The sequence below is a fragment of the Alligator mississippiensis genome, chromosome 2, assembly GCF_030867095.1.
Source record: "Alligator mississippiensis isolate rAllMis1 chromosome 2, rAllMis1, whole genome shotgun sequence".
Lineage (NCBI taxonomy): Eukaryota > Metazoa > Chordata > Crocodylia > Alligatoridae > Alligator > Alligator mississippiensis.
Window position 1 is genome coordinate 277004897 of NC_081825.1, and position 144179 is coordinate 277149075.

A 144179-nucleotide genomic window follows, 5' to 3' on the forward strand; every position below is an offset into this window, starting at 1 on the left:
TACTGTATCCCAGAGAGCTAGAGAAGTATGCCAGATCTGAAAGCGTACCAAATTTTGCAGTGGGCAAGGGGAGGCACAAGGAAAGAGTGAAGGCTGCGTCCCTTTTCCCCTGCCCCTCCTGGCACACCCGCTCAGTCAGCCGCTACCCAGGCCTGTATTGTTAAACACTGCCTAACTCGAGCTGGGTTCTCAGCTGTAGATCCCTCTGTTCATAAATCTGAACATCCTGACTTGGTGGGAATTTTTCAGTTTCAGACATGATCTCAGTTTAGATTTGATTTATTTATAATCTGTATGGATATAGTTATTTTTTTCCAGAAAAAGGAGAAGGATCATCACAATTTCCTTGAAAACAATGAACAACTATATGACAAATGTGAAACTCAGGTCTTTCCTTCTCTTACTAAATGTTTATGTTGATGAAACACTGTAGCATCCTCACTGTTATGTTCTTCGGCTTTTTATATTCTCCAGGCATTTAAAAGACACTGAAAATTAAGATATAATTGAAAAATAAGTCTATTTCTAATAAATGAAGTGTAACCAATAGCCTAGACCTGCTGACTTAATAGAGAAGCTTAACATCATTATATCTGTATTAATAACAAGACCAGTCAGCCATTAGCAAGAGACGTTCATTCATTGCATCTCCCTGACACTTTCCAGCCTACTTTTTCATGGTAAATGAATGTTGCTTTTGCTCATTTTCCATTTGGCTAATTCCCATTAGTAAGATAAACATATGGGTGAAAGATCTTACTTTTCTCTCCCTCTAACTAAGATCTGTTAGCAAGATAATGATGGAAATAACATTAAGTTGCAACAGAGGCAAATGCAGAAACATGAAGGACCCACTGAGAAAACAGCAGGTTGAGCTTTCAGGGTTACAGAACCTGACTAATATGCTCTTTAAGAGCAAAGAAATGAACATTTAAAGCACCTACTATTAGCTGCTATGTAGGGTTTGTTCAGAATTAACAGTTTTTGCTGTCAGGGTCATAGACTAGTTGGCCAACACCCAGTGGAGATTGACACACAGTTGTCCTCAAGGAGCTCTCCAGAAAAATACCTGTCATGCCTTAAGGCATAAATACCCTCTTAGGGTGAAGCAAGACTGCCTAGGACTCAGTGTCCTCACTTGTATGATGGAGAATAACAACAGTTGCCTACTGTTCATGGAGACAAGTTATCACCATTTAGGCATGTCCACAGAGTTCCTGGAACTTCTTGAATGAAAGCTGTTACTGAAAGATATCCATAGCCAAGTGTACTTCATGGTTATCATTCAGAATTTGACAGCAAGAGCAGGCTATTCTCCTGTGCCAACAGCACATGCTCCATACGCTGGATCTAAAGGAGAGCTCACATTAGTTATCATGCTGTAGATCCTATGATACTAAGATAAGTGCTGCTTATTCTGTCCACTGAGGCAATGCTGTACCTGTATATCATATCAGATCCTAATGACATCGATATTATTACCTTCACTTACTTCCTTCTCATTTTTCATTTGACCCCGTAGTCTTCCTACATAATAATCTTTACATCTGTCTTAGACATGTAACTCTGTGAGCACATCTACACAAGATGCTTTACTGTGAAGCAGCATAGTTTACTGTGCAGTAAGCACGTGCATCTACATGTGCACATGCTTACTGTGCAGTAAACCTTGCTAATTGCAAGTAAATATGCTACCTGCAAATGCAAGTAGCAAATTTACTTGTGATTAGTAATGGTGCAGTAGCACTCATGTAGATGCAAATGTTCCCAGTCAGCTGGCTAGCAGGGGGCAGCAGATAGCTCCCTGACTCCGGGAGCTGCCTGCTGCTGGGATAGACTTGTCCACCGGAGCCCAGGAGGGGACTATGTCCCCTTTCCCAGAAGCAGGGAGCTCCAAGCCCCCTGCTCCACCATCACCATCAGGGAGCAGGAAGCTAGGAGACCCTTATTTCCCAGCACCAGCTCTGTGACCATGGGGCCAGCACTGGGAGATCCTTATTTTCCAGCCCAAGCTCCATAGTAGTAAGGCTCTGGCTGGGAAACCTTACTTTTCCTGCTGGCGGGGGCTGGGGAGCCTATTCCCCACCCAGGTCCATGATTACAGAGCTGGGTGGGGAACAGGCTAGAGAGCTTGTTTTCCACTCAGTGCCGTGCTCGTGGAGCTGAGCAGAAAACAAGCTCCCCAGCCTGTTCCCTGCCCAGTTCTGCACTCATGGAGCTGAGTAGGGAGCAGGCTCTCCAGTCCCCATCCCACAATTGTGGAGCCAGGGCTGGGAACTGTCAGGGTCAGGGGTAGGTCCCAGCTCCATGCCTCAATCTGGTGAACAAAGCACGGGGCTTGGAAAGAGCTGCAGGGGTGGGGTAGGTCCCAACTCCCTTCCCTGATCTACCTGTGGAGCAGGTAGCAGTAAGCTAGCTGCTAGCTGCCCACTGATGGATAGGGCAGGGGACTGGGAGCTGCCCCTCCCCTTCAGCTCTTTCAAAGTCCTCTGCCCCCAGTCAGGGAGCTGGGGCCAGGAGCTCCCTGCTGCCGGGGCAGGGGGATATTGTCCCTGCTCCAGCAGCTGGCTGCCCACCAGGGGCAGGGAGCAACGTCCCAGCCCAAGCCAGGAGACAGCTGTCTCCTGGCCCAGTGTTCCCTGCCAGCCCCTGGGCTAGCACCCAGGGCAGTCTAGAGCTCCCCCTGATGGCAGCAGGGGACCATTGCAGGGCTCCAGGAAGCAGGAACTGTTTGCTGCTATTAACAGTAAATCTGCTCTCTCTTCCCTGAATGTGTAGATGCGTGCCCAAGAGTGTTTACTCGCAACTAGTTTGCTAGCAAGTAAAGTGATCCCAGATCAAAGGCATGTGTAGACGTGCCCAGTTGTGTGATCAACAGGAGTTCTTCAGGTAAAGCTATTTCGTTTTTGATATATAAAATCCACATGCAGTGAAACAAAGCACAGCATTCTTTTACGGAAGATCTCCAGTAATCATAAGGTGTTTTCCCTGCAAACATGTCTGAAAATGAATTGTCTAAATCTTTTGCAGACAAATCAATATTCCAGTTATAAGAGGATCATGCCTGAGCTAACGTACATTTAAATTCTTAGCACTTACTGTGATTTCTAAACAGCAGGCTGATATAGCTTTTATGCTGGCAATTAGATCTGGTTGAGCACTGCAAGCAGCATTTGTAAATATTTGTGCAGATTCCTAGTCCCTACTTAGTTCAGCCATGTTCATGACCCCTTGCTAGTTGCTATTTCGAGCATTTGTATGAACCCTTTCTCTGTCTCATGGTTGTTTGAGAAATGACTTTTCATGCATGAAATTCCCCCCTGTCCAGAGAGCCAGCACAAAACACAATAGGGTACAGGGTTTTATAAGTGCTACAGTGGTAACAACAACAGCAATAAGAATAATATTCATGAATTAAAACTGTTTGACAATAAAAGTAGTTTTGCAAAATTTTCCAAATGTGATGGTTGTTTTTTTTTAAGGTTTCAAAATAAATGTGAGATTTTAATTTGTTGTTCAACAGCTTTATTCTTTCAAAAATAATCAAAAGGTCTGTATATACTTTCATTTACTGAAAATTATAGAATCATAGAAAATTAGGGTTGGAAGGGACCTCAGGAGGTCATCTAGTCCAACCCCTTTACAGGTTAGGTAACAAATAACCGTTGCAATAGTGTTTTTGATTGAATGGTGATTAAAGGGTTGATTTAAAAGATCATTCTTTTATTTTTAAAAAGAACTAAAAAATAATTGGATCACTTTCTTGAACAGTTTTGAGTTTGAAAAAGATATTTTTCAATGAGAAACTTTTTAATCCAAATCTTTTCTCCAGCTCTCCTCTCCTTCTTTTCCATCCTATTTAGGCATTATTTTGGAAATTGAGGTGATACATAAGACTTGCTGTGGCTGTCTGCATTAGGCTGAATTTAATTTAGGTTGCATAGCCCTATTCTCATTAAGAAACACGAATAATGTATAAATGAGGGTATTAATTTTTCACTGTTTTCCTGTTACAAATGTTTTAACTGGCCAGTAAAGAAGGACAAACAACCCAGTGTGACAGATGAATTGACAAAACTGAATCAACCCAGTGGCTGAAAAACTGTTTATCCAAACTATCCACTAGAGAGTTACGAAGAACTGGTTCATGGACATGAATATTTGATTCTCAAATGAAAAATGGTCTAAGCTCACAATAAATATTATTCTTGGCAAATATATGATCACCGATACTGAGGAAGGAAGTATGTTTACACATGTGAATAACAGCTACAAAAATATGAGAAGCCTATATACCTGTACCAAGCTACTACAGCTACCAGTTTAGAAACCTGTGATAACTTTTAATCATAATGTAGGTAATTTTAGCTATTTAGAGGAAAGGGCATAGAGGCCCTTCTGGCTTTTCCTATCTTGTTGCTGGATGTAATAGGACTCTAGATTGCTCAAACTGTCATGATCAAAATATTGCAAGTCCCTTGAATTTCTTTCTTTCAGTCCCACCAGAAACATTTGGGTTTTAATCTTCTCTTACATAGAGCACTGCAGAACCAAGACCTTTAATGGTTCTCTAAAAACTGTACACTGGATGGTGCATCAAGAATGATCAAAATACAAAAATGCCATAATCATAAGAGTTCCTTGCCCATAAACTGACCCACTGAGAGCTGCAAAAAGTTTTATGAGAAGTGAAGAAGCTGCTTAAAAATAATCTTACCTCAAAAGACTAGTTCTGCTAGGAATCACTGCCACTGCCACTACCACTACCTCCAGAGTTACCCAGATGCGGGGTAACTGCTGGCTACAGAATTCTGCTCTGTTACAAATGGGTCTCCCAAGTCTTACATAATATAGTTACATACATATTGGCTTATTAGTATTACTTGCTTCTTCCTTCCATTTAGCAAAAGCTGTATCACTGCATAATTAGTCAGCAAGAAACACTTGCTTCTAGGCCCTGTCAAGGTCCAGCCACAGGAGCAGACAAGTTTCTGAGTGCCGATGCGTGTGCATTTGGAAGGAGATCTGACAGCTCATGAATTATCAGGGCATGAAAAGCTGACAATTGGTTTTTAATATTTGAAATGAATATGGCCACAATTTCATCACCACATAAATCAGAGGAAATGTTTCAGGGAGCTGAAGGGGAACCTCCTTCTGTGGACAATATTTCTCCTGCTTTCCTTGCTTTGCATTATTTATACCTGCCTTATACTATGTCTCTTCAGTTGCTGGAATACATTTATTAGGAAACAGAGAAAGGTTACTTTCTATAATAGCTTTTTCATGTTTTGTGAAAGCCATTTATATTATGCAGAGTCAGGAATGATAGCTTTCTGGCTGGAGACAAATCACCTTCTATATTTTATGGTATTATACAGCCTCATACATCTGCAGTACAGTATATGTATTGTCCTCTTCCTGCTACATGAATAGAACTATATAATGATTCAACAGCTGCTGAAATACCAATAGGGCCTGACTAGGGGATGTTCTCTTCTCTTGTTTCCATTCACAATAAGGAAAACTTCTACTTTAGGTCTAAAATTGATTTTGTTTTCTTCAGTCTACAACAACCAGAAAGAACATAAAAACGCTAAAGAAAGACAGAGAAAGCAATATGTGTTTATCTATTTATAATAGGTAGCAGCAAACCCGAGAGTAAAATAGGTACTGCCCATGCACATTAAGGATCACATTTATCCTTGGTGGATCTTGATTAGTCATGGGTGTCCTTTTGCAGTTAAAAATGAAGTCTCACATGGTCCTGGGATTATAACAGAAATGGTTTTGAGATGAGCGGTTCGCTTCAGTTGCACCAAATTTACTCCTGATGAGGCTGAGGGGAAGGGAGGGAAAATGTGCTTTTAAGGTACTTTTGTAATCCCCTCCTCCCAGGCCCCCTGGGCACCAAACCAACCCAAGAACATTCTCAATTATGCTAGCTGGAGCAAACCAGTAAGGACCATTTTACTACATGATGTTCTCCATCCCTTCTGGTGTCTAGCCAGTCTCCCCTATCGATATCTTAAGTGAAGACAGGGCCAGATGGACATTGGCAGAGGCAGATTCAGATGGGGTACAAGGATGCAGATGTGCCCCTTCACTTCCCCTCTCTCCTCAGCAGCACGTGCCCCCTCCAATCCCATTCCCCATCCAACCACTGCTGCTGCTGTCCTTGGCTGATGATCAGGGATTTGGGGGGGGGGGGGGGGGGAGGGAGGGAGGAGGAGGGCTCTGGTGTAGCTCATGCCCCAGTCCCTGAAGTGTTCCCTACCACCTTGGTGTAGAGGGAACCATCCTCCACCACTGCTGTTGTCCCCTGCTGAGCCCAGCCCTTCCTCCACAACCCTCCCAAACCAAAACTTAGAGGGGAATAGGGGAGGGAAGAAGGAATCTATCCACTGCTACCGCTGTTCCCAGCTGGAGCACTCTCAAGCCCTACGTCCCCCTCCCCGAGCAACCAGGGACAGTGGCAGTAGTAGGCAGGGGAGGGGGAAGAATGGGAGGGGATGGGACCTGCTGCTGCTCCTGCAGTGCATTCTGCCTATCCTGGTGGGTAGACAGGGTAGATCTAGGGGCAGGGGTGCACACAGTCCTTCACAAATTTCTGGATCTGTCCATGGATATCAGATGGTGCTTTAGAGCATCTCTCTGGTTCCTTTGTATTGCTGAGGCAGTAACCTCAATGAGCAAACTCAAGAAGTTTCCAGCTGAAGAAGGGGTTTACTCTGGGATTCTGGCTTGTTTCTAAACAATTAACATGTTCAGTGTCTCTTGGAGGAGACCTAGTACTGGGGCATAGCCCACGTGTGCATTTCTGCCTGCCTATATTTTTTACGCTGCTTTCTTAAGCTGGCCTGCTGGGGTCCTTAAATCTTAGAAGTGAATTAAATGATCTCAAAGCCTGACTTTGCCTATAAGCTACTCTCACAGCTTGTAGTGAGAACCGGTCATGTTCAGAAGCTGCAGCACTGGCTCCAGCCTGGACCTAAGTTTTTTATGTTCTTCAAGATGCATCAGGATCAGAGGCTTTATGAAAATGTAAAATTCCTTATGTTGTTAATCTAATTGTTTCAGCAACAAAGTTCCCACCTATCTGGCCCTTTTTGTAAATACACACATTCCAATTTATAGGATTAATCTCATAAGATTTGTAGAACATGAAGGAAGTCTGTGTCTCTCTCACTGAAATGGAGTACTTCAGTTAAGCTTTTGGGCTTCTGCTTCTATCCCCAGGCATCAGACTGCCATAAGAAACTTACGGGTAGATTGGGCATCCATAAGTAGAAAAGAGACAAGTTAGAGCAGCATTTTTATTCATGACCACAAGCAGCTAAAGGGAAACAGAAATCTGTACGTGGATTTACATGAACAAACTCTCCATTAAAATGATTTTCCATTTTGAAAATCCTTATTAAAAGTTGGACTTCACTTTTAGCTCTGAGCAGGCAGGAACTGCAAATACGCATCATCTCTCTCTCCTTTCACTCTATTGGGATAATTTTACATAAATTAAAATTAATGCATTTTTTTCAACTAGGTCAGTTGAATGTAAATGTTCTGTTCCACAGAGGATTATGTATCTTCATTCAGTTAGAGGACAAGCAGCACAGCTCAATCCTGCACCACATATCAAAGCAGATCCATTTGGATCAGTGAGCAAACAAAGTTTCTCTACTGAACACTTCACTAAAGCATCTGAAAAGTAGCAAGTAAGAAAAATGAGAGAGGAAATATGAACAAGCAGTTTGGTGAGTCTCCAGAACTTATTTTTCTCCATGGTTAGTTTCAAAATCCTCTTGGCTTTGCAGTGCCATAGTCAAATGTGGTCTTTAATTTGGTCTCATAAGAAAAGTGAATAAAACGTGGGGCCAATAAGAATGGACTATGTCATTGTTTTTAATTCCAAAGGAAAGAGTCCTCTCGTATTTGTAACCCAGACTAGTGTAACCAATGCTAGTGAATTTGAACCTGTGACTCAGACTAAGATTTAGAGAAAAACTTTCCCAGTCCTCCTTTTCTTTACTTTTCTCCTTATTCTCCAGACCTGTCAGCACATGCATGTTAATGTTATGCTCATGAGCAGTCATGCTGATGTCAGTGAGATTACTCATGTGTTTAGGCATATGTAAAACTGCATTTCAGATTGTTAGTGCTTTGGGGCAGTGGCTATCTTCTACCAGAATACAGGTGTTATTTTGCAAAACTAATATATTTCCATTCTGAGACTTACAGAATAGAATTGTGTTCCAGAATGGCTGGCACTTTGAGTGCCTACAAACACATTTGTAGCAGACCCATCTTTGATCAAAATCTTGCAAAAACTGCAATTTTAGAATTGAAAACCCCATTTACTTATTTTCACTTGCCCCCCCAAAAGCAGCAAAATTGAATGAATGCAAAATGCGCCCAAACACATGTGGATGGTTTTTAGAAAAGAATTGTGGAACAACTTTCACCTGGCCCCAGCATCTGACCCCAACACTGTCTTGCAGACTGTGGGCGCATCTACACAACATGTTTGTGTCCGTTTGACTTAATTCTACTGAGCATTAACAAGTCATGCAGAAATTGTGCTAGTGTGCAGTGGATTAGTCCAATGATCATTAAGTGTCACACAAAAGTGTTCATTTGCACTAATGTACAGTAATGCCGATTACAGTGTATTTAGTACCTGTTATTACCGGGCATTTATACATGTACTTCAAGAGTGGGGAAGAGGGGGGTGTGCTTGAATTAGAGCAGCCCCAAGAGCCACTCTAATTAAATCACTTAGAGCATCTTGTCTATTAGTGTCCCCACACTTCAAAATGGCAGTGGGGGCGGTTTATCTAAAGCTCAGAAAATGAGTTTTAGATAAAGCACCCCTGCTACCATTTTGAAGTGCGGGGATGCCGATACATGAGAAGTGGGAGGCTGCTGCAGTGCGGTAATTGCCACGCTCCAGCAGACTTGATTAAATCAAGCCTGCTCCAGCGCACTGGAATTACAGCACATCAGAGCAGCCTCTCTGCTCATGTATAGGCCCCCACAGGTACTAAACTTAATGTGCCATAATTATGGAGCATTAATGAACATGTAGACATGCCCAGTGGTAATCATCTTCCCTTTCAGGACAGACAGATGTGGTGCCATATAGAATGCCTTCCTGCCTTTCCTCTGTGTAAGGAAAAATGGATAAAAGAAGGTGTTTCCAGCCTCTAAGGCATTGAGCATCCTTCCTCCAGCTGGAGAACTAGAATGTTGTTTTATTACCTTCCTTGTTATGTTATTCTGAGTACTTATATGTGCATAATGAGCAGAGCAGCTTTCAACACAAAGGCCCAACAAACACCAGGCAAGTTCTCTGCACCAGGATGACGAGCCACCCAGAGCTCAAATTTAAAACTACTAGGCTAAGTCCTTCTCATACAATGTTAGGGCAATATTAATGATTGCTACAGAATTAATAGTTGAACTTGTCCAATATACAGGATTTCAAGCTTGGATATCAAAGATAGACATTTTATTGAGTATGTGTCCCAGTGTCACTACAGAGTATCACTCTTATCTGTCCCAATAGGTCTTGTCCTGTAACAGATGAACTAATGTGGAGATTTGTTTACTAGGCCTGTGTGAAGCAGCTAGTATTCACTTTGGATTTGGATTCAGCTGATTCAGGGGACAGTGATTCGATCCAGTGATTCCAATCACTGTCCCGAATCGATTCAGCCGAATCCGATTTAGAGATTTGGCTACCGCCGAATCTCTGGATCAAAACAGGCCCCATCCCCTGCCCACTCAATGGCTGCCCTGCCTGGCCCCAGCCTCCTGGCTCAGAAAAGAAAAGAAAAGAAAAGAAAAGAAAAGAAAAGAAAAGAAAAGAAAAGAAAAGAAAAAAGGCCCACACTCATTGGCTGCTGCAAGGTGGGGGGGGCAATCCCTGCTGCCCCCCACCACCCTGTGCTGCATGGGGGGCTCTGCCATGAGCCCTCAGAAGCCCTGATGGCTGCTGCAAGATCTCTTAAATGCAGGGCTTTTTTTTTTTTTCTCTTAAGAACCGGGAGCTGAGGCCAGGCGGGGCAGCTATCAATGGAGCAGGAAGAGCAGGCAGGGGATGGGGGCTCGTGGCAGAGCCCCCCCCACACAGCACAGGGCAGTGGAGGGCAGCAGGGATCACCCCCCGCCCCCCACCTGTGGGGCTTTTTTTTTTTTTTTTTTTTAAATGAACTGGGACCTGGGGCCAGGTGGGGCAGCCAGTTACAGGGCTGGGAGAGCTGATTGGGGTTGCTCAGGGGGGCTGGGGGAGCAGGCAGGGGATGGGGCCTGGTGGGGGTCTCCCCATGGTCCCCTCTCCCCTCCTTCAGCCTCCCCTACTTACCAACACAGTGTCTGAGTCCAGCTCCCTGTAGCAGCGAGTGAGGACTGCCCAAATCTCCAAATCTCTCTGAATCAATTTGCAGGCTTCAAATCAATTCAGACCTTTTTATTGGTCTCCTGATTCGATTCTCATTTGGAGATTCGGCTGCCAAATGAGGCCGAATCTCCTCTGACTCGAATCAGCACCCAAAGCTTTGCACAGCCCTACTGTTTACCCATTATAGCCCTAATTGAAGAAAGCATCATGAAGAGAACGCTGAAGCATGTGCTTTATTCAAGTCTGTAAATTGAAATCCCATTGAAGGTGATACCAGAGTCTGTTAACTTCATTACAATTTATGCACATGTTTAGAATTAAGTACATGTTTTAGTGCTGTTCTGAATACAGATGCACCCAGAACCATAGCTTTGGAAGAGACCATAGTGTCAGCTAGTCCAACTCCAGTGCAGATGTAGGATGCGCTATTTCTAAACCAGCCCAACCAGCTTTATCTTGAAAACCTCCAGCAAAGGAGATTCCACAATGCCCTGAAGCAGCTTGTTCCATTGTCCCAGGCCTAGGCAGGAAGTTTTTCCTGAGATTTAATCTAAATTCACTTTGTTGTAGTTTGAACCCAGTCCCATGCCATGATCTCTGTAGCAATGGAAATCAGTTGTTCTCCCTCTTCTTTGTGGCAGCTTTTCAAACATAGGACAACTGCCATGATGACTCTCTTTCATGGTCTTTTCTCTAAATTAGACCTACCAAGTTCACCGACCTGCTTTTCCACCTTGGAGAACACATAATATCAGCAGAGTCTCCCTGTGCCTGATGAAGGGTGTTTGTGCCCGAAAGCTTGCCAAGAACATTTTCCCAACTTTTTAGTTAGTATAACAAAAGATATTATATCTACCCAAAGAACCTTGCTTGCTTATGTCCTCAGACCAACATGGCTACAGCCAACAACCCTGAATGTTTTCTGGTATTCATATGCCGCGTAAATGCTTTTCTGAGCTGGAGTCTACATTAGCACAAACATAAGGCAAAATATCCATGTATGATTGCCTTTTTCCCTGTATTTTGTCTAGGTGGGAAGGAAAATTAATTTTGACTTTGTCTGTACAGTCTAGGTGACATGCATTACAGACTTTCCTCTGAAAGATCAGGTGCTGGTCCCTGCACAGGTCAGGGTGGCAGATGAAGTGGATTGCTGCTCTTTGATAGCTTGGCAGCTCTGGGGTTGTTCTTACTGGAACGCTGAGGATAACTTATTGAAATCCTCTTGCTGGGGTCTGAGTGGGGGGATTTGGATCATTTTCTTCATAGCTCTCCAGATTATCTGAATATATCAGAAGCCCTTTACATTTTATAGTCTCTCTCTCTCAAATCATATTGAAAAATAAAAGCAGAAACACCCTCTACTGGTTATTAATATGAACCAAAGTGTATTTCATGGAAGTTTTTAAATGTGTTTGCTAGGAAAAAGATGTAGGTACAACATCAAGATTCAGCATATAGGTCTTGCCATCTTGGCCCCATTGAGGAGAAGGTGGGACAGTTTGGCTAAAATGTTCAAAATATGAGCATCTTTTCCCTTTATTCTGTATTACAGTAACCTTAAAAAGCTTTATCTGAGACCATTGTACTAGGCACCATGTAAACATATAATACAGTAAGGGAAAGCCCCAGCCTTGAAAGCCCCTTATGATCACAACATAAACAGCTAAGACAGACAAGAGTACAAATATCCCCCTTGTATGAAGGGTGAGTTAAAACACAGAGCAGTCAGGGCATGCAGGAAATCTGTAGCAAAGCCAGGATTCTATCCCAGATCTCTCAAACCTTAATTTTGGTCTTAGAAGACAAGCCTTCTTCCTCAGACAGGGATATAGTCATCTAAACAGAACTAGGCTTACATTGTGAACAGCTAGGTACCCTGTTGTCTCCCTGGTTTCAAACAAGCCAGAGCAGAAGCATTACTATTTGATGGCACCATCTTAGAAAGCAGATTATACTGTATGAGCCCCAGCGAATATATATGGGGCTGTCAAGTGAAGACTAAAATGTTCCAGTCATAAAAGGTGCGGATTCAAACGGGTTTCTTTTTCAAGGATGCAAATCACCATTCATAGGTATGGCCATTTCAGTTACTATAAAGAATGCCTAGAGGCATTGCCTTTTCAACAAGACAGAGAATTGTGTGTGTAATTATATCGCAGTTTTAAATATAAGGGTCAGTCCGATGCATGGAGCTGCTTCTATTATTCACCAGCCTCCGCCACCTTAAAATGGGGCTATGTGTATGTTGATCACAGGATCCAGAGCTACATAATTTTTGCTGCAAAAACAGCCTCCTATCAGAGGCATAGAAGACCAAAAGAAACCAAGAAAACGTCTACATCAGACTTGCAAAATACTATTCAACTACTTGCCTTGCATACATTGCAGCTTTTGATGGGCAAATAAAGCATTCAGTTTTACTTTAGTATTGTCATTGCTGCAAAAAAAAGGAGGAGCAGACTCTGCTTGGTCAGATGAATGTTCACGACAATATTATTTATTGCAGCTTCTTGCTCTCCCACTCTACTAAACACCTTACGTTCTGCAGAGGCATAAAACAAATGCTGCTGCTGCAGCTCATCTCCACCTACATGCAGATTCTCGTGGGAAGTCAAAACTGTGCTGAGTGCATTAACATTTCCCAGACACACTGGGTGCTGCCTCCTCACACTGGGATTTTCAGCACAGGAGGATACAATCCTGTTCTTGTTGAAATCAATGGCAAAACTCTAATGCGACTTCAGCAGGAGTTCTGAGCTCTTACTTCATACATTGGACAACTTTAAGTCAATCATATTATTAACAACAATAACAATATCAGGATGAGAGTAATATATATTATGTATTAGATATTATCTGATAGACAAGGATGTACAGTAATAACAGCATAAAGGAATAATAATAATTAACTGTTTGTTCACTGAAAGGCTTAACATTGGCTCTGTACTCTACTGAGATTCTGAAGTGTGCATCTCAGACCTCATCTGCTGTGATACTGGATTTCCAAACCAAACTCCCACTGCTTGCACTAGAAATGGCAGATTGGGTCCAAAGAGCTGAAGGCTGTAAGGCAACAGTGTCAAGCTCAGCCAGCAGATGCAGACTATAGGGCTTCTCAGGGGCACTGTGGGGCTCCATGGGGGCTGGATTGAGACCCACCTGCAGCAGCATGGCAAGCAGCAGTGGGACAATGGGTGTCAAGGAGCCCCAGGGTTTAATAAAGCTGTTGCTCACTTCCTGCCACCACCATACAGTACCCTATGGCATGAACAACGCATGCCCCCAGCGGCTGGGGGGGGGGGGAAGTGGGGCATGGCGGCAACGGGAGCATGGCAGGGGGAGCATGGAGCAGACACTCCCGCAGACACTGCCAGCAGCAAGGGGAGGGAGTGTGGCAAGCGGCGACTGTCCGCAGGTGCCACTGACAGTGTTGGTGGTGCCTTTTTGTAAGGGCTGCAGCGCCACGCTCAGGGGGTGCATGTGCACCTGCATGCACCCCCTATGCATTGCTAGTCGCCTATGATAACCCGGGTCTAGGAAGTGTACCCCATCCCACTCCTCCCCCAAATTCCTGGGCCTTCTGGGAGTGTCACAGGCCAGATGACACTGTTTCACATCCCTGCTGTAAGATTTCATAGATCGATTTCATAGATTTTTAGGGTCGGAAGGGACTTAAGGAGATAGAGTCCGACCCCCTGCCCTGGGCAGGAAAGAGTGCTGGGGTCAGATGACCCCAGCTAGGTGCTTGTCCATTCTCCTCTTGAAGACCCCCAAGGTAGAGGAGAGCACCACCTCCCTTGGAAGCCCATTCCAGATTTTGGCAACACTCACCATAAAGAACTTTTTCCTAGTGTCTAATCAAAACCTTCTCTCCATCAGTTTATGGCCGTTGTTCCTAATAACCCTAAGGGGTGCCCTGGTAAACAGTGTGCCCTATTCCTTGCTGCCCCCCCCCCCAACTCCCCTAATGAATTTGTAGGTGGCCACAAGATCACCCCTCAGCCTTCTTTTGTTGAGGCTGAAGAGATCCAGGTCCCTCAATCTCTCCTCATAAGACATTGTGTACACCCTATTTCTGTCAGTATCAGCCTTTTTGCAGGAGTCTACTGTTACTTGTCATATAACTCAGGGGTTCCTGACTCTCAGAATCATTTGTTTTACCTACTCTGGCTTCTTGTTTTTTTTTGTAGCCTTAAAAAAAGGTACAAATATAGCAAGCAAATAGCCCACAATGCACCCTAAGGCTAATGTGTCAGGTTGAGACAAGAGGAAGGGATTCTCTACTGGATTCAAGATAATCATTACAGATAATGATTAAAAATGTTACTCTGTCTTTCCTGCCTGGAGCAGCCATGTTTCATTATCCACTAAAAGAGCAGCCCTGGGAAGATTGTACAAAGGTGAAAATAGTACAAACTTTAGCTACATCAATGCCATAAAGTCCCAAGCTGGTCCCCACAGTGCACCCTAGTGGCAATTCATTGTCAAGGTTAACAGTTGATACACAGAAGCTCAGATCAAGTACAAGTGAAATTATACAAAGACAGTCTGGTTTCCAGAAGTGCTGAGCACCCACAGGTTGGGAATTGTGAATCACTGAAAAATCAAGCCCAAAGTGTCTGATTGCTGTATTAGTTAGAGTGGAGCTATTAAATCAGGAAAAAATCCATTAAAGTCACTTGAATTACAATTTATGATGGTGTGAAATCAGAATCAGGCCAACTGGTGATCAGTGCTCAATTTCTATACCTAGGCTATAAAATGCATATTCTTTCTTCCATATGATTTCTACCTTGATTTAGCAAGATGTTGCTATTTCTGATGCTCCGTTACTGATTCATATTCTCAGAGATTCTCCCAACTCAGCCCTCAAAGGAAAAAATAACAAAACAAACAACCCTCACCCCCTCAACCTCTTAGCAATTGCAAGCCAGATGTACTTGATACCACACTGGAACTTGGAAGCAACATCATTCTGCACCCAAAGTGTATTCTAGAATGATATCATGGGTCCACATCACCCGTGGTATTCAGATAAAGCATCCCTGGCTGCCTGGCAGGGGCACCGTGGGCCAGATTCTATCCCACCTATCAGGCATCTAATTGGATGTAGGTGCATAAATGCAATTCTATTCCACCCTGTTCAAGTCCCTAAAAATCCAGTCAGGCATCTGCTTTTGTAACATTTTGTCTTCTTAAAACTGAATCACAAACAAAGTGATGAAGAGGAGGACCCACCCACCTTCTGCATTAACCGTTGTTCAGGGATTTAAGCAGGATGGAACAGGATCACACTTAGGCACCCAAGTCCCCTTACATGCCTAGTAGGTGGAATACAACTTTGTGCCTAGTGTATAAAGTGGATGCATTTGCCTCTATGTTAAATATAAATAAAATCTAATACCTTTAACAATGACCTTAAAGGAAAGAACACTTTAAATAATACCTGTAGTGCCTCTGTGGAGTGTGTGTGTGGGGGGGGCGGAATATAAAGGCCCTATTGTACCTAGGCATCTATGATGCTCCATACCACCCAGGAAGCTTTGTCGCAGATAATAAGACTCCAGTGAGTTTGTAGGGCAGTGGAAATAGCAGCCAATTCTATCAAAATGATCATCCTGGTCAGGGAGCAGTGACTGCAAAAGTGCTTTGCTGAGATGTGAATCAAAATATTTGGCACTTCATAACTGAAACCAGGCACCTTGTTCATTCAGAAATATAATGGGATCTACTGCCTTTTAGCTGGTGCTCTGGTGTGAATCCAAGCATCATTAGCATGTCTGATATGAATTTATTCATTCCCACCAGTTTTGGCTTAAGAAGCATCCACATCAGCAATGCACCCTCCTATTGGCTTCAATTGGTATGATACCTCATCCTCAAGGAGACGACGCAGAGAGAAATATTTTCTCACACCATAAAGGCATCTCCTTTCTGCAACATGGCTGAAGTCTGTTGAAACCAAGGAGGGAAGAAGCAGCAACCACTGTTGCTGCCATGTGGTGGTTTCTAGGGATACAGACTAGACCCAAGTTTCCAAAAGTCAGAGCACACATTTCATGAGCTCACACTCACAAAGGGAGCTTAAGGCATCAAGCACATGGCCTCAAGGAGGGAATGCATATTGGAATTACAGATAAGGGGCTATGCAGGCTAAGTTGCCTGCACTTTTTGTGTAATATGGATGACAGCAAGTGGGCAACAGAAGGTAAAAACTAAAAATGGCATTGAAACAAGCGGGGGAACCAAAGACACTGCTGGAGAGGAAAGGCTTCCCTGACCTTCATCCTGCCCTAAACCCTACAGTGCTGGTATATGATCTACCTCCTAACTAGATGGGACTGTCACACTGAAGTGCCTGCAGTGAATAAGTGCAATTTATATAAACAGCTTGAGCCAAGCCTTCTGACAGCGTGTCAGTCTCTGGGTATCCATTCGTGCCACTGGGCACAGCAGCATTGAAATTCAAATGGCCAGAGTGACAGGTTCCTTTTCATATCATGGCTCTGACATTTGTGCTGCTCTGGTTAAGACTGTGTCAGCAGTTTTATTTTCTTTCCCATGTGGGTTCACAACTTAGGCCTGACATTTGACTCAGGGCTGAATGGAACATACATGTTCTCAGCAATAGCAATTGTCCTTTCATGAAATTGTATTTTTAGTGACTTATGAAGGAAAATGAAACCTCAGGAAAAACCCTTCCCATTTATTTGTTGCCTCCAGCAGGGGTGGACTAGGGAGATCTTTGCAGCACAGAGGGAAACTTCTATTTTCTCTGCTTTTAACCTTCTAAACCTTACTTGCAGACCCACATTGTACCCACTGTCCATCTAGCTCCAGAAGAACAGGCAGGAGCAGACTCCCTTTACAGCTTCAATTATATGCTGTAAAGGGAGTACATATAGGGATATATATATATATATATATATATATATATATATATATAGGGACAGAAGGCATTTGGCTTCTACTTCAAGGAGACGAGCTTGCTAGTTCCACAGTTCTCTTGGTCCTTGCCAAGCTAGAAAGGAGAGACAAGCACTTAGGGCACAATCCAAGTACCTTGTTTTGGTTGCATGGTGCTATCTAATAAGCCACTGGACCACCTCTCTCATAGTTCATGTTGATCATTGCAGTCTAGGCTCCATTGCCTTAATTTATTCTTAGGAGGAATGTATTTCTCTAGTAGTCCCTGTAAAACCAGTGAGATAAACTAAGGAGCAAGACACTACTCAATATGAGCAAGTGTGATATAATTAAAATCACCAAAATAAGTGAGACAGCTTGAAACATTTATTGCACTTTATCATGCATTAGAAATCTGACTCCACATCCATACTATACTGTATTAGGTCCCCACTATAAAACTGATGGAACAGAATAGTCACTGATAAATAGACACCCAAATTAAATCCTCAGAGATGTGAAAGGAATGAATTTGGTACAATGAGGGTACATCTACATGGGACGCATTAATGTGCATTAGCCTAATTTAATAAACCTTATGGGCATGCATCTACATGTGCACGCCCTAAATGCACATTCAAAATGGTGGAATTAAGCTAATAGCATCTAAGTTTGATACCTGCAAATGCTGGGTCTGCCAAGCCACTATAGGCACATAGTAGGGCTGCAGGGACATGGCACTAACTTTAGTGCCAAATTCATTAACTTTAGTGCCAAGTTTCTGCATGTGTAGACACCTACCAAAAATTGCTTAATGTTCATTAAATTTAGTTGTGCTTAAATTAACGTGTAGACGTGCCCTGAGAATGTATTCCCACGAGTGTGTACATGTGGTTTGCAGTGACTGTGGCACTACAAACTGCATGTGCCATGAGATTCAGGTGTAAAAAAGGCAGCGCACCTCACATGGCTGCTGCGTGCACTGTCTGAAACTGGAGCCTGGCTGGCCAAGGCACTCAGATCACTGCCCCCAGGTGCTGGCCCCAGCCTCCCACATGTGATCTGGGGCAGTCGGCCATGCACCAGAGTGTACACAGGGGCATCCCAGGGACAATTAGCAGCAGCACAAATATGAACTCCAGAAGGCTTTTTTGAGCTGGAGTACACTATTCTCAGGTGCAGTGTCTACACGTGTGTCCGGGACACTTTGAGCTGAGGCAGAGTATGCCTTGGCTGGCAATAGGCTTGGGAGATCAGCCCTGGGCTCCGGGTGGCAGCACTGGGTAGCAGAGCTGACTGGGGTATGGGAGTGCTAAATGTGAGGAGCCATGTGGCTAGGCAGCAGGCAGAAGTCTGCCCCTGCTACCTGGGTGGACCGGGTGCAATGTCCACAAGCAGTCACAATCTGCACAAGCAGCTAATAGCAGTAAATGACTCCACCATAAGATAGTACTGTCCCTACATTGAATCCTATCTTACGGTGGAGTTAATTAGTTTACAGCACCCTAATACCAGCACAGGGGTAGATGATGATGCTCTACTGTGTAGCCAATAAGTCTACTCTACAGTAAAGTGCACATGTAAGTGTACCCCAAGGCAGTAAACTTCATATTCACATGTAAACCTCTATTGCTTTTTGTAACTTATGATCCGAAGTACTCACTGATGTCATTCAGAGCTAAACTATGAAGACTTTTCCATGGCACATCCAGGTACATGAGTCAATTTCACCTGCCACAGTCACGATACAGGTAGCATCAGAACCATTCTTATGTAACAAACGTTGAAGACCCGTGCAGAAATTGGACTGTTCCTGAATGTCAAGGGATCCAAGGGAAACCGTGCTTCCCAGGCACCACATGCTGATATCCTCAGAGTGATGGAAACATTCTTATGTGCCTTTCTATAATGAACTACAGCTGTACCTACAGTTGCTAGGTCATCAGCCAACATGAAACCTAGGACATTCAACACCAAGACTACAAGCCTCTGGACCTGGATTTAAAAGACAACTCTTTTATCAGTATAAAAATAGCAACAGCAGCAGGCACTAAGGGAAGATATATCACGTATGCATTAGACCAATATATGGTACACTTCCCCTACGGGACAAGCTTATGTCATGCTTAAAAGCCCTCTGGAGTTCAAGTCCCAGCTGGGGTTCCATCATGTACCAAACCATTTCTCCACACAGTTCATTTGACGGTTACTAGGTACTGTTCTTTCTGCTTTTATGCATTTACATTTTGGTCCCTCATACCATGCTGCTTCAAGAATATCCAATAGCACTAGCTGTCATCATGATTCAAAGCTTCCTTGAAGCATGATGGCATGAACTGACATGGAGATCCCTAGAAGCAAAGCAGAAAGTATGATAGTGAAATAGATAGCTTGGGTCACTTAGTTTTATTTTTCATAGTACTGCTACCAAAGGACAGATACAAAAATCCTCACACTATAAATAACATTAAGATTGTGAGACAAGACAACAAGCACCATGGAACAACTTTACTAAGCCTTGTGCTAGGATATTTCAGCACATCTATTATATGACATCAAGCCCACTTCCCAGATTCCCCCAGTAGCAGTTATAGGGATTATAATAGGGATGTCTATACTAGCTCTGTGACATCTTGAGACTTGCTTTTTTTTTTGGTTTTTTTGTTTTTTAATGCCAGCAACATCCACCTGCTACCACCTTGCACATTCCAAGCCTGAATGTATGGTGGTGAGGAAGCTTTGGGAGGGTCACCCAACATCTTTGTCAAGATTGTGTAGATATTGAGAGCAGCACTATAATTCTAGGCTCTTAAAAAAGTTAAACATTGCAAAAGTTAAGTCCCTTCCCGGATGTAGGCTTAAGCAACCTCCCCGGGGTCACATGGGGAATCTGTAGCAGAGCTGGGAATTGAACTTAGTGCTCCTGGGTCTCTCACTAAGTCAATGCTTTTCACACCCCAAGAAACACTTGCAAACAAATGTGACTGGTGCTACTTTAGCTAGTAAGTATTTCACAGTTGCTTCAAAACCGAGTTCTGATACTCCTCATCCTAGACCTTCAACCTTTTAATAATTTCCTTTGCTAGCACTGTTACTGTTAGATATGAGATAGTGTTACATGGAATAATCTTTCTGGAAAATAACCACTGGTACGTTGTGTAATAAAGGCTTCCAACTAGTACACCTAATAGGAACAGGAGGAATCAGTTTAAATACTGTCACATGTCAGTGTAAATCTACTCCAGGGCAGTTACCCCTTGGAAAGTGAGGATTAAATATACACCAGTGTAAACTACATTGCTGTACTAGTCATGTGTCTGCAACTCCAATCAATGTTACCCTGCAGTAGTTTTTCCTCATTGCAAACAGGCTATTACCAGCTCTCCTGCCACCTTGTGAAGAGGCACTGTAATAATAGTGCATACTGTTGCCAGCCATTTCTGGAGAGCCAGCCTTTGTCCTATGCAGACATTGGTGTGATTTTTATTTCCAAGTAAAATCCAAGGTAGATTACACTGCATTCATAACAAGAGAGATCTGGTACACAGCTTGACAAAAATCAGTTCCCCAGGGTGATCACAGCAGCTTTAAGTCTTGCAAGAAATGTAACTACCTGGTAGAAAAACATGCACCTGTAACAGTGAGCATCTCCTCTAGAGCTGTAATACCAGCCTTGCAGAATAAAACTGTGTCAAGGTATGTCTGTCAGTCTTCCTAAGCAGAAGACACACACCGGTCAGTCAAATGAGGGGGCTGTGCACTGTTTAAACACTCCTTGGGGGCATATGTCACTGGATGTCTGCTGTAGATGCAGTTATGTGAACGTGCACCTGCTGCAGGCTCCTTCGTTCTTAGCATCTGATTTTTAGTCAGGATTACACTTGTTGGAAATGCAAATGCTCCACACTTTGGGTTTTGCCAGCCTTTCAGCATGTCCTATCACCTTGCTCAAATAACCCTCAATGGCCAGCAAGCTCTCTACATTTTCTCATGAGCATTGTACCTGACATGTGAAGCATTGTAGCTCTTCCATTCACTATGATGGGTAAACCCTGCTTGTCACTCATAGGAGCACACCCACTCAGGTCAATGGTTTACCTGTTGTGGATAAAGCCAGCTGGGTCTGACTCTTAGCTCTCACCTCAAGCCATCTCATTATTAGATCAGGGGAAAAGCTTGATAAAGTGTCAGTAAATAACATCATAAAACAACCAAATGTGTGGAGGGTATGGGTGAGCATGTGGCTGTATGTGGTGTGTGCACACAAAAGAGCTGTTATATTCAGAAGGCCACATATCCAGTGGAAGTCAGCATGACTGTATTGAAATCAAGTAAATTTACACTAGGTATGAATCTTGCTCAGTTAAGCACAACTACAGTGAAGATATTCAGAGACGCTAGAGGGAACAAATAGGGCCAGGTTAATCCTTTAGTGGGCCCTAGGCAAATAAACTCATTGGCCATGGGCCAGTTGAGACCCTCTCCCCGACCTAGCCCTGCCGCTCGCAGGGTGTGGGGCTTGGAGCCACTGCCGGGAAGCAAGTGCCACTGCAGCGAAGCTGGCAGAGGGGAGGAGAAGCGGAGGCATATGGGCCATTCATATCACCAACACAGAAGGAAGGACCGGAGCCCCCCCACAGCTCAGGGCCCTAACCATGTGCCTAGTTTGCCTATGTGTTACTCTGGCCCTGAGAACAAAGGACTCAGTTGTCTCTAGTCTCATTTGCTGAGGTCAAATTCCTTACTTTCTACTACATGAGAAATGATAACCCCTACTATAAAAAAAAAAAAAACCCTAGAGGAAAATCCTACTCCCCCTTTTACCTTAAAACTCAGAACTACCTTCAAATCATTTCCATCTGAACTACAAAAAAAACCAAAAAAACTACAGCACTTGATCCCCTACTACGTAACCCAGAGGCTTTTTGCATGCTCCCTAAAAGCCACAAACAAGGGAACTCAGGCAAACCTATCATATCCAACCATGGAACCCAACTGAGGAAATACCTGGTTTCATCAAATCAACCCTAAACCCTTTTGTCACTCAAAGAGCAAGTTTTGTCCAAGACAACAGACTTTCTATGAAAACTTAAAAACCATAGACCACCTTCCCAGCAACATCCTCCTAGCCACCATGGCATTATCAGCTTATATGCCAACATCCCACACCAAAATGGCATTCAAGCTTGCCTTACATATCTACAAGAGCAAGCAACTCAGAGTACAGACCTAAAGATATTACTGAACTTGTACACTACATCCTCACACACAACTTCACTTTCAATAACCAATATTTCCTTCAGACCATGGACACAGCTATGGGCACCAAAACGGCCCCACAACATGCCAACCTTTTTATGGCCCATCTAGAAGAATTCCTCAAGGACTGCATCATCAAACCCTTGCTATACTTAAGATATATCAGTGACATCATTTGGACTGGAAGCCTGTAATATCCAACTGAATTTCTGGTGGAAAGCAACAATTATCATCCCTCCATCAGACCCTCTCTTGAATACTCCAGCACCAACATTTCCTTTTTAGTCACTATGATCGCTATCCAGAATGGTAAAATACAGACCATCATATAAAAGAAACCGATGGACCAACATACATATCTGCACAGAACCAGCAATCACCCTGAACACACCAAGAAACCAAGCCAAGCCCTCGGATACCACTGAATTGCACGGAGGAGAACACATGTGATCATCACCTCATGAATCTCAAAAAGGGCTTTCACTCAACAAGGACACTCCTCCAGATAGATAGATCACACTTTTGAAAGAGCCACCTGGAAACCACATGAAGAATTGCTGCAGTACAGAAAGAAACCCCTACCCCCATGAATCACACACCGCTAGTTGTAATCACTATTCCCTTTAAGGAACAGCGGTCCGTGAGCACACTGCCTTGGTCTGTGACCGCGCTACCTTGGTCCAGCATGGGACACTTACCGAAGGGGGCTGAGGGCCAGAGGCTGGAGCTGGGTGTTGGGGCCAGAGCCAGGGGCCAGAGCCTGGCTCACACTCCACTGACTCTGAGGAAGTGCTCCACACCCCTGCATCAGGGCTGGGGAGTGGAGCACTTCCCTGGAGCCAGCGGAGCCCACACCAGCCCCCCGCCTCCATCCCTGCCTTGCCTCACCTCAGAGAGGAGCCACTGCCTGCCTCGAGTGAGGCTCCGCTGGCTCCAGAACACTGCGGGACAACTTGTAACATATCATCCCTCCCCGGAACTTATACAGTAAATCCTCAAACCAATTGCAACCCGCGCTGGAAGACCCAATTCTTAAAGAGATCTTCCCAGAACCACCTATCCTAGCCTTCAAACAAGCATCAAACGTCACTAATGTCATCACCAGAAGCAAGCTTTCTATGGCTCAAAACACACCAAATGGATTCAGACCATGCCAAGACAAGAAGTATAAAACCTGCCAGCACATCTCTACCACCCCCACAATAACTACACCCAACAACAGAACCATCACATTCCTGGATTTTACATCTATATCTCCAGAAATGTAATACATTTCATCCAGTGCACCAAATGCCCTGATGGAAAATATGTAGGAGAAACCAAACAAACAACAACTGTGTACCAGAATGAAGGCACACCGAAAATCTTTCCAAGACAAGAATACGCAGTTACCTGTGGGGGCACATTTCTCACAAGAAAACCACTCTCTCCCTAGTCTCCAAGTTCTAATTCTTAAACGGGATTTAGAAAACACCTTTCATAGATGAGCCTATGAACTTCAGTTCCTTAACCTACTGGACAAAAAAAAAAAAAAAAAATAAATCATGGACTTAATAAAGACATTGGATTCATGACACATATAGCCTGCCTAATATCTGATACCCTAGGTAACGCCTCTACTATTTACCAGCTATATTCTTATCACCATGTCTACATTTACACCATGCCTTGCCCCTGCAACTTTTCTGTCACCCACTGACTGCCTCAATCTGTCCATCAGTGAAAATGCATTCTTGCGTGCCTTCTGGCCTGTGGCTTTTATTCTATTCCATCCAGGAGAGCACATACCAACTACAGATGCTTCCTCAGCCTGACGAAGGGTGTTTGTGCCCAAAAGCTTGCAAAGAATAATTTTTCTAACTATTTTAGGTAGTCTAGTAATAGATATAGGATTTACCCAAAGAACCTTGTTTGCCTGTGTCCTTAGACCAGCACAGCTACCATCTATACCCATGATAACCCCTAAGCATTACATAAGTCAAGTTACAAGAATGACTGCAGCTGTTACATTTCTACCTGCTTGAGGCAAACCACTGGTGTCTCAGCCATAGTTAACACTAAGATAAAGATGATTTTGAGAGCAGAACAGCCTTTCAGAAGGAAGAGATGCTTTTCATTGGTAGGATAATTCACTTTCTCTCTCACAGCTATTGTTTTGAAGTAATTTAGATTAAATGTTAGGGACCAGGTCATAGGCAGCCTGGCTAAAAATGGTTAGGTCACTGAGGAAAGGTAGGGACCAGGAGTTGGGTCAGAGTGCAGAAGCCAAATTACCAGGTCTGGAAGAAAATCCAGGGGTATAGTCCAAAACAGACCAGGGGCAGGATCCAGGAATCAGATGTCAAGTTACCAAATCCAAAGGATAATCCACAGGTCAAAATCTGAGAATAGAGACAAAATGGGGTCAAGAACAAGGAAAGGCAGAGAGCACAAGGACCAGGAGACTTGCTAAAGCAAACCAGGATCAAAACTGCTAGCTAGCCAGGACATTGCTGCCACAGCTGGACCTCAATAGGTGAGTGATGCTCCCTGGAAGCGAGTCAGGTAGCTAGCCAGTTAATTAGCTGGAACAGAGCTTGTCAGCCAGATGCTCAATGCACGTGTGGCTGCCTAGGCAATTAACTCAGGCTGCTGCCTGATTACGGTCCCTAAGGTCAGGGGGTTAGAATAATTATGTTTCCATCTAGTTGCTTTAAAAATGGTGTTCCAGGCCCGGAATTGGAAAAAAAAAGAGATCTACATAGGAAAAAAAAAGAAATCTTCATTTTTTTTCCGGTGAACCTGGAGCAAGAAGCAGCCTCAGTTCTTAGGCTGGTCACTTCTGATAGCTTCAAACTGATTTCTTCTAATCAGTCCTCCAAGCAGAAGTAACATTTTCTTCAATAAAAGCATTGCTTTGCAACTGTAATTCTAGACTAGGATGTGGCATGAAAAGGCCTCTACACATGGCCACATGCAGTTGCCACCCAAGGCACATCTTCTTTCTCCTGTACGTGCCAGGGAGCAAGCCAGCGGCATTGGGTGGGTGTTTGTTCTGTAGGGCATAAAATTGGGGTAGTATGGATGGCACTTGAGGAGGGCCAAATCCTAGATCTCAACTCAAGCACAGCTAGTTTGTTACAGAAAGACCTTTTCTGCACCCAGTGGGGAATGATGGGAGAAATGCAGCCTGAGGGGAGTAGGGCTGTAGAAATCTGTGCAAGGAACAGACTGCAGTTTGTACTCTGGGTTGTTTGTTTTTTTTATCCACTAAAGTGCACAAATCTTTTCCTTCTCCATGCACTGGCAGGACCAACCTCATCGCCTTTCTAGTGCCCATTGTGCATTTCTTTCTCTGACTGTTGAATTCAGAGTGTATCACATTTCAATCCTATATTATAAAATTCACAATCTCCACTTCGTGTCAGATTGGCATCTTCTACTACAACTGTTCTTTGCAAAACCTCCCATGCTGTCATCTCATCAACAGAAACTACCTGTAGCATTTGACAAGTAACTGATCTCTGATCTGAAGATATTTAAATAACCTGGAATTATGCAAAGAAACCCCAGTTTGTCACCGACGCTGCTCATTCCATTGCCGGTGTTCAGAGACCCAGAGGATTTAAGCCTTGAAGTCAGAAGAAAACTGAAAGCAGTCATCTTTTAAAACATTTATCCCATTCAGCAAGAACAGAGGTGAGGAAACAAGGATGAAGTTTGATCCTGTCTACTCACAGAATGGAGGGATGGATGTAGGACATTTCCTACCATGATCTTGCTCTGGATTTTCTACCCATTAAGAAAAAAAAATTACTTAAAGAAACAGCTGTGTCCTGCCTGTAGCCCACAGAAGAATGCCATTAGTCACGTGCAGTCCAACACGTAGCACAATTGTAAAGTTCACTCTATGAGACTGACAGGAGCTATTCATATCAAATCATTCCACCATCTGGCTGAATGGCAGGCTTCTGGGTAGCAACGACCCCCCTCCTCCCAGTTTCTCCCTCTTCGCCTTCCCTCTCTACAGGCTTGAGAGTAGTGAATATGCAAAGTCTGACACTAAGTGTGGCAAAGCAGGGACTTAAAGCAAAGCGGTGATATCACTCTGGTTGAATCAGATTGTGCAATGAAAAGGGAAATGCATTAAAGCTTCTCCCAGGATTAGAACTAGGCTGCTGGTCTCCTGTACAGAGAGGTGTGGGCTCTGTGAGCATGAGTGAGAGACTCAGGTACTGTAAAGCGTAAGAAAACTTTCTCTTTCTTGACCTGGCCCTGAACACTGGGGATCCAGATAAATGGGACTCAGAGCTGAACCTCTGTGCACCCAGATCAGGCTCCTATAGTTGCAGGAGAAATCCTTGCTGCAGTCTAAGCAAAAGCTGTAAAAGCGTGAATCCAGAAGATAAAGCAACATTTTGCTGTGTTCCACAGCTCCATGGAAAAAGCAGCTCATTGAGGACACTCAGAGCCAATAGACTAGCCACTGGATCCCCAGGGGCTTCCAAAGATTGCCACCATAGGAAGGGAGGGTGGCCTGAAGAGTCAACCTGGCATCTGTGAATGGGGAGGAATCTCTCAGCAGACTGCTCAGGCTCTAAGTTGGGCCTCATTAGCTTTTAGTTAGTAAATATTTATGAATTTACTAAATTCACGTGACCATTCTTCTATTATATGAGAGCAAAACAGAACTGAGTGTATCAGTAATGAAATCGAGGCTTTAGCTACTGCATAGGCAGTTTAAAATGCCAGACCATACTATCCTGTCCTTTCCTTAAACATGAAGGGCTGCCTTTGCAGAAAGTAAAGTAACAACTTCAGGACCTGTGAGCTGCAGGTCAGCTCCTGGCATCCTCTATGAGGCATAAAGAGTAAGACTGCTGGTATTTTGGAATATCACAGAGGGTCTGGAGGTTAAAACACTAAAACTGGTATGCCAGAGATCAGGGTTCAGCTGCAGGGTTGTAATGAAACACTGTCTAGATTAGAAACCATGGTAATTGTGTAGATTAGTTCCTACATCCTGATTACTGCTTTAACAGGTGCCTTCCTTTTTTGCAGTAATAGTATGGCATTGGCTATAAAGCCTCTAATTGCATCTCAGTGTACTTCTTAATAAACAAACTTAGTTCCCAGTCAAGCTCTGGAGAAGCTCATGGCCTTAGTATCCACTGGGTCATTTAGAAATATAGGAACGCTGTACTGGGAGGAACCTCCTGAGTTACTGAGGCAGCAACATCATTTAATTACTTTCATAAGCTGATTCCTTCTTTATTCAAGTTGGGTCTATTGCCTCAACTACTTTTGAGAGGCAGTTCCAGAACCTCAATGCTATGATGGTTATAAACCTTCTAATTTCCAGCCTAAACTTATTCATGGGCAATTTATACAGTTTATTCTTGTGCCAGTATTGCATTTTATGTTAAATAGTTCATTTCTCTCCCTGGTATTTGCATCCCTGAGGAAATATATCCTTTCTCAGCCTTAACTTTGCTAGGCTAAGCAAGCTATGCTCTTTTTGTCTCCTGTCATAAGACAAACACTCCATCCCACGACTGTCCTACTAGACCGTCTCTGAATCTATTCCAGTCTGATTTCATCATGCTTGGAGACACGTGACTAGACTAGGTAAGGCCATACTTGTAGCTTTCACAGTGGCATTAATACTTCCCTAGATCACCTGGAAATACTTCCACTGACACCATCTAGGATCACATTTCCTTGTTTTTACTTCACATCTGTGCCTCATAATTACTCTGATCAGCACAAACACCGGTATCTTTCTCCTCCTCTGTCATTTTTGATACATGTGGCTCTGCCTTGTAGCAGAAATTTTTGTGATTGATTCCTAAGTGCATGACCTTGCACTTGGTGCCATTAAGTTTTACCCTATTTCTATTACAACAGTCCCTAAGACCACATGGTTTTTCCTGTACGAGTATCTGAATCTTCTCTGCTTTGACAGTGCCTCTTTTGTATAATTAGCAAAGTCCAGCAGCATACTCCTACTTTTCCTGCCAATGCCATTAGTGAAAGTATTAAATAACATGAGTCCCAACACCAATTCTTGAAGAGTTCCACTAGTAATCTCCCTCTATAATAATCCTTGCCTTTTCAGTACACCCAGTCATCATCTCCCCTTTGCTCACCTCTTCATACATCTTAGGATTCCTGCATTAATTCCCACCTTTTCCAGCATAATTAATAAATTCCTATGTGGCACCTTATATGCTTTAGGTAAGTCTAAATAGATGAAATCTGTCACACTTATGTTGGCTAGAAAAAAAATTCAGCTATCTTATTAAAGAAAGATATTAGATTAATCTGGCATGATCTACCCTTGGTAAACCTGTATGGCATTTGCCAAACCCATGTTCTACACATTACCTTGTGGCAAAGTGGCTATGGTGCCATGCTTTAGTACTTCCTTTTGGAAGTACAAAAGCACAGCGCAATATGGGTGGTTACTGTGCCATGCAAGCAGTGCATGGTCAGATTTTGGGATTGCACCACTGCAGTGACATAGCTGGCATTCACATGTAGACCCGTGTGATCGCTACATCACTGTGGCACGCTGTCTGGCGACATAGCGCAATGCTACATCACCGTAGGGCGGCATGTAGACACACTATCTCTCTGTCTTAAATTATTCTTCCTTTCAACATTTGTTCTAAAATCTACCTACCACTGAGGTCAGAGTAACAGGCTTGTAGTTTTGCTAACAGGCTTGTAGTTTTGCAGACTTTTTTCCTCTTAAACATGCTTCCTTCTGAACATTGTATGTGCTCATAGATATTGCAGGCAGTGAAACACATGTATATGGAGTCTTTAATGAAGTGACAGGCTAGAAGTGATTTTTTTAAGCTGTTGGATACAACGTAATACCATAAACCAAGGTCTGGTCTACACTGCAAGGGCTTGAAGGGCGTAGCTGCAATGGCACCTCCTCCCTCCCCCCCCCCCCCAAAAAAAAAAGTGTTTTAACCCTTTTCCAAATGAGACAAAATATAAGAGCAGAAGAAGTCTTTTGCCAGTACACAAGACATTAACCAGCACAGCATGACTGGTTACATGTGTGATTTCTAGCAGGAAAGATAGAACCAAAGAAGTAGTCTTCTGGACTGAGCTACCCACTAATTTAAGCTAATGTTAGGCCAATGTTATTTCTTAAATGAAAGGCACCTTGTGAAAAAAATACACACAGCAATGTAATTTAAACATACTTGTTTTCCAACTGCATTTAACAGAAAAGCTGAGGTAATATTAAGCATCCAGTCAGTATGGGATTTTTCTGTTTATTACCCATTCGTTATCATGATTTTAAACAACACAATCCTTATTTTTTCCCCATTCAAATTAACACTTTCTTTCAGCTCTGAGGCACAGAATAGAAGTTAGACCTGAAAGAAAATTAAAAGGCTGGAGTTGTCTACAGAGATATCTTTGTTCTTTTCAATCAGGTCACAGAGATTGGAAATTAAAGTTCCAGAAGTGAAATGTGTATATTTTTTCTCAATGTTTTCAATTTCCAAGAACAAAATTTCCAAGGAAATTTCTGTAAAAGTATCTGTCCTGTTTATCTTTTTAACAAGGCCTAGGTCTGGCTTATCTCTAGGGGTGCATCTACACGTGCACTTCACTAAGGAGTTGACTAAAGAGCTCCACAGTAAAGCATTGCCAGCTACACATGCTCCTATGTTAGGGCACAGCACTACCCTAAGGCAGAGTAATTTATGCTGCTGCAACGCACGTATAAACAGTGAATGGGACTGGCTGGGGCATGAGGGTGCTACAGAGCGGGGATGCCTGCTGGTTAGCCCTGTACTGTAGCACCCTCCTGCCCCATCCAGCCCCTCCACCACCCCATGCCACCACCCAGAGCCTAGGGCTGCTCCACCTTGGCTCAACATGCTGTCGTGGTGGGCACGTGTAAATGCTTATTTCTTCACCTTAATTGCACATGTAGATGCATACTGAAGGAATCATTTTGATTCTCTTATATCATGACAAGTAAAATGTATTACTTTTTGTGTAAAAATCTGAAAACTCCACATAAAGATTAAATAGCTAAACCTTTCTAATAGCTACATAACACTGGTAAGGTTAACAATATTCACTTCACCAATAGTTACACTGAGGCACAAAGAGGCCCTTACTCACCCAAAATTAGCCTAGGGCAGGACTAGCAACTGACCCTCCTGTGCACGCTTCAACCATAAGACTATACAAAGCACTTGCTTTTCCACACCTTAACACCAGTCATATAAAACAGTGCTTGGGCTCAGAGCAGGTTCTTCTTTCCACCTATAAACATGAATCAAAATGGAAGATTGACTTTCACAACAGTGAGTTACTTACAACCAAATATTTTCTGCATGTGAAAGAGCAGGTTTACTTTATCTTCAAACACTTCTCTCAGCCTGAGCCCTTCAGGACATTCAAACACAGCATATATATGAAGTGACTTGCACATTAAAGAAAAATTGATTTGACTGATGCCAATGCCAACATTTGAAACCTAGCACTGCTCCCAAGGCTGACAAGGTAGATTTAGTTGGATGGGCCCACTCATGTGCTTAAATGTAGGCTGGTACTAGAGTACCTTGCTGAAACCCAGCCTCACTATGCAAATGAACAGTGAGAGGCTTTGGAGCAGGGCTGGTGAATGCCAGGCATTATTTACAATGAATGACACTTAAAAACACTGCCCTTGGATTTCCATATAAAAAAAATCCTCTCATTTGTTCAGTCTTGCAGGAAGAGCTGCATGTTTGAGAGAACTTGGCGGTGTTTGTAAATTAAATGTGTGTATTCTTGTGCATTAGGGGAGAAAAAATAATAGAAAACCTTGCATACCCCAAATTCCCAGGAAGACAGCTGTCAGGGGGTGACATGGCAGATATGAAGTGGCTCTCCAGCTGGTCCCTGTCTGCATGCTGGGACGGCATGTGGAGACATTTTTTCAGTTGCTGTACTGGTTTGACACGTTCACAGTGGAAAATGATGTATCATTCTTGAGCCTTTGCTCAGTGGACACTTCAAAGTGCACTGGAACCTCCGAGAGGAGTGCCCTATTGTTAATTGTTCCTTTCACATGTACACTGGGATGAACATGGCTGGAGCAGAGAGGAACAAAAGGGCTCCGGTGGCCTCTTAGAGAAAACCCTGTGCAGCTCAACCTGAGGCTGACCTTGAAAGGGTGTTTTCTTTTTCTTTTTTTTTTAAATCCTGCTCTGCAGTTCATTTCCCTTAGGGTCCCTATTATTATCCAGCTGCGGGGGAACAGGGAGACCAGAGCAGTGAACACAGCCTTGCCAGCCCAGTGAGAAGTTTTAGCAGGCAGGGATCAGCGAAGGCAGAAAGAGCTAGACAAAACGGCCAGATCCTGTTTTGTCCAAAAGGCATCTAAAGGCTACTTGAGCATCTACATGTAGCTGCATAAGAAGCAGTTTGTGCTGCTTATGAAGATTTTATATCCTATTTCCACTGTGTGGCTGTACCTGTTCTCCTGAGCATGCTCAGAAGCCATTTGCTATAGCCATTGACATTCTGCTGCATTTCCATTTTGTCAGAGAAGATGCAGAATTGTGTACAAGTCCCCAAAACTTCTGTCAAAGAAACAACAGGTTCATAGGTAGCACTTAGATGCCTTTATGCGAAATAGGATTTGAACCAAGGCAAAGTGGGACTCAGCCTTCAGCTCTGTGCAAAGGAATTACAGGGACTAACCACCACCACCTCCTCCCTCAGAAGCTCTCTTGAGCTACCTGGGCTCTGCATCTAGGCTCATGACAGCGAGCCCAGCTACATCCCTCACTGAAAAAAGGAGCAGGGAGTAGGCAGGCAATGCACAGACCTAACTTCAGCCACCTGCCCCATTTGCAGGCCAAATTACCGAGGTAGACAGAAGCAATGAGTTAGGAAGATGGGATGAAAGAATTGTTATTCAGAAGAGTGTCTCTGAGCCATAACATCTCCTGGGGCATTGGCACAATAGTGTGGTTTATGCACTAGTCCCTGCTCAGAGCTCTCACCATCCCGTTCACCGTGGATGAGTCATTCTATAGAGTTAGACCAGAATGAATTGGACCCACCACAGCCCCCTACAGTCACTTCACAGTGGCATCTCGAAGGGTTCACACTTGCCCTGGTAGAGGTGACAAGACTGTGATCCACGTGCAGGGGGATGCTTTGTGTAAGACCTTATGGCATGTTATGAGAGTTTCCCCAAGTCTCTGAGGACACCACTGAGAGAGCCCTTTACCCCTGGAACAGCCCAAATCCTTCTCACATCTGTTTGTTACACTCTCTTTCAGAAATGTGGGGCAACTATTAAGTTCTTTATGAAAGGATTATATTGAACAAGGGTTTAAACAATTTATCCTGCCTGATTCATATGTTAGAACACAGGCTGCAATTTGTACAAATTGTACCTGCAAATGTACAAAGAAAGGATCCCTTGGCTGGACGCCTACTTAGAATAAATGGACAAAGCATCTCTTCTGTAGTCTCTGATGCATAAATAATCCAACCTGGATATGGCTCAACTCCAAACAAGCAACATTGCCATTGTGTGTACTGGGACCAGAGGACTGGTTTCATTAGATGGCTGCTTGTCAGACACAAGCAGCAGACTATCAAATATGTGGGAAAAGGAAGTGCAAATCTAAGGGTACAACATAGCATAACACAGGACTAACTCCAAAGGCTTTCTTATAAACACCCATGAGGTAAAATTGTCCACTCCTGAGATGTGGAGTTTCATTCCCAGTAATGATAATGGGAAAGAAGCCCTCAGTTGGCCAATAATAATAATCAATCATTGTCTAATTCTTTATAGCACTTTCCATTGGTAGGGTTTAGTGTCCCTGGCCACATCTACATGAGCTGCTGACTGCAGTCATTTAGTACAGGCATTTCCCATTTAATGCCGTTTTGCTTAGCGCTGTTTTGCTATAATGCTCATTTTGAATTGATACCTGTTTCTACTTAGTGCTCAGTGAGCTTTGTTATAATGCTTGCAGTCACCATCTTGTGTCATTAAAAACATTTGCAGTCACCATCTTGGGTCATCAAAAACTTTCAGTTTCACTTAACACTCATTTCACTTATCACTCCCTTTTTCAGGAACCAATTAAGAGCACTAAGTGGGGGTTGCCTGTCCTTGCATACACAAGTACTAAATGACTGCTTAGTATAACCAGTGTTACTGCACAATAGCATCCCCAAACAGCTTTTTGGTGATGCTGACTGTGCAGTAGCTCATTACTGCTATGAAGTAGTCATGTCACACTTTGTGCCACATGACGCTACTGTGCAGTAGTAATGAGCTACTGTGCAGTCAGCATTTCATGTAGACACGGACTTTTTCTCCAAAACCTTGCATTACCTCTTCAAGAACAGCCACATTCTTTCAATCCAGGGACACAGAAATAAAAGGCCCAGAATCTCAGCTACAGGATGCAGTCCTGGGGATGAGGTATAAAGGGCCCATGTGTGGTGTCACCCAGACTCAGCATAGCTTGAAGCACCCACAGGAGCCATTCTGGTAGCTGGCAAGTGCTGAAGGCAGGAGCGTATTAGCCACGCTTCTTACTTTTGGCCTTACCTCCTTCACCAGGAGCCAGGAGCAGGGTGATTTTGGCAGCTATGGGAATTCTCTTCTGGCAGGTCTGTAGCCCCTTTTGGACAGACTAGGCCACCAGAAAGGGTGCATTGCATATTATATCCAATCTCTGATAGAATGTATATGTTCAAATTCAGATCCCTCATACCCTGTGGCAAAGAGTGAATAAGGATTTCATGATCTGACCCCAAACAAGAAGTTGCATAAGTGCATGTCACAAGGAAGCTCTAAATGGCATGGTCAGGAGTTTCACCTTCCTCTAAAGGAAATGACCATATTCAAAGGAAGTTCACACTGTAAAAGGTGGATGCCAACAGGACATTAAACCTAAATCTTAGGCTGGTAACTTATAAAGATAGATTTTATTTACAAAATTTGGATTTGAATTTGGGTTGCTTGTCAGATGTCCCCAAAGTGTGGAGGTATTTGGATCCATGTTTAATATTTGGAGCTTTTTCTAAATATTTAGCCCTCAAAGCATCTCAAAGGCCCTGCTATCTTTATTAGTCTTACCACTGAAAACTGCAGTTCAGCCATGGCTGCCCAAACCCGAGATGAAGTGATAGGCGTTTGCCCTTCAGTACAAGCTGCCTGGATTTCCAAGTGGCTGGCATTTTTGAGATTCATCAGGCCACAGATTTTTGCTGTCTTATTCTCACAGATCTCAGAGGAGGGAATGTGCGTTGTGAGATTCCTGGTTTTACTGTACTATTAAGTTATTGCCACCCCTTAGGACAACCCTGCATGAAGGAGGAGGACTCACATAACTCTGGATCAGTAAAGGAAGCAGCTCAATTAGCATTTCACACGCTTTTCTTCCCTCTCTTCTTACCTTCCCTGCAGTGGGCATGCTTTCCCCTTAAAGGATTGTCCTGTTTCTGCTCCTTGCCAGCGTTGGCAGGGTGACAGTAGTCGAGTGTGCAAACTTGTGCTATTGTCCCTGGGCCAGGGGGAGTCATGGAGACCCACTAATATGACACAGGAAAATGTTTGCTGATGGCAATTCTATGGGCTTTGTCTAACTCTTTCTCCATCATGACGACTCGATTTAAGTCTCTAACTGTTTGACTACAGATGCAAGAGTACTATCCAACTCCATCCTTTTGTCCAGGCGGTTTGAATGGGTAATTCAGCTTTTGTGTGGCTCAATTGAGGGGGCAAACATAAAGACAAGATTCTTGAGCGCTCAAGCTCCCTTTCCATGGATATCTGCACATCTCTTTAGAGATTTGTTCCTTTCCTACCTTTTTCTGACATCATCCTCCCTTTAAAAAAAAAGAGCCCTGATCAAGAACAGTTAAAAGTAGGCTAGCCTAGTCTCCCCAGCTAGCATTGTCCTGTGTCATTGAAGCATGGTTAGTGCCAGCCTCCAGACAGCTTTGGGATAGTTCAGAGAAAAGGGTGTCTAAACTTTCTTAACTCATCATCAGCATTTCATGTTGGACTGTGTCTTAAAAAAAAAGGCCCTACTAGGGGTGGAGGGGAGAGGGGAGAATGGTAAAAATCGCAAGGAAATGATTGTATTATTAACTGTCTTTCTGTGGCTGTCCCCATGGCAACAATTTGTGATGGCAAAGAATGTGAGAACGGGGAGTCTAATGCCTGATTGGGATGCTTTGTATTTGGCAAAGTGGCTTCTGATTGGTCTGAGAAAGCCCTCTAACTAGAAGGAGTTGATATTCATTCAGCTTACTCAAGTGCTGCTAAACTGCTTCTAAACACTCACAGACTCCGGTTCCTTCTCTAAAGGTTGGTAGTGTATAACCTGTATAACAAGATTAGCAGGGGAACTAGGTTTTTCTCAGCCATGATACAGTAACAATCAATATTTGTGAAACAATCTACTCTGTGTGTGTGTGTGCGCGCGCGTGTGCGTGTATTTGGTTACAGTGACATGCCAGTGCTGCAGAGGGTTCTGCTTAGGATTTAAACATTACCTGTGTAACAAGATTAACCATGGGGTTCTCCAGCAGTAACAAGCCATTCCATGCATTTGTGGGGGGAGGTGTGTGTGTGTGCACGCGCACGCACGCGGGTACAGTGATTCTGCAGCTGTGTTGTGAATGGGCTAAAAATGTTGCACATTCATCTGGCTCACAGGCAAACTGACAACTTGTTGTTTAGCTGAGGAGTTTGATTTGGTTTTCTCCCCACTCCTTCCCCGGCACCCACTTGATACTTTTTATTTTACAGCTTCAGGATGGTGTTTGGATTCAAAGCCATAAATACATCTGTCCTCCTTTCACAGGCTTGCCCAGGCTTCAGGAGAGGAAGTATAACATTTTAATGGACACCTCCATGAGGATCGCTCTGTGAAATGGCATCAGACAGTGAAGTGAAGATGTTACTGAATTTTGTGAACCTGGCCTCCAGCGACATCAAAGCAGCTCTGGACAAGTCAGCTCCCTGCCGCCGCTCTGTTGACCACAGAAAATATTTACAGAAGCAGCTCAAGCGGTTTTCTCAAAAATATTCCAGGATCCCAAGAAGTCACCCCAGCAAGTCCATGGAATCCAACATGAAAAGAGGAGTGGAGGACAGAAATCGTAGCTCCCACCCAGATGCCCTGGATCCTAATCCCTGTAGAGCTACCAGTGAAAAGGCACTGAGGGGAGCAGAGGTGGAGGAGAACCTCAGTGGAGAGCAAGGGTTGCAGGAGCAAAGTCCAGAGTCTGCTAGGCCAGATCAGGTGCCCATGAGGAAAAGACAGCTACCAGCTTCCTTCTGGGAAGAGCCCAGACCCGCTCAGAGTCTGATGGTTGGGAGCTTTCCTGCAGGACTTGATGGGCTCCCAAAGTCCAGGGACCTTCCTTCTTATGAGGGGAAGAAAAGCAAAAAGAGCCCAGATGCCACAGGGCCAGAGAGCCCCCCAGTGCCTGTCCAACCTAGCGGGGAAAAAGAGCCTATCAAAGTGCCTGGGACATCCCTGTCTGGCCGGATGAATGCCTGGAGCTGCTGTCCATTTCAGTACCATGGACAACCTGTTTACCAAACCCCAGGAGCCCTACCTCAGTCGCCCTTCCCAGGCTTGGGGCTGTGGAGGAAAAACACAGCACCCCAAGGGGAAATCCAACACTTCTGCAAAGAGACAGATGCCACAGGGCAGAAACTATATAGACCGGTGGTTTTGAAACCCATCCCTACCAAGCCAGCAGTACCACCTCCTATTTTCAATGTCTTTGGATATATTTAGCCTAAGGGAAGGGAGGAGGGTTGTACTATGTACAGTAGCTCTTTAAGTTGAAATGGAAATGTAACTTCATACTGTGGCCTATCAGCTAGTCCCACTGTGGAGCAAAGGATGTTTTCTATCTATAAAACAAGCAGCTAACACGCTGCTGCTTCTTTTGCCTGAAATGCACAGACTGGATAATATAAATACCAACTTTTAATGCATTTGGCCTGATTCTCCTCTCACTACATTGGGGGCAAATCAGGAATAGCCCCTATTGAAGCCTGTGGAGCTAGATTTGGGGAGAATTAGACCTCTTATGTTTAAGATAATTGCTTGAGCCTTGGGCTAAGAACCATTGGGAATCTTCACTTGTAATGCTTCAGAGAGATCCTACATGTGGGAATGTCTTTCCAGGGATGCCCTTCATATTAGCAACACTGAGATGAAATGATTAAAACCATAAAAGAATCTCTTGTATTTTAAAGTCATTCTAGGGAAATCAAAATATTCAGGTAACTTTGTTTTGCATGTGAAAGACTGAAAGGACAATATTTAACACAGAAGACAAGTTTGTAAATTGATTTCAGCTCTTCTCACCTGTAAATATTAAGAGAATTAAAAAAAATAAAGCAGGTAATTTTATTTCAGTCTCCACATCTCCAATATGTTCAGACTGATGATTGATTGTTTTGATTCTGCTGTGTAGATTCAGGTTTAATATGTCAGTAGCTAGAAATGAAAGTGAAATTCTCGTCTCACTGACAGTGTGGTTAAATTAGCAGTACCTCCATGAAGAACTATAGAATTAACACGGGTAAAGCATGTGTGAATAAAAGCAGAATAACTCTCTACGTTCTAAGGCAATACACTGGAAATCATAGATTTGAATGTGTAGGTGTAAACACGTCATATAAGAGAAAGCAGATAAGAGAGACTGCAGTGGTATTAATGGCACATGAGCTTTGCAGGGAGAATTTTCTACTCTGCCTGACTGAAATGAAAAGCTGCAAGTATTTGCAAATGATGTGCAAGTTACACACCAGAGAAGTTGATCATTTATAATGAAGTCAGTTCAGAAAGGCTAACAAAGGGTTTTGTTAAACTTCTCTAAAGCTTCTAAATGGTGCTAAGCAAATAGGACATGAGATCTGAAAAGTTAAATATTATGGGTTAAATCTCTGTTCTTTTACAGTGGTCTTTATCACTGAGGTCAATAGAATTACACTACTGGATTCTTTGGGGCCTGCTTTTACTGAATCAAATGAGACCAAGACGACTGAATTGAAACCTTTCTATGAGTTCAATGATACATAGCTCAGGTTCTTTCCCGAGTCTCTGCCTCATGTTTATGTAACTTCAATGACTTCAGTGAACTTACTTCTGACTTACACCCACGCTGAAAGAAAGCTATCAGCTAAACAACCTTTAGAATAACCTCATTTTCTTGACTTGGGTCACTGGACTTGGGGGTCCATTCATACCAGCTGAAGATCAGGCCTTAAAGGCAGCCTGCAACTTTTCATTTGGAAATATATCTGCAAAAAATTCCCAGGCCAGTTGATTTTTTTCCCCAGGCATCTCAGCAATCCCACAAATAGTAGCTCATGTAGGAGGCTATGGTAGGTGATTCTTGTAGTCCGAAACAAAAGGTACACCAGGGTAGATTCCTCATTGCCTTCCCTCTTGTCCAGTGACTCAGCCAGCACCTGTCCAAAACAGGCATAACATGTCACAGGAGTGAGCTAGGAATTCTGATTTGGAAGAATTTTGTGCCAACTTTGTGTAACTGTAAGTGATGACACAATGTGCAGCACTGTGGGGTCATGCTCAAGGGTCCAGGAGACTGGCATTCACTCCTCTACTTTCAGTATCACCTCCTTGTCCTTCTGAAATGAGGGCATGAAGAGAGAGTATTTCTGATTCTGCACCCACTATACGTAAAAGCAAAGCTCCTGCTTATTTCAGCGGGAGGAGAAATGGGCCCAAAAGCATCAATCTGCAGAACTTTAAGAAAGGGGCTTCCTAAAACAGTTCTCCACATGGGTAAGCTTTATTCATCCTTACAGTCCAGATGAAGCTAATGGGCTAGAGGGTGAATTCAGTCACTGTTGTACGAGTCCAGAGTAGTTTTATTAGAGATACTCTGGCTTTCTTCTAGATGACTGATCAGAATGTGGTTTGTTGAAAATGGTTGCAGTTAGAGAGATTATTTGTGAAAATAAGAATTCCAGGACAAGTCGGTCAGAAAATTTGATGGAACCCTATATTCTGATAAAATATGTGATTCTGTCAAAATCAAAACACTCCATGAAATTGGCTCAATTTTGCAGTAATTTATTTCTGAAGAAAATCAGGAATGAGTCCTAACCATGCTGAAATAAGCCATTTAAACATTTTCAGAATGTTTTTTTCTGTTTTTCCTTTTCAAACAACTTCCCATTTTGACTTTTGAAAATGTTACATTGTTGTATATGATATAATCAAGTATCATATAAATAATATAATGTTAAAGAAAAAATCAAAATCAGAGATTGAAACAAAACATTTCAATCTCCCCCACCCCCTTCTCGTCTCTCTTTCAATGTTTCCTTCCTGGATTCTGACGGAAGCCGTATTTTGAAATCTTGAAATCCTTAGTACAATGAATTGTCCATCCTCTGCTCAGGTCTATTTTCAAGATTTTGACCCTTCATGGATTTCTGATGCCTTCTGAGAGTGACAGCAATGAGAACCCAAATGAGCACAATGGCATTATTAAACAGAGTTGAAATAAATGACAAGATTTACATGAGCTCTTCCCAAAAATTTGAAGAAAAGCAGCATCTGTGCTCCTCTACTCTTCTCTTTCCACTTCAGATTAGTTGTTACTGACTGGATCGGCTGAAATAGGCTTCATCTTACTTTTGTCTAGTTTCTCAAATGCTATAGTTCACAAGAAGTTGGTAATCTGTTAGTTTATTTCTATTTTGTTTAAATGATGAAAAACAACATCTAAAAGCTACTATTTACTAAAGTATAATGCAAATTTTAAACGTCAAAACCACAATAGCTTTTATAAATAATGAAAAAATGAAAACCTTTCATACAAAAAAATCAACAAAAAAAGTGCACAAGAATATAAAATGAATTGCACATGTTTCAGTAAGTACAGTAATCTGGTCATGTACTATTCCTAGAACAGCTGACAAACAGCCATCATTACTGGATCACTAAAATTTACCATGTTACTGTACATTGGAACAGCTCCACTTGTTACAACAGCCTGGTAGTTTTGTTCAGTTTCACAGTAACTTCTGTACAGATGTATTAACTTTTATAGGTGAGAACAGAATTTGTACCAATTCCATTTCACTGATGAACTCACTGTGTCTAATCTCAGTGTATAAGAGGTAGCCCGCCCTGTTTTAGTGCAAATAATACCCTAATAAATCAACAGTGTAAAGGCTGGAAGAAATGGTCAGACAAAAAGGATAAAGTAATAATGCAATTTCCAGGTCAAATCTTCAAATGGCTTGATTTGTACTCAGACTATGTGCGTAGTATGGACTTGATACTTCTTGTAGTTACATTATATTTACACCTTGTAGCACTATTGATTTAAATGTAGTGATTCCTGACATACAAATGTGAAAGAATAATCAGTTCCATAGGAATCCAATCAAGGACTGATGCCTTTTGTCTAAGAAAAAAGAAACAAAACTTGATTTTCGGTCAATCCATATATAGTTTCAAATTTTTTAAATAAAAAAAATGCCACTCATGATTATTTTGCCTATGTAAAGGTTTCTCACCATGAATTACTTATGAAACCCCACACTTACAGTATATACACATCATTTATGACTTCAAATCATTTAATCAGCCAGGTGGTCTGAAATTATCTGATTTTATGTCCAACAGAGGTTTAGGTCAACTGTTTCTACCAAAAAATATCAGTATCTATGTACATCCCAGACTGATTCTACTCTGTTACACTGGGTAATTAATCCTGATTTATAGCAGGGAGCAAAAACCAGGTTATAGCTGCCCAACTCATTTCAAGGGGAGGTTACAGCAGTTAGACAGGCAATTTTTAACATATCAAAAAACTATTTAGTTCACACAGTACTATTAGGACTGTAAGAACTGGGCTGTTCAATCCTGTTACAAATAGCTGAGCACCTCTTTATGGGGGCAAGCTCTGCAGTGAAATAAGCACTCACCAGTGTAATATAGGCAGCACAAACAAGCCCTATGTTTGTTCATTTATATTCATTTTAAATATTCCAAAATAAATCTATGTTTGACCAAAACTGGGATGTCTTTCAGGAAAGCACTAATGTCTATGGAACACATGCTGAACTCCTCATTTGGTAGGGGGAGGTGGGTGTACATCTGAATCTCTTCTTTGTTTGTTTCTTAGCAAATGGTGGCTCACTGTTAATAGTAATAATGGGGTATCTTTTAATTGGTGTAAGAATTATGAAAAAAAATCTCTGCAGATTTGAGTTCTTGTGATTAGTGCCTAGACATGATGAGAGATTTTTAGTGGCCTATTTACCTGACTGGAGTTTGGTGGCAGAGTAGTAGCAACCGCTTACTTTGAACCCTGAGGTTCAAACATAAGACTCCCACCAGGGTCATGATGAAGGCTGTAACCCAGAAGTGAATGCATGACTGATCATTTGGACTGGGGAGGCAGAGGTATCCAGAGGTGCTGCCACATCACTCCTTTGTGCTCTTGGTAGCAGAAATCAGCGTATCTTAACCATGCAGACTGCTGAGCTGCTTAGTCAGGCCTTTCAATTCAGCAAACTACTTTTAATCCTGCATTCCCCAGGGGACAGTTCCTAGCTGTGGCGAATGCCTGCCAGCCTCTGTAGTAACTGGACTGTGTCCGGTTACACAGGTGAGGATCTGTGTCCTGGAACCTTGTTCTGGAAGCTTGCCCTCTGAGCTTGACTAAACTGCTCAGCATCCCACAGAATCAGGCCCATGGACACTATGCAGTCTTGAGGCAGCAAGAGGGCCAAGCGTGGCTAGAGGTGGGGATAATATGTAGGGTCTTTCATGAGAAAACGTCTTCAGTACTTTCAATCCTGATACAACATCCGCTTTGTCATTCGACAAGATGGGAGAGGCTCGCAGGAGGGTAAGCTAGTGTCACTGAAGTCAGTGGATGGATTAACACCTGTGTTTACCAGCTGAGGGATCTCATCCAGGGCCAGGGCTTCACCCGTCTTGGCAAAGCTTGGCAAGATCTCAGCTCAGTCTGAATTGGAACCACACTGGTTTCTCAACTGTCTATTTTGGACGGGGACAGTCACACACGAGTATGTACTTAGCTAAAATGACTGCTGCTTTTGTTTACAGCCCATGCCACAAGTACTGGAAGAGATTTAATCTCTAACCTTCTGGAGGTGAAATCAGGTTCTAAAATCTTGTGGAAAGGCAGATGTAATGGGGGAAGGTACTTTTAGCCGTATCTTAGGGCAGTCGTCAGCAACCTTTTTAGGCTGCAGAGCAAAATGACCCAGTTTGGGTCAGAGGCAGAGGGGAAGCCACTAGGACTCGGATGCCACTGCCTCTTTTCCCCACAGCAGCACAGGGAAAGTGCCTGACACTGATGGTTTTCCCCAGGGCAGCCCAGGAAATGCACCCACCGCTACTGCTGCCAAAGCTCCACATATTTGTGAGCTGGATCAAATGTCTCCATGGATTGGACCCAGCTTCTGGACCATAAGTGTCCAACTTCTGAGTTAGGATTTAAAACACTACACAAAGAGGACTTGCTGCAGTGGAGATCTGTTTGAGAGGAAGAAGCATTTACCCTATTTAGATTTTACCCTGCTCAGTTCAGGATATGGTACCCAACTCAACAAATAGAAGCATAACTATCATATGTGCTTGCAGAAAAATCTCTGGTTTGTCCCCAAGTCAGCCTGTAACCCAAATCTCCTGTTGTATTTTTAGTCAGAGGGAAAAGACCAATGTGTTTGTAGGCCAAGATCTGCAGAGACAGTTAGGCTCTTATATCGTTATGTAGGTGCCAAAATAAATGATCTGATTTTCAAAGGGGCTGAAATAGCAACTTCTACTGATGTCACTGGGAGCTGTGAGATATTCAGCTCTCTTGTAATTTAGGCCAAAGTATCAAAGATACATTTGTTCCACATGAGCAGCATCTTACTCCAAGAAGTGGCCTCACTGATTTGAGTGGAATGACTTATGCCATAAGCAATGATTCACTGGGCATGTCTACACGTGCATGCCCATACTGTGCAGTAAATATGGCAATTTACACTGACTTGAGTGTAAATTTGCATCACGCAGGTATCAATTCTACACCTGATTACTTCCTGTGCAGTCACGCACATGTAGATGCCTTAAGGTACAGTAATACTGTGTGTGTGGACTGACTTAGGACTAACTTTAGTCCCAAGTCAGACCACACATAGCGTTAATGCACTTTAATGCATACACATGTAGACACTGGCTTATTCCCGCTTACTGCGCAGTAAATTTAAGCTAGTATAAATGCATGTATAAACACGCCCACTGTGTCACAACCCCGCACTACATATAGACATTTTATCATTAATACGGATCCATCATTCTTATCGTCAATAAGGATTTAGAAGTATCTAGTTGGGTGCCTGTTTTTGAAAGTCTTTGTTTTTGTGTTTAGTAACACTGAAATAATTGTTCTCTTCTCTCAGTAACAGCAGTTTAGAGCTTTTGCTCCACTGGCATTTTCTAGAAAAAATTCAAGGCCTGATTCTGCTCTCATGCTAAAGTAAATCCACTGACATTAAAACAGCTACTTCTGATTTACACCAGCTTATGTGAGTTTAGGATTGCTTCAGGATCCCCAGTCCAGGAAACCATTTATCTTGAACACTGTCCACTTCACGTGCATATTTACTAAATTACAAACAAAGTATTTGCTCAGGGTTAAATCTTTCTGTCCTTAGATCTTACTTAAAGGGAACTTCCATTGAATTTAATGGGAGTTTAGCCTGAGGCACGACTTAGGGATTTACCCCAATATTTACAAAATATTTTGTTGAGGAAAAAAGGTTCTCAGTTTCAAGTGCTCAGAAATCAAGTCAACTATTCATAAAGAAAGCCTCCCCCCAAAAAACCTCAAAATGAAAATGTGGTATCAGGTGATCAGCAACCAGCAAACTGTCCAATATAATGCAACAAAAAGCAAAACAAAACAAAAAAAAAATACAAAAAAAGCCCCCAATCAGCGCGTAGCTTCCCAGATATGCTGATTTTTGACAGTGACTGAAGGACTCTAACCTCTGCAAGACCTCAATGTTCTTTTCAAGCCTCCCAGTGTTACTTGCATTTGGCTTTCCTCATTTCCCAGTGTTGGCTTTCATCCCCCTTCTTCAGAGCCCACACTGTGAAGATGTGGCATTGCAGAGTATGCGTTCTTTTGGAAAATCTGACGACAGATCCACTTTTGCCACGCTCTCTCACTTCCCCCTTTCTCTTTCTCCAGAATGTCACTGCTCGTAGATTAGCTATTGGGAGATGCCGTATGTCAGGTGACAGAGATTCCTTCTCAGCCCCTCATGCACTTTGTTCACCATCATTACGTGAATACTACTGTCCTCTGTCATGACTCCGGGTGTCAGGCCAGAAGGCTGCAGATTGCCAGGTTTGCCTGCGGTCATTGGGAATAATCGTACTGTAAGTATCGAATCAGCCTGTCTGGGAGAGGCAAAGTGTCAATAAGTTTAATACGGTTTCTTCCAATCAAGCTTCGAACTCGGATCCGGCAAAGGTGTGTGAGAGGCCTTGGTGGCTCTGGAAAAGAGACAGGACTTCAGTGTGAGCGCAAGCACTTTTAAACTGCATAGTAGCAAATCAGCTAAGTTATTAAGGCAGGGCATTGCTCAGCATGTTAAGCCATTACCACGGGCCGTGGAAGTTACCTCAGCAGCAGAGACAAACCAGTCACAGCACTTAGCTCCAGGGCAGGTCCCTGCCAGCTGCTACGGGGGTTAAACAAAGGATACTCCAGGGCCATGGGGACTACTACAGTCTTGCAGATGGAGAGGTAGGTGTGGATTTGCTCTGCTACCTGAGAGGAGGGTGGGATTGCAACTCTCTTTTCCCTCAGCCCAGCATGTCAGCTCAGTATCTGGCTCGGGTACTTGGGTGTGGTGCTGAGGCCGGGGCTCTTGCACATTACTGGATATTCCACTTCAATATGAGATGTAACATCAGTTCTATCCCATCCAGTCAGACATTTCAGCCCTGCTGGGCAAAGGTGGCCACAGCTGGCTCTTATGTGCTAAAGCATCATGCTGCCAGGCAGGGGTCAGAGTTCATGACTCAGTTGTGTCCCTTGTTCTCGAGCTGGCAGCAACTGAGAGGCAGCATGAGGAGAAAGAGAGGAAATACTTCAGATAGCTCTGTGGCAACCCCTCTGGCTGGACTGGGAGCCATGTCCAAGCCTCCTTGGCTAGACTAACAGTAGGCACAATATGAGGCCTTGAAGGTGGGTGGGGAAATGGGGCAGGGATCCCCAAGACTCTGAAAAGGGCTGAAAGAATCCCCTTGAAAGAAGAGAAGAAAGAGGGAGATTTGTCAGTGTGTTGGCAGAAAAGGAGAGAGTCTCGGGTGAACCCGTGTGCAAGTGAACCAGTGGCAAAGCACCAGATAATCCCCTGCATTGTAAAATACCAGCCACAAGGATCTGCCAGCTCCACAGACACTGGAGCTGGCTCTACTGGGAACACCGCTGAACAGAAAAGAGGAGATGAAAATATAAACAAGAGGAAAGCTGAGAGGAGTGTTTCTTTTCTTGAAGAGAGAGAGTGTCAGAAACTGCTCTGATCTATGCACTGCGGGGGCATGATCTAGTTCAGGAGCCAGGAAATTAGAAGTCAAGGTATCCTATCCCAGGATCTGTCCGGGACTTGCTGGGAGTACCTAAGTGTACTGCATTTCCCCTTTTGCAAGTAGGGATGAGATTTACCCAGAAGCATCACAAGGGTAGGGGGTGACCATTACACTAGTCCCAGGCACCCACTTGGAGGGGGCACGGGAACAAGAGGCACTGCTGCTGCCAGCTAGCCTGGCCCCTGCCACTACCCCTGCTGCCATTGCCACCAGGGTGCAGACCCTGGTAGTTAGGTCTCTGCATTTACCCTACTCAGGAGGGTGCTGTGGGGTTTATTGCCCTGATAGCTGTGAAGCCCCTTGGGTCCCTGAGATTAAAGATGCTCTAGGCAGATAAAGTATTAGTAATTTACTGCTGCATTGGAGGGCTTCTGTGCTCACAGGGCAGCCTGGAAAGCTAGGATTATTCACTGCTGCATGCTGACTAACTCAGGGTATGGGCCCAATATCCAGTATTTCTCCACTGAAGACCAGAATAATTAGCCTCAGTGGATCAGATTCCTGGTTGATGTATATCAGCTTAGCTGTATCAACAGTGTCATGGGATTTTACACAGTCTGAACAACTGACCCAAAGCGTTATTTAAGCTTAATGGAAAAATCCCATTGAATATGAAAGGGATGAAACCAAAAGGGTTCTTTATAAATTGCACGTAAACCTCACAGGATTTTACCCAAGGTTACACATTATACAGTATTCTGCTTATGAACGGAGATGGCTTCTGGCAGGCTGAGGCTTTCTATGTCATTCACTCACCCAGTGGTGTGATTACCTGGCTTAGATTCTGTTCTGGGTAATATAATTCACACCAGCATCATACCTGCTTTTTCTTTAATGACAGCCCACTCTTCGTAGCTGTCTATGTGCTCCTTGAGCCTGGAACAGAGCTGCACATTGCCCACATAATCTAGAAGAACATCAATAATAGGCCCAGCCCAGCAATTCATCTCTGGAGCAGACACCATGTCACAAAACTGAAACAAAAGCCAAAGCAAATGCAGTCAGAGAGGAGAGCTTCTTCCAAAATCTGCCACTCATTTCAACCATGGAATATGGAGTCCAGAACTGTGTCAGCTACTTCTTTGTATCCTGCCTAGACATAAGACAGCCAAGGCCACCATTTTGGTTATACCTTTGTGCCAGGCATTTAAATTTTCCCTGAAGAAACTTCTGCCAAATTTCCCTTATTACTACTGAGGTCTAAAACACTCCCTCTATCACTGCAGAAGAAAGAGACAAAATCATAGTGGGTTCCTGAGTGAAACATGGAAGGAGTGCTGAGTATTACACAAAGCATAATATTCCTTCCTGCTCTGCCTCATAGGTTCTTCTTTGTTATCAAGAGTCCATGAGAAGCTGGGTGCTAAGAGAGATAGGGAGAATGACTATAGCTGTCCCTAGGACCTCCTGAGAATTGCTTTGAAGTCAATACAGCCTAAGGTTGTGTTGCTCCTAGCCTGTTGTAGACTACCTGTTCAGAGAATGTGTGGGGCAACTGTTGCCAAAAATGGAATCTTTGCACATTGGGCTGTTTATTTAGATGCTAAGATATAGGGCTGTGCAAAACGGCACTGTTCTGTTCCCATTTCAGTTTCAAGGTCTGGATGGAACAGTGTTTTGTATCAAATGTCACTTCGAGTCGAAACAGCCTCACTGTTTTGCTTAGTCGAAACAGTGAGACTGTTTTGATGCTATTTCGACATTCTGCCCATCGGGCTGGGGAAAGGGACTCAGGACCGCTGGGCTGAGTTCCCAACCCCAGCCCCACATTGGGCTGGGGAAACTCAGCCCAGCTGGAAAGTTTCCCCAGCCTGATTGTGGGGCTGGAGATGGGAAGTCAGCTGACTTCCTTTCCCAAGCCCGATCCTAGCGCTGGGGGATGGGAAGTCCATCCAGCTGGGCTGACTCCCTGTCCCCTGCCAGATCTAGCGCTGGGGATGGAAAGTCAGCCCAGTTGGGCTGACTCCCCAGCCCGATCTAGCACTGAGGATGGAAAGTCAGCCAGCTGGGCTGACTTCCCATCCCCAGTGATGTGGTTGAAACGTTTCGACTTTCAAAACATTTCGACTAGCCTCGTTTTGTTTTTAGGCTGTTTTGAAGCCTTTTATTTCATTTTGATTTTGCTGTTTCTACCTCAAAATGAGTCAAAACAGTGCCAAAACAAAACAGTCGGTGAAATTTCACACAGCTCTACTAAAATACCATCTTACAATCCTGACTTTAAGTATCTATTTAAAAAGACTTGACTTGTATAGCTACCTAAATCTAATCCTGTGCATAATACTGTAGGGCTCTATCTATCTCTACTACTGTGCTGTGCAGTGACAAAACTATCTGAGACCATGCAGAAACACAGGCAAGTTAAGGAGAATTAATTAAGGCCTTGTCTTGATGGTAACAATAGTGCACAGCAAGCAAGGGTGTGAATTTCCAGCTCACTGGGCGTGTCTACACATGGCTGTACAGTGCCCTTTTTACTGCACTGTCATTTACTTTTCAAAGTACTAAAAGTCAGTGCAGTAACAGCCCATACTGCGCTGTGCTGGCTATGCAGTTATTTTTGGTCACTATGCTACTGTAGCAATGCGCTATAATGAGGAAATGTGTTGCTGCGGTGATGTAGTGGCGGCGTCATGGTTTTTGCCAACAGACGATATGATGCCATAACACATAGCTACAGTGCTGTAGTGTCTTGTGTAGACATGCTCACAAGCTACTCCAAATGAACTTCCCATATGAGCACTTTCTGTGTGCACTAAGAGCATCCACATAGGGATACATGGAGATTGGCTAGGGTATGGTAAATTCACATCCAGGCTTATTGAACATTTTTGCACCAGTTACAGAACATAAGCCCCCCTGTTCAGATTGTCTAAGTCAGAAGTAAAGTGACTTTAGTTAATTTGAGGAGACTTAGTTTAAGGAGCAAGTTATGGTCACTTCACCCATGAATGAGTGTCCACACAGGGGTTTCATGTACTTTAACCTATGTGTGTCAACTTCACTGCTGTAGCTGAATCATCTAACTTTCTTGGGTATCCCCATATGAACAAGCCCTGGGAGTTTCTCAGATAAATGGGATTTGTGTTATAAATAGGCCTACTGTTCTACTGCCTTGTTTGGTTACAGGCAGTGCTGTTTGGGATACTTGGGCCTGATTCTTCACTGCCTTGCTCCAGGTGTCACTATTCACAACTGCCTAAAGAAAATGCAAGGTATGTATACAGCACTACCAAAGCATCATCTCACACCGAGGGATAAATGAAACACTAGACATAAGGCCATAAACAACCAGATCCCCTCTCATGTTTTTATTCTTTTGTCCTTTGTCAGCCCCACCTGTGCACACAATATATCATTAAAAAACTCAGCATTCATACCCTGCACATGCCAGAATAAAAGTAAACCAAAATGTCTTTCAGGAAGAAGAAAACCACAAAATGTTGCACTTCAGGACATGTAACTGCTATGGGACTGAAACTACAGTCCAAGGATGAGGAGTCCTTTGCCTTCAATGTCAGCCATATGATAAATGCTCTCTAGAGGCATCTGAGTGAATTACTCTTCATGTTCACATTACTAACTTAATTCTTGAAAAATGAGATGAAAAAGTGATAATTTGTCTGTCTCCCCTTTCTATAGGAAACTGGATGATTTAATGGAAACATAAAATAAAATATGTGTAGACTGATCTCATCTGCCTCTCTATTTTTGTGGAAGTGTGAAGCACTTTCAAATGAAACAGTTGGCTTTAGCATCAGCCATAATAGTCTTCAGTGGTGTGCTTTTTTAATTCTGTTTCCCATACCTAGTTATCTTTTATATGTAAAGTCTAATGATTCAGATATATCACCACTTTTTGTTTGTGAACATTTACGAAAAGTCTTGGATAAATCATTCCAGGACATCTGATCTCCTGAAAATAACCAGTGCCCTGATTTTGTGGAGTCAAATTAAGAGATTAAAAGATCAACTAATCTCTTATGTTTTATTTCAGAATATGCCACATTATCAAGCTAAACCACAAAAAATATATTTTATTAGAAAGTGCCCTAATGCTGAGAGGCGAATTTAAAACAATATGTCCTAGATCTTAGGAGTAGGGAAATATTTTCTATGCGCAGGTTGACTCAGGTCCTCCATTATTTTTCTTTTGCTTTCAGCACAGATCAGATTTTAATTTACTTTCATAGCTGTTTCCTGTTAGTTTATATTGTATACAAGGTGAAAATAGGGCAAGGATTTGGTTTTATGAAGCATATAAGACACTACTAGCCAAGCTAGCCAATAAAATATTCCCCAATTCTCCAATACATAATAGTTACCACATAGATGGAATAACATTTGTTATTCTACCCGTGCCCAAAAAATCACTTTCCATTTATTGAACATTTTGGCATTTAGTCATTAAAAGTATATTAAAATATACAGCCTGAGATTTTTCAAAGCAGTCTAGAAAATTTAGATACATATTTCATTATAATAGAAGATATATCTGAGATTGTTTTCTTTCTTATGGCATTTGGATACCACACAATTCCCATTAAAATGAAGAAAAATTGGATATCTAATGTTCTTTGATAGCTTTGAAAATATCAGCCTCTGTGTTTAAATCTCCAGGTCTTATTCAAAACCCTTAATTATGATGTCACTAGGACTGACTTGCACCTTCCAGAATGCTTAGTAAACCACGATGTTTCATTTAGGCACTTCCCCTAGATTACCCTAGCTTCTAGAAAGGTTAGAAACATAATATTATTTTAATTGAAAACTTAGGGCCTTTGTACATGCCACAAAACTGGCCTGTAAAGTGGCTTAAATGCCTTTTGGTATTGCTTTAGTGGAGCTGCTGTTTGCAAGCTTGGCAGTGTATTCCACTTTAAAATATTTTGGTAAGTAGCAAGATAAAACATCTCTGAAGTGTTTTAGTTTGCTACCTAAAGAAGTGCAACAGTGCACAGGGTGCTGGAAACTGATGTGCTCAGAGCTTGGTGGGCCCCATGCAGCTCAGGGACTGTGGGACATGGCGATAGCCCAAGTAGGCAGGTTCCACTGAAGAAAAAAAAAACAGTGGCAAGCTTGATCTTTTTCTTTTTTCTCCCTGGAGCCTGCCTGTCTGCCTGCCCACCTGAGCTGTGTGGGGGCCTGGTGCTTCCCTCTGCAGCTGCCAGGGGGAGCAATGCTACTCTGCATTTGCAGCGTCCCCCCGGTACTGCCCAGGCCAGGTGCCAGTGAGTGGATGCCACTTGGGGGGCCCCCTCATAGCTCAGAGACCATTCGGCCTGCCAGCAACTCACCCCTTCCCCCTGCCGCCGAAGAGGCAGGTAAGGATTGGGTTCCCAGCCATTTGTACATGCCACAGGGGTTTACTTTGGTTTAATTCTCCCTAAATTGAAGCAATGTTTTGAAAAACCCACCATTTCAATTTAGGGAGAACTAAACTAAATTAAACCCCCATGGCATGTACAAGCAACTTTAGATTTGGCACAAGACCATGCTCCATCCCCCAAAAACATCTATGTGGTTCATTCTGATGTAGGCTGGCATTGAAACCACTGGCAGAGACCATTTCAGGAACCCACTGTTTTGTCCTTAAAAATGAAAATTAGAACACGAGATCACAGGTATATATATAGGATGTGTCCACTGGAACACACAGTGGATATCTGAAGTTCAATGCTCGGTTTTTTACCTGGAAAAGTCTAATCTTGAAAGGGGTTTAAGATGGCTCTCTTCTGCACAAGGGAAGCTACTACAAGAGCTAATTTGTTTCTTTCATGAGCATTCAGACGCAGAGAGAAAGAAGGGGAAAAGAGCTGATACTGAGAGTAATTTAGTGGTCAGAGTATTAACTTAGAACTAGTGAGGCCTGAATTCAGTCCTGTGATCCTCCACAGACTTCCTGTGTGACCCTAGGCAGATCCTCCCCATCATTAAAGGGAGAATAAAAGTACACTGGATAGGGGTGTTTGGATAGGGGTAATGGGTGCTCTGTATGTATCACAGTTAAGTTAGCCAGCACTTACCTGTACTACGCTTGGCTGTTTGCTCACCCGAGGCTCATTAAATCTGTCCCTTCTATAGTCTAGTACGGGATGTGGGCCATTTCCATACTGACACTTAAAACAGGAATTAGCATCGCAGCCCAGATCCATTAGAAACTTTAGCAGAGGAAGGTACTTCATGGAAAACATGATGGTAGCAGGGAAGGTGGTGGGGTGGCTACAAATGTATGCATCAATATTCGCTCCATGGTCAAGGAGCAGCTTCATAGTTTTCAGGCAGCCATGGCGAATGGAGATGAGCAGAGGGTTGAGAAGGTCAACATTGGGGTTGGCCCCAGCTTGCAGCAGCAGCTCTGTGGCATAGATATTATTGTTCATGACAGCGAAGTAGAGGACGGTGCTCCGCCGGTCCTCATAGAGCCGGGATCTCTCAGGAGAAAGGGTGAAGTTCACGTCATAGCCGGCCTCAACCAGCTCTTCCAAGATGTAGTCATTATTGCGCTCAGCCGCCAAATGCAAAGGACTGATACCGCTGCGCTTGACTCGAGTGCGACTAGTCACGGGGATCAACATTGTGACTATCCTGCCAGGGGGATTCAGAAGAGAGCTGTTAGCTTTAACAAATTTACAGCCAGTGAGAGCTGTCCAGCTGTCAGTGCAGGAGTGGTCCTGATGCTCATGAATAATAGCACAGGCCTGTGCTGCACAGGTTACCCCCACTGGTCTAATGATCTGTGGTTGGGAGCACAGAAATGGCCATATTGGATCAGATCCATAATCAGGTGTGTATAGTGCAGTATATGCATCATACTACATCTGATGCTTCAAAGCGGGGCATAAAAACCCTGCTAGGGCAATCTGGCTCTCACATTAAAGCTCATCCTGATTCCTAATACTTAGAGGTTGACTTAAACCCAAAAGGATTTAGGACCTTGTTACATATGCACTCACAACAGTTGCAAATCATTGGAATGTAGTGACCTATTAAAATTAGTATGTGTTAGGAAATAACCTTCACCTGAGAGGGAACAATTTTGCAATACCATGAGGACACTGAACACATGCTGAACTGCTTGAACATGAGTCTGCTTGAGTTTAACTGCAGTTAGTGGGCACATCTACATGTGCAGTAAGGCTCTTTCCTGCATATTAAATTTTGTACCTCCAATGTAAGGTACTAAAGAAATGCACATTAGGTTACCTTAATGCACAATAACAAATGTGCATGGTTTATAAGTGATGCTTAATGCTCAGTAGCCTATTTTACTGAGTATTAGCATAATCACACTTTTTTACGTGATTCTATAAGGTACAGTAAAATAGGCAGTTACTGCTCATTAAAGTGCATGTGTAGATGCACCCAGTAAGTGTTACCTTGAACGTGTGATACCACCTTAGATGCTTCATTTTTCACAGGAATAGCAAAGTGCTTCAAACAAGGAGGAAACCAAGCTGTCAGAAATGAGGAAGGTTACATTCAGTTTCTAAGACCCAAAGCCATCTTTACAATTCTGCTGCCAAATCTAACTCCCTGGCCTGGGCACCCCTCTGGAAACCGTGACAGTTCAGTTGTGGCAGTGGCCACTTCATGAGGCTTTCAAGTCTATCCCAGACTGTGGTTAGCCAGAAAGAAAAAAAGAAAACTCCAAGCTGATTGCAAAGTGGAAAAATGTGCAATAGAGTTATAAACCACAAAAGACAGTGATTTCTGTTGGAAATAGCAGTGCCTCCTTAAATACAAAAGCACATATTGAATTTCTATTATTATATGGATTTAATGATAATATAAGACAAGTAATAAATGCAGTGTAAACAAATCTACTTCTGATCTTCAGTCACCAGAGGTGGATAAATGGCTTCCAATTAAAATATTGAAAGATCTGTGAGAGGAAGTTTAGAAGATCTGTGAGGTAAGCTTTCTTCCCTGTTCACACATTATTTGCCTCTTTGGTAAAGATCCTAAGCTGAGAATCAAAAAATATGGGGAAGTTGCATGGGGAAATCAACAAAGAGACTGGGGCATTGCAACACACTCAGCACACAAGGCCTAATTTTAGGCATCCTAGTACCCAATGGATTCCTCACCCCCACGTGCTCAGGTACCCTGTACTATGGATGGGGAGAGGGAGGCATCAAAGAATGGGATTCACAGATGACAGCAAGCGGAGCTCATTTCCTCCGGCTTCCCCGCAGACTTGTCAGGTCTCCGAGTCATTATGGGTTGTAGGTTGCAATCTGTGATGTAAGGATTTTTATAACACGTATTTAAGTCCACTGAAGGCCAGTGTGGCAAGATGCTGCATGCCTCCCACAAGTTGCTGACCATCTCCAACTTGATGGCAGAGGCAGTTGCTATGTGCTCCCCAGCTCAGACTGTTAAGTACATATTTACATGATAAATCCACTGAAATAGTAGCACTGATGTTATTGCTCTTGAGTACCTGTCACTGCAGCATACTGAGCTGCTCTTGTGAGGTGCTGAGCCTCTACTACTCTCATGGATCGCAGTCGGAGTTGAAGAGGTTCAACACTTCACAAGGTGGGGCCAATGTTCCTACTGACATGATGGACAATGATGTTTCCAATTTATATGAAAATCTTCAGTTTTAAACTTCCAGAGGTGTTCCTCTTGTTTAAGGATAACATCCAACGCTTATAAGAGAAAGGCACTCACTGGCCTTTCCCAAAGCAGAGACTTGACCTCACATAACAAAGATGCTCACCAGAATGCATGATATTTGAGTACTGCTTAGCTGGCTTGCTTCCACTATGAACAAATGATTCATAATAGCCATCATAACAAAAAAGGCACACACACCATTGCAAAGATCCCATGCCAAGCTCCATTATTAGTCACCCCATGAGTTTTATAGTGTTTTACTAAGAATGAAAGGGTTGGGTTTTTGCTCTTGTTCCAGAAGGGAATTTGGTCAAATCTGCTCTTGAGCTACAGGGCCACTTCAACATTTATTTCTTCTTAGGAAAGGAACCAAAAAACTCTGAACTTTGAAGCCGTTTGAAATACATGCTTTAGTCTTGATCAGAATTTAGAAAATATCCCCTAGTTTTTAAAAGGGTCTAACCATACACAGTCAGATGAGTGGTAAATTGGCTAGATGGTCACACTCAGAGAGTGGTGGTGGGCAGGTCGTTTTTGACCTGGAGGAATGTGGGCAGTGGAGTCCCCCAGGGCTCGGGCCTGGGGCCTTTATAGTTCAACATCTTTATCAGTGATTTGGATGTGGGTGTGGAAAGCACGCTGTCCAAATTCGCTGACAAAACCAAGTTTTGGGGCAACGTGGGCACGCTGGAGGGGAGGGACAAAATCCAGCTAGATCTAGACAGGTTACAGAGGTGGGTGGATGAGAATAGGATTGGAATACAATGCAGACAAGTGCAAGGTGCTGCATCTAGGGAGAAGGAACCAGCAACACACCTATAGGCTGGGGAACACCCTTCTTGTCAAAACAGTGGCAGAAAGGGATCTTGGAGTCATTGTTGACTCCAGGATGAACATGAGCTGCCAATGAGAGGAAGTGGTTAGTAAAGCTAACCGAACCTTGTCGTGCATCTACAGGTGCATCACAAGAGGTCCAGGAAGGAGATCCTTCCCCTCTATGCAGCGTTGGTCAGGCCACCGTTGGAGTACTGTCCAGTTCTGGGCGCTGCACTTCAGGAGGGATGTGGCTAGCACTGAGAGGGTCCAGAGGAGGGCCACTCACAGGGTTAAGGGGCAGTGGGGCAGGCCCTACGAAGAGAGGCTAAAGGGCCTGAATCTATTCAGCCTCCACAAGAGAAGGCTGAGAGGGGATCTGGTGGCCGTTTACAAACTCACCAGGGGGACCAGCAGGAATTGGGTGCAGCTCTGTTCCCCCAGGCACCACCCAGGGTTACTAGGAATAACGGCCACAAATTGTTAGAGAGAAGGTTCAGGCTGGATATCAGGAGACATTACTTTACAGTTAGGGCTGCCAGGCTCTGGAATGGGCTCCCAAGGGAGGTGGTGCTCTCCCCTACCTTGGGTGTCTTCAAGAGGAGGCTGGACAGATATTTGGCTGGGGTGTTATGACCCTGGCACTCATTCGTGCGCGGGGCAGGGGTTGGATCTGATGATCTGCTTAAGTCCCTTCCGACCGTAAGCACTATGAAACTATGAAACCCTGGAACCAAGAGTGCTGAGATGGGAAGAAGGAATATGGGCATTTGAATAAGATTTTGCAGCTTAAACCCCTTTTTGTCTCTGATACCAAAGGCTCTGTTCAGCATCTTGATGCCTTAATTGCTGTGGACACTACCTCTTGTTTGGAGAGAGGGTTCTTCCCAAGCAAAATCAGTTCCTGTTTTACATAGCCACCCACACCCACCTCTTTCATAGAGCCATCTGAGCATCACACACACTTGGAAGTGATGCTGGTTTCCCCAGTATCTCAGCCACCAGTCTCCTGCCACCTGCTACCCTGCCTCCCAGATAAAGTAACATGAATGGAGATGGACTTTTATTAAATGATGATAAGGTAAATATGCCAAGATATTATTGGTTGGCATGTATTTCATACAGCTGAAAACAAATTCTACTTTGTGCTACTGCCGTTCCTGAATTCCAAGAAGGAAGGGGTCAGGAGGCCTCTTGCTCTGATTCTGGGATTGACAATGCACTGTTATGAACTCCATATCAACAAAATGCATTTTGTGTCAATATTGACATGGCACCATTTAAAGCAAACAAATCCCAAGCAAGAGGAGTTGACTGTTGAGCCCTGGGATCACATTCTTGGCTTTTGGATGTTGTGGAACCTTTCTGCTCTGGCACTAAATCCAGGGGTGGAATTCCTGCAGAATTACGTATTAAATCCACAGGAATAAAAAGAGAGGTCACTCTGAAGGCTGTTGTTATACTGAATACCAAAGGAATTAAGACCAGTTGGCCACTGGGAATAAAGCTTTGTCATTTGGATAAATATTTGGTTTGAGCTGCTAAATAGAGAATACATGTCTTCTAGTTTAGTTCACAGCCCTTATAAACCAAAAAAATGCACTTGGCCTTTTAAGTGTGGAGGAATTAAGACCTTGGGTTTAAATTCTGATCTCTTAAGAGTGGTGGGAATAGGGAATAACAGGTGTGAGGTCTGAAGCAGGGTTAGGGTTAGGTTATTTCTAAAGTGATGATGGGCTTACACTGAAAAGGCTTTAGCTCCTAGCTTATGTGAGCTAGGAGCTAAAACTAGACTTTGTCAGGTCTCAGGGGCATACAGTTTCACAGGACTGAATCAAGCTCAATATAGACATTTAGGTGCGGATCTGTTTTCCCTCAAGTTTTGGGGGCAAGAAACAGGAACTGGATTGCTGCCTTTAACCCATTTCCAGTGTGAAACATACTTATTTGGAAGAAAACTCTCAACATAATTTAAATTCCAGGGAGAATTCTGAGTTGTGCCAGCAGAAGTTGTACCCACCCATTCTCAGGGCTGCCCTCTAGCACACATGGCCTCCACCAAGGCAGCAGTTCTGTTCCAGTTGCAGAAAATAAGAATTCTTGCATACATCGCTGCAGTACTGAGAAGCTGAGGTTGTATCTGTGAAGTGCATTGAGATCCTAGGATAACAGGTATTATGGAAAGGTGCTTTTTATGCATCATTAAGCACCAACATTTCATATTGGTGTAGTGCGTGTATGCAAAAGATGTCATCTTATCCAGAGGCAAACATTACAGCTTTAACAGCCTTTGACACTACTCTTTTTATTGGGGTTTTGATGAAAAAATGAATAGTCATGAACTGTAAGGACAGAATAGACTGTTAAGGTCTGTACTGTATCTAGGGTCTGTGACTACACCTTGTACAGACACATCTGAGAAAGCTTTCAACTTGACAATTTAGCCACTGGCCACATGGGGTTCACTGTAGGCTGTAAAACCTGCCTGGGAGCCTTGTTAAATCTTCAGGTGACTAACACCAGGCTGACCTCCAGCCTGCTCTGGCCATACCATTCGCAGCACCTGACCTATCTAATTTAAAGATAGTATCCACACAAGCTGTAGTCATACCTCCAGATTGCCATGTAGACAGACAACCTCTAGCCTGATCTCCTACGCAAGAGACCATGGAATTTCACCAGCTGGTTGCTGCATCAACCGACTCTCTTATAATGGCATCCAATCTCCATTTAATCATTTCAAGTGATAGAGACTCTGCCACCCGCCCTGATAAGTTTTTTCCGATTGTAATTACCCTCACTGTTAAAAATGTGTGTCTTATCTCTAGCCTGAATTTCTTTGGCTTTAGATTCTATCCATTGGATTTTGTTATACAAGATAAAAGAACCAACAACTTTCAGATTCCTTTTGCCCTCTTACATACTGCGATTTAATCTTCTCTTGCACAAATGAATTGGACTGAGCTTTTTTTAATCTCTCATGATAGGGCATATTTTAAAGACCTTGAATCACTCTTTTGCCTCTTTTGTGAACCCTTTCTGATTTGTAACCAACTGTTCTGAACATGGACACCTAACCTGGAGGTAGCATTTGAGCAATGGTCTTCTTATGCCTCATATCAGAGCCAGCCTTAGGGAAAAAGGCCCTCTGGGCAAACATATTTTGGCCCACACTCCCAGGATCCCCTTCCCAGCACCATCCAAGTCAGTGGCAGAGGCAGGTAACCCAGGGTGCAGTCCAGTGGGGAGGTGGAACAGCATGGTGTGCCAGGCAGGTGGGTAGGCAGCAGTGGCACCACTGCTGCTGCCCACATTGCCTGGCCTGGCTCCTCCTGAGTAGCAGCTGGAGGCAGGAGGTGAGCTGGGCTGGGCACCACTCCTCCTGCCTGGGGTGGGGATCAGCCAGGATGAGGCAGGGCAGGAGAAGATTGCTTCTGTGAGCATGGGCTGCTCACATGTGTGTGCGCGCATGTATGCGCATGTGTGCATGTGTGTGTCATGTGTGCATGTGAGGTGCCCCTCTGACTGTAGCACCCTGGGCAGTCACCCATGTTGTCCACCCCTAAGGCTGGCTCTGCCTCAGATATTCATTTAGCCACTTCCTGTCTGTCAGTCTCTTAATTCATGCTGACAAAACCTGAATGCACTGAAGTTGCAGTGTAGTTATTTTGTAGAACATTTATTTTGCATAATGTGTAGCATGTTCTGCTCCTGGAGAAGGACTATTATGGACTTATCAGGATAGGGAAGTTACTGCAGAATAAGCCAGGGTATGATTTTAAAACTCAGTGGATATTCTGCACTGTTTCCTTATGTAGACATGCTTATTCCGTACAGAGTACCTACTCCTGTTTACCTTAATTACTTCCAGAGCTACTCTGGACTTTATCCCAGTAGATGGAGCCTAATAAATGATATCTCATCTAAGTTAGCAAGATCCTTCTTAGAGCAGTGGGAATATCCAGAGACCCCGTTCATCCTATCTTTGCAGGCATACTTATGAGTTCAGTACTAGAAACACAAACTCTATAAATATAGGACAGATTCCAGCTGGTATAAACCATGGCAGCTCAGTTGACTTTATTGGAGCTGTACAGAATTTATGATACGGGCCATTATTTTATTTTATTTCTTCAAGGTTTTGGATTCCCATCTAAAGGGTGAAACTGTAAATGATCTAAATAATAATAATAAAAAAATACAACACCAGAACTTACTCATAATTGCCTTTTTTGGCTGCTATGTGAAGAGGTAACAGCCCATCCTTATTAGCTCTGTTAGCATCTGCACCTTGTGACAACAGGAACTGCACGATCTTTTCATGTCCATTTTTACAAGCTTCATAAAGAGCAGAGGCCTTATCACTGGCTTGGGTATTGATATCAGCACCTAGAAACAAAGTAAACCTTTGTAGAACTAGTGACCAGAATCAAATGCATCATTTGAGTGAACAGAACAAGTTTCTGTTATTTATTTAGATTTCAGCCACAAAACCAACAGGAAGGTGAAATGACTGCTCATATATTTCCTTTAGAACATTTTCTGGGTATGGTAAGAATGAGGATGGAGAGAAGATAAAAGAATAGTTTATATTTTCCACATTTATTTTGCTAACCAGTAAATATTCTCCCCAGTGCTAAGGGAATGAATGTGATGGGATATTTTTTGCACTGGACAGTCAAAAAACCTCACCCTGTATAAAAGCAATAACCATATTACCCACAGGACTATACCCACAATAGGTACCTGCATTTAGATTCTGATCATGAGCCTAAGGCCCTCCATCTATATCACAAGAACAATCATATTTGAATGTGGTTGAGGACGAATGATTTTATATTATGACATTTTCTTGCCTATGTAAACATATATCAGACCTTGCATACATAACCTAAAACATTATCCTGTAACATGGCAGTTAGATACTTATGAGAAAATAACTTATTCTGACAAGCTGTTGGTATTTTGGCATACCTTATTCCAAGTTTATTTCAATACCATATTTTCTCATGTAAACCATGCATATTTTCCCTCCAGACAAGCCAAAGAAAATTGGGGTGTGTAGTATATGCAAGAAATAGGGATCCCCAGGGGTCTGGAAATTTGGCAGCAGGGGAGCAGTGGCAGTGTTAATTGCCATGGTTCCCTGCTGCTAAATCTCCAGACCCCTGAGGAGACCCTAGTCAGATGATACAGCCCCACATGCTAGATTGGGTCAGTGCATGGGGTCTGGCCATGGCTGGATCCAACATGAAGCTCCAGACCCAGTGCACTGGATCAGACTGGTGCTTGGGGTCTGTCCCAGGCCCAGTCTGCCAGATTAGATATTTACCCATATTGCAAGGTAAGATTTTTTTTTGTTTAAGATGTTTGTCAAAACAGGGGGCACATTATATTCCAGGGCATGCTACACGCGGGAAAATGTGGTATTCCAACAGTCCTAAAGAATTTTTCTGCCTTCTTCAACTCTTTGCCTATGGTGTTAATAATTTTTTTCTAATTACTGGAAAATATTCAGCAAATTAATTAGTCAAGTTGTTTTGGTATACTTAACCAGCTCAGTTATAGCATGGTTAAACAGGCAAACCAGCCAGACCAAGCCATGCTATTACATTGTTGGGTCACAACCAGGTTTAAATGTACCTACTTCTGAAGTATAAATTTAGGACCTGAAAGTCCAAGTCAATTTCCAAACTTGGGTTTCCATTGTAATATATTGCATCATCCTGCTTTCAGACTGGCTGGTCTATGTGTATCCTGAATAAGAACTGCAACTCACTGGCCTTCTGCATCTAAATTCTGATAAGGAAAAATGCCAATCAGTTTCTTTTTTGATCATGAAATGTCCTTGTCAAGGAGAATATTTCCCTCACTTGAAAAATTTAGCAAAGCTTTTGATACGGTCTCCCACAGCATTCTTGCAGGCAAGCTAAGGAAGTACGGGCTGGATGAATGGACTCTAAGGTGGACAGAAAACTGGCTGGAGCATTGGGCTCAGAGAGTAGTAATCAATGGCTCAATGTCTAGCTGGCAGCCAGTATCAAGTGGAGTGCCCCAGGGGTTGGTCCTGGGGCCAGTTTTATTCAATGTCTTCATCAATGACCTGGAAGATGGCATAGAGTGCACCCTCAGCAAGTTTCCGATGACACCAAGCTTGGGGGGAGTAGTAAATACTCTGGAGGGTAGGGCTAGGATTCAGAGTGACCTGGACAAATTGGAGGATTGGGCCAAAAGGAATCTCATGAGGCTCAATGAGGACAAGTGCAAAGTCCTGAACTTAGGACAGAACAATCCCATGCACCAGTACAGGCTGGGGGTTGACTGGTAGGGGTGTGTGAAGTGGGCTGTATTTGATTAGGATTCGGTCCGAATCGGGGACAGTGATTCGATTCATTGATTTGGATCACTGTCCCCAATTCAGTTCAGCTAAATCCAAATCTGAAGATTCAATGTGGATTCGGAGAATCAGCGATTCAGCCATAAACACAGCTTTAAATGTTTTTTCTACATATGTCAAGGTACCAGGTATGGCTTGTGAACACTGTGATGCTGGGGCAGATGGAGCATCCCACAGGAGTGCAGGGGGGGCCCCCTAAATGCTTGGCGGCAAACCCAGAAGTAGACCAGAAGTATTTCCAGTCCACTTCCAGGTCTGCCAGGGAGCATGCAAGGGGCCCCCCTGCACCCCCCCCAGGTCAGCAATCGGCTGCAGGGGGACCCTGGGTGCCCCCCCAGCCCCAGGAGGCAGCAGTTGCCAAGCCACAGAGGCCCAGGGTGGGGAGTGTGGGAGAGCCCCTGAGCACTCCCTGAAGGACCCAGAAGTGGACTGGAAGTGCTTCTGGTCCACTTCTGGGTCTGCTGCCAAGCATGCTGGGGAGCCCTCCATGCTCTGGTGCGACGCTCCATCTGCCCCACCATCGCAGCACTGACAAGCCATCTGGTACCTTGAGGTATGTAGAAAAAACATTAAAAGCTGTGTCTGTGTCCAAATCGCTGAATCTTTCCAAATCTCTCTGAATTGATTCAGAGGGTTCTGATTCGATTTGGAGAGATTAAAGCGCCTCCTGATTCAAATTGGATTTGGAGATTCTGCCACCAAATTGGGCCAAATCTCCACAGAATCAAATCAGGGACTGAAGTTTTGCACAGCCCTACTGACTGGCTGGGTAGCACCTCTACAGAAAAGGGCCTGGGGGTTACAGTGGACAATAAGCTGAATATGAGTCAGTAATGTGCCCTTGTTGCCAAGAAAGCTAATGGCATACTGGGCTTCATTAGTAGGTGTGTTGCTCGTATGTCCAGGGCAGTGATTATTCCTTTCTATTCAGCACTGTGAGCCTAAATCTGGAGTACTGCATTCAGTTTTGGGCCCCCACTACAGAAAGGATGTGGACAAATTGGAGAGAGTCCAGCTGAGGGCAATAAAATGGTAAGAGGGCTTGGGGACATGATTAATGAGGAAAGACTGAGGGAACTGGGCTTATTTAGTTTAGAGAAGAGGAGACTGAGAGGGGATTTAATAGCAGCCTTCAACTACCTGAGTGGAGGGGGATTCGAAAGAGGATGGAGCTACACTCTTCTCAGTGGTGGCAGATGACAGAACAAGGAGCAATGGTCTCAAGTTGCAGCAAGGGAAGTTTAGGTTAGATATTAGGAATAATTTTCTCACTAGGAGGGGAGTAAAGCACTGGAACAGGTTACCTACCCAGTGAGGTGGTGGAAACTCCATCCTCGGAGGCTTTCAAAACCCGGCTAGACAAAGCCTTGCCTGGGATGATCTAATTGGGGATGGTCCTGCTTTGAGCAGGGGGTTGGACTAGATGGCCTCCTGAGGTCGCTCCGAGCCCTGACTTCCTATGATTCTATCTGTGTTGTGTTTGCTTATTTAAAGATACAAACACAAGGAAAATTTCAATGGCAAAATACAACACAGAGCTATTTTCTTTAAAATAAATTAAACAAAATCTTTTATTTATAGCAAACATTGCTCATAATAAACAACGCAACGATATTATTACCAAGGTTCTCAGAAGAGCTTTTATGGCTTGGAACAGCTGTTTTTTTAATTGTATTTTCTCTTGTGCATTTTTCTCCAAATGGAACTTTTAAGGAAATATGAATCTGTAATTGAGCTGAACACAAATCTCATTCAAGTATAGTATTTAAAGTCAGAGAGGGAGTACTGATTCAGTGTTATATAAAACAGATTAACCAATAGAAGCATTTTTGTTCCCTAAGACTCATAGTGTGCAATCTATATCTTTTACAAGTATATATTGTTGTCTAGACATTTTTCATTTTAACTATTTTGAGTGCTAGTTCATCAATATAATTACAGATGCTGCCCCCAATTCTCATTTACTCTAAGACAGTGGCTTTCAGCTTTTCAGAGTCAAGGTACCCCTTGTTAGACTCAAGACACCCCTTGAAAAATGCCAGCCCTATGCTTTTGCTTGCAGAGAAATAATAAATCAATTCTTCTGTTGCAAAGAATTCAGAAAACCCACAACAGGGTTTTCAACACTGTGGATTCTTTTTTTAAATCTCTTGGTTTATCTTGTGAATTACATGTAGGTGTTTGCACCCCTAACAGTGTTGTGCAGCATTCTGCAGTACTCTGGCAGTATCAGTGGACCTTAAAGTGCAACTGTTATAGCTGCAGTTCTTTAAGGTCCATTCACATGACTAGTATAAAGTGTAAGTTAGGCCCATTGTATCTCTCAGTATAAGCACACATGCACACTACTTATTCACAGAATAAATGGGCCAAAATTACCATTGCTTAACATGGGACTGCTAAAGCAAAGGGGTTTAATTTTACATGCCTCCTAAAATGTCAGGAATCTGCAAAGGTATATATGGAAACAGGCACCTGAAAGAGAAATTAGGAACCCACTTAAGAATGGAACAGAAGGAGCTGGGAGACTGCAGGAAAGACCTCTCTGGGGTGGGGAGAGGTACCACAAGATATGAATTCTTGACCTTTTATGAGAATAAAAAGTTTCTTCTTCCTCTCTTGAGGATGATAAAACATATTTACTCTAGGTCAGATCCTGCTTGCCTTTCTCACCAGAGTTCTTCATGGACTGACTCCTTCCCTGAATACAGAGAGCAAGACTGGGCCCCACCTGAGGACTCTAAAACGCTCACCAAACTTAGCAGTTGGTGCTTTCTGTCTTCAAAGTGATGCACAGACATTCATTCACTAATTCTGCAGACGTCCCTTTGACATAGGAATGGTAAGTGTCGCTGTCTGCAAATGGGGACAATGAGAAAGAGGTGACCAGCCCCAGTGCAGGTGTACAGGTGTGGAATCTTCCCTCCTCCATGCCCTTTACTAAAAAGCTGCATCAGAACCACAAAGATTTCAAGGACTGATCTCTGCCCATTGAGGCACCAGCTACTCAAAAAGAGGTGAGAAGAGGAAGAACCAGACTAAGGCCCAACCTCCACATAGGAAAGTGTGGGATACCCTCCTACAGAATGGGGAGCAATGCATTTCCTCTATGTTTTGAAGGGTTTTAGGAATTTTTTTACCTTCCACAAGCACAGTATCTTCTGCACTGCTGGAGGGCCAGAACTCCCTGCTATTCAGGGCTGTGGCTAAAAGCCACAAGATGGAGCCTCTCAACCATGAAAAAATACTTCTAGAATGAAATCTCTCTATGAACTCTTGGAAATGGTGTAGCCATGATGGTCCAAGAAATATATAAAGAGACAAGGATATTTTTGGTGGTCTTTTATTGTGCTAGGGAGACATTTTAGTGAAGCTTTGGGGCACAAAGTAGACCTGAGATAGAACATTTTGTGCCTGAAAGCTTATCTAACATCTTTCCCAAATACACAGCTGGCCCGATAAAAGATATCACCAAAAAATCCTTGCCTACAAACATTGGACACCTTCAGGGAAGCCGCCAGTCTAATCTGCACATCACATTGCAACACTCTCACAAAAGGACTCTGAGTTACCCGGGAGAATAAACTTCCACTCTCTACCTCCCCTGTGCAAAATGCAGTTTCTTTTCTAACTTCCACAATCTTTGTTTTTTCCTCAGCCTGAAGAAGGTTGTATGTACCCAAAAGCTTGAAAAGAAAGACCTTTTTTTGCTACTGTTTAGTTGGTCTAATAAACAATACCACCTCTGACCCAAAAGCTTTGTGTATGCCTACAACCATGACATTCATCCCTTGCAGCACATCATGGAAACGTTTTCAGAAGCAGACTACAACAACACAGCAGTGGGGAACTTTCTTTTCTCATTTCTTGCCTTGCAGATGTTCATTAACAGGTTAGTGCTGGCTCTAACTCTTGGCTTTGATTCCCTGTTTATGTTTTTTTGTTACGTGTACAGGCTATTTATGTAGTGCAAAGATTGCATCCAAATCAGGTGCCCAGGACTGCTGAATACACTGTCATGGTATGCTAGCATTCTAACCAGCAGCACACTCCAGCAAAGTCCCCCCTTAACCATGCAGACTACTCTTGCTAGTAGCTCCCCAGAGCAACCTGAGGTGTTTTCTGTCTATTTTTATAGATTTCATAGATCTTTAGGGTCGAAAGGGACCTCAGGAGATCATCAAGTCTGATCCCCTGCCCTTGGCATGCCTGTCATGTAAAAACCAGGGCTCAGAATCTTTATCAACTTGATCCGGTGTCCATCTGAGGACTGAAAAGATGACTCATGCACATTTGTGGGCCTCTTCTTGGATATTTAGGCTATACTGAGTAGATCAAATGAATTGTAATTGCTGTACTCACCACACTTAGCAAGGTATCGCAAAGCATCTAACTGCCCACTCTCTGCTGCCACAAATAAAGAGGTGATTCCATAAGCATTTGTGGATTCAATCTTGGCTCCCGCTTTGATCAAGATATCAATGATTTCCAGGTCATTCCGAGAGACGGCCTCGTGGAGAGCTGTCCAACCCCGATTGCACCGGTGGTTTGTGTCGGCATTGTACTGCACCAGCAGCCTCACAGCTTCTACATTCTTGCGTTCACAGGCTGTCTCAACAAAAGGGAAATCATTTATGACAAACTTTTCAAGAGGTCACTAATTCTGGGCTTCTCAGATCTAGGATGCCACATCTAAGACATTCTAGAGGCCAATGTACCTAGAATGACAGGCCACTTTCACAAACCCTGGCCATAACATATTGTACATTGTGAATTGACAAAGGCCAGGACTGTCCATGGCAATATTTTTCTAAGTAAGCGTATAAATTTCCATGAAGGAATCACCTATTTGTGTTGATTTTCCCCATGGATACAGCTCCCACTCACACTGGTGGGAGCCATAGGCACTGAATAGAGAGTATGTGACTAAACACTGCAGCAGTCACCTATGCATAGCAGTTTTGCATGTTTCAATTCAGACATACAGCTAAGGTGAGAAATTTTTTTCATGGTTACATTTTTATTAATTTTCCATCATTGTAGTAGAAGGTAAGCAAACAGATTTTGCATCAAGACTGGTAAGTTCATCAAATTCTGGGGCAGTGCTTCTATATTATATTTTGTGTTTGTTATTCCATTTATTGAAAAGTGAAACAACTCCCTCAAATCAAACAGACTCTTAAGGGCCAGATTTTTAGAACTGGCCATCCTAAGATGGGTGGCATCCAAAGTTAATGACCACACTCATGTTTGGATCTATATATTTTAAAAAATTTAAAATTAGACCACTAGGAAGCATCTATTGACCTAGAAGGTAATGCAGAGTAGAACCTTACAGACTAACTGGTTCAGAGAAGCATATGCTTTCGAAGGTAATAGCCCACTGTGTCAGATAGTATCTGATCAAGTAGCATATGATAAAGGAGGTTGTTGCCTATGAAAGCTTATGCCTCTTTGAATCAGTTAGTTTCTCATGTGCTACCCTGTCCTGCCTTCTGCCTGACTTCAGATTAACACAGCTAGCTACCTCTCTCTACTCACTGAAGTAGAGATGCACCATAAAATTTAAGAGATCAGAGATTTTTTTTCCTTCGCCAAACTCTATGATGCCCTTGGGTTTATTTAATTTTGTTGAATATAGCATACTGCTCACATAACAGCAATGCAGCAGATACATGGTAAGGAAATGTACCACTTGTGTATATTGTTATAGCCTTTTATGGCACATTTAACCCTATGCTCGCACCATTGGTAAATGACAACAGCGTCAAACATTTTTGCTGTGATATCCAATGAATACTTAGAATTGTGGCTTCAAGTAATAATAATAAAAAAATATGTATCCACACCAAAACAACAAGGGCCTGTTTTTCAGAAGGGCTGACATCCAAACTCCACTTGGAGTCAGTGGGAACTCAGCCCCTCTGAAAACCAGGCTTTTTACCTTTATAGAGTGGAGTCTCTCTGGATTTGTTTGCAATATCAGGTTCAGCTCCAGCTTGTAGCAAAGAAAGCAGACAGTCCAGGTGTCCTCTATATGTTGCTATATAGACTGCTGTCTCTTCCTGAAGAGTACGCTGATCAATGGTTCCAGGGTATGCTGTTCAGGAGTCATTGGTCCACAGTTAGTAAAGCATGAAGCACACATGCATCTACCACTGAAAGCAACTGTTACTAATCATTGTGGGACAGGTATTATTATAAATGTAAAACATTCAATAATAGGAAATTACTCAGCACCTGGATTTTGAAGTGAAAAAAATTTCCAAGGTTCACTTAAACCCCCAAACTTCTCTGATAAGAATCATTTTTTAAAAACGGAGGCTCATAGTGTAGTTCTAGTCACAAAGTTAAGCTCCCCAACCCCATGTTACAGCTAGGAGGAGGCATGTTATGCAAACAGCACCTCAGTTGGCAGCAGCGGGCTGAGGAGGCACTCATACAGGGATCAGGAGGGTGCAAATTGAACTTGCCAGTGCTGGGAGTGCCTTGTTGGATGAATTAGAAATAAAACTGACAGGGGTCAGGGTACAGGTCAGGCAGTGCTAGAGCCTTTCATTTATGGACAGTAAGTAGTATGCCTCCTGCTTTTGTATCTTAGCACACAGTGGACACGTCTACATGAGATGTTTACTGCAGAGTTGACTGATTAGCTTTTCAGTAAACATTTCAGCATCTATGCATGTGCCCCTATTAGGGTGCAGGAGACTAATAAACTACAAATACTACCCTGCTGTGGAGTTTTTTCATGCACAGCAGTGCACGTGTAGATGCTGACCGAGCTGACTGGGGCATGAGGGTACTTCAGTGTGGGGGTTGCCTACCAGCTAGCCCCCCATTGAAGCACCCTTGTGCCCCAGCCAGCCCCTCTGCAGCACATTCAGCCTGATCAGAGCAGCCCCAGGCTGGCAGGCTGACCCCCCAGATCTGTTGCCAACAGAGGCTGCTCTGCCCTGGCTTATTGTACTCCAGCCCAGGCACATGTATAAATGGTGTGCCCAGGAGTTTCCCAGGAGCAATACATTCCAGAGCAATAAATTCTAGAGTTTATTGCTGTACATTAATGACACATGTAGATGCATGCACCCAGTGTTTCCATTTGGATGTTGTAATTTAGCTTGGCTGGAAAACAAGGATTCTGTTTCTCAGAATATGTTGATGTTTGAAATTAATTTTTGTGACAAATAAATTAGATCAGGCCCCCAGAATAGCCAAGAGCCCAGTGAGTGTGGCAGCTTCCCAGAATGTGGGAGACCCAGATTCAAGTCCCTGCTCTGATGCTGGCACAGCAAGGACTTGAACTTCAATCTACCTCACCTCAGAGGAGCATCCTAACTACAAGGCTGCTAGTGATTGGACTTCGCTCTCTCTCCATATATTCCATCCTGGGCTTCAGAAACTCTTCCAACGGAGTGATGGAAAAAAAAGTGTCTTTTGAAATATTCCTGACCAGGTCTAATGGCGATGCCCAAACCTGTACATTTTGTTTGTGAAGACCCCATAAGCCTTCAAAAGCCCAGACAATTTGGGGCTTTCCATAAATAAAGTAGGCTAAGAACATGCTGTGAATTTACTTTAAAACAGGTTAAAATAAAAGAAGTTGACAAGTAAATTAGATTAAAATGTTTAAAAAGTCATTTGTCTCTAGTCACTGGCAATTTAAAAAGCTACTAAGCAGCAGCAGTTCAGTGGGAATTTGGAAACAGCACTCTGCAAATAGTCCACCATCAGGCTTTCTTTAACTAATCAATGCCATATTGTCCATTGGTATTCACTGGTGTAGCTCCATTGACTTCTGTGGAATTATGCTGATTTATATCAGCCAAGATCTAATCTCTTATACCCTAAAAAACACAGCTATATGGGGCAAGTCAATATCAACCCAGAAAAGCAAGATGTCACTCAACTCTTAAGAGTTTTATATTATTTTTTCATAGGTTTTAACCTACTTATTCAACTCAAGACTCCTCCAAAGTCAAACAGCCCATTGGGCTAGTATGGTGAAGACAAACTAGTTCCTATACCCAATGACACATAAGGGAGTGACATGGTCAGCATCACATCTGGACACCTTTAACTCCACCACCCAAATGACCAGATACCCATTTACAGCTGCGCCAAATGAGGGCAGCCTAGAGAAGGTCTTGAATTCACTTCTCCCGAACCCTGAAGAGACATCTTAACTAATCTGTCACTGCACAACTGCACTTATTTATATAGGCTGAAATGAATGCACCTGTACAAAGCTTGAATAAAGGCATGTCTTTGGATGGAACAGACAGAAGAGGTCAGGACAGAAGAGGTTATATTTCCTGCTTTTTGGCCAATCTTTTTTATTCATCTCCCATTTTTAATCATTAAAAAAAACTTACTAACCTTTTTGCAACAGTTTCAGGCATCCTACTTCACCATAGTAGGCTGCTTCATGCAGGGGTAACCATCCATCTTTGTTAGGTTCAGAAAGGTTTTTCCCCGATTTCATCATGTTAAGCACAGCATTTTCATCTCCTTCCTTGATTGCTACTGCTACTGGATCTAGCTCTCTTTAAAACAATGTTAAAATTTTTTTTACACCATACAAAGCTCATTGTAGTAGTATTAGCAATACCTATCCAACAAAAACTGGGGAAACCCCACAACCTAACTACACTAGCTAAAACTGTCAAGCTTTGTTCTGACAGGTGGCAAAATGATAGCAATGGAAATTAGCTCTAGACTACTCTAGAACAATGTTTCTCAACCTGTGGATCGTGACCCAAAAGTGAGCCACAAGAATATATGAAAGGGTCATGAATAGACTTTAAACATGTATCAGCAAACTTTAAAAATGGATTCTCTTTTAAAGGAGAAAAATGTGGAGTTTCAGACTGCAAGGGGCTGCTTAGGGTCTCCTACTCCCCTGCCCCCCATGCCACACATCCACCCCCTACCCTGGGGCTGGGGGCAGGGGCAGTGGGTCAGGAGTGAGGGGCACTGGGTTAGGACTGGTCACTGATGTTTACAAATGGGTCCTGGTACAAAAAAGGTTAAGAACCACTGCTCTAGACAATATTATATCTTGGCTTTAGCAGGGCTTTTGATCCAGTGTCCCACAACGTTCTTGCAAAGAAGCTGATGAAGTATGGGTTGGATGAATGGACTGTAAGGTGGACAGAAAACAGACTGAACTGTCAGGCTTAGAGGGTAGTAATCAGTGGCTGGATGTCTAGTTGGCAGCTGGTATCAAGTAGAGTGCCCTAGGGGTTGATTTTGGGGCTGGTTTTATTCAGTATCTTCATTACGACCTGAAAGATGGGATGGAGTGCACCCTCAGCAAATTTGCAGATAATACCAACCTGGGAGGAGGAGTAGACATGCTGGAGGATAGAGCTAGGATTCAGAGATCTTGACAAATTGGAGGATTGGACCAAAAGAAATCTCATGAGGTTCAATAAAGACAAATGCAAAGTCTTGCACTTAGGATGGGACAATCCTATAGACTGGTACAGGCTGAGGGCTGACTAGCTAAGTAGCAGCTCTGCAGAAAAGGACCTGGCAGTTACAGGGGACAATAAACTGAATATGAGCCAGCAGTGTGCCCTTGCTGCAAAGAAGGCTAATGGCATACTGGGCTGCATTAGTAGGAGCATTGCCAGGAGATCAAGAGAAGTGATTCTTCCCCTCTATTCAGAACTGGTGAGATCACATCAGGAATATTATGTCCAGTTTTGGGCCCCCAACTACAGAAAGGATGTAGACAAATTAGAGAGAGTCCAATGGAGGATAACAAAAATGGTTAGGGAGCTGGGGCACGTGACTTCTGAGGAGAGGCTGAGGGAACTGGGTTTACTTAGTCTGGAGAAGAGAAGACTGAGGGGGAGATTTAACAACAGCCTTCAAGTACCTGAAGGGGGGTTCCAAAGAGGATGGAGCTAGACTGTTCTCAGTGATCAAACTGAGGGAGATAGGGGCACAGGTGGTCTTCTCGGTCCTTCCAGTGAGTGGACGTGGAAGATGCCATGAAACCTTCATCTAGGATGTCAACTTGCGGCTTCAGGAATGGTGTCTCGAGGCAGGCTTCAGCTTTCAGGACCACGACCCATAATTCAGAACAAGAGACGTGCTTGGGTGGGATGGGCTTCACCTCTCTCCCAAAGGTAAGCGTGTGTTCTCTTTCAGGTTGGCTGATCTCCTCCGGCAGGCTTTAAACTAGGCTCGTTGGGAGAGGGGGAGGAAGAGGGCTGAGGGAGCCATGGAACACCGAACCACGAGACTCCCACAAGAACAGCCCAGCCAAGACAGGTGACGGGCACAAGATATACCCAGGTAAGAGACAGGGGCCCGGATAGTCCTGGGATTGAGGGGGCAGTGTATATATCCTCAGGAGGCCTTAAATGCCTCTACACTAATGCTCATAGTATGGGGAACAAGCAGGAGGAACTTGCCCTCCTGCTAGCTAACACAAACCCAGACACAGTGAGGCTCACTGAAACTTGGTGGGATCCAACGCATGACTGGGTGGTAAACATCAAGGGCTATAGGCTGTATAGGCGGGATAGAACAGGGAGGGAAGGCGGGGGTGTGGCGCTCTGTGTCAAAGAGCAATACATATCCTCAGCAAACAGCACTGGGTCTGAGGCAGGGCAGACTGAGGTGCTCTGGGTCAGACTACAAGGGGGTCGGGGGGGAAAGGGACTTAACAGTGGGGGTCTACTACAGGCCACCCAACCAGGGGGAAAGCTGGACCAGGAATTTTCAGGTCAGCTTGTGAAGGCAGTTAAGTCAAGGGACGTGGTCCTCATGGGTGACCTAAACTATCCAGACATCTGCTGGGAAAAGCAGTCAGCCAGGTCTGACCGCTCACGTAGGTTCCTAGCCAAGTTACAGGACCTACACCTAACCCAAGAGGTGCATAGTCCCACCAGGGGAAATTCATTATTGGACCTGGTCCTGGCCCAGGCAACAACCTGGTGAGGGCACTGCGGGTTCTCGACCACCTGGGCGATAGCGATCATTGCCTACTGGAATTCACCATCCAGCACAGGGTGTCAAAGGCCTGCAGCAAGACAGCAGCCCTGGACTTCAGGAGGGCAGATTTCAATGAGGTAAGGAAACTAGTCAGGGAGGCACTGAGGTCCCGGAGGGGTGAGGAGTTGGGAGTCCAAGAAGTGTGATCATTTCTTAAGGAGACAATCCTCCAAGCCCAAAGGGTGACAATCCCCATGCGGATCAAAGGGGGCAAGAGTACTCAAAAGCCCCCATGGCTCATGAAAAGCATCCAGGAATGTCTCAAAACCAAAAAGGAGGCGTACACCCAACAGAAGGGAGGGGCCATCACCAAAGAGGATTATACCTCCATTGCTTGAGATTGTAGGGGGGCTGTTAGGAAGGCTAAGATGGAGATGGTACTGGGACTAGTGACCCGGATCAAAGATAACAAGAAGTCCTTTTTTAAATACATAGGGGGTAAAAAGAAGGTACCAAGTAACGTGGGGCCTCTGCAGGACACACTTGGTAATCTGGTGGTAGCACCAGACAACAAAGCTAACCTTTTTAACAGATTCTTTGCTTCCATTTTTCTGAGCAGGACTGGGACATCCCCCACACTGGGATCCCGGACGGACCCAGAGGAGGTGCAGCCAGGCCCAGGGTCAGTGAGGACCTAGTCAGGGAACTTCTGGTGGGACTAGACATGTTCAAATCAGCAGGTCCAGACGATCTCCACCCCAGAGTGATGAAGGAATTGGCAGAGGTCATTGCGGGACCCCTGGCACAGCTTTACGAGCACTCGTGGTGCTCTGGCAAGGTGCCAAGGGACTGGAAAAGGGCTAATGTGGTCCCCATTTTCAAAAAAGAGAGGAAAGAGGACCCAGGAAACTATAGGCTTGTCAGTCTTACATTGGTCCTGCAGAAGCTCTTTGAGAAAATTATCCAGGAGCACATCTGCAAGGGACCAGCAGGGGAGATTATGCTTAGGGGCAATCAACATGGGTTCATTAGAGGCAGGTCCTGTCAGACCAACCTGGTTGCCTTCTACGACTAGGTCACAAAGGCCTTGGATGCAGGTGTTGCGGTGGACGTAGTCTTATGGACTTTAGGAAGGCCTTTAACACTCTCTCTCACCCCATCCTCATTAAAAAATTAGGCGACTGTGGTGTCGACGCCTACACAGTCAGATGGGTCACAAATTGGCTAGAGGGCTGCACCCAGAGAATGGTGGTGGATGGGTCATTTTCCACCTGGAGGGATGTGGGCAGTGGGGTTCCCCTGGGCTTGGTCCTCAGGCCCGCACTGTTCAATATCTTCATTGGCGACTTGGACAAGGGGGTGAAAAGCACCTTCCTCAAATTCGCAGATGACACTAAGATGTGGGGAGAAGTGAGCATGCTAGAAGAGGGGGGCAGGCTGCAACTAGATCCGGACAGGTTACAGAGGTGGGCAGATGAATAGGATCAGTTTCAACACTGACAAGTGCAAGGTATTGCACCTCGGGAGGAAGAACTAGCAGCATACCTACAGGCTGGGGAACTCCCTTCTTGTCAGCACAGAGGCAGAAAAAGATCTTGGAGTCACTATTGATTCCAAGATGGACATGGGCTGCCAATGTGGGGATGCAGTCAGGAAGGCTAACTGCACCTTGTCATGCATCCTTAGATGCATCACGAGCAGGTCCAAGGAGGTGATCCTCCCCCTCTGTGTGACACTGGTCAGGCCGCAGTTGGAGTACTGCATCCAGTTCTGGGTGCCGCACTTCAGGAGGGATGTGGCCAGCATCAAGAGGGTCCAGAGGAGGGCCACTCACATGATCAGGGGGCAGCAGGGCAGGCCCTACGAGGAGAGGTTACAGAACCTGAACTTCTTACAAGAGAAGACTGAGATGGGATCTGGTGGCCGTCCATAAACTCACCAAGGGGGACCAGCGGGGAACAGGAGAGACCCTGTTCCCCCAGGCACTACCAGGAGTAACGGCCACAAGTTGACTGAGAGTAGGTTCAGGCTAGACATCAGGAGGCACTATTTCACAGTCAGGGTGGCTAGGATCTGGAACCAACTTCCAAGGGAAGTGGTGCTCGCTTCTACCCTGGGGGTCTTCAAAAGGAGGCTAGATAATCACTTAGCCAGGGTCATTTGACCCCAGTACTCTTTCCTGTCCTTGGCAGGGGGTCGGACTTGATGATCTGCTCAGGTCCCTTCTGACCCTACCTACTATGAAACTATGAAAATATGGTGGCGGATAACAGAACAAGGAGCAAGGGAAATTTAGGTTAGATATTAGGAAAAACATTCTCACAAAGAGGGTAGTAGAGTACTGGAATATTTTACCCAGACAAGTGGTGGACTCTCCATCTTTGGAGGTTTTTAAGACCTAGCTAGACAAAGCCTTGGCTGGGATGATCTAGGTTGGGGACGGTCCTGCTTTGAGGAGGGGTTTGGACTAGATGACCTCTTGAAGTCCCTTCCAACCCTGATGTTCCATGATTCGTTGATACTCATTATATACTGCCTTGATCTAAAAGTTATCTCAAGATGGTGAAATATATCCAAAAACCTCTTCCCAATGCTTTCTCTCTCCCAAGTTTTTAAGTTTTGATCAAGTTTAATTGATTTTGTAAAAAAAACCCAAAAACCTGTTTTAATACGCAAATGGCCAATAAGTAGGGCTGAATTAACCCTTTAGTGGGCCCTAGGCAAACAAACTCATGGTCCTGGGCCAGTTCAGACTCCCCTCCCCACCCCAACGCTGCTGCCCATGGGGAGCAGGGCTTGGAGTCACTGCTAGGAAGCAGCTGCCACGGCGGTTATGCCAGCAGACAGGAGGAAAAGGGAAGGGAGATGGTTGGGGCCATTATCATCACCACTGTGGTGGGAAGGACCGGGGGCCCCCACAGTTCAGAGCCCTAGGCATGTGCCTAGTTTGCCTATGTGTTAATCCGGTCCTGCTAATAAGTGGAAATGCTCAGTGCCATGAGGGATTACTGGGATGCAGAAAGTGCTGGAAACCTTTGAAGAAAAGTCTATTGTGTGGGTATAGTAGTTTCAGTTTCTAACCAGGGAAGGTACCTGGTCCAGACCAGCACCTTCACTGATTTCCCCTGGAATAAAGGGGATGAAGACAAGCTGTCATTCCCAATGAAATTACGCACTAAAGACCATTTTTCCAAAGACCTACTTATTTAGGTACCAAGATAAGTGGCCAGATTTTCAGAAAAGGTCAATACGTTGGGCCCCTTTGAAAATGTATCTCTAAGTGGTATGTGGGTGCTGAATACTTCTGAAAAATCTTCCTTTTTTGGAGATGTCAGTATGGGAGCTGAGCTCTTGAAAAACCAGCCCTTCACTTTTTTGAAAATCCCTATAGGCATATTCATGTCAACTCCTTAGTCAAGTGAACAGTTTTTCAGTCCATGCATAGTTCTTTGAGTAAGGAGTAGTTGCATAATTAGAAGATATGAGGAACTGCAACTTTAAGTGGCTGTAGCATGAGCTAGATGGAATTAGCTGTTATATTATGCAGCAGCTCATGTTATATAATGCTCAAATACTGAATGACACAAACCTCTGCCAGACTCCTTTATTTTGAGTGATTTATGAACAATGACTGTTACCAGGAGCAAAAACTCAGGAAAATGCCGTAAGTAAAGGGAAAGAGGTGGAAAAGCCTCTCAAGAATTGAAAATCTCTAGAAATGTAAAGGATAACTGGAAAAGCTCCAAACAGCACTTCACAATTTATCTGCAAGCAACGGGTTCTTGCCCAAAGGTAGGCAGACAAAAGGTAGCCATATTTTTAACAAGCACTGGTCCTATAGCCTTTGATATTTGTAATAGCTAAGGAAGCAGCCTATGAAACAGAAGTTCAGGTGGTGCGCTCCATGAAAAAAGGAAACATAAGAGAAAGATATTTTTTATTCCAGTGGACAAAGAAGAAACCAAAAAACATGGAAGTTGTTGTAAATGATGTAAGGCTGAGGAGCCAATCTAGCTCTTTTGAGGAGCTGGGTCCCTGATGAGGGACCAGACTGAGATTAGAATCCAAGGCAAAAGACTCAGAGGGAGTCTGCTGGAATCCTTGATCCTCGAAAAGCAACTAAAATTTTTCAAACAAATAAAATCATTCAGTCCAGACTGAAACTCATGAAGACAGCCTTTGTCCCTAAAGACATTATAATGAATCCAATGTTCTATAAGAGAAGATATTTGAGGCAGAAAGATATGTAGAGCTCAAGGGTGGAGTCCACCAAGTATGGTTACATGAAGCTGCGCAGACTATGGCAATCAACACAAGCCAAAACAATGCCCGGAGTTTGGAAAAAAGCTACAAGAGCTGCAATGGATTACATCATTTCAAATAGTTACATCATTTGCTAACACTGGGAGAGTATGCACAGCATAGTCAAAGAGGATGGCATAACACCAGTGGGCCAGAGAAATTCTTCATAGGATCAATGGACCATGCTACATCAGTTCCAAAAGAACATTTATTAATTTTAAACTGGATGCAGGGCACAAGCAATTTGGTGCCAGAAACAGTGTTATCAGTCTTGAAGGAAAAGGCTTTGGGCAGTTCAGGGCTTACAATGATGACCTTAGACACATACTTAATACACACACTTACAGTTTGTGATTATTTTATTGCATGCTTAAGAGGTATGTGAATTAGAGGAATAAACAAAACATTCTAAAACAAACAAGATACCAGGGAAATAAGTTCCCATTATTGGATAACAAGCATGTCAAGGCTTTGGTCTCAGTAAAAAGAAACATCATTGGCAGGACCTGAGTTCAAAACAATTAGAAAAGCATTTGAGGTTTTCCAAGGGGTAGGAAAGCTCTCAGCAGAGAACACTGTAGCTGAAAAAGCCCAACTGTCTTGGACTCTGTTCCCTTTATCTCCTTCAAACTGAATACAATTGCAGGAAAGATTTGATGGCTGCAGGTGTGCTTTTTAGAGCATTTAACAAAAATCCAGTGAAAGAAGTGCAGGGCTATGTGAGTTTGATAATGTTCATCCAGACCCAGATGAATGGGGACAGTGATGCCAGAAACACTACTGAGAATCACATCCTTAAGAAAGTAATAAAAATTACTTAACACAGATTAACAAGACCAGCCTATTTCTAGCCCCTATTTTCAATTTAAGGAGGGGTTCTCAGGACCAGCCAGGATTTTATTGAAAATCAGCGGGAACATTAAAAAGGTTTTAAACATGAAGCTCATTTAGGAATGAAGAAATCTTAAAGAAGGGCCAGAGGAATTTTATACGATCCTCAGTATAAAATATAGGCCAAATCCACTGAAAGAGGCTATACTAGTGGCAAGGGAAAAATTAGATCACTGGATCAAAATAGACATATTTTTGTTTAGATAGTTAGAAAAAAGTTCTTGTCTTAGATTAGTATTCTCAGGACTTTGAGATAGCCTTATTAAAAGATACTAGAGCTAAACAAGTGATTGTGCATATCAGATCTATTTTTGTTAATTATGCTATACTGGACACAATAATGTTTAAGGGTCACAGTTTAGAGGGCATGAATTTTGCAGTGAAATAACGCAAGATCCCATTATCCTATATAAAGAGTTGAGGAAAATGGTATAAAAATAATGAAATGTCTTTTAAAAAAAGGTGTGGAAACAGGCCGTCATCCACACTGTATGCCGTCAAGTTGCAGAATAGCATCATGAAGCAGGGGCTGTCACCCATTGACATTTTGTTTGACACAAAAATGAAAACAAAAATGCCTGAACTATTAGAAGCAGATGTCAGAGCCACTGGGGATTTGCTGACATTGTAAGAGACAGATAAGACAAAATAAAAAACGTTATGGAGTTGAGGTCCTGGGACCTGCCACCACTTCATGAAAATGATACTATGAATATGATGAGAAATGATGGTTGCACACAGCAGTAGAGTCACAAGAGATTCCCCCACAGTCATGTGAGATCTCTGCTCTAGGAGCAAGACACAGTAACAGATGCAGCTACCCTGGGATAGATAGACTACCAGTCTATTCCTCATCCTGATGTACCTTATACAAACTGTTGTAAGTGCATGTGTCCAGGCCCTTCCAAATACACATGTATTCAAGTCACATTACTGCTAACAGAGACAGAAAAAGGTAGTTGTTTATCATTATCATCACAGCACTCTGGAATCCTCATCCTGAATGGGGACCCCGCTGTGCTAAGTGCTGTAGAAACATGAAACAGAAATAGCACCCTAATGGATTAAAATTTGAGCATAAGGCAGATGGATACAGATGGATGGAGGAGCACAAGAAGACCATATTGAGAGGAAAAGATTTCAAAGGGTCATTGGTGTTACTAGCATCTGGCTCACAGGTCAAGGGGTGGTGAGCAAGTGCTAATTCTGAGCACTTCAATAAAAAAAATGTCATTAAACACATGGGTGAAAGCACTTTTAGTTGAGTGTAACAGCAGGCAGATTGGAGGGAGTCTAGGGTGGAATGGGAGGAGAGGAACTCCAGACAGTCCAATAAGCTACAGATAAAGCAAGAGGAGATGAGGGTTGGGTTGTCTCAGCTGGCAAAAAGCCTGTTTGCATTGTGAGGAGAGTCAGAAGCAAATTTAAGTTGCTCGTTTCTAAATTCAGAGGCAGAAATGCTGGCCTGTGCTCTCTGCCCACTGCCTGCCTGGAGACATTGGGGCTGCATCTACCTACCCAGGTAGAGTGCCTTGGACCACCACTGTATGGGCATTACAGTGACATGCGAGGAGCAGGCAGGTGCTTACACACACACCACTTTCACAGGAGAATGGGCGTAGTTTGGGCCAGTCTCTCTCTTCCCTTTTACCTGTCTGATCTTCTGTACCAGTCAGTTGTTCCTGGTAACAGCTATATTCAGTCAAGCATATTTACAGTCTTGTAAATATTTACAAGGAAGAAATCTAGCCAGCAGAGACAAAGCCAGAAATGACAGCTGCTACCTTTGGGCGGGTGAGAGAGACACAGGAGACCAGACTCCAAAGACAAACACAATGGCCCCTCTTAAAATCCTGGAACGGGAGGTGTACCCTTGAGGCAGAGAGCCAAGGAGTCTGGCAGTATCTTGAAGGCATTTACCAAAGACACTCACAAGGATCAGAGTTTCTAACTTGGATCTGATGCCCCTTGACATGTTTATTTTCCTGGTTGCCTGACATGAACTATGAACTTAATACAAATGCAGTTTAAAAATAACACCAGCCTGATTCATTTACTATTCTGACATGAAAGCCAGCATGCATATAAATAAATCAAAACCTAAACATCCCTTTTCCTCTACCCCCTGTCATATCAGTGGTGTCAAAGTTCACAACAGACCCTGGACATGTGTACTGGGGGAGTGATGGGGGCTTAAGAGGCAGCTCTCTTGTGAGTGAGTGGGGGTCAGCGAGAATCAGGGGAAGGACAGGCAGGTAGGCTATCAACAAGATGCTATGTCATACATAATGTGGTGATTCCCCCTTCACTATCATGCCCACCCAAAAGTCTCCAGCTGGATAGGGAGGGCAAGTAAAAACAAGACTTACTTTGAGCAAGAGAAAGAGGGAGAGAAACACTTACACAGGCTGGGATGAGGTGAACAGGCTGCCGTCGTATCTCCGTCTAACTCCCCACGATGCGCCCAAGTTGGAAGGGTGACCACGGCCTCCAGACTGTGCTGCCAACCTGGTGTGATGATAGCATGAATGAAACAAAGAGAAATACTCTGAATAGGAGAAGCAGGTCATGTTCAGGCCCCTGCAAGGCAGAGGCTGAGACACAGAAGGAGAGAGAAAGACAGAGCCTGCCGCTGGGGCTTTGAATGAAAGCAGATGGCCACGGCTTGCTCCGTGCTGGACTCAGCTGCTCTCTCAGCTCTAGATTATTTTTGGCCCTCCTAAGATACGTCAGGGGATTCAAATGACCATATAAGACAACAAGGAGGTTGCTCCCCTGCCACACAGGAAGCAGATATGGGGCTAGATGACATTCTTCACCTCAAGAAAAAAGAGGATTTGAGAGTACAGTCACAAGAACAGGGGTTAAAATAGTGTCCTGACCACTGTGCATTCAAGAACAGTACTCATGCTGAGCTCTAAAGTACCAAGGACACCAGAGGGTCACAGACCAACCATGAACTACCCTTAGGTTTCCCCTTGTGGCAGTCCCAACCCTCTGGGCAGGGGCAGCAGAGCACCAGTCCATAGGTAAAGCAGCTAGTGCTGCACTTTGCTAAAACAGCAAGTGGCAAGGGACCTTTCCAAAATATAAGGTCAAAGCTGGCAAACATGACCTTATTCTACCACATATCAGTCCCTGCTCACAGACTATGCTAAGCAATGTGCCAAAGCCTCACACCAGATCTTATGTGAGGCTCCACAGAAGAACACTTCCCTGCATCCAGGCATCACCACAGGTGTTATTGGTTATGAACAATTTACTATGGATTTAAAAGGGGAATTTTATCATGCACCAGCTGCTTCATGGTAACTACCCATGTGTGTACCCATGGTAAGTGGAAACTCCATTGCAGCAGCTTAATTGTTAATGCTGGTGAGGTACTAAGGTTTAGCTTGCATTCACCATGGGGTCAGAGCATGCTCATGGGCAGTTGCCAGAGAGTGATTGACAGGCAGTACAGTCTCAACCCTTTTACCCTGCAGTAATTTGTTTGTATGTTTATACCCACAGAGTTACATGACAGCAGGTAAGAACCTGGCACCATCAAAGTCAAGAGGATATTTGCCATTAACTTTAGGAGGATCAGAATTTCACTCTGTCTCACTGCCAACAAGCTATCCAGGACTTGAACAGCCAATGAAAATCAAACAATAATAAGCAGGACCTCCTAAAATTAAAGTTAGAGTAATTACCCTCAAAAAACTTGCTTTAGAGGATTTGAAATGGACTGTTTGGGGGTTTTCTGGTAATGTTAAAAAATAATTTTCCCCATGTTTTATATTTTCCAATTTAAAAAAATAAAAATGCTTTAAAAAATGACAAGGGCTTGTACACCAAAGCTTGGGCACTGGTTCCACATACAACATTGTATGGGGAGGGGATGTGCCCCCCAAAGGTGGCATACAGGCCTGTGGAAGTTATCTTCATGTATAGATCAGAGTTTGAAGTTAAGCAATCATATGAAATAAAATTTGCAGTACCTAAGGTCATGTGCCTTAGGTGCAATGTAGAGATACCTGAAGTTGGCTCTGAGCACGCTAACTCCAGCACAGGAAGCGTTATAAATCTGAGTTTAATAGTGCCAAGGCTAATTAGCTTAATTTATCATCATAGTTAATTAGCCTGATTGATTGAGGTATCGCACTTATGTGGTTATACTGCTTCAGATCTAAAGCTTGTGTGTGCAAATGCTAGCTCAGGTGTCTGCTGGTGCTGTCTTGCACGCTAAAGTCACGACCTAGAACTTGTCTATGGCAGTGTTTTATATACGTATTTTGTCTGGCCTGTGATTTCTTTTGCATAGGGAAAACACGTAAAAATATCCTGCTTTCCACATGGATTTTTTTCTTTAAAATTCTGTATGCCTCACCTGAATATCATAATCTTTGGAATTTAAGATGCACTTTTAAAACAAAATTTCTTCTAAAAATGGCCTGTGTGATAAGTCTGAGTTTAAAAAAAGGTAAAAGGTTTTATATGCACCATAGTGATTGTATCCTTGTAAATGCATCTTTATTTGAGGGTTCATTTTTTTCTTAAATTGATGGTCAGAATATTTAGGTGTATTTTAAGTTCCAGAGTATCTTACATTTGAAGAAATATTGTGGCCCTAATTCAGGAAAGTGCCACATTCCTTGGGGGACTCTGGGATTGCTTCATTGAGTACGAGTTGTTTTGGTGCTGGACTGGCCCATTTTTTCACACATATGCAACTTTTAGCAGACGGTCTGGCCTAGATTCCGATTTAATTAACACTTGTGTAATTCCAAAGTAATGTCAATGACTTCAGTGGAGCCATCTCAGATTTAAACCAATAAAACTAAGATCAGAATCTAACCATTGTAAGCTAATAAATAAGTTTCAAGCCTGTTTTATAAAACTATTTGAGAAGAATGTTTTCCTTTTTTGTCTGTTTTTTTTGCCCTCAGTGTGCTCTCTGTGAAGACCCCATGTCATTCACTCACCTGTGCCAAGGGTAAAGCTGTTGTGGTGGATTATGAGGGCAGGGCCGATTGGCTATGGTTGGCTCTCCCGGGGCTGTCATGACTGATTTCTGATGACTCTGGGCAGCTGACTGACCTGAGGGATCCTCTTCCAAGCTCCGTTGTATGGCCAGTTGAATAAGATCGTCTTCGCTCATGCTACTGTACAGACTGTACTCCTCAGAACCTATTACTTCTCTTTGGGTGTTTGCTGTGGTTGTAATCTGTGTGGCCATGCTCTGCTCACCTATGGCATAGGATAGGAACAAAGTATACAATCAAAATCTGGACACTAAACAAATGAAGTTTAGTTATGCTGTATGCTGGGTCAGCTTTGTTCCTTCCCGTTTATTGGGCAGGATTCTTAACCCAGGAGAAAACATTTTGGGTAATGCACTAATAGAATTAACATTGCAGCTTAATGGAGTTGGATTTCTTTCTTTCCTTTTTTGTCAGACTACTTGCAGTTCAACTTTGTGGCAGCAGCTGACATGTCTCTTGATATATAGGGAGGAAGTTACAAAGAAGTGAAGCATAAGGCAGGTTTTCCTTTGTTTATTTAGAGTTATAGTACTTCAAGTAAAAAAAAAGCAGAGGACATCACCAAGGGATTAAGGGGACACAGTTTACAAATGAATCTTATTTAAAATAACAACGTGTCTCCGTCTGTGTTATTCATTGGCCACTGATTACTGAAGATGAAAAAATGCTGAAGTTGCTGGGCCAGACTGCCAGCTGATGTAAAGCAGCATAGCTTTATTGAACTGACCTGCTCTATACTTCTCACCATTTATTCTCTGAAATCACTTTGTGTTTTACTTGGCTCCAACAGCCAAAAGAGACTAATGGGTTGTTGTACGGTTCTTCCTCCCCTCCCCTTTCGTAGTACAAAGCACAAGGTCATGCACTTAAGGACATAGAACAAGAGGTTCTGCTAATAGCTGGAGGCTTATCAATTGGAAACCACAGAGAAGGAGACATAATTCTGGTCAGCCGTGTCCAAGAAAGATGAATTCAAATGGGAGCAGGTGCAGAGAAAGGCTGCTAGGATGAGCAGAGGAATGGAGAGCCTATATTATGAAGGGAGACTGAAAGAGAACGGGTGTCTAGCTTAGCAAAATGAAGGCTGGTTACACTGTATAATGATACCAGGGGTTAAACACTCTGGAGGGAAAAGCAACATTTAAACTAAGGGACAATACTGACACAACAACAAACGGGTTTAAACTGGGTTTATAGTTAGGCTGAAAATCAGGTGTCTGACTGAACAGTGAGATTCTGGGACAGTCTTCCAACAGGAATAGTGAAGCAAACTGCCCAATTTGATTTTTAAGATGGAACTTAATGAGTTTATGAATGAGGTAATATGACATGGTTGCCTGCAGTAACAGGCGACTGGACAAGCTGACCCAGCAGGTCCCTTCTGACTGGAAATTTTCTAACAAAACAAAGTTTTGTTGAAAAACGTTGGTACGTTGACCTCCAAATATTTCATTTACAACATCTCGGGTTCGGTGCATGTTTGCTATCTCCAACATAGGGTTCACTAAGTGGATTCCTAGTGAGTGTGCCTACAAGTAGGGACACTGGAAGATGGAAGACCCAGGCTCTGAGCCAGGCATGCCTTTGGCCACTGCCCTGGACTCTGGAAACTCCCTGAAGCTGGGTAATATTGCTATTACTACAGAAATTGAGAAGAACGGCCATTTCACTCTGCAGAGGTGGCATCCAGGCTGCTTCTAGTGTGCTGAACTGATACAACATTTCCAAAAATATTGCATTTTCTGCAAACCCAAACTGTGATTTTCAGCCAGTTCTACATCTTGCCCAGTGTCCTAGCTTTCCATGACTGTCTGACTTCTGCAAGGACCATATTCCTCTTGACCACCCCTCACTGGCCTGTAGTAAATTCCCTGCTTCCAGGGCTATACAGACACAAGATTCAATTCTCTGCTGTGCCACACCTTGTGTGACCCTAAACAAAGCTGGTACAAAATGCTACCAAACCGGAAAGACCATGTTTTATGTGAAGGTAGATCCATGTATCAACTACATAAGGTGCAGAGTAGTGAACACAGCTGAAGTTTATGAATTTAATCTACTTGGATATCTGCTGTCTGGGTTGGGAGAATGCTCCTGCTCCCATCTCATGCATCCCTGAACCCGCCCCCCCCATGCCTAAGCTCCAGTAGTGTCTCCCTTAGGCCCAGGGAAGCAGAATGGAACATGCATTGTGGACAGCATTCCTTTTCCACGGAACAGTCATTAAGAGAGGAATGAGCCTGACTCCTCACTAATTCCTTCTTTGGGAGGCATGAAGTGAAATTGGACGTAAAAGAAGCCATCCTAAAGCAAGTCAAGTGCTTGTAGCAGCTGCCCTGCAGGCTAATCTTTAAAGGCAGTTTGCTACCCTCACAAGATGCTTGGAAGCAGCTTACAGGGAACGAGAAAGAGGAAGCTGCTAAGAGGAAGTAATGCACAAGGTTACAAAAGCAAAAAGTAGGTTAATATGCTACAGCCAGTGGAAATAGATTTCCTGATAACTGGGTGCGTCTACACGAGTCGCTTTACTGTGCAATAAAGCTAATTACTGCGCAGTAAGAGTGTGCATCTACATATGCAGACACTTACTGGGTGCATCTACACATGATACTACATCACTGTAGCAACATGCTACTGCAACGTAGCATCGGTGAGCACAAACCGTGATGCTGCAGCTATGTCACTCTAGCAACATGCTCCCTCGTTATCATACATTGCTATGGCAACATAGCAGATAAAAATAACTGCGCTGCCAGGACAGCACAGCACAGGCTGTTACTGCACCGTCATTTAGTACTTCCAAAAGAAAGTACTAAATGATGGTGCAGTAACAACAGTGCCATAGGGGCATGTGTAGACGTGCCCACTGTAGCAGATTTACTCATGATTAGTAACTGCACAGTAGTGCACATATAGATACCTGACCGGGAGCAAACTTGCTCCCGATCAGCTGGGTAGCAGGAGGTGGGAGATTGCTCCCTGTCCCCAGGAGCTGCCTGCAGACTGGGCAGGGACAATATCCCCATGTCCCAGCAGCAGGAAGCTCCAGCCCCCACTCCTCAATCACAATTACAGAGCAGGGGCTGAGGAGATTTTTCTCAACCACGGCTCCATGATCACGGAGAGACTGTTCCCTGCCCAGTTCTCTGATTGTGGAGCTGGGCAGGGAACTGTCCCAAGCAGATGCAGGTCCCAGCCCCATGCCCTGACTGGGCAATCAAGGTGTGGGGCTTGGAAAGAGCTGCAGGGGAGGGGCATATCCCAGCCCCCTGGCCTGATCTGCCACTGGGGCAGCTAGCAGTGAGCCCCTGGCTCTTTCCAAGTCCCCTGCCCCCCCAATCAGGGAGCCAGAGCCAGGAGGTCCCTGCTTCCAGGCAGGGGGACATTGTCCCTGCCTGGGCTCTGGTAGCAGAGCTTGCCCCAGCCTGTTGGGGTCAGGGAGCAATCTCCCAGCCCCTGCAAGGAAACAACTGTCTCTTGGACCCGTGCTCCCTTCCTGCTTCTAGCCTAGGACCCAGGGGGAGCCTAGAGTTCCCCCTGGCTGCTGCAGGGGGCAGGTGCAGGGCTGGAGGGCTGGGAGCATACTGTGCCAGGAGCAGCAGATCTGCTCCCACATTCCTGCACGTGTACATGCCTGTCTAGGGTGGGTTTACTCTAGAGCTCTTGTTTTATAAGACAGTTTCATGTATCTCCATTAAGAGATGGGTTTAAAGATTACTGTTAAATGTGGTGGAAAGTCCCATAGGAAGGAATATGATTAAGAAAAGTTTAGGAGTTTAAGTAAAACTCAAAGCTAGGGAATATGAATAAAGATTTCATCTTATCTTCAGCTCTCTCATGTACTATGTGCCATATACACAATTGCTAAGTGACCTTAGACTGCTGGAGCAGAAAAAAGAAAGTTAAATGTTGAGCTCTTGATGTTATGTCAGAGGATGCTGGGGTTAGTACTCTTAGTATTAAGGGGTGCCAGCTTTTTGTCTATATCCTACAAAAAGTGCCTCAGTAAATTTTTCAAATCTATTTTAAGTCAGCTCTCACACTGCCAGTATTGATTAGCAATATACCTTTCAGTGCTAGCTGTCATGCCTTGGGCCTGTGCTATGACCTCTGTGCATCTAAGGGATCAAAGACTAGCCACCAAACAGCTGATAACTTGAGTGATTTTGCTCTTGGCTCTTCCTCCTCAGCCACTATGGAATCCATGCATAATCTGACACTGCTCTATAGACTAGCCGAGGACCATGACACAGGCTTCTTTTGCCATTACTGTTTGGTTTGCTGAACTCCTAGCATAGTGAATGGTACTTTCAGAACCCATCAACCAATATACCATGCACTATACACTAGCAGTGGGCATTTGTAGGCTTTGACTGTCAGGAGACCATGTTGCCTCACTGCAGATCATGATTAAGTTGGATGGAGTCACATATCACAGAACCTAAACATGAAGGCCATTGCTCAGCAACTTCCTCCCCATTTTTCTTTTGTTTCCTTACCTTCAGAGTATTTAATGAGGGAAAGAGGTGAGGATGAATCTTTGGACAGTTCCTATTTTAGCTCTTGCTTCTTTTATATGGGTTAAGCAATCCGCCCACTTGCAAAGGGAAAAAAAAATAATGTTGGTGCTCTCTGCTTATCTAAATATTATGACAAGAGTCCCATGGTGTGCAAAAACAACAGTGTTAGCAGCTCCAACCACTGACTCATCTTTCAGAAAGAAGTGCTATGGGGCCCAACACAAAGAACTGTCATCTAGTTTAAAAGACCCAAGGCTGTCAAAAGGGTGTCACAGCCAAACTTCTGACTTTTAGGAATTTGCAAAACATGCTGGAAGCAGCTGAGAGAGGCAGAAATTCCAATTCTTTATCAAACCAAACCCAGGTTTGGCCTTCACTTTTTCTCTGATTATATGTCTCTATTTTCACGCACCTCAAGACAGGGAAGGTCCCTGAGAATGAGTTTGCTTTTTGTAAAATATTGTTGTACTCTAAGCAGAAGTGTCATCTTAACCAAGCAATTAGGTGCTTTCTTCCTGTTCTACTACATACATGTTAAATAATTTCTTCAACAAATAATTGATAATGACTAATCCCCCAAACCAAAACCCAGATATAAGTAACCTGATGAGAGATGGGGCACGTCAGAAGTGGAAGCTGCAGCACTGAATCTTCCAATCTGGTCCTACACAACAGAAGACTGTATTTTGGGCTGAGTACAGCATATACAGGGGCATAACATCTTTTGCATAGGCATCCTGGTCTTCAGAAGTTGAGCCATGCTATTTTAGTAGTGTCAGGGACCCTCTGCATCTACAGAGGGTGGGACAGGGTTTGGGCCCAAAAGCAAGATCCACTTTGTTTACATGATTTTGCTTACCTTCTTTCTATTTTCTCTGCTTTCTCTCTGGAATGCCCTAGTAAACTTTGGGGAGCAAGTGTTTAGGGGAACAACCAAGGAGTGAACCTCACCTGCACTGCTTTGCATCATTCTGATCCTCTTCCCTTTTGGTCTCTTTGCTTCCTCTTCCCCATCAGGACCCCCTTGCTCAGACCAGCCTGCCCATTCCATCTGGTCCCCCTCTTATATCCTTGTTCAGCTCTTGTCTGTGGCCAGGACATTCAAAAAGTTAGGTAAGTTTACTATCCTAGGTTCCACCTAATTTCAGGCACTCCCATTTTGAAAATGTTAACCTATGTGCCTTTCACTATGCTGTACCTCAGGCTTATAACAATCTCTCCATGTTGTATAGCAACTAGGTGTTTTATTCAGATTTTGGTTGAAAACATACCTCTCTTGTGAGATAGTTCAGCAAGACTCCACCAGAGGAAAAAAAAAAATCTGTTTCATGTTGAGACTATGCCTTCACATGGTTGAGGAGTACTATGCCTGACCTAAGCCTATGGGAATAACAAGCATTTCTTCCTCTCTTTTGTACAGCCCTGAGCGCCAGGGGCAGATGCACAGAAAGGTCAGGGAGTCAGTCAGCTTTCCCAGATGTTCCCACCAATTAGTTAATGTATAGGCTCCTCCAATCCACGACTTCTTCCCCTGCATAACTGTTTCCTTCTCTCTTGCTTCAGGGACCTCCATAAACAACATTTCTGGATCTGAGCCTGCTGGAAACACAGCCAACTTGCTGACTGTTGCCACAGAACAAGAGCTGGTAAGTCACTGTTCCAGCTAAAATAATTTTTCTGGTATGTTGTTGAGATGCCTTAAATTAAATGACCTTGTAACAGCCCATGGGACTAATTTGCTTTAAGCTGAATATTCCCCACCCTCGGCAAGGGGAATTTTGTTTGAATGTCCTTGAATTCCCTGGAAGTACAGGAACCTACTCTGCCATGCAGCTAGACTAAACTTCTGGGTGTCTTCCAAGAACAGAACCTGACCTCTGATGTATAGGACTGCTGTCCTGCATTGCAAAACCTTTTGCCTTCAGTCGTGAACTGATCACTCCTTAACAGAACTACAAAGCAGGCTCAGATCAAACCTGTGTGATGTGAAAACAGCAGGATAATGGAACAAGCTGCACAGGTGAGTTGTGCGATCTCCTTCACTGGAAGTTTTCAAGGCAATTGTCTAGGATGAATTAGGAATGGCATATTCTGCATCCATACAGGGAGCTGGGCCAGAGGATTCTGAAGGCCCCTTTCAACCTAGTGATTCTATTTCATAATTTTGTCAGTGATGGCCTTATGTAACAACTTGATCTAACAGGTTTTCTTGGGTTTCAATTTGCAGCCATCTCCACTTAGAGCTTGAGCCTGTACACTTCACACAAGCAAAGTTCCTTCTTGCTATGTATTCATATTTTTCTTGCATTGATTTCAATGAAAATTTGCCTAAGAAAGATATAGATTGTCAATGTAAATGGCAATGATTGGCATAAACAACGACAAAAACATAATGTAATTTCATAGGCCAAGTTGTGGCCTGTGCCTGTGCTGTTCTGTGCATTGGTGAACCAGTATACACATAAGATATCTCAGTGAAATTAATGATACTTCTCATGTGACTTATCACTTGCTGATTTAAGTAAAGGTGTTGCTGTCTGTAAAAACCACAGACACATAAAATTAGCTTATTATTGTACTTAAACTGCCTGGAACCAAAACTACCTTTTGACTGTGTACAGTACACCCCTGATCGTTGATATAATGCAGGTAAAAATAATAGTAGAGGGAGTAAACTTAAAGTTGGTGCTAAACTTCTAGAACCACAGCAAATGCCACTAATTACTAGAAACAGCAATTATTAGAAGTCAACAGCACTTGCTAGTACCTCCATAAAACAACATTTAATAAAACTGCCAAACCCTGGTTAATAGACCCATGCAGCAGAATTACTTCCTGATGCTAGAGAAGGTGGCAGTAAGTCAAAGTTAGTGAAGATGTTATTAAAAGAGCCTTGCGGGGTACCTTGCTTGCCTCTGCACTGATTACATTCTACCTCACTGCCACCTAGATACCCATACATATTCAGTATCTACTGTTTACACTCCTCCATTAGGGTGCATTATCATGCAGTACAAACCCAAGGTGATTCAGAATTAAGAAACCCCAAATGAAGGAGTTAGGGAATGATTTGCTCAGTTTACCTTTTTTTAAAAAAATCATTATTTGGCCCCTAATGCCATGAATACTTGTAAATTTTAGAAGCAGGTCAAGGGAACTGCTTGCTTAGGCAAAACTACATATATCCCTCACAGGTCTCCGGCCTTAGCTTTTGCTTTTAGTTTTGCATGTTATGGTCCTCCTATGGTGAAATCGATGGAACTATGCTAATTTATACCATCTGAGGACCTAACAATATTTTTTGTAGGTTGCTAGTCAAATCTTTGTAGTTTTCCAAGTATATTATGACAGTCAAGTACTGCTAGCAAGAATATCATGAATATTTTAAACAAAAAACTGGTGTTCAAAAACCTTTGGAACTAACATGTGTAGAGAAACAGAGAAGACTGCAGATTAGCAGCAGCAACAGTCAGATATATTTTTGCCATAACAGTTGATGCAATCTCATCAAGTTATAGTATGATGCTGAAAAAAGCAACTATAGGCTTCCAGGCAGAACTTTCCAAGTAAACAAATCCATCCTAGCCCCAGCTGTCAGTTCATGTCCAAATGCTTATCAAGTAAGTTTGGCAAGTCTTATCCACCATCAAATCATGATTGTGCACAAAATCTTTGGTGCCAGGGACTACATATATCTGCACACTTTTATTTCTTAACAAATTGTATTTAGCAGCACAGAGTAAAATTTAAAGTTGCCTGTTTGCAGCAACCATTTCAATTGTATAAATAAAGAAACCACTGATGTCCTTTTTCTCTTTTACTCTACAGCTTATACACTACATGCACTATCCAGTGCCCTACCTATGTCATAACAATTCCAGCAGCTATTTTTGCATGTGTTTTTTCAGAATCAAAGACACAGCATAGTCCCTACATAAAAGAAAAGTAAATAAATGCCATAATGGCAGTTCTTTCCAACCACTCCAAAATTAAATTTAAGTGCTGAGTGTTTCACTATTTATCTTTTTAAAAAACTAAATCAACTTTATTAAGTTAAAAATATTATCTGTGTAAGCATGTGCAGAGTCATAGCAAGTTAACAGATTTGAAGTATGGCAAAGAAGTTTAAAGCATGCACTTTTGAATTACCTTATTGTTTCTGAAACAAGAAAATTAATGTTGAAAAAGAGTCATGTCCTTGACTAAGCCTTAATTCAGAAAACCCCCAGCAGCATTCATCTCCCTCCTCTCCCTGGATGGCTCGATCTACTGCAGGGCAGCTTTGAAACACTCTCTCTTTGAAGCCTGGAGTTTATTTCTGGATCACCCCATGATCAACAAATACAAGCCAAAATATAAGTTGTTCTCAATCTCAGATTTCCTGTTTGAAGATACAGTGGAAAAACGTTTGCCCATCCTTAAATCCCTCTTTGTTGCATTAATCTGTAAAACTTCATCAAGCATCCTGTAGCTAAATGACACAAAGTTGACCTTTCTATTACATCATTATTTATTGTCTCTGGCAAGCAGACCATATATAGGCATGTTTCTGGAAGTTAAAGAAAAAAAAAGAAATTGCAATGTAATTTTGAAATAAAGTATGTTGTCCTGGAGGGTTTCAGTATTTTGGAGGAAAGCCAAAGGTAGATTTTCTATGCACCTATTTTTCCTGTAGCTGCTGCCAATTAAATGGAGCAGGGCAAAAATAAGAGTGGAAGTTTGTTGATGTTTTATAGTGCTTTGTGATGCTATGAACTCTGAGACTTTAGAACTTCCAAAATACAACAAAATACTTGTGAGATAATGCCATGCAGTGTTTCATAAAGACTTACTGCTCTTACATCATGTAACCAGGAAAGAAAAGCCCTTTCTGTGGTATATGTGACATAGTGGCCATCTTCCTTGTATCTAGGCTGCACAGTGAGTTCGAAGAGGGATAACACTGATTCAGGAGTCATCTGAATAAAGAGCAGATGGACACAGAATAACTAGGAATGTATATATTAATTAGCAGGGGGATTTAGAATAACTAGGGATGTATACATAAATCCACAGAGCTAGGCTGGCTGGAAGAAGAAAAACAGCACTTACCTTAGGCCAAGAAGGACCAATAATTATTTGTCCAGAGGATGCCAAGTTGCAGTGCATGGTGGGAAAAGGCATGCTTCAGACTCTTTCAAGATCAACACTCCTTCTCTCAGCACTTACTAGGTTAATTCCATTTGCAAACCAGAGATAGGTGGGCATTAGAAGTGTGCGAAGTGGGCCATATTCGATTCGGATTCAGATTTGGCCCAAATCGGGGACAGTGATTCGATTCATTGATTCGGTTCACTGTCCTCAGTTCGATTTGGCCAAATACAAAGCTGAAGATTCGGTGCTGATTCGGAGAATCAGTGATTTGGCCATAGACGCTACTTTAAATGTTTTTTCTACATACCTCAAGGTACCAGGCGCGGCTTGTGAATGCTGTGATGCTGGGGCGGATGGAGTGTCCCACAGCAGTGCAGGGGGGGGGCCCCCACATGCTCGGCAGTGAACCCAGCAGTACTTCCGGGTCCACTGGGGAGCACGCGGGGGGGCCCAATGCATCCCTCCAGCTCAGTGATCAGCCAAGGGGGGACCTTGGATGCTCCCCCAGACCCAGGAGGCACTGGTCATCAAACCAGGAGGGTACAGGGGCCTCCCCAGTGGGCTACCCAGTGGACCCAGAAGTGGACCAGAAGTGCTTCTGGTCTACTTCCGGGTCTGCTGCTGAGCACGCTGGGGAGCCCTTAGTGTTCCTGTGAGACACTCCATGCGCCCCAGCGTTGCAGCATTCATGAGCCGCCTGGTACCTTGAGGTATGTAGAAAAAACATTTAAAGCTGTGTCAATGTCCGAATCGTCAAATCTCTCTGAATCTCTCCAAATCACTTCAGAGGCTCCCGATTCAATTCAGAGAGGTTTCCTGATTTGATTTGTATTCAGAGATTCGGCCACTGAATTGGGCCAAATCTTCTGCCAAATCGCATCAAGAACCAAAGCTTCGCACAGCCCTACTGGGCATACACCCCAGATCAGCATGGAGCTTTCCTTCATCTGAACATGCATTGTTGGTCCTCAGCCTGGTGGTTATTTATGCTATTGGAGCACAAATACTCATCAGTTTATGGCTCAGCACTGATGATCATGAATGGAGCCAATTTAGCAGTGTCACACTATTAATCCACACTGAGTTACTATCCTTTATGACTGCTGGGTGTTAGTGCTGAACTACTCTAATACCTGTTTCTGTTCATATTTGAAGTATTCTACCACTGATGCTGTCAGGGAGAGAAGCCATTGCTGCAGGTGCCAGGATGGTTGAAAGCTCACATTCCTTTGACATTCATCTCAGGAACCTGCTCCACACTTTCAGATATGAAGAGAACTATCCATGTGCCAATCCACTCTTCTGTGCAGAAAAGGGGCTCAGTTGCTTCACTGGCACTGTTCCCCCCTGCCCATAATCTTTGTCTTGGGTCCTTGTCTTTGTCAAAGGTTGAGGTAGTTCAGAGTGGGAATGGTTGGAGAATGGAATGCTGCAGACCTTGGCAGAATATAGATCATTCCCCATTCAAGCCACACAGGGAATACAGGAAGGAGGATCCATCAGAGATACAAAGCTGGTGTAGAAACCTGGGACTCCAGCGGGCAATTTTGGAATCCCACAGATTCTCTTAAGCCCAAACAGACCCCAGAGAATCCATAGGGTTTGTGGAGTTGGAGTACAAGTAGAGAGAACGGCCAGTGAGAACCCCATGGTGATCTCGCCCCCTCTGAAGGTGCTGAGGCTCCTGATTCCACTGCCCAATGTTAGGGCCAAACCTGGCAGCTAATAGTCAGAATTTAAACAAAGGAGAACCCCTACTGCAGAGCAGTGCTGGGAACAACAGGTTTGGAAAAGTGCTTTAATATTAGGTAGAAATTACTCACCCTTTGCTTTAGCAGTGCAGTTTCACAGCAGTTTGTCTTCAGTGACCTTCCCTATCAGCACTGGAACCAACCTGCAAGCAAAACACTTCATTACTGCATCCTGGATAAATATTCATAAATGCAATACACTTTTCTTACTAGCTTTGGGGATTTTGGTGGCAAAGTGGTCACTTGCTGTGACTCCAAGGACCTGAAATCAAGCCCTATTTGAGACTCAGGTCAAAGGCCACGCCCCAGTTGACACAGTTACAAACCTGGTTATTTGGGCTGGAAAGATAACTGCTGGATATGACTTTGGCCCAATCACACCCTTCTGGGTTACTGGTTAAGAAAATGGACCATTAGGCTCAGGAGGACACTTGACTTGACGCTTTTACTGGTCTTAGACCTTGCAACGTATGAAGACACAAATGGCAGGATCAAGCCTTACTTAATATTTGCAAAGTATTGTTGTTACCTCATGTGAAGGTACTTTGGAAGTTCAAAGCTTCCAAATATACAGATATAAAATGAGATAAATTTGTTTTCATTTTCCAATAAAATAAAGCTTTACACATCCAAAGCATAATAACCATCATTTATTAGCATTACAGAAAAAAATCACTAGTATTTTCCCAAGAACTTATCCAGTTATAGATCTTAATTTAGTGCTTATTAATCCTAAAATATTTCCAAAAGATTACAAACTGGTATCTGCAGAAATAAATACATAAAGTCATGCCATTTTCTGGAACAGTGTTTACCCTGATGCTGCATATTCATATCAGTTTGCTTTCCCTTTAAATAGAAAAACATTGCCATTAGCCAACTCATGCTGGCAGGGGGAAGGATCAGCTGGGGTCTCAGGAACAGGGTTCAGAAAGGGGGATCTGCTTCTGGAGAAAGAGGAAGAGAACAGAACAAGTGAGAACAGCAATTTGCTAAAAAATGACAAAATTCTTTGTGTTCTTCCTACTTCCTCCAAATTTGCCACAGAAGTTGTTTTATAAAATCATCTTTAACCTTTGCTTCAACTTTCAATTTTCTTGCATATTCTTGTTTTAACTAATCAGTTCCCTTAACCACCAGTCTTCTTCAGGAACCATGAGTAAGGACCCAGCTAAGAAGTGCAGAAATGAAATTTGTTCACACAGCCCAAGAGACTAGAAAACATTGTATCAGTTAATTCTAGGTGCAGTGTCAACAAGTAAAAATATTTTTGCTTTTTCCTGGTTAAATGCCTTCATATACTCTTCCTATTCACACTGATACCAGTATTAGTGATGCCTAAACCAAGTTGGACCATTAGCACCACTGAGCATAGGTGCAAACATTAAACTTTTAGCGGTATAAGTGATCAGAATCTGGTCTATAGCCATAACAGAACAGGAGTTTGGCACACAAAGGCAAGATTTGCCCCCACCAAAGGGCAGAGGTGTGTTCTGTTCGCTACAGTTTAGACTACACCATTTACAGAAAACTGTAACTTAGATCGATTTCACCTTAGGCTTTTTGAATGTCTGTACCTAGCCTGAGAGAACAAAAGCATGATGAACTGATCCAACTGACAATTGTCCCTGAAAGACACTGTGCTTCCAGCAGGTAACCTAACCACTTCATTTTAGCCCACTGTTCAGATGTTATAGTTATACAGTATATGTAGGAAGTGAATAGTGAAAGACAAAGGGAATATGAGATGCAAAAAGATCTAACAAGGGAGACCTCTTACATTATGCACTGGCAGAACAGCTGTCTGCTTCAGCTTTCTACTTGATGTTACTTCCTTGTGGCAGTTTAAGCGGAGCATTTACTAAAACTCTTTCTCTTCCATAGCATCTGCAATGATATTCGGAAGTGCGAGGCTGCTCGTTGGTTACCTACAGCTCTTCTAAAATCGTGTACATTCTTTAAGTGCAATGCAATTTAGATACCGTATTTCACTGAGAAAACAGGTATAGTGTACATACTCCATACCTTTGTCATAGTCCTTTCTCTGCACTTGATACTAGTTCCTACTCCTATTCATGTTAATGTCACAACTCTCATCAAATTCTACTGGCTGCTGGTTTATATTGGTTGTACTGGTAATATTTCACTGCCAGCACATGTTCCCCCAGATTAAGTGCAAAAGGAAAAAAAACCAAATGCAGCTCTCTGGCCCCCAGCCCTTCATCTCAACACACCCAAATATCACATTCTTTTAAATTATCAAAAACAACCTATGATTTTCAAGAGGTCATCAGATTGTTTTAGATGGATTTTTAATTGCATGTCATTTGAAAAATGTTTGCCTTCTATTTAAGGTTCATTGTCACTTACAAAACTTAAAAATGAATTTTTAAGCTTAAAGAAAGGTTGCATTGCCTGTTCTAATTTGTATATTTAGAATTATATTAGCAAAAAACCACCAAGTGATGATCAGTAGTATTGAAATACAATCCTGAAAGACAAGATATAGTATTTCACAATGCTTTGAACTTATCAACTTATCAACCCTAGCAGGGGAAGTGAATGTATATTATTATCCCAATATTATAACGGAAAAAGAGAGGCAGAGAGATGAAAGGCAGAACCACAGAAAGAGCTGGTGTCAGGTCCAGGATGCAGTACAGAACTCTGGAGTTCCTGGCTCTTATACCTGTAAAACAAATCATTTCTCCCTCTCACCCAGAGTCAGTCTTTATCCCACATTGCCTCTAAGATCTTATCTAAATAACAAGGAGATCAGAATTTCCATAGATTAAAAAGTTTTAATTTTTCTTCACATTGTAGAGGTGTTACTAAGTTACTAAGAAGTGACTGCTTTGGATGTATGGATGTAATAGTGACAAAGACGCAGCGCCGCTTGTACTGAAGATGTGTGACACAAAACATGTCAAAGCACAGGTGATCCCTAAGCTGTGATTATTTGCAGGTGTAGACACACCTGTTGTGTGTACGTGACTGAATATACTCCGGCTCAATTTGAGCCAGAGTATATCCTGATGTCACCATCTACAGGTGCATTTAACTGCAGTAATTTATTGCAGCACTGGATAGTACCCGCGTCTGACAGGAGGGCCACCTGCATGATCCGGGGACAGCAGGGCAGACCCTTCAGTGAGAGGCTACGGGACCTGAACCTGTTCAGCCTTCACAAGAGAAGGCTGAGGGGGGACCTGGTGACTGTCTATAAACTCAGTAGGGGCGACTAGAAGGGTTTGGGGGAGACCTTGTTTCCCCTAGCGCCCCCCGGGATAACACGGAATAATGACATCTGTAAGAACTACTTCACAGTCAGGGCGGCTAGGATCTGGAACCAACTTCCAAGGGAAGTGGTGCTGGCTCCTACCCTGGGGGTCTTTAAGAAGCGGCTTGATGCCTACCTAGCTGGGGTCATTTGAGCCCAGTTTTCCTCCTGCCCAGGCAGGAGGTCGGACTTGAAGATCTACAAGGTCCCTTCCAACCCTACTTCTATGATTCTATGATTCTACGACTATCCTATGCCAGAGTAAATTAATCTACTATGCGCTAACTGGGGTATTCTAATTGAGGTGATGCTTTACTGAACATTAAATTAGCCTAATGCACAGTAAAGTACATGTGTAGACATGCTCAGCATGTGTTATTTCTTGCTGGCTCTGCTCTCTCAGCGTTTGATGTTGCAAAGATTTATGCATAGTGGACAGACTCCCCTCTAGTTCCACCAGTTCTGTTATTCAACTCAGAATGGAAGCCTAAGGCCTTGTTTCTCCTTTCCTATGGAATTTACACTAGAGTAGATGCCTGGTGTTGTGTCTACATGAGATGCTGACTGCGCATTTGTTACTGTGTGTTCATTTAGTACACAAGTACTAAATGAGCTACTGTGTAGTCAACATTTCGTATAGACATGACCAGTGTGTGATTTCTTTTAAATCACATACATCAGCTTCCATGCAGTTCTTGACAGAACAGGGCTTTAATCCAATGGCAAGGAGGCCAAGACTACTGGATATCTTGTTCCACTGCAGCCTTCATCCGCCTTTAGTGCCATTGAGATTCTAACATTGTCTTTCTCCTGCTTCACTGTTGAGGACTTGTAGACCTGTGGGTTGGGGCTGGACAGGCTTATTATAGTGGCAGTCTGTATTTACCATGTCACAGCACAGTCAGAGGATATATGTGGATTTTCAGGAGGGAAAGCATTGCCATCTGCTGTTCCCAGTGTATTCTAGTGGTATTGCTGCTGCTTGGTCTGTGACTGCTTATTCTTCGGAATTACCCCTGCTTATTTCACAGGTAACCTTCCCTGAAGATCATTCTGCTATCCCCCACCTGTGGATGTGCTTGGTTTTAGCATAGCTCTGCTTAGATCTGCAGCATATTGCTTCTCGATATTCATTATCGTGATGCTACATCTGACCACCAACAAGCTTCCAGTAAGAGTGGAGCTAAACAACCGAATGGATGGTGAGCTATTTAACCTCAGCTGATTCCAAGCCAAGGCCAAGACTACCCTGACCTCAATCATTGAGCACCAATATGCTGATGATGCTATATTAGTGTATGATCACTTGACAGCAGATCTTCAGGCAATCATTGATGTCTTTACTGAGGCTTACAAGAAAATGGGACTGATGCTTAACATTCAAAAGACTAACTTACTCCATCAACAAGCTCTTAATGAGCAATCCCCAGCTCCAGTCATTCAGATTTACAGTGAGACTCTGGAGAACATTGAGTATTTTCCTACCTTGGAAGCTATCTCTTGAAGAAGGCTGACATCAATAAAGAAATCCAAGATTGCCTCAAATGTGCAAGTGCAGCCTTTAGATGCCTGAGGAAATGGGTGTTCAAAGATTATTACATTAGATTCAAAACAAAGTTCATGGTTTATCAAGCAGTCCTGACCCCTACCTGACTGTACAAAGCTGAGATGCAGACAATGTACAGAAGACACCTCAAGTTGCTGGAGAAGTACCATTAATGGTATTTAAGAAGATCCTTTGAATCCAGTGGGAAGACAGAACACCAACATTAGCATTTTTTTTAACGCAAACACCATGAACATCAAGGCGATGATCAATAGACATCAGCTTCACTGAGTTGGCCACATCATCCGGATGTCTGACTCCAGACCCCTGAAGCAAGTTTTATTTTCCCAGCTTAGTCAAGAAGTGCAGAGAAAGCACTTCAAGGATGTTGTCAAGACCAACTTGAAAAAATGCAACATAGACAACTTGTGGGAGACTATTGCCCAGGACTGCTCCAAATGAAGGAAGAGTCTGCAGCAAGGATCTCAGTACTTTGAAGCCTCACAACAGCAACAGGAGATGGAAAAGTGGGAGCAGCAGAAACAGTGTGTTGCGAACCAAACCAAGAATCCAGAGTCTCCCACCCTTCACAGAAACACATACCTGAGTTACAATAGGACCTTTCTACCCCAGATTGGCTTTATCAGTCATCTTCAGACTTACAGATAAGACAATCATGGAAGACAATCATCTTCAACTGCGAGGGATTGCCAATGATGGTACTAGAGTGTGCCTTTGTGGCAGAGCACAATAGGGGTAGGGTGGGCTGCAGCAGGCTAAGGTGGTGCCTGCATGGAAGACAGCCTGGCACCACCCTGGAGGTCTTATTTTAAGGGAGAAGGTGTGTGGCGAAGCACCAGTAGGGTACTTCCCACTTAAGGACTATCAGAATGCTCTGCCACTTTAAGACCTGGATTAGGTAGCAGGCAGGTGCTGCCCAGCTGTGACAAGCGGCCATTTTAAGTTTCAGGCCAGCAGGGTTGGAGGCAACAGTTTGCTGCCAGACACTGAGGAAACAACATTTCCTGTAGGAGCTGCTGCTCCAAGAATAACGTGGAGGTAAGGGTGAGTCTATGGGGAAGGACGAGGCTTCAGTGGTCCTGGGCATGACCTAAAACTGCTCCCTGCCAGGATAGGGAGGCCTGGTGGTCCTGCCTGAGGCGGGGCAGGGCCAGAAAATGCATGGACCAAGAACCTCCCTGATGCAAGGCAGGTTGGGGTGCCTAAACCCCTGCCCCCACCACCTGGTGGGTAATAAGAACATCGATGGGGCATAAGGCCAAGAGGGTGTAGTGGGCCAGGCATGCCCATGTGGGGCTCCTGAGTCTGTTTGGGGTGCAAGACCCTAGTAAGAGGGAGGTGGGAGCCAGGCATGCCCATGGGTGACACCTGAGCCCTTTAGGGTGTAAGACCCTGGGGAGCAGTAGGGCCAGGCATGCCCATGGGGGACACCTGAGCCTGTTGGGGTAGAAGACCCTGAAGGACCTGGAAAGGGGTGAAAAGAAGGGAGGCCCTGTGTGTGCCTCCAGAGAGGAGGCCGGGTGCTAGGCCAAGAAAGGAAGACCAGGTGTGTGCCTCCGGGAACTAGGCCGAGAGTATGCTGAGGCCCTGAGAGCAGGGGGAGGATATGTTGAAGCCCTGAGAGCGTGGGGACATGAGTTGAGGCCCTAAAAGTAGGGGGCCTGAAGAGGGTCCAGGTAAGCCTTCAGGCACCGGAGGCCATGGGTGGGCCAGAGTCCAATTCAGAGGCGGCAGAACAGAAGCCACAAGAGAAAGGGGTGAATCATCAGACCCTGATTGGAAGCAGCTGGGGTATGTGACCGGGACAAGAGACCTGGGGAGCTGTTGGCCCAGTGTTTTGTTAATTGCTCAGTTCCAAAAGACTGTGCCAGAGCTGACTAAAGACCGAGAGAACAAGCCTGATGATCTCCCTGGAGTAGGGCAGTGTGAATGTGGCCCCGGACAGGGCGGTGCGAAAGAGACTGGGTGAGAGTCAGTGGAGTGTGAGAGGCCTCGGTGAGAGGGAGGCGGTATGTGTACGGCCATAACAGGGCAGCATGAAAGAGGCTCAACACTGTGCAGAGTTGGGTCTGGCCTCAGGCCAGAGCATAGCACAGCTGTTGGAAACATCTGTGAGGCATGGAATAAATGTAGGGATGGTTGGAGCATGTAGATTGGCCCTTATCATTGGGGCACTCAAAGGGCAGTCTCCCGCCTAGTTACCAACATAATTATCTTTGATCAAGGTGTGGAAAGAAAGTAGGCAGGTGGCATGCCCAGAGCCAAGTGGGCGACCAGGACTTTGACTGGTTGAGGAGTTTCCACTTTTCACAGTCCTATAATTTGAATGGACTGACTCCTGATTTACACTGGTGGAATCAGTGCAGGCTTTGGTTCTGTGCTTTAGCACAGAGGTACAATGCACTCTGTCACTTTTGCATAGCAGCTGCCTACCACAAGTGTTTGTATCTCAGTTACAGTCAAAAGGAAGTTTTTACTCATTTGGAGGCAGAACTCTGGTACCAACAGGAACAATATGTATCTGAATTCCTTAAGCCATTTTAGCTGCTTGCTGACTCAGGCTAGACCTGATGGACAGTAAATCTGGAACAAACCCATCACTATTACAGTCTCAGCCTCTCTCTGCAAATATCATCATAAGGTCATATGCACAGACTCAAAATGAAAAGGGAATAAGGTAAAGGAGAACATGAAATTATAATGCAAAATGAACAAAACTCCAAAGTCTATGTATACAAATATATGTTCCTTGGGAGAGAGGTAAAAATTGTCTTTCTGCTATTTTTTGATGGGCAAATATCATTTATATTTTATGAGATTTGGCAAGAATTCTAATAAAAAGATTTGTTCTTTTTCTTGACCTTTAAGAAATCAGAGGTAAATAGATTTGGTTAGCTAAGCACCCATTCTTTAGAGGGCAATAGAGAGAAGGAAGAGGATGAAAGTGATAATAAAATGAGACACATAATGTTACCAGTAGAATGGTATATGATGTTTTATTGTCTATCTTGATCTCCCTGTCAGTGACAAGACAACAACAGGCCTGCTACATCTCAGAATGAGTTTTCTTTTAATTGATAAAAGTAATAAAATTAAGTCATGCGGGTGTTTAATGAATCCTGAGACAGGTAAGACAATATGTGCTTAACTTAAAGTGCAAGTTAATTTAAATAATGACTATACACATGCTTGGAGTTAAATATAAGCTTAAAGGCTTTAAGGAATGTAAAAAAAAACTTAACTAGACTAGATTAGAGGGCACTGCATTGTCATCCCTATGTATTGATTTCTGGGTGTGATATAAATCTAAAACTGACATTTAAAATGCAGTTCAAACAAACTCTTCCTTTCAATTGTGGCTGAGAAAGACACTGAAAGTGGCTGACACAGCTTAGTTATCCTCTACCAGCTACTTTGAATATAGATGAGAAGGCAACAAGAATTGTACTTGTTTTAAATTCAAATCATAAAGCAACAGATTTATTTTGCAGAGCTGACATTTAATTGTTTGCCCTATATCTTTCAGGAGGAGTTAAATTTAGCTCAAGTATCTGGACACAATGTCATACGACACCATATATCTCTTGCACAACATGCCACAGGAACGAGTAACGTGTAACTTAGTTAAAAATAACTATATGCTTTGCTAATTCAGCAGGCTCCTGGATTCCATCTACTTCAATGATAAACAGACCGTACAATAATAAGGAGACACAAATATACCAGGGGAAAGACTGAGCAGCACACCTCCCCTTTCTTTTTTATATTAATTCTTTCTTTCTGTTTGGAATAAGTACTAAATAATCTTCCATTGTCACTTATTTAGGACTACTTCAGTATATGCTTATAATTAGTAATATATGTGTATACATATGCATGTATGTGTATATACATAGGCATAGACGACTGGTGCCTCCCGAGTCTGGGGGGGCACCAGATCGCCAATGGTGGGGGGGAGGGGGGGTGTCCCCCAGCAGCTGATCGCCAAGCCAGCGGCGAAACTAGAAGTGCACTTCCAGCAGCACTTCTGGTTTCGTGGCTGGAGCTTCCAGGGGGTGCACAGCTAATCTCAGGGGGTGCACATGCACCCGTGTGCACCCCCTACGTGTCACCAATGTATGTAGGGACCTACTTAAGTCGTGGTGACACTACAGTTTTTGCGGGATGGTCATAGCATAAACAGCAAGTTTCATAGATATTTCCTGGATATGCTCCACCAGCCCCACCCTCAGCACTGATTGGCGCAGAGGCCCCAGTGGAGAGAGGAAGGACAAGAGGGAGCTGCCATTTTGTCTGTTGGCTGCCCTTTGTGTGGCCCTGCCCTTCAGTGATGATTGGTGGAGGGGCCCTGGAGGGACAAGAGGGATGAGGGGGGCAGCCGCCATCTCGTCTGCTGCAATTCTTGCCATGACAGATAGACAGATAGATCTATTTAGACAGACAGATAGATCTATATAGATATATCTATATATATAGACTAGATGTGTAGTAAGGTATCGTTTAATACAACTAAGAGTGATCAAATCTGACCCCAAAACAAATTATAGGAAGTTTCTGCTTTTGTTTTACTTCTGTCTAGAGTCTACTGAAGCTTGCAGGGAAAACTCAAATAAGGAAAAGAGGATTGCACAAATGGCAAAACAACCAAACCAAATAGCAAAATGTATTTAAATGCATTAAGGACAAACAGAAAAGTAAATGCAACAGCATAATTAAAGCTGTAGCGCTGACCTGAATTTCACCTGACATTTCTAGATTGGTGTCACACACTTACTATGATATAAGTGCATAGTTTTTTTTTCCATTGCAGCTGTAGTTTTATCTTGTCTAAACGTGTCAGATAAGCCAGGCTGGGCCCTTTTTATCAGGCTGGAGATGCAAGAAGGAGCATATTTTTATCATCTACCCCAACATATCTATCATCAGTATTTCTAAAGCATCCACTCCTAACATTCTGACACTTAAGAATTGTTCCCTGTTGTTAAGTGTTGAACTAATGTCCCAGCCTTAGCTAAGATACTTTATGCTGCTAGAAGTACTGTGGTAGAACCAAGTGTGGTTCTACTGAAATCAGCTGAGATGTTGCAGTTTACCCTAAGTGTCTACTTCTGGTCATTAGAAGAACACTGATAAGTAGTAATTTATTGGCAGCTTTTGCTAAAATGATACAGTAGAGTTAATAATAAAATTACATGATTTGTGGTTCTCGGTAAAAGCCTACAATCGAATCACTCAGTCTACCTATTTAAGCAAAAATTAAATTGAACACAATATATGATGATACAGAAAAATAATTAAAATGAAAAAGATAAAATAGATAAAATAGTACAATAAAAACAATAAAAAACGGAGAACTTTATTTGATTCTGGCCCTTATTCTTTGTGCAAGTAGTACAAATATGCCTACAGAATATAGGACAAGCTGTAAGCTGTTAGAGAGGAGCCAAATTGTTTTTTCTTCATTAGTCCAGTACTTGAAACTTTCCATTAATGAAGAGATCCATTTCCCTCTTATTTCTTCAAAGAATGAACAAGAAAACAAATAGAGACTAGGTCACCTATCTCATTATGCCCCCAAGGACATATCTTGTCTGAAAATTGGATCTGACACCACTCCTCACAATGACTGCAGATCTCATTAGAGTTCATTACAGTTTTGTAATGGCCTATAGGGCCATGTCCACATGTGGTGTGGAAGTTTGGTTCCCCTGGGACAACTAGCAGCCCTGCACCTTGTGCTACTGCTAGGTCTCCCTGGGGAATGTCTGTGCCATGTGCACACTGGTGCATGGCAAGTTACCCCGGGGGCAGGAGGGGAGGCTGGGGCCAGCACTGGGCTGGCCCCAGCAGCCTTACCTGGGGTTCTGGGGGCCTCCCAAGGCTGCAGCAGTGGCAAGTCTGCCACACAGAGCCTGGCTGGCAGCTACAGTGTGGCTCCGGGCGGCCCTGCTCCGCTTTTTAGTGGTACACGCTGCCTGTGCATGCACTGCTCCACTTCTTTTCTCTGTGGGTTTTTTGGATCCCTAGATATCCAAGGCCAAAAAGACCCTCTGCGCTGCTCTCTTGCAGCACAGGGAAGAACTGAATGTGAAGTATGTGGCGCCACAGAAGTGTCTGCGGCACCATAAAATGCACAACCGCACTCGTCTGCACGTGGGCTAGTTGTTTGCCCTAGAAACCAGATAGATAGGTTTCTAGGCCAAAAGAGGCTTGTATTAATTTTTTTTTAAAAAGGGAAGTTTGAAAAAATTGCAGTGCCAGCACATCTGTCTGCATTCTGGCATCTTTAATTCTTAGATGAAAACTGAAAGCTCTGACCACATGTGATCAATAACAACTAAATCTTGCTTCTCCCTGAGCTCTGACAGATGTATAGCTCCCTGCTGTGACTCATGGTGCTTTACAGCAATGACTTACACCGCCCTCCCCCACCCCCCACCAACCCAACAGACATTAACTGTGGGCTTGGGGGAGGAGGGGGAAAAATTGAACTCCACTTTGGAGCCGATCCAGGAGAAGCTGCATGTCTGCACCCTTTGTCCCCAACCCTGCCCCCAGCCACTTCCCAGCTCTGGTGCTCTCTGCATGATGAGAGGGGGAGAAGAGAGAGGAGGGAGCTCCGGCAGTGGTTTGCCCAGCCTGTGCTGGAGGAGGGGCAGTTGGATTGGAGCTCCCCCTCCTCCTTGGGACACCAATCCACCCATCTTGGGTAGTGCTCCAATCCACCCGCCCCTATGAAGGCTGGGAAAACCCTAGCCCAGAGCACCCTCCCTTCCCTTCTCCCCCTCCCATCATGCAGAGAGGATCAGAAGTGGGGCGGGGCTGCATAAGCTCACTCCCAATCAGACAGAAGTTAACGAAGGCACTCTGCTTTGGAGCACCTGCATCTGAATCCTCATGTAACAAGTGTTAATTTGTCGCACAACTGGGCACCTTTAAAGTGCTCTGCAGCCATGCCCTACAGGTGTCAGGGCATGGCTGTAGAGTGCTTTCAAGGGGATGACTGTGTGACAAATGTCACTTCTGTCATCACCCTCTATGCACCTAAATGGCCTGTACATCTGTGTGACTGCAGTGTTTGGCACTGGCAGTCTCAGATTCTATATTCCTCTATGCACAACACTCCCATGTTTTAGCACAATACCTTGGTGGTTAGGGCACAGGGACTAGGAATCCCAGATTCTAGATGCTCTTCACTCTCTAACTGCAAGGACACAGAATACACAATGCATAGACGCATCTCCAAAGCTCCTCTTGAAGCTGGCCCAATGCACCTTGCATTCAGCTATTGGATAAAACGGATGAAGAGCAGTGGGGAAGTTATTGCACCATTGTAACCAAGGACCCAGGTTAGGACCCAGGGCCCCTCCACCCAGGACAGCAGCCACCTTACTAAGCCACACAAACTATAACTTGAACTTTTCCTCCTGGCCCCATGTGTGTGTCTTTTTATTGGCTCTTGCGCTATGTCACAAAGTACTTGCTCAGGTGCAGAGCAGTCCTACTGGGCATGCTCAGTGGGTGCCTGCAAGTTTACATACTCAGAACTGAATCACAAACTGGGCATAAGTGCTAAAAATTGCAGTTAGATGGCTGTGTACATACCATATAGGCTTATAACTTGTGAAATAGGATTTAGCCCTAAATATTACATGGCACTTTTACAGGACTATGGATAAACAATGTAGGTAGCTAAGTTCTGCCTGCCAATGTTCCCTAAGTAGTTTGAGATGGATGCACAAAAACTGTTTATGAAGTGGTCCCAGTCTAGCTTAAGTACCGCATAAAACGTGGAATTCGGTACCCTCCATGCAGCACCTGGGAAAGGAATGGTTTGTGTTTCAAGGGATTAGACACTAGATAAAATGGGCTTCCTCTAGGTCACCAAGCCAACTCTAGCCTAGGACTGATCAAAAGTAGGCACCAGCCAACAACTGTACAGTAAAATATGGAAGATAAATTAGCAATGAACAGATACTCATGTTACAAAGACCAGCGTAACAGTCAGAAGTGACAGCCCCTTGAGGTAGTCTCTGTGTAAAGGAGTCCTTTCTACCTTGAATGGTTCCCTCAAGAGAGGTGAAACACGTTATCGTGTTGGTGTGGGGAAGTTTTTACAGTACAAGCTGTACCTGCTCTACAGATGTGAGAAGACTTGGCTCTGTAGGGATATCAATAGAGCACTTTTTACAAGAATATGAAACATATGAAAAAGTATTTTTTTTCTTTCTTTTTAAGGGGGAATTTTCTGCTGAACTGTTGAGTTCCATTTGACTGGGTTAGGTTGTCCTGCGTGGTTTCGTTGTTATGAGAACAGAACAAGTTTAGCAGTCTGAAGCAAATTACTATGCATGTCTGTGTTCACACACCTGCACACATTATATCAAGGGCAATTTATTAAAATGCACTTCAGAAGGAATCATATCATGATTTAACAAACTATTCATCATGACAATATTTTTAAATGGCACTGTACCTCAGCCATGTTCATATTTAAAATACAGTCCTTTTATCACGGATTAATCATTTGCCTAATTTCATTCACTGCTTTTCAAATATACAAGAATTGTAAAGCTGAATCAGACCTGTGGCCAGTTTAGATTAGCATTTTGTCTCTGCTTTGGAGAACTGTACAAGAGCAGAGATGGGATAACTACCCCAGCAGCAATGCTTCCTCCTAACACCTGTAACTAGTGATTTGTTTAAATCCTGATGCTTGAGGTTTTATAACCCTCCCAGAACTCTTGAGTTTTAGTAGCATTTCTTTATATTTGTGTTTCAGTTTAAATGTCCATCTTACACTGGCTGAATTCTCTGTTTCAGTGGTATCTTGTGACAACAACTTCCACAATCTTATTATAACAAGACACAGAACAAGCATTGCATTTCTGTAATTCCCACTCTTGTCCACATAATAACCCCCTGCTGTGCATATAAGCAGGAACTGAACCTCAGCTCTTGAGCACTAAATGCAGAAGTCTTGAATACTTGAAACATCCTGAAGCCAGAGGCAAGCTGACAGTTATTAGAGGAAAAGACATGCACTAATGTAATGTATTATATATAAACTGGATATGGCAAATGTGCAAATGGCATTGGTTCAACTATTCACTGATGAGTTTAAATCTGTAGAGGAAATTTGTGGCTAGGTTTAAAATAAAAGCTTCCTAAAAATCTCCACTCCTGCAAACAAACTTTATGACATATGCTTCACTATGGCTGCCTGGGCAGGGCCCTATAACATTAAACCAATGCATCCTAAGTTACATTTTTATTTGACAGAGTATGATCAGAACCAATACTCCTGTGTCATAAAAAAGAAATAGATGTTCTGTAGATATTTTAAATCAGGATTAAAAATAGTTTCTGGTTATTGGATTGGTGTTTGGGGTATGAGTAGGAGTGGCGTGATTATAAACTATTTCTATGAGTTCTCATTGTAAAAGGAAAAAAAAAACAAAACTTCTAGAGTCACTTGAGGATGCTGAACCCTGTCATGTGACAGGGGTATGGGACTTTATAATCTTGTTCCCTACCACAAGGCTGGGTTCAGGATCAGCCCAGTATTGCTAGCAGTCACACCTGTATGAAGGAACCAGTAGAGCCAAATATTGCTTTCAGGTACATTGGTACAACTTCTTTAGGGGTGTTGGTTGTAGCTGTGTTGGTCTAAGGATATAGGCATACAAGGTTCTTTGGGTAAATGAAATATCTCTTATTAGACCAACCGTTTGTACCTGAAAGATTGCAAAGAACAATTTTCCCAACTATTTTGTTGGTACAACTCCCCATGAATTTCAACAGAATTACACTGTTGTAAATTGAGAGTAAAATGATCCAGAGTGCAGAAAGGATTAATGAAACACAGCTAAAGTATCCTATTGATACACTGGATGTAACATGCATAAAATACTCAAAAACAAAACAGATCCCTAATTTTCAATGGAAATTTTTTCTCGGGAAAGTTACAAACTTATTTTCCACCCTTGTTTTCCATATCTATACACACGCTACATATTATATGGAACCAATTTTCCATGAGTTGCAATTGCAGCAGGCGGCTCCCTGATCTGACGCTGCCAACTTCAGCACAAGATAGAGGGGCAAGTAATAGCCAGAGTGATGTTCAAGAGGCAATGGGTTCAAGAGGCACCTTTTTACCTTTCTGGTGGAGAATTCTCCTTCACATCTAGAACTGTCATAGTAGCTGTGTCCACATGCTTTAAATGGATTTGGCATTTCCTTTCATATTGTGGTGCAAAGTGGAGCTAGATGAGAGAGTGCATCCTTCTGCCGTTAGAAGTGTTTGGGCCAGTTGCTCACTGTATCTCCCAGGTTTCGGTGGAACTCTGTTCGTTTACCCTAGCTGAAGTTCTTGCTTATATTGCCTAGGCACATAACGTTTTTCAAAGGTAGTCATATGGAGTCTGTCAAAGGCGTTTGACAATATATCTAAGTCTTAAAAAATGTAAAATACAATTGCTGTAGGATAGCTTTTCAAATGAAGTTTGAGTGACACTTTCTTTGTATTTTTAAGCTTCCAGACTAAAACCTTGCTTCCAGTGTAAAGGAAAAAAAGGAATAGGGAAAATTTTAGGAAGAAGAAAGACTTCTGTATGTTTCAGGATAATGCATGCTGATACAAGTGCATACTCAGGCTACAGTTCTTGACTACAAGTGGCTCATTAACATACCACCTGCAGCTTTTCACAGACAATCTTGCAGAGGTGTTTTCTATACTGCATGCACTGGGCGTGTTGTTTTTGTGCAGTTGTGAATAATGCAACATTCTGTCTAAGAATATTAAATAATGTGCTGCTGTTCTTCTGCTGCACTGCACTGTCCACCACTGTTCATTTGGAGGTGTAGACGTATGCTGTGGCTCTTTTGTTAACACCGACTGCTCATATGTTTGCAGCCAGTCAGGACTTAATCTCACTGCTATTAGAGGGCGTAGTTTGATAAAACAGAAGGAATCATCCTGTGAGCAGGTGTAGACATATCTTTGACTTACAGACTAGTACCTACTGGATAGGCATTGCCAATGGCAAAAGTCACTATTATAATGAGAACTATTCTAGGCATCTCAGAAACGTGCCACACACTCACAGTAAATCACAGACAGTGAACCCCATGTATTCATGTGGGTGTTTTCTCCCAGTTTGCACAGCCACAGCCAGGGCCAGATTAACACATCTAGAGGGGCCCAGTTGTGCTTATTTTATGTATTATAGCTATTGAGTGAAAAAAAAATAGTATATATACAGTAGTAAGTAAATATTCACAAGTTTGTTTGCCTACGGCCAGCACCGTACTTATGGCAGCCCTGGGTGAGCCCTCCCCCCCCCCCCCCCTTTTACCAGAGCTAATGATAATAATAATAATTATTTTCACCATTTCCAGGCCCCCTTTCTGTCCAGGCCCTGGGCACCTGCCCAATTCACCCACGCCTGTGTCTGGCCCTGCCTAGGGCCCCTAAAAGGTTTATCCGGCCCTGGCCAGAGCCTCTTCTGTGCAGCACCCTGCTCCTGATATGTAGGTGTTTGGTTGTGCAAAAGGGGCCGGGAATGATGCTGAAACCCAGAGCCAGCAAGCTCAAGTCAAGCAGCTTCCAAAAACACATGGCGCAGCACATCCATCCACCTCCCAGCCTGCTTGTCATGCTTAGTCCCGGGCTTGTGTTTGATTTCATTGTGCTTTACTGCGATGGCCCTGCGCTGGACCTGGGATGGCGAATGTCAGCGACATTTCCCAGCGGCTGAACGTGCCCTAGCCCGCGGCGGGGGGAGCCGGCCACCCCCGGGCTGCTCGCGCCGGGCCGGGCTCCAGGCCCGCCTTCTCTTTCGGAGCGCGGCCCGGGGTTGCCGCGGCAACGCGGAACGCGGCCGGGCACGGGGGCACTGCAGCGCGCGGCCGCCCGGCCCCGCTCCCCTGCCCGCGGCTCTGCGGCGCGGCTCCAGCTGCCCCGCGTGCAAACGGCTGCGGGGCGGGAGGGAGTCACTGCAGCGCGCGTGGCGGAGGTACTGCAAGGAGGAGGGGTGCTGCTGGGCTCCCAGGCGGGAGGCCCTGGCGATGCTGAGGGATGAGGGGGATTCCAGGTACTTCTTGCAGCTGGAAAACAGGAGGAGGCATGTTTTCGTGACCCAGCTCGGGGAGCACAGGTAAGGGAGCTCACTGGCACCCACGTTGTATGCCCTCCAGTCTGAAGTCCAAACAAGGGTGTCTAAAGTGAAGGTGCCTGTGAGAGCTGATTGTCAGAACCGGGATTCTCCTGACCTGCCTGTTGCTAGGCAGTTCAGGGCGAGAAAGTGAACCGGGTGCTTTGTTTAAGATAAACCCGTCGGAGCAACTCCCGGGCCTGTGCTTGTGCAAGGAAGCTGCATTCAGCTTGGACTTCCAGAAACCGAGAAAGTCCCCGGGAGGATGCTTTGAAGCCAGATGGGTTGGTCAGACTGAAGCTGTCTTTCTCAACCCTAAAACGTGCTTTGCTGCCCCTTAGCAGATCTCTACATTTACTGTGTTTGGATCTGTGCTGCAGAAGTCAGTACGATGGGTTGTCAGCTAAACTCAGAAGTTATAGAAGATAATATGGAGCCTATCAAAAAACCTACCATGCATAATGTGACACAAATGCACAACTGGTTGACTCCGCCCTGGAAACGTCTAAGGCAGAGCTGGGAAATGGAATACATGCAGCTGCTGCATATGGATGTGTCTCCCTAATCCTGCTGTCCAGCTCTTTGTAACATGCTCATCATTGTGGTATCTGCCATCATAGTGTAGTTTTGACATACCTGCTTTATCTTAGCAATTTTTGTTCTATAACCCCCTACCTATCATATCTCTGACTTACTGGCTATCTGAAAGAGCATAAAAGGTCTCGTATTTTTGGCTGCAATTTCTTTCTTACAGCAAACCCTTTCGAAAGAATTACAACATGCCAGACATGCCTATTAGTTCTAGTTCAGGGCCATGTCTATTACTCTGTACTCACAGATTCCAGTCCCAGTAAAACAGGGCTCAGGATGTCTAAGATTTATGACCCCAAACAGAAAAACATGGTAAATGAAACTTGTGGCACTTACAGTAGGATTAATTCTGTAATAGAAACCTACATTTTCAGCCCAAATCTGTCTGACTCATTCTGGCCATGGGAAAGTCAGTTAACTGGGCCATGTCTCATTTTTTCTGCCTGTAAAACAAGAGTCCTATCCATCTATCCAACCAACTGGATGGATTCAGGGAGCTAATAATACTTTTGTTTTCTATAAAATGATTGTGAGGAGCATTGAGTTAATATTTTTTACAATGTTTAATTGGGGACACTAAAGAGAACACCATTTGTTTAGGAAAGTACGCAGAAACCTTTAGCTTCCACACACATTAAGTATCATTCAAGGGCCCTCACACTCTAAATAACACTGAACTCAATCGTCTTCTATAAAAAGATGAAAATCTATTTGGATTTAAATCTGTGGATTTAGAAAAATTAGGTATTTTAAACTTAAGCTGGACTGAAGCTGAACTAAACTCTTAACTGCATAATGAGTATATGGCACATATACACGCTATAAATGTAAAGTATCAGTCGAAAGCCATCTAGATAGATAGATGGCTTTTAACTGATATTTTACACATAAAGTATGTATACGTGCCATATGGCTTACATATATACCTTACGTGTAAAATATTAGTATATGTGTGTATATATATATATGTTTGTGTGCGTGTGTGTGCATATGCACACACATATATGTGCATGTATGGGTGTGTATATGCATATATACACACACACACGCATATGCACGTATACACATACATACATATATAAAGAGTGGCTAGCCAAAAAAATGGGTACAGTCCATCACTGCCTGAATAACAATACTATCCACTAGCACAGCACAGCAGCCTCTAACCTTTATTGTTACTACCCACTAGAAGAAATTGTGATAGTGTATACTCAGCAAGGATAGTACAACTGCACTGTAGGCAGTAGAGTTACAAATCCATATTTTCAAAGAAGGAATTTAATAGGAAAAACTCAACTTCTGTCCAAAACTTCCCATACAAGGTTTGAATCTAGGAGCATATTCTTTATTTATTTTTAAACATCAGGCCTGCTTTTAAGTCAAATGAACAGAAATAGATAAAATGTATCAATTTTGTGTTCTTGCATTCAAATGAATCCCAGATTTAATAGAAATGTTTATATTAAAAAACTTTTGAATCCACCAGAAAGTGTTCTAAGCAGTTGCAAACATCATTATAAAAATCAGAGTTAAACTTGTGCCATCGTTAATTTGCATATTTAGAAACACCGTTTAAGCCATCCACTTTTAAACCTTTATTAGGAGTTTAATACAGGCAAGGGGGTGATTGGACATGAGTATAGCTTCATGAGTTCAGTGGATTCATACCAGATTCATATCAGCTAACTGAGATGGAGGGTTATTCAAGTTCTCACATGATTAGCTATAATCATAGAATAATGGTAAAATAGGGCTATTAGGGAGCTCAGGAGGTCATCCAGTCCCCACTGTAGGCAGAATCACCTCTGCCTAAACCATCCCAGCCAAGGGTTTGTCTAACATACGCTCGAAAGCTTGCCATGACAGGTTCCATACAACCTCTCCAGGTCATCTGTTCCAGGGCTTAGTTAGAAAGTTCTACCTAACAGTAACCTAAATCTTGTGTGTTGTGATATCAGCCCATTACTTCTTGTCCTGTCCATTGTGGACACAAAGATTACAAAGATATTTATTATTTTTAATATCTCAGTATAAAGTCAATAGGTACCCACTATTAAAAAGATCAGAATAAACCTGAAGGCTGGGAACTATGCCTGGAGTATCAGTCTTTTTTTACCAATATGTTGGTTTTTTTAAAGGCAGCAGTCGAATAACGTCCTGACTCACACAAGCATGGAACAATATTGGTGCAGTCATTAGCAGTGCAGTCATCCTCAACCAGGAAAAAGGCACACCAAGGACAAGTAGAAGCCCTGCAATATTGCCTTTAGACTGCAGGTGGTATTTGAAGCTCCAGTGATTAGTCCCTCTGCTCTAGGGAAAGACAACAGAAGAGATGATAAATTGCTTCCAAATGGCTTTACGAACAGAAAGCCAGTTAATGTAGTTCTTGTTCAAGCAAAACTGAAAGCCAAAAGATGCTTTGTACAACATGACAATGTGAAAACTGAGTAAGAATCTCAGGATTTGATCAATACTGTGTGTGTGTGTGTGTGTGTGTGTGTGTGATATTCCTTGTGCTGAGCTATGGAGAGTCCTGATTAAGCCTATTGTTTATTTTCCCAGGGAAGAAGAGGATAAAGATGTCACTTATATCCCCATCATCAATGAGGTTGGTTGTGTCCTTAATGCCTATTCCTTTGTGTCTCAGAATATCACAGGGAGTATAATTATCTCCTCATTTGAGAGCTATGTCTTAATTCATAAACCAGGTATTGCCAACAGGATGGTTGGTCTGTATCATCCAAGCTTATAACAACTGTTTCCACCTATATGGACGGTGTATAGACCTCATCAGGGTTAAGACATGTTGCTATAGCTCTGGAGAAGTGAGTTAGAGATTCTCTCTGGACTTTTGCCAACATAAAATCCTTTAGGTACCTGGCCATTCAGACTGGAGAGTCTGAGGTAGCTGGATGTGATGCTAGCCATATCATTCCCTTGTGTGCTGTGTGGGTGGAAGTTTAATTTTTTGATAGCCCTCATGCTTGTAGTTTGGTAGCTCTGTGAGCTGAGACCCTGGCAGGTGTAAGTGCCCACCCTTTTTCTACAAGGGTGATTACACCCTACACCTACAAGAGCATTTACACCCTTTTTCTACAAGGGAATTACCACAGTTCTGCGTATCAGTGACTGAGGTATTGTAATAACAAAGCTCAAGAAAAGCACTTGAAGGGATGCTACACACAGTCAACCCAGAGTGTCTGTTCAAATGTAACATTATCAGTCCTGAGAAAGCCAAGTCATGCAGTTCTATATGTAGGGGACTTTGGCAAAAAAAACTTGGTGGACTTTTTCATATACATAAATGCCAGAGGGCATGTTTCCCATGAACAGCACTACAGTAAAAAAATAGAGATGGCACAAAGAAACAATATATATTATGGTTAAAGAAATAAATTTCAGTTTCAAGCCTTCAACAATAGTGGGCCCAATAATGTCATCTCCAGTTATGAAAGACCAGTGCTAATCTGAATGTGAATCTTGCTGTTGATTTCACTAGAGAGAGAATCAGGTTTTTTAGTAAGGGCTTCCTGACTGGTCTGAGAAAAGTGTTCTTAAGTGCAATAATGATCTCTTAGGAATGTAGTGACACTCCTCATTTTCTACCTCAGCCTTCCACTTACTTGTGGTTGGGATTTTCTTTCATACTCTAACACCTGCACAGAACTGTATTTTCCTCTTGGTTCTCACTGTAATGACAGTCCTACATTGCAGATCCATATCTAGCCCCATGCACTCCATGGAAGTGTTGGCTCACTTCTTACTGATATTTTAATCAGAAACATTGTATATGCAACACCGACTAATTGGCTGACTTTTCCCCAGTTCTTGGATTCTCTGGTCCAACATGAACAAAAATTCTGCTTCTTCTCTCATCTATACCAGCCTAACTCCACTCATCTCAATGGAATTATTCCTTCTTTTACCTAAGAAGGATGAAAACTAAACACTAAATATATTGTTTCACAAGCAAGACTGAGTACTTGAAATTATTATCTAGAAGGAAATAAATACAACCCATCTGATATGTAAAACCCCATTCACTGACACTTAGACTGCCTATACATGTGCTCAGGGGTTGGAGAGCACGTTTTTATTAGAGATTCACTTTAATTAAAACGCCTCACCATCACATGTATTAAACCACCGCATGTTTAAAAATGGACACAGGACTCTTTCTCATTTGACAGAGTTTAGTTAAAGTGCCCCTGTAGGCATTTTAAAATGAGTGGGGGCTTAATACATGAGATGGTGAGGCAATGCTAGTGCGTTCTAATTAGAATGTGGAGGGGGCTAAATGAATCAAGTCTCCTCTGATGTGTTCTAATTAGAACACCACCAAGCACTTGTATAGGCAGCCTTAATTTTGTTCCTGCCTGCAAAGTGATTCTTTCCCCACATTGTGGCAGGTTAGGAGCACTGGTTGATATTTTAATTTTAACGTAGTAAAGGAGAGCTTTGTCCTTTGTTTCAACAGGATCAGGATTTGACTTGCAAATTGTAGCATATCTCCATTTCAGTCATTGCTTTAATATTTAAATCTGTGCCTCAAGGGTAAAGAGATGGTAAGTTTGATTATGGTCAAAATTTGAAGACCAAAAGTAACACTGCATGGAGTTTTTTTGTATTTTTTAATGCAAGACCCATGGGCATTTCTTGTGTGCTGCCTTGATAAGCCAGTTCACTTTTTAGGCCCCCAGCAAGATTCTGGAGACTGATGCAAACACCTTGCAAAAAACCTTGGTTCTCAAGAAAGAGATTGAAGTCGATCGTGTCACAGCAGAGCTCATTGCTAAGAGGCAAGAGTTTAGAGAGCGGATGAAAGCTGTGGCCCGACGGAGAGCAGAGTTCACCAAAAAGCAACAGGATGTAAGCATCATTTCCCATCTATATTATGCGAAAGAAACCATTAAACCTCTTCCTTTCTTATACCCAGGCCTCTGTTCCAGTTGTTTCTTTTGCAAATCTGCCTGTGGGTGTGGTGTAAGCAGTGGTATATCTGAGCACTGCACAGTCTGCGATCTGATATTCCTCCAAGGGGACACAGTACACTCTGATCCTAACCACAGGGACAGGAAGGTTTTTTGTATTGCTTTATCAGCAGTAAGGCCTCCAACTGCTCCCCTTTCTGTGTATGCCGTAAAAGAGATAGGGCTGGCTACAGTAGTGACATGGGTGCTGGTGTCCATTATACTCTGGACACCTGATTCTCTATCTAAAAACAACACATGGAAACAAACTAGAGGCTTGGTAGATTGGCTAAAAGTTTATGAGCATAATGAAGATAAATCCATCAAGCTGCATTTATGCAGACTTTTCACTGATTTTCATAGGTCGCTCCCCTGATAGGATGTGGCATCAGTTTGTTAAATATGCCATCTCTTTTTTTTTTTTTGCCAGTGCAGGACTCAAGCTCTTAAATTTGACAAGTTTCTTAAGGACACTGCTGTGAAGAGGCGGTGTGCAGTCCAGAAATATCAAGCAGAAGCAAAGCTGAATGAAATGAAAGAGAGAGAAATAAATAAATTGGTTGCAGAGCTTGAAAAGCTGAGAGTCAGGTAAGTGACAGATCATCTGAGCTAAGCTACAGATTTTGCTTTCAACTGTCCATTTATAGTGTTCTGCTGCATTATTTTGCATGGTTTTTTCTGACGTAAATGTTTGTGGCTTAGAAATCTAACTTTCAGGTTTGCAATACAGTATCTTGTCTCTGCAGGTTCAAATAGTAACAAAAGCAGTTCAGTTTCTCATCCTTCTCAGGTAGGTAATTTGAAATCCGTGCAGTATACCGGCTGTAAAAATAGAGCTAAACTCAGGACAAGCCCTCCCTTTCAAACACTGTCACATCGCTGAAAGCTGGATCTGAAAGTCCAGAATGTTGTAGGTTGGTACAATTTTTGCTTAATGGTGATATTCAGCAGTCATAATCAAATAGCACGTTTCATAAGACCCAGATTTTCCATGGGCCCTTTGGTCAACATTTCCTTCCTTGCAGTCTGTAATTTTATTCTGTGGGCTGGTTTTGCCATGTTCCACCCTAAACTGAAACTGCAGCTATTGGAACAGGCAACTATTGTGAACTGTTTGAAAAATTAATATCCCTCTCATTAGCTTGTGAGTGATAGTGGAAATAGGAGGCAGTCCATAATGATTATGTCTTCCAACCAGGGCACAGAAGGAATACTGTGTGACTTAGGTGACTAAACAAAGAGCTTGAATGTTGTATGGTATACTCGGAGTACTTCTAGGAACCACTTAGCAACAAACCCATGGGCTGGAAACTGTTTTTAATAAATACTGCTTGAACAATTAAGAATAGCAAACAAATATGCCAGTCAGAAATTATTTATGGATGTGTAAACATTGCTCTGAATATTGCTAATTATTTGTATTGCTGTAGCACCAAGGAGCACGTAGGAGCTCCAGTCACGGACAGACTTCACTGTTCTAGGTGCTATACAAATGCAGAACAAAAAGAGAGCCCTTCGCACTACAAGCTTGAGAATAAAGTTTTAAAGTATATGCATGCAGGTTCTGAATCCCCAAAGGTTCCTGTTGGGAGCTGAAAACAAGGGGATATCTCCAAGTTCTATCAAAATAAACCACATCAGGAACCTCCCTTGTTAATAAAAATGGAAGTGCTGCAGAATTACTGCCTGGCTCCACAAGACCCAGTGATAGACTGCTGGAGTTGGGAAAAATAAATTGTGTTGGATTGGTAGAACTGGGTAGGAAAGAAATTCTGCTTGCAGGAATTTGCATAACATCTTATTTACTTAGTTATACAACCAGGCAGTCATTTCCTTGCACAGGATTAAGCAGGATTTAAGTTACTGTGGACTGACACAGGATTAAACTCCTATTCAAAACGTCTCAGATTCCTTAGCAAAATGAGTTAACATGATCAGGATCAACCCAATAGAGGATTTATATATCTAGAATGTAGGTGCTGCAGTGTCTAATTTCCAGGTCTTTGGCCTCCAGAGTTAGTTATCTAAGCTCTCTATACAGTGCATGAGAATGATGTGCCTCAAAATAGTACTGCAAAGCACCCCCATGCTGAGGGCAGAGAACCCAGGAGCTAACTAATAGGAAACACTAAGAGTATGGGTGTGTCTGAACTCCCCTCGCTCTGCACCTTATGTGCCTGCGTCAGGGGGGCAAGCAGACAGGCATCTCTGTCCACACAGGATCCAGAACCTTGAATCCTTCCCTAAGGGTGGGCACTTACACCTGTTCTTTGCAAGAACTAAGCACAGCTTGCTATTTTCTTTCAAAATGGTGTTAGTAGTGCCCACCTTTTAGCAGAGGGTCTTGTGGTCAGATCAGTTCACCAGGAAGTGGGAGGCCCAGGTTCTCTGTTCTCTTTGACCTGAGATGGGTCAGACCCCCACCTTCCAGGGTACCCGGTCACTACCTGGAAAGGGGATGGGTCTAGACAGTTTATGGGCTTTATAGGGACTGAAGGACACCTTGGGGCTGGTGTCCTTTGGCATTGATCTTTGGTGGGGATGGGGTGGGGAGTGTTATCATATTTCTTTTTAAAAGTGTTTAAACTGAATAATGCAGGGGTGTAGGCTGTAGCCGTGTTGGTCTAAGGACATAGGCAGACAAGGTTCCTTGGGTGAATTTGATATCTTTTATTGGGTTGATCTAATAAAAGATATCAAATTCACCCAAGGAACCTTGTCTGCCTAAACTGAATAATGTGTTTCTATGAATTGTCGGGAAGTAGAGAGGGCAATCAGTAGGTTTTGGGGACAGCTACGGCCCTCCTGTGAGAGAGGAGGTATGGGTTTGGGAGGGACATTAATACAAGTGGTGGACTCCCCTGGATGTGAGGCAGAGGAGTGGGTAGAGGTGGGAAGAGGTATGGGGAGAACACATTGTTTATGGGTTTTTTTTATTTCTGAGGTAATGAATGGGGGCTGGGAAGTAAGGTTGGGTTGGGCAGGGGACATGCTACTAAGTCAGGCAGGAGAGCAGGGGTGGGTGGGGTGGGATAGACTGATTTTGAATTTGGGGACATTTTTTGGTGAGTCTGTGGGGTTTTATACTATCTTATTTTAATATTGCATTCTGTTAATTATTGTAAGCATCCCTGAGCCTTTTTTGTGAAGGTGGCGTATGCATCTGGTAAATGCATAAATAGGCTGTAGGGTATCTTGGGGTGGTGAAAAGAAAAGGGACACTCTGCATGGGTCTGTGTTGCAAAGACTGTCAGAATCATGGGTTGGTGCACAAGGCGTGAGCAGCAGCCCGTTTAAGGCACTGGGCTGGCAAGGGGGTGCCCTGGATTCTGACTCCAGCTCTACAGACTATTTCTTCATTTTACATTCAGTGATGAAATACAGAAAGAGTCCTGGATCCTTCACTTCCTTGGGCAGTGCTCTAAATTACTGTAAAGCAGGGTGGTGGTAGCAGTACCACCAACCCCATCTCCTTGTTCTCAAGTCAGCCATGATTTGAAATAAAGTGGCTAAACCTGCCTTTTGTGAGGGGTGCAAACCTGCCAGTATGTGGTAGATATGCTGTGAGAACACCTACTGGAATGGGCCCTCAGGGAGCTTTAACAGTAGATAACTTAGTACCCAGATCTCAGGGAACTTTAATAGTAGATCACTTAGTACCTAGACCCCAACTGAGTATAGAAGGTTGGTGCTGAGGAGCTCAAACTTTGGCACTTGTGAGCATGTGCAGAAGCAAAACTTGAGGCACCTGGAGAACTTCAGAGTCCAACATGGAGACATCTAGTAAGTTAAGAAATCTAAGGGGTTAGGTGGCAGGGGTTTTCTGGATGGCAGAAAACTCCTTTAGTTGCCTGAGACCTTACTGTGTCTCACAACTGCTGCTATTGGAAGGGTATTTCAGAACTTCACTCCTCCAGCTCTTGGAAATCTTTCTCTAATTACCAGCCTACATTTTTTATGGTCAGTTTATAGCCAAATTTTCTTGTGCCAACATTGCTCTTTAGCTTAAAGAACTCTTCTCCCTTCCTGTTGTTTATATTACTAATGTATTTCTAGAGAGCTATTTTGTCTCCTCACAGCCATTATTTTGGTAGGGTCTAGTAGCTATGCTAAACAAGCCTAGGTCTTTTGGGCTAGGGACAGAAATTATACATAAACCGGTATAAGAGATTGGAAACTGGTTCAAATCTGTAACGCAACAGAAGTTCATTGCACATAAACCCCTTGCAAAATGTCCAAAGCTAATTTAAGATAAACCTGGATGGATGTAGTATCAGATTTAACTGATTTAGATTAAACCAGTTTATTCAACTTCTGTCCCAGATCCCCTCCAGTTTCAAGTTAACTCATATTGCCCACTCATACCAGGATGCCTTGCCTGCCCACCCCCCCTTGCAGGGTGGGCAGGTAGCCCTGGCCCAAGCTGTCTGCTTCAGATTACCAGGGAGGTGTGCTCTAGAACCCCTCCACCCCTCCGGCTTCTAGTCTAGACCACTGCAGGTATGTGGCTGCATTTCTGGAATCAAAAGTGAATGTCTGTTCACTTGCTTATTGGTTCAATCTATGCAGTTTAGAGTAACCTGCAACGTTTGAATTGATTCAGCCTCGGGCTTTTTGACCGTCTGTACTTAGCCTTAGTTTCCTGGCTGTCAGCTCCCTTAATCATCCTAGTAGCCCTTCTCTCCATCTGCTGCATTTTTACTTCAACTTTCTTTGAACATGGGTGGCAAGTATTGTATACAATATTACAGGTAGGCTGTCACCAAAGTGCTTTGTACAATGACATTACTACTTCCCTGTCTATTGGAAATATTTCTCCAGTAGTAGTAGTGGTACTAATAAATATTCAGAGAAATGTTGGGAAGCTGAACATTTGAGCACTTTTGGATCCCCAGAGGAAAGATGCTATGGCATGTATAAGCCAAATCAATATTCATGTTGTTATAGGAATGCTTTTCTTGTGGCAGTTTGCATCAAAATGCTTATTTGACATAAAGTATTCACATAACTAGCACTCCATGTTCTCATTTGTTTTATTTGAACTTTCTTAAATATCTTTGCTTATTTTTACAGGCAACAGAAACTGCAGAAGAAAGTGGAAAAATATAAAGTGTATGAGGATTTCCTACTGAAAATAACTGATAAGTTGCCTGACAGTAAGTGCTGCTGGCTCTTTTACTGTAATAATAGTAACTTTCACTGACTCCTTTTCACTGTATCCTTGCCAAGACATCTAGTTAGCAGCAGCGGTGTGTGTCTTTAAAAATAAAGGCAATCCATGTGTGACAGACCTCCTGCCAGCTACTGTTTTACAACCATTTCCTCTCTATTAAGCAGGACAGTGACCATCAGAGAGACACACTTGAGACAGGGCAGTGGGTTAGATCCATATTGTTGTGACCCATGCTGTTTTATTGGGTAGGCAGTATAAAGATCAGCATATTGGGTGAATTAGTCTTCCTTGTAGGAGAAGAAAAGATTGTAATGTTGTTTTGGTCTTCTTGGCACTAGAAGGTTAGCATAATCCAACTGCTCTTTCCCTACAAGAACATACTGATTAAGTTTTGCCCAACTGTGAGGCAGCCTGGGGTGCAGGGTTTTTGTTGTTTCACTTTTTGTGTACATTTATATTCTGCTTTTGCCATGCAGTGCTTGTTTGCTATTGAAGCAAAAGTCAGTAATGTGCACCTTATACTGGGAAGAAAATGTTCCAGGTTCTGGGTAGATCTTGTTGGACTATAGTCCCCAAGGAAGCTCTGTATCCTGCACAGATAGGGTGCATCCACGTGCAGTTTGCCGTGCCGCAGACTTGTCTGTGGTGCTGTAAACTGCATGTGCCACACATGCAGGCATTCACCATGCTGCTAATTTGCAGCATGGCAGGCTTTTTTGACACTTAGAGATCCCTGTGTCAAAAAACCCACACTAGACAAAAGCAGCATGGTGCACATGGCTGCAGCGTGTGCCACCCAAAACCTGAGCCTGGTAAGCCAGAGCCACACTTTGGCTGTTGGCCATGCTCCGTGAGCCTGGACCATCACTGCTGGAGGCCCCCAGGACCCCAGGTAAGGCTGCTGTGGCCAGCCCAGGGGCTGGCATCAGCTTCCCCTACCCCACCCAGAGCAACTTGCCACACATCAAAGCATGCGTGCAGGGGCATTCCCCAAGGACAACTAGCTGTGGCACACATATGTGGGACTGCTGGTTGTCCCCAAGGAACACACACTTCCACTCACGGGGATGCACCCAGAAGCGCTATCCCTATAGGAGGCAGATGCATTGCACCTGAGAAGTAGAGGAGTGATTGAGGGATAACCCTGACAGAATTTGAGGGATGCTTTGGGGCATCCTCAGCCCAGTCTGTATCACTCTCCTTATGTATTAGAGCAGGGGTAGTCAACCTGTAGCACTTGTGCCAGAAGTGGTATGTGAAGGCTCTGTGTGGCATGTGGCAGATCAGGGATAGAACAGGTAGCACAGCAGCAGAGAGCGCTGGAGGCATAAAACAGAGCAGCACAGAGCACAAAGCAGGAAGTAGAAAGCAAAGCTACAGGTTGGGCAGAAACCAGAAAGCAGAGCAGCAGATTGGGCAGAAGAAAGGAATCCTAGTGGCACTCAGGGAGGGTGCAGAACTAATTTGTGGCTCACCTACCAAAAAGGTCAGCCCCTATTGTATTAGGGAATCAGTGTTACAGTAGCAGATGCTCAAGCATTTCTCAACTGGCAGTTTGTAGCACCCAGGAGAGTCATGAAAGATATTTGGGGCAGTTGTGAGGTGCTGAAAATACTATTACACTATAAAGCAAATACAGTGTTACTTCCCCACTCTTTGTACAGTCTTGTTTTTCAAGCACTATCAAAACACACAAATTTGTAGGCCTTGGTACCTTTCCTTTTCTTTTTTTACTCAATGTGATGGTGTCATGAACATTTTTGCTATTGCAAAAGGAGTCAACCTGAAAGGATTGAGAAACAACTCTTCTATCTCACAGAAGTGACATTTTGGTGGCTACCAGCCATGTAAGTAAATTCCGTAAAGCCTGTGATTTGCATATCACATAAAGCAGTTAGCTGCTGATTGATCATTTTTCAAAATTTCAAACCCTGCTTTGTTAACTGCATATTACTTGCAAAAGAAAATGTATTGAATGCATCTTCATAAATGTATAAACAATTCCAGCTAAGCCAGGTATTTCAGGTCTTGATATTTTAACCCATACTCCATTCTGAACTGATTCATAGATTCATAGATAATAGGGTTGGAAGGGACCTCAGCAGATCATCGAGTCTGACCCCCTTCCCTAGGCAGGAAAGAATGCTGGGGTCAGACAACCCCAGCCTGGTGCTTATCCAATCTCCTCTTAAAAGACCCCCAAGGTAGGGGAGAGCACCACCACCCTTGGAAGCCCATTCCAGATTCTGGCAACCCTTAACATAAAGAAGTTCTTCCTGATGTCTAACCTGAATCTGCTCTTTGTCAGTTTGTGGCCATTATTTCTAGTTACTCCAAAAGGTGCCCCGGTAACCGAGCATCTCCTATCCCTTGCTGTCCCCCCCGATGAATTTGTAGACAGCCACAAGATCACCTCTCAGCCTTCTCTTGCAGAGGCTGAAGAAATTTCAGGTTCCTCAACCTCTCCTCATAGGACCTATCCTGCAGGCCCCTAACCATACAAGTGGCCCTCCTCTGGACCCTCTCAGGGTTATCCACAACACTCTTGAAGCGTGGCACCCAAAACTGGACGCAGTAGTCCAGCTGCAGCCTCACCAATGCCGCATAGAGGGGAAGTATCTCCTCCCTAGACCTGTTTGTGATGCACCTGCTAATGCATAATCAAGTGTGGTTAGCTTTACTGATCATTTCATCACATTGACGACTCATGTTCATCTTGGAGTCAACTATGACTCCGAGATCCCTTTCTGCTACACTGCTGCTGAGAGGGTCATCCCTCAGCCTGTAAGTGTGCTGGTGATTCCTTCTCCCTCAGTACAAAACTTAGCATTTGTCCTTGTTGAATTGCATCCTATTCTGCTCTGCCCACTTACCCAATTTGTCCAGAACTGGCTGGATTCATTCCCTGCCCACTACTGTATTTACTTTGCCCCATAATTTGGTGTCATCCGCAAATTTGGACAGAGTGCTCTCCACACCCTCATCCAAGTCACTGATGAAGACATTGAACAGCGCTGGTCCAAGGACTGAACCTTGGGGAACTTCACTGCTCCCATCTTTCCAGGCCGATACTGACCCATCCACCACCACACTTTGGGTGCGTCCCTTTAGCCAATTTGCCACCCGCCTGACCATGTAATCATCTACGTCACAGCCACTCAGTTTATTTATGAGAATAGGATGAGATGCCGTATCAAAGGCTTTCTTAAAACCCAGGTAGATGACATCTACCTCATCCCCTGCATCTAAGCATTTTGTGACCTGGTCATAAAAAGAAACAAAGTTAGTCAAGCAGGATCTACCTGCTATGAACCTGTGCTGGTTGCCCATCAGCATTATTTTTCATGCTGGACTCCCACAAATGTGATCCTTAATAATTTTTTCAAAGGTTTTTCCCAAGGATAGACGTGAGGCTAACTGGCTTATAGTTACCTGGATCCTCCTTCCTCCCCTTCTTGAAAACAGAGACCATGCTGGCCCTTTTCCAATCCTCCGGGACCTGACCTGAACACCAAGAGTGCTCAAACAACCGTGCCAGTGGTTCTGCTATGACACTGGCCGATTCCTTCAGCATCCTTGGATGAAGATCATCCGGGCCTGCTGACTTAAACACATCCAGCCCCTCCAAGTGTCCTTTCACTAAGTTGGCGTTAACAGTTGGTAGACTGGTTTCCCTCCTGTGCTTGTCTATAGTCTCTGTTTGGGAGATTTGTCCTTATCCGTCCGTGTTCAGGAATACGGAAGCAAAAATCTCACTGAAGAGCTCAGCTTTGTCCCTCCTATCTGTCACCAATTGCCCTAGTCTGCCCTGTAGGGATCCTATGTTGCTCTGCGCCTTCTTTTTGCTCCCTGTATACCTGTAGAAGGACTTTTTGTTGTCTTCAATATTTGTTGCCAGCCTGAGTTCCGTTGCAGCTTTGGTCTTTCTAACTGACTCTCTGCAAGTACAAGCCAAGTAAGTATATTCCTCCTTGGTAGCTACCCCCTGTTTCCACATCCTGTATGCCTCTTTTTTTGCCCCTAGGCTTTCCTGGATTTCCCCATTCAGCCAAGAGGGTTTTTTGGTCCCTCTGCCCTGTTTCATTTGCAATGGGACTGTCTCCTTTTGTGCCCGAAGGATCACTTCCTTTAGGAACGACCACCCTTCCTAATAATTGTACATTTAAAGGTAATTGGTTTGTCACCAAGATCTCTCCTGCCAGCTGCTTAACACCTAATCAGGTGTCAAGCCTGTAAATGATTCATCATATTGAATGGATCTGTGTCATCCTGGCGAGAAGTGGGTAGCAGTGTCCTGCAGAGGTCGGTGCTCAGTCCAGTACTTTTCAACATCTTTATTAATGATTTGGATGTGGGGGTGTAGAGCTCGCTGGCCAGGTTCTCAGATGACACCAGGTTATGAGGGAGCGTGGTCACATTTGAAGATAGGCTACGGATACAGGTGGACCTAGGGCTAGCAAGTTGGGCAGATTGGAATCTGATGAAGTTCAATGTTGAGGAATGTAAAGTGCTCCACCTCAGGATAAGCAACCCCCAGCACACCTACAGGCTTGGTGGCACCAAACTGACAGCACCATGAATGAAAGGGACCTGGGGGTAATAATAGACCACAGTATGAATATGAGCCAGCAGTGTGATGCTGTAGCTAGTAGGGCAAATAATACCCTGGCATACATCAATCGATGCATCTCCAGCAAAACCAAGGAGGTGATTCTTCCGCTCTACTCAGCACCGGTGAGACCGCAGCTGGAGTACTGTGTCCAGTTCTGGGCGCCACACTGTGACAAGGACGTGGACAAGCTTGAGAGAGTCCAAAGAAGAGCCACTCGTATGATCAGAGTCTTAAAAGGCAAGCCATACAAGGAAAGACTGAGGGATTTGGGACTCTTCAGCCTGAGGAAAAGAAGGCTGAAAGGAGACCTGGTAGCAGCTTACCGCTACACTATGGGAGTACATCAAGGGCTCGGTGAGCAACTGTTCACCAGGGCACGTGAGGGGAAAACCAGGAGTAATGGCCACAATCTCCTGGAAGACCGATTCAGGTTCAACATTAGGAAAAATTTCTTCACAGTCAGGGTGTCCAGACTGTGGAATAAGCTCCCTCCAGAGGTAGTGCAATCACCTGCCGTGGAAATCTTCAAGAGGAGACTAGACAGTCAGCTCGCCGGGGTCACCTGACCCCCAGTTATATTTCCTGCTTGGTGCAAAGGGCTGGACCCAATGATCTTCTGAGGTCCCTTCTGGCTTTACAATCTATGAATCTTTAGTGACGTTCAGGCTCTGGGCCATAAAAAGTTGTCGGTCCCTAATCACAATGAGGTTAAATTTTCTTAAGGACTTACCTCCTTGAAAGAACCAGAATTCATGACAAAGTGATTCTTTTAAGCAGACTCATCTACCTCACATTTGGTTTAAAATGTAATATGATACTGATGATGCCCTTGGTCCTTCTAAGTCTGTACTCACGTTGCTCCTTATTGATATATGGTAATAATACTCAGGTCTGTAACATCCTGCCTGAGCTTGTTGTGTCACTAAACATCCCAGAAGCCTCTGAGCAATAGAGTCAGTGACACCTAGTTATGGAGTAGTGAAGCTACATCTTCATTAATGATGTGGACATTGGCGTCAGAAGTGAACTGGCGAAGTTCACTGATGACACCAGACTTTGGGGTAAAGCGTCCACACCCGAGGACAGGATGGTGATCCAAGCCAACCTTGACAGGCTCGGAAAATGGGCGGACGAAAACCTGATGGCCTTCAACACTGAAAAATGCAAGGTACTCCACCGTGGGAGGAAAAACCTGCAGCATGCTTATAGCTTGGCAGTGCTACGCTTGCTAGCACGGCCAAAAGGGACTTGGGGGTCATGATTGACCACAAGATGAATATGAACCACCAATGTGATGTTGCAGCCGGCAAAGCGAGCAAAACCCTGGCTTGCATCCATGGATGCTTCTCCAGCAAATCCCAGGATGTCATCCTCCCACTGTACTCAGCCTTGGTGAAGCTGCAGCTGGAGTACTGCATCCAATTCTGGGCTGCACAATTTAAAAAGAATGTGGAGAAGCTTGAGAGAATCCATATGAGAGCCACGCCTATGATCAGAGGGCAGGAAAACAGGCCATATGATGAGAGGCTGAGAGCTATGGGACTTCAGCCTGGAAAAGCACAGGCTCAGGGGTGACCTGGTGGCTGCCTATAAGTATATAAGTGGTGTGCATCAGGATCTGGGGGGACGCCTGTTCACCAGAGCGCCCCATGGGATGACCAGGTCAAATGGTCACAAACTTCTCCAAGACTGTTTCAGGCTGGACGTAAGGAAGAACTTCTTTACAGTTCAAGCTCCCAAGACCTGGAACAGACTGCCGCCAGAGGTGGTGCAAGCATCTACTCTGGATTCCTTTAAGAGTCAATTGGATGTTTATCTTGCTGGGATCCTGTGACGCCAGCTGACTTCCTGCCCCTGGGGTATGGGGTTGAACTCAATGATCTTCCGAGGTCCCATCCAGCCCTAATGTCTATGAAATCTATGAAATCCCATTACACCTTCCTTGAAATGCACTGCATCATTGCAACAGTTGTTCAAAACCTTGAAACACCCTTATGGAAAAAAATTACTAAAGCCATTTAATTTTCTCACACTACATTATACTATACTCTACTACACTACACATTCTGAAAGAGGAAGTGAGTCTTGTGCTTTTCTGTGATATAACCATTACAATGTTGCCAACTCTCACAATTTTATCCTCTCATGCTTTTTTCTCCTTTTCTTAAAGCCACAGTTCTTGCAATCAGCTGATTATGTAACAGTCTCAGCTTGCATTAAAAAAAGGCAATTTAAATAAAGTTCTTGTGGCTGAAAAACTTGCAAATGTGAATGAAAAGAATTCCAAATGTATTTTTTAACATTGCATGATTTTGTGTGTTATTCTCATGATTTTGGAGGGGTAGGGGGCATATGTGTTCTGAATCATTTGATTTGGAAGCTTCTAGTTGGCAAATCTGGAGTCTGTTTCCTTGGAAAAAAGATGTTACTGCAATGAAAATATTAGCTTATGCACAGGACCTGGCCCTACAAGGAACCTGCAAGGTACTGCCATCTCTTGGGAAGTGTAAAAGTTGCCAATATACAAAGTACCATAAAGGATCAGGCTCATAATTGGTAAAGGAGGGGAAATAACATGCTTCTTATACATGATCAATAAGGTACTTCAGTACCCTTTTTGTGAGGTATTTTCCTTCTACAGACTACCTGGAATATGGTGAAGAGTCTCTGGTAAGAGCTATCATCAGGAGGCACGAGACACTGTCAACTACAAATCAGAGCTTGATAAAAAACTTGATCGCCTTGTCAGATGACTATGAAAAAGGCCAGCATGACCTTGAAGCCTTGCAACGGGAACACGACACCAGAAAACTTGTAATGTTTTGAGTATTTTATTTACAGTATACAGAATGGGGCTTGATCCAAAGTAGTTAAGGCACTTAACAGCCTGATACAGCGGGGTGCTGAGCTACACCCTGTGGTGCTGTTGGGTAATATGGAATCCATCTATCATGGCTGTGCAGGACAGAGATTTTTGAAATACTGCAGATCAGATACACAAAGAACACTCCTGTCATGTGAAGCAGGACAAATTCTCAGATAGCAGTGTCAATCTCTGCAGCGCATTCTGCACTTTATCCTCCATTATAAATTCCCTAAGGCTGTCAGATGGGTTCCTGGGTGGGGACTAAATGTAGGAGGTGTACAGTAGTGATCCCTAGTATGAATCTCAGAACACAGCTTTGTCCTATGCTTACAAACTTGCTGCTAAAGCAGATTTCTTCTGTAGAAAAGTTTCTCTGGGCATTTTAGTTTTAATGATTTAAATTGAATGTAACAGGTCCTATCCATTTTGTAGGGGCTGATCAAGATCCCCACAGGGAAGAGAAGGAGGAAGAGTAAGAACCACAATGTATAGCCACAGTCTACTATTCCAAGGTTTCCCAGAATAGACTTACTGGCTAGGAGAGTGAATGCCCATGTAGGAATGCTGGCAAAACCGCTGGCTTTTACAACTCTTGTTGACAGGTCTAGATTGTACTTACCTGAGTGCCGCTCCAGAGACAGGAGAAAACTCCCCTCTAAATATGACTCTGTTGTTAGCATAATACGTACTGTGTAAAGTGCTTTGTGATCTGTTCAGCTGAACACCAGTATGTAGATGAACGATATTAGGTGAAGAACATCCATAATGCACATTCTTGTTTTCTTTACCCAGATGCTGATTAGTGAACTCTCTGAACTTCAGATAAAGAGCCACAGAATACAAGAGAAAAATAAACAGCTGGAATTGAATATTAGGAATAATAAAGGGTACTTCAGATACCAGGTGAGTTTGCTAGGTGCTCTTTCCATTACTTTTGGCAGAATATGAACTGCAAATAAAATGGAGCAGGGATATTGAAAATTGCAAATGAAAATCCTGTGCAGCTTTCGTCCCTACCGCAAGAGCACAGTGACTTGTTACTAGACTACGTAATGTTTTCAGTGTAAGTTCTAATTTTGTGAGGTTTCAAAACACATTGGCCAAGATACAGTTCTGAAAATGAGATGCTGGGAATGTGCAGCAGTGACATTTTCAAACACCCTTGGTGATAGTGACAGGGAAACTCAGTAACTTGGCTGGAACACAAGGAAGATCACAAACAGACAATAAAGCTCTGCATCTCTTTCTGCTGAAGTCAAGTGGGGCAGCTACCCTTGACTTCAGTTGCAAGAGAAGCAGGTGTGGCATTTGCTATCTTTACCATAGTTTAGGGGTTGGGAACCTTTTGCCATCATAGGCCACTGCTTGTGACCCAGCCCCATCGTAGGCCTGCACCTGCTCCTGTACCTCCTGACAATCAGCAGATGCTGCAAAGGGAATAGATAGAAAAAGGGCAGGAGCCAGTATGCTGGGGATGTCTCCCAAGCTGCAGTAGAGAGAACAAACTGGACATGGCAAGCAATAGGACCTTCAAGATGCCTCCTGCGCTACTGTGGCTGAAGCATGCTGCTGATTTCCTGAGCTGCCACAGTTAGGATCCAGCCTATTCAGAGGCGGGATGCAGCCCGGAGGCTGTAGGCTGCCGACCTTTGCCATTATTCATAGGGCTTGTCTGTATTGCAAAATCCTCAGCACTTTTCAAGGAGGAGACTGCAGGCCTTATCTACACTAAAAAATTGCCAGTTAAAACCAGCTGTCACTAGCCACTAGTGTTGCTGCATGTCTGCAAATCCCAAGTATAGAAAAGTTGTGGTAGCTGGCAAGTGCAGTGTAGGCCTTTTTTAAACACCAATGGCCTGCCCCATATAAAGTAGTGGCTTGGCCGTTTATGCTAGGGGTTTGCGCTGGTGATCGTGGGTACTCAGAGTGGCTGAAATCCTCAGTTTAGAGAATGCCTTTGACACCCTCTTCTCCCTCACCACACACAATCACCCACCTGACACCTGGACAGACACTTTCATTCCAGCTCCCGAACAATGGATGGTCTCTCTTCCTTCTCTACAATAGCTGATGGCTTCTTTATCTGATGGCATCATAGAGCATTTGCTGCTGCTTTTGTTCTGGCATAGCTGTGGTGGAAGAGTCTTCTAGTAAAGGCACAGAAGATATATGCTTCCAGAAAGGCTTTTGCTGCAAACATAGTTAAGACACCTCCTCAGGTGGCATTAGCTAACCAACAGAAGCTTTCTTTTCTTGACATAGTTGCATCCTGATGAGGGGTTTCAATGGCAGAGTGTTACAGGGGGAACTGTTCACACGCTTAGCTGACTTAACTATGGCAGTAAAACTTTGACTCTTCTTACATGTTAATTTTAGGTGGCTCCTAGAGCTCTTAGCCCCTGGATTGTCCACACATTAACACATTAAACTAGTTTTAAGCACTCTTGGTTGGCTTAAAGTTATGCCACCTCAGGCTAGCTCTGTCTCTGATCCATGGGCGACTAGTGCCGCCTTAGTCAGGGGGGCACGTGACCAGTCAGTGACTGGGGGGGCTCCCCCACAGCTGATCCCACCAACTGGGGGGGACTCCCCCCTGCAGCCAATCTCGCTGACCGGGGGGGGGGGGGGGGGGGGGGGGTCACCAGTGCTCCCACCTGCCCCCCATGCCTGTCACTTAAGTGGCAAGTGTGGCCGGTCAGGGGATGCACATGCACCCCCTATGCGTCACCAGTGCTCTGATCTGTGTAACCTAGCTTGTGTAACCTTAATGCGTAGCCACTCTTGGCTAGTGTGAACACCCCACCCACCCCCATCCTCTGCTGGCCCAGATCAGGCCCATTACCCTCCCCTTCCCCCCCCATCAGACCACTTTCCCCTGCCCCTGTCCCCCATCAGCCCTGATCAGCCTGCTGCACCCCAGCCCCCAGATTCCCTCTCACCTCTCCCCCCTCTTCTCCCCTTCGGTCCTGGCTTACTTTACATTATCCTAGGACAGCAGACAGGGAATGGACACTTGCCTGCCTGGCCACTGCCCCCGCTGCCGGTCTTTGGGCTGGGCAGGCAGCCACAGGTAAGCCAAGGGAGTTCAGATGAGCCATGAGGGCCGAGGTGGGGGGGCACAGGGGAAGCTCTGGGGGATGGGGAGGGCTAGAGAGAAGCCCAAGGGGTGCAGAGAGGAACCACAAGGGGCTAGGGGCAGCCCCAGAGTAGAGGGGAACAGGGGGAACTTTGGGATGTTAATGGGCAGGTACAAACCCAGAAAGGGAAGAGAGGGGAGGTGGGGGGGGGGATTCTTACCTTTAAGAAGGGTCGTTTGACCTCAAGGCCCCTGCTGGCTTGAGCATGTGGCTACTTCAAACTCAAGGTAACGCCAATACTGATCAACATTTGAGCAGCTCAGAGTGTAACATGTAACAAGGCCCTTTGTTGAGTAGACCTGGCCTGAGTTGCTGTGCAGCTTTCCCTTTGTTGAACTCCTCCCTTTTGATTTACTGTCCTATTTCCCTCACTAGCCCTTCAGCTTCTGCTCGTCAACCTAATTTCCTTACAGTTTTGCCATTCCCAGAGCATTTCCTAAATTTTCCCTTCTCTCCAACCCTTCAGCTGCTGGAGAGTCTGCACCCTGTCTACAATGTGGTTTTTCCCAGCCTCAGCTGATATATGGCATAGTTCTCATCTTTAACTAGTGCTGTTTTCTCTCACGTTCAAAAGAATCAGCCAAGATGGCAGGAGGGAGCTATGCTCAGCAGGCCCGTGGGCTCAGAAAACATAGGCAGCAGTGGCAGGGGCTTGCAAGTAGCAACAGTGAAGTGACCCCTATCTCACCATTCCCAGAGGAGAGGATATTTTGGGGAAAGGGAAAACTATGGTTGGAAGGGGGATTACTATGGGCGAGATGGAGGTATTTGCAGTTGCTGAGTCTGAGGGTTTACACCTTGTGCATGCAAGAGCCAAAATCAGGAGGGAAACCTGAAGCTGGGGCAGCACAGCAGGACCAAGTCATAGGGGGGGAAATCAGGGCAGAAAGAAAGTAGCAGCACAGTTGGAGAAAAAGCTGGATCACACTAGGATTGTTACAGAGCTGAAATCCTCTAACCTTGAGTGGAATTCCCTCTTCATGTGGTAACAACTCCAGGTTCATGCAAAATGCTTTGTGGGGCAAAATTCATTCATGTCTTCTATACCATTGCAGAGTCAAGAACTAGGCAGCCTGTGGTTAGCTATCTCCAATCTGGCTGAGCAGTGCTACATGCCGCACTATGGTCGCTTACAGGAAATGGGATTGTTGTCAAAGCTGGATATGATCCAAGTGAGTTACCAAACTGTTGCAGGATTAAAAACAAACTACTACAGAGAGTGCAATGGCTGCTTCTAAGGGTGTGCAGATTTTCTGGACAACTAAAATCCAAGAGATTCTAATGCCTTCTTCAATTGACTGTGGCTGTGTACTTTGGAGCCTTTCAGCAAACGCAGCGCCTGTGTGAACTAGCAACATATGTAAAGGTTACTTATATAGACAGTGGGAGACAGAGCCTCTCTCAGAATGTGGAACTGAGACTCAGAAGATCTGAGTTCTGTTCTGACTGTGCCAAGGACTTATAATTTCACTTTCGGCAAGTCTTTTAATGTCCTTGTGCTTCAGTTTCCCCATTTATAAAATTGAAATCATAATGAAATCATAATGTTCTCAGGATATCCCAGGATATAAGGTATTCTAGAGGAGCTAAATATTATCATTATTGATAATAGATGTGCAAAGTAATTATGGAAGAGTGCTAGTCTCATCTTGCTGCCAGACTGTAACATTCTTATCAACAGACTAGACCCCTTTGAGTATCTGACTGCAGACAGTATATAAAGGCAGGACAGGGAGACTTGTAGTTCTTGGCTGAGCAATGTCAGAACATGTTCTTCAAAGCAGATCTTTCTAGGACTTGGCCCTCTGGGAACATAGGCCCATGGAGGAGAATGTCACAGAAGGAAGCTTTAGGACTTAGTCAGCTAGAATAAATCCTTATGGAGACTGTTTATCTCAGTATGGACATTGCTAGAAAGTGAGAACCGTGATGATTTTTCCAGTAATACTTGAAGTGCTTTTTCATGTCTCTGCCCCAAAGGCTTTTATTAAAGTAGGTTAACAGAATAATTCCTCTTTTTTAAACATAAGACAATGGAGGCCCAGACTTGTCAGTGGGAGGCAGCAACAGAAACAGAAATAAAATCCATGGAGTAATTGTGTATTGTAGCTTTGGTGCTGTGACAGTTTACGCTGGCTGAGGAGCTGGGTGCTGGCATCTTTGATCCAAATTAAGAAAAGGTCTTAGGTGCCCAATGTAAAACTAAGACAAATGTGGGTACCTATGTGAACAATTGACAAAAACCCACCTAATAGCTTAACATCTGTTAGAATGTATAGGTACCAAAATGTCTGGTATGAGAGTTACTTAAACACCTGAACTCTGGTACTGTCTGTGCCCCTGAGGTCCCACCACTGTTGGCAGTCTGCATATCTTGGCACATCTTGCACACAGGCCATGTGGAATGCACAGACTAGGCAGCCATGCACCTAAGTCCCCTAGGGTGGGCCCTGTTCAGTAGGCCTGCTTAGCTTACACCTAACAGGAGGTCACACCACTGTGCTCTGCACAAACTCTGGAAGAGAGGCAGGATTTTAGACTCGGCCCTCTCTTGGTGTTTCCAGTGGACTGGCTTGGGCATTCCCTTGATCAGTGCACTGTCTGTGGTGAGTCTCATTCATAGGGATTCGCAGCTGTCACTGCCCCTCTCCCCCATCATATCTCCCCCCGCCCCCACGACAGGTGTCCTCTTTTTTGGACCTGGAAATATGGTAACCCTAACTTCAGTGGGTTTGCAATACATATGTGGGTTGTGGTATCAGGTGCTTGGTGAGTGATTACTGGGACTATGTTCCAGAGCATGTTTTCAATCCACTCAGGCAAAGGAACTAGGACCTGCATCCTGCACGTCCTCTCAGGGTCTCAGGATCTTGGTCATTGGCCAGTGCTGTCCCTGGCCGTTCTACTGCCTGTCCTCTCCTTCCTGTTTAGTCCTGGTTGTAAGAACGGCACTTGATGCTATACACCGTGCATTGCAATGTAGAGATTTGACCATATAACAAGTGAAGTGTTCCACCAGAAACATCTTACCATGTTAGATATAGATAGATTGTAAGTGTTGTTTCCACTACTTTACATTGGATACATACCCTTACAGTCTAGTTGGGTTAGTAATTTATTTGTATGCAGAATGTCCTAAGCATAAAAATCATTACAAATTGCTTCACTGAGAATACTTACAGGCTTAAAAGTTAGGTATGTGCTACCTAAATGTATGGTACTCATGTTCTGTGCTGAATTGGAGCACTGGGTCTAATCCTGTAGCCCTAATCGTGTGCTTAGGTTACTCAGAGGGAATAAGTGCTGCACTAGGAAGTTCTATCATAGTGAGCGTCTGTATTGAAGAGGCTTCTTTTTTTCTGTTACCAGGAATACATTCTAGAAAAAATGCAAATTGAGCAGTTAGCAACACAGACTGATGGATCCAGAATGTTGCAGTCTAGTCCCAGGAGCAAAACACAGCACAGAAAAATAGGAGCAACCAAGGTGAAGTCACAAAGCCAAGTTCCAGCTGGCAGTGGTGGCATAATACAAACTCCTAAAAACAAGTGGAAAGTATCAGTGTGACACCTTTAAACTATGTACTGTGGTTTCCAAAACAACAGAACAGATGAAATCTGGAAGATTAAGTATCAGGCTTCTTAACTTTTCTTAATGTAAATAGCTCCTTTCCGCTGCTTTCATTTTTCTTCCATGCACATGGATGTTTGGCACGGGGGGAGAGTCATTGGACGGTAGGTCTAAAGTCAAAGGAAACATGCTGAAAAATAAATGAAGTATTTCATAAATGAGCAGCAGCACCACACTGATCCTGCTACATGTACAGATATGTAGGATAAATATATGTACATCTATGATATGATTAAAAATTGGTTGCTATATTTCATTTGTCTCTGGAAATGATATACAGCCTGTGATGTTAATTAATTCATTGCTTGTAAAACATAGTTTGGTCCTCCACTGCAATTAGCTATGTAATTGCAATTTATTACCATGCTTCAATGGTTTTCTGTGTGTGATTATTTGAAATGACACCAGGGAATGAGTTCTCAGTTACACTGCTTCATAGCAGCTGCAGATCTGGTTGATGGTTTTTGAAGTTATAACAAGGCATATTCAGTTCCCTGTTGCCCTGTACTTTATGTAGATATCTATGCTGGTACAGAGTAGATGTAAAGCTCTACCAAATTAGAACAGAAGCACTTAACATCCCTTAGCATTTGTTTTATGCTATTGCAAATGACTACTGGGGAAGCCCAAGATCTCTACACAGCACTCACCCTATAAGGAAGAAATGGTAATGAATTTCCTTCTAATAGGGGTGTGCCCATGAGAAAGGTAGAAATAGAGGCTACAAATCTAGAGGCCCTAAAGGTAGATAAACAGAAGTTCAATACTAGCCTTAAACATCTTGGCCTTTGACTCGGTTCCAAGTAGAATATCAGTTTTGTGGCTCAGACATTCAGCTCCCCTGCAAGACCTGTTCTTGCATGACTCACATAAGGAATGAACGAACTAATAATAGCTACATGAAAGAACAGAAGAGACTGTTAATATTTAATTATTACTTTGCAATTGTGTGTTTATCCCTCCTACCCTTCATCTGTTGTTTGTCTTCTTGGATTGTGGGTCTTGTTATCTCTTTGTGCCTTGGTTTCCCCACCATTCCTACCTTTTAAAAGGTAGGGATTAGGTTTATCCCAGTAATATCTGCACAAAGGCTTTGGCATTGGTTGAGCCACAGGCTCTACTGAGTGACTACCCCTGGGTGCTGTCAGAGGGACATGAGGAAGACAAATAGAGTCCATACAGTGAGTCTATGAAAGAAAGAAAAGGATGGAAAGAGCAGAGGGAAGAATCGAAGCATTTTTATTGATTGATGCATTTAGAGACATGATTCAGAAATAGTTTATCCGTGAAAAACAGTGGTTCTGCCAAGGTCAGGAACTCATGGGACAACATACCCTATAAAAAGGGCAGCCAAGCACATGAAAGTTCTGTGGGACTTCATTTACTAGGATTAACTGATGCATTTAGCTATATCCAAACAAATGCTAAGGCGACTCCATACACCTTGGTCATTCAGGCCTCCTCTTTATTCTCTTCTCCAGCATATGCAGATGCCATGAGTTTCATTTGAGCATTACGCTGTCCATGTTTCTCACAGGGAGTTTTATAGATGAGAAAATTAATGGGGTATCATTTAGCTGAGACAGCTGCAGTACATCATTCCTTGTTTAAATCATGCAAAATACAGCTAGCTGCAAAATTTGCCATCAAGATTGCTTTTGGTGGAAAAAAAATAAAATCTTGAGATTTTAACTAAATTCGGGGGGGGGGGGAAATCACACTTTTTTGCCAAAGAGCACATTTTTCTGTGACACTCTCCACAAAACAAAACTTTTATCATCTTCAAAAAGTTTTCCCACACTAAATACTTATTTTTTTCTCCTAAATGAGAATTATTATTCATACTTTTTGTCTCATTCTGCTCTCTACCACATCTTCCTTCCTATTTATTTCCCTTTTCACTGAATTTAACCGTGCAAAAAACAAATATTAGGACCAGCTCCAATTCAGAAACATATAGGGTGGAACTCCCTTACCCTTTGTGCACCTAAACAGCAGCTTTCTGGCTGCAAAAGTGGCCTTTGGGCACTTAAGAACTGTTTTCAATTTGATTTCCTTTTCTATGTGAATACGGAAATATAACAGGGACCTGAACCTGTTCAGCCTCCACAAGAGAAGGCTGAGATGGGATCTGGTGGCCATCTATAAATGCACCAAGGGGGATGAGCGGGGAACAGGAGAGACCCTGTTCCCCCAAGCACTCCAGGAATAACGGCCACAAGTTGACTGAGAGTAGGTTCAGACTAGACATCAGGAAGCACTACTTCAGTCAGGGCGGCTAGGATCTGGAATCAACTTCCAAGGGAAGTGGTGCTCACTCCTACTCTAGGGGGTCTTCAAAAGGAGGCTAGATAATCACCTAGCCATGGTCGTTTGACCCCAGTACTCTTTCCTGCCTATGGCAGGGGGTCAGACTTGATGATCTGCTCAGGTCCCTTCCAACCCTACCAGTTATGAAACAGGAGTCCTGCACCAGGGTACACCCCTGGAGCATCCCGCTCAACTCTTGTCATTTTAACCCTTCTGCTGAGCACCTGTCAGCAGCAACAAGGGCCAGGTTCAAGTCTGGGGTACTAAATATATTTTACTTTGGCTTGAGCACCCACCCAGACCACCTGGGAAACACTAAATCACTAGAGAATCTAATAAAACCAACACCCCCTTTCTCGCAAGCAGTGCAAAACCAAAATTCAAATTTATTACAAAACATAAAGAAAACACAAACATAAACACCAACTATAAATTTAAAACAACATAAACTACAAAACAAAGTTGGTAGGTTACACCCTCTTGGGGGGAGGGGGGTCTTTACCCACACCCAGGCAGTCTGGGACTTGGGACTCCCCAATGGGTAGCTCCAGGGGCCTGCACCCCTACACCTGCCCTTCAGCAATGGGCTGGAGAGGGAGGCCCATACCGGAGAGTCCTATGAACTGCTCCATGGGTCCACTGTGCCACAGGGAGCTGCTAGACGGCATAGATCTTTCTGCAGTGCAAGGGGTCCCTCGTTGCTCCCTGCAAAACTGTAGTGCTGATCCTCGCTTCTGCATTGTGGATTTGAGGGGTTAACTGCAGTTTTCATCAGCATATCACACCCCAAAGTGTTTAGTCCTAAATCCCAGATCTGCTGGGGCAGGAACTGCAAGAGAACTCAGAGAAAAGCCAGCCAAACAGCTAAAGAGCCTGAACTGCAACCAGCACCAACCACGCCACTTGGTCAAGACAGAGCAAAAAAAATTGGTCAGGACAAAAATTGCTCCGGACAGAAGCAACGTGCCAGGTCCAAAACATGCCAGGTCCAGACATTCAGCATACAAGTGTACAGCAGGGCTCAGCAATGCAGCTGTGCTGAGACACAACAGCTGTAAAACAATACAAAAGGGGACTCGGGCCTGTCCTGCACCTGGGCCTGAACACACAACAAGAGAGCATCAGGTCTATGTGGCTGCAGCCTGGACGTATAGTCTCAGCTACACTGCTAGGTGGAGACCTAACAGCTGTGAAACAACAAAAGGGGGCTATTTTGGCTTGGGCCTGAACCAGAACTTGTGTCCAATCACAGCACTTGGTTAGAGCATAAACTACAAAAGGGACAAAAGAAGCCCCCAGCCTATTTCACTGGGCCTAGACCAGGCAGCAAAAAGCCAACCAGGCCCATACAGCACTGAGGCCTGGATAAACAACAAGTGCCAGGGCTTCACCCTGGCCCAAATCTGCCAGCCAACATATGGCTGGGGTTCAACCCAACACAGATGGGCTGAAATGCAGCATCTATAAAATAGCAAAAAGGGCCCAGGTTTATGGCTGCCGCCTGGACTTGTAGTCTCAGCTATACCACCCCACTGAGACACTACAGTACCCAACACAGTGACTGCCAGGACCCTGTTTCCTGGTCAGTCTCCGTTAGGGAATGATACTCTCATGGCATCCTCCCACTCAAGGCCTGTAAGGCCAGTAGCTGCCAGCACCCTGTTTCTGGACAGCCTGCACTAGATGATGATGCTATTAAAGTAAACTCCCATTCAAGGCCTGCATGGCCAAAACTGCCAGCAAGACACATAGCTGGAGTTCAGCAACACAGCTCTGCTGAACCCAAAAGAAGTTGCAACAGCAACTAAAACATGCCAGGCTCTCAGTCCTAGCCCAGAGTGCACCAGCAGAACTGCCATGCTCCAACCCTGGCCAGTTTGCTGCAGGGATTGATACCCGTCCCACGTGGCATCATCCCACACAAAACCCAGAAAACAAAAGGTGAAAGGAGGAGGAGAGAACAGAGGTCTCAAGCTCTGAGACAGACTTTCTCTCCCTGTTCCTGAGGCTTTCCCTTCACATAGCTTCAGTTTGCTCCATCAGTGAAGAGCAAGGGGCAGAAGAGACATGGGAAGCAGGCTTTTCTGTCTCCCAAATCAGCATTCAGGCTTCAGCAGCCCCAGGAGGAAGAAGAAGACCCAGACCAGGTGGCCTGACCCTTAAATAACTCTTCTGACCTCATCATGTGGTCCCAACCAGAAACAGGCATTACTTGAACGCTGCTACTGCAGACCAATCTTTTGAAGAGTGGTCAGCAACCCCCCAGTGAAGTGGCCAGAGTCACTAAACTGGTTCCACAGGTTCCTTGGAGAAAAACTTAAGACAAGAGGTCTGGACACAATAAAGGGGGAGTGGTCCTTTCCAGTCCTAGAGGAAGCAAAATATACAGCACAAACAAGATACACAGCAAAATAAAACCAAAACCTATTGACCACAACACAACCCCAAGTTGACCACTCAATGTAATTATGCTTTTAGGAGAAAAAAAAGAGGAGGTTCATATTCATGAAGACAGATGTTACTACTCATCCCCTTAAGGGCTAATTACGTGGCCTTCTCTTCTCCCCTTTTAGCCATGCCCAAGCCTTGCAGATGTTACCAATCACTCATTGTCACTGGGCATTAAGCCCCATTGTCAATCTCTCCTCCATAGGCTTTCAGCCCCAGTGTCATTTCCAGTCCATGCAGGCCTCTAAACCCAAAACAGTCTCCATCACTGTTGGGGCCTCCAGCCCCAGTACCTTTAACCATCCCAGCCCCTCCTGGGCTTTTGTACCTCAAATAATCTCAACCCCTCTTAGGTTTAAGCCTGCATCCTCTGCCCCTCCTGGGCTCAAGCCTCTGCCTCTAGCCAGTTCTGCCCCTCCTGGGCTACAGGTTCTAGACCCTTGTTTTTACCCCTCCCAGGCTGTGGGTCCCTGACCCTGCCTGCTCTCATCATCCTGCAGCTATGGTCCTGCTCCTCAGTTTTGATCCCTCTCTCTCAGGCTCTGGCCCCACTCCCAGGCCAGCTGAGACCTCCACCACCCCTATAGTCTCAACCCCTAAACCACCAGTCTTACCTACACCAGCTTAGGTGTTACTTAAGAGCCTTGCTGCAGCCCTTCTGCTCAGGAGGTCCTCTCTCCATGACTTCCAAGTCAGACCACCTGCCCAGCTCAGGCCTAAGAGCACACCAACTGCAGATGCTTCCTCAGCTTGATGAATGCTATTTAAACCCGAAAGCTTGCTAAGAAGATTTTTTTTCCAACAGTTTGAGTTGGTCTAATAAAAGATAATCAGATTTACCCAAAGAACCTTGTCTTTACTTATTTTTGATGCACTTGTTTCTTGTGAACCATGAACTCAAAGTGAAATTGCACTGGATTTGTCAAGGCTTTTGTTTTATTACTCTTGTAAATGCTTCCCAAGCCTTTCCTCTTTTGAGGTTATAAAAATCAATGGAGAAAACCTAACTGTCTTGCTATTTAATAGTTAATTTAGAACAATAGCAAGGCCTGGAACATACATTTGAGTCACACTACTGCCACTGCTTCAGTAATTTGTAGGTGCTTACCAATTAGGTAACTCTTATTACTACTATTACTGCTTTATTCTATTAATTTTATTGATTAAACAACTCTGCTGCATTAGTAATTATAGCAACAATGACAACTTGTTTTCCTTTACCCAGTTGCTGTGAAGAGATCACCGATTAAAAACATATTATTATAATAAATAAAAATAAATAAAAATAATACCCCAGTTGTCCACTGTTTTTCCAGTCGTTGTTTTGTTGATGAACCCCAAAGAATGGAGTAGATGGCTTCCTTAGTGTTTAGCTAAATTGTGATCTCACTGCTACAGACTTTGAGCACTTAATCTGCCAGGCCAGGCAGCAAGGGCCTATAGAAGGTGACATTGAATTAGGCTGGCATCTCTACACCCCTTAGAAAACCTTTCGTAGGGGAGATTTTATTGGAGAAGGTTTATGGCCACTACAATAGGGGCTTCCAGACAAGAGAGAACCAGTTCCTTCCCCAGATCATTATTGGTTAATGTAGTCACATGCTGCTTGTTGTGTTTAATATTTTTCTTTTGGTTATAGCCATCAGACCTGTGGAGAAGAGTAGAAGCAGAGCAGAAAGAGAGTATCCAAGGGTCTGTTTTTGCAGAGGAGGTTCAGTATTCAGAGGGAGCCCTTAATTTTGTGATCTTTAATGGTCCAAGCCAAATATGTAAAGCTATAGACTATGCCATAAAACTCTGTAGGGCACTCAAAATTTTGATCAGCATTGGCATTTTGCAACTCCAGCCTGTATCTTCTGGAAGTGAAGTACGGCAGGGATCACAGACCAAAGTAGGCTAGTAATTTGACTTGAGAAGGTTGGCCTATATCTTATTCCACAGTTTGGGCTCATTCAAGATCTCTCTTACATTCAGCTTTTTCTCCACCATTAAAAAGATTGTTTCTCCTTTCATGGATTATTGGCTGAAGCTCATAAATGGTAAAATCTGAAGTGGTTCCATGAAAGGACCAAGTTAAAAGAAGAAATATGGATTTTCCATGCTTCAACAAAATTCATTGTTTGTTTTTAATATATGTCTCAAGAGGAAGCTGAAGTTATATGTAGAAAGCTTGGTTTAATGTTGTGTAGATCTCTTTTTCTCTCCCACATAGCTGAGCATACTTCCAGATGTGTCCACATTTTATATAGAGCTAAAGTGTCTACTATCCATTTTGATGGGCAGGCCTTCTCTAGATTTTAGGCTCTGTCTAGAAATGGCAGCAGTTAAAGAAATTATTAAGAAAGCATATATAATTAACAGAATGTTTATGTTGTGAATTCATAGAGGTCATGAATGGCACAATGAAGCAGAGACAAGTAGGTTTTGATACCATCTCATTTGGATTAAATTTATATTAATACTTCACACAAAGATTTTGGGTGTTCACACCTAGGATTTGGCTTTGGTTCATCTTTCCTAATTATAACAGTTTGTACAGAAAGCTTGAGATATGTTATCACTTGGACAGTATTGGTTGAGAAGGTGAAAACACTGGAAAGACGTGTTAGTTGCAGTCATTGGGCATATCTATATGTGCTATAAATGTGCAGCAATAAACTGCAGTGCATATCACCCCAGAGTTCATTGTGTCCAGGCACTGTGTTTACATGTGAGCTGGAGGCTGCAGCATGTTGAGCCGGGTTGGAGCAGCCCTGGCATGCCAGCCCAGGGCTGCTCCA

At 43.7% G+C, this 144179-nt stretch overlaps 3 protein-coding genes across 4 annotated transcripts; 2 read left to right on the plus strand and 1 right to left on the minus strand.

Moving 5' to 3' along the window:
* The first annotated feature begins 36420 nt into the window (after window positions 1-36420).
* On the plus strand, window positions 36421-37952 carry FAM181A (family with sequence similarity 181 member A). The gene has a single exon (XM_006278922.3). The coding sequence runs from the start codon at window positions 36490-36492 to the stop codon at window positions 37363-37365; it is 876 nt and encodes a 291-aa protein (XP_006278984.1). The 5' UTR covers window positions 36421-36489; the 3' UTR covers window positions 37366-37952.
* Window positions 37953-39665: 1713 nt separating this feature from the next.
* Window positions 39666-92169, minus strand: ASB2 (ankyrin repeat and SOCS box containing 2). Its single transcript, XM_006278924.3, has 10 exons — window positions 91920-92169; window positions 83191-83455; window positions 80627-80731; window positions 70460-70626; window positions 68028-68183; window positions 66446-66691; window positions 59904-60075; window positions 52275-52836; window positions 47069-47222; window positions 39666-45147 (listed from the first exon to the last, which is right to left on the minus strand). The coding sequence occupies exons 2-10, from the start codon at window positions 83442-83444 to the stop codon at window positions 45011-45013; spliced, it is 1953 nt and encodes a 650-aa protein (XP_006278986.2). The 5' UTR covers window positions 83445-83455; window positions 91920-92169; the 3' UTR covers window positions 39666-45010.
* Window positions 92170-111395: 19226 nt separating this feature from the next.
* On the plus strand, window positions 111396-136892 carry CCDC197 (coiled-coil domain containing 197). Of its 2 annotated transcripts, XM_019481648.2 has the most exons (9): window positions 111396-111662; window positions 114816-114861; window positions 116946-117122; window positions 117654-117811; window positions 122297-122379; window positions 129650-129822; window positions 130667-130777; window positions 134067-134183; window positions 136381-136892. In XM_019481648.2, exons 1-9 carry the CDS (start codon window positions 111574-111576, stop codon window positions 136576-136578), a joined length of 1152 nt encoding a protein of 383 aa, XP_019337193.2. In that variant the 5' UTR covers window positions 111396-111573; the 3' UTR covers window positions 136579-136892. The 2 variants fall into 2 exon arrangements, with proteins under 2 accessions (XP_019337193.2, XP_019337194.2); XM_019481649.2 differs by lacking the exon at window positions 116946-117122 and having other exon boundaries at window positions 111397-111662.
* Window positions 136893-144179: the final 7287 nt, after the last annotated feature.

Coding starts and splice junctions, on each gene's coding strand:
- CCDC197 (XM_019481648.2), top strand. CDS start 111,574: ATGCTGAGGGATGAGGGGGATTCCAGGTACTTCTTGCAGCTGGAAAAC. Junction 114,862..116,945: donor ATATCCCCATCATCAATGAG/GTTGGTTGTGTC, acceptor TTCACTTTTTAG/GCCCCCAGCAAGATTCTGGA. Junction 134,184..136,380: donor CAAAGCTGGATATGATCCAA/GTGAGTTACCAA, acceptor TTCTGTTACCAG/GAATACATTCTAGAAAAAAT.
- FAM181A (XM_006278922.3), top strand. CDS start 36,490: ATGGCATCAGACAGTGAAGTGAAGATGTTACTGAATTTTGTGAACCTG.
- ASB2 (XM_006278924.3), bottom strand. CDS start 83,444: ATGGCCACACAGATTACAACCACAGCAAACACCCAAAGAGAAGTAATA. Junction 70,627..80,626: donor TTCACCTCATCCCAGCCTGT/GTAAGTGTTTCT, acceptor ATTGTTTTAAAG/AGAGCTAGATCCAGTAGCAG. Junction 47,223..52,274: donor AACAGCCAAGCGTAGTACAG/GTAAGTGCTGGC, acceptor CTTTTGTTTCAG/TTTTGTGACATGGTGTCTGC.